At 39.4% G+C, this 125,328-nt stretch overlaps 6 protein-coding genes across 7 annotated transcripts; 2 read left to right on the top strand and 4 right to left on the bottom strand.

Moving 5' to 3' along the window:
- Positions 1 to 5,718: 5,718 nt before the first annotated feature.
- LOC130085264 (ATP-dependent DNA helicase Q5-like) lies at positions 5,719 to 6,543 on the top strand. Its single transcript, XM_056250961.1, has 3 exons — positions 5,719 to 5,912; positions 5,998 to 6,070; positions 6,155 to 6,543. The coding sequence occupies exons 1-3, from the start codon at positions 5,742 to 5,744 to the stop codon at positions 6,253 to 6,255; spliced, it is 345 nt and encodes a 114-aa protein (XP_056106936.1). The 5' UTR covers positions 5,719 to 5,741; the 3' UTR covers positions 6,256 to 6,543.
- A 2,110-nt stretch (positions 6,544 to 8,653) lies between these two features.
- Positions 8,654 to 36,375, top strand: cdr2l (cerebellar degeneration-related protein 2-like). Its single transcript, XM_056250841.1, has 6 exons — positions 8,654 to 8,850; positions 9,083 to 9,201; positions 21,058 to 21,170; positions 31,843 to 31,991; positions 33,113 to 33,277; positions 35,086 to 36,375. Exons 2-6 carry the CDS (start codon positions 9,123 to 9,125, stop codon positions 35,993 to 35,995), a joined length of 1,416 nt encoding a protein of 471 aa, XP_056106816.1. The 5' UTR covers positions 8,654 to 8,850; positions 9,083 to 9,122; the 3' UTR covers positions 35,996 to 36,375.
- A 4,019-nt stretch (positions 36,376 to 40,394) lies between these two features.
- Positions 40,395 to 67,315, bottom strand: arhgdia (Rho GDP dissociation inhibitor (GDI) alpha). The gene is made up of 6 exons (XM_056250935.1): positions 67,159 to 67,315; positions 48,765 to 48,960; positions 43,524 to 43,607; positions 42,108 to 42,184; positions 41,717 to 41,780; positions 40,395 to 40,606 (listed from the first exon to the last, which is right to left on the bottom strand). Exons 2-6 carry the CDS (start codon positions 48,949 to 48,951, stop codon positions 40,407 to 40,409), a joined length of 612 nt encoding a protein of 203 aa, XP_056106910.1. The 5' UTR covers positions 48,952 to 48,960; positions 67,159 to 67,315; the 3' UTR covers positions 40,395 to 40,406.
- mcrip1 (MAPK regulated corepressor interacting protein 1) lies at positions 64,802 to 83,055 on the bottom strand. The gene is made up of 6 exons (XM_056250974.1): positions 83,014 to 83,055; positions 82,494 to 82,579; positions 79,324 to 79,439; positions 78,360 to 78,464; positions 76,925 to 77,061; positions 64,802 to 64,811 (listed from the first exon to the last, which is right to left on the bottom strand). The coding sequence occupies exons 2-5, from the start codon at positions 82,499 to 82,501 to the stop codon at positions 76,997 to 76,999; spliced, it is 294 nt and encodes a 97-aa protein (XP_056106949.1). The 5' UTR covers positions 82,502 to 82,579; positions 83,014 to 83,055; the 3' UTR covers positions 64,802 to 64,811; positions 76,925 to 76,996.
- Positions 68,328 to 73,609, bottom strand: alyref (Aly/REF export factor). Of its 2 annotated transcripts, XM_056250907.1 has the most exons (7): positions 73,243 to 73,609; positions 71,236 to 71,400; positions 71,007 to 71,154; positions 70,219 to 70,285; positions 70,116 to 70,128; positions 69,933 to 70,004; positions 68,328 to 68,636 (listed from the first exon to the last, which is right to left on the bottom strand). In XM_056250907.1, exons 1-7 carry the CDS (start codon positions 73,486 to 73,488, stop codon positions 68,622 to 68,624), a joined length of 726 nt encoding a protein of 241 aa, XP_056106882.1. In that variant the 5' UTR covers positions 73,489 to 73,609; the 3' UTR covers positions 68,328 to 68,621. The 2 variants fall into 2 exon arrangements, with proteins under 2 accessions (XP_056106882.1, XP_056106872.1); XM_056250897.1 differs by having other exon boundaries at positions 69,933 to 70,128; positions 73,243 to 73,607.
- A 1,963-nt stretch (positions 83,056 to 85,018) lies between the features above and the next one.
- On the bottom strand, positions 85,019 to 109,115 carry LOC130085299 (tripartite motif-containing protein 16-like). Its single transcript, XM_056251009.1, has 6 exons — positions 108,402 to 109,115; positions 105,911 to 106,006; positions 105,582 to 105,815; positions 90,521 to 90,680; positions 85,952 to 85,999; positions 85,019 to 85,704 (listed from the first exon to the last, which is right to left on the bottom strand). The coding sequence occupies exons 1-6, from the start codon at positions 108,978 to 108,980 to the stop codon at positions 85,184 to 85,186; spliced, it is 1,638 nt and encodes a 545-aa protein (XP_056106984.1). The 5' UTR covers positions 108,981 to 109,115; the 3' UTR covers positions 85,019 to 85,183.
- Positions 109,116 to 125,328: the final 16,213 nt, after the last annotated feature.

Below are 125,328 nucleotides of genomic sequence, written 5' to 3'. Positions count from 1 at the left end.
TGAAGAGAAGTGCAGCTCAGTGTGAATCTGCTGAAGCCACTGCGACCTGCTCTTCATCGGCTCAGACTCCACATCTGGACGGCTTCACCTCGGCTTCTCAAGTCTACTCAGTGAGACAGTCACAGTTTGTTCTTACAGATGCAAATGCATATTCAAAAGTGTGTATATATTAGGGTGTATCGGGAAGTATGAATACACTGGGAACTAAACGAGTCGCAGCTGGGGATGATCGGCAACTAACCGAAACTAAACACAGCGGGGAAACGGGAACTGAAGATAACAGAACAGAACCGAAACACTGTGTTTAATGACATCTTTTCACGAAGTACTAAGAATGAAGGCCAGTATCACTGATACCGATTAAAACGATACAGTTATTATAGCCATTCAACATTACAGTATAATTACAGTGTATGATTATTTTTATTTTCCATTTACTAACAATTATCTAATTACTAACAAATGCATATCAGGTTATATTATCAATCTATCCATTCATCCATCCATCCATCTATCATCTATCTATCTGTCTGTCTGTCTATAATCTATCTGTCTGTCTGTCTGTCTATCTATCATCTATCTGTCTGTCTGTCTGTCTGTCTATCTATCTCTCTGTCTGTCTATCTATCATCTATCTGTCTGTCTATCTATCTGTCTATCTATCATCTATCTCTGTCTGTCTATCTGTCTGTCTGTCTGTCTATCTATCATCTATCTGTCTGTCTATCTGTCTGTCTATCTATCTCTCTGTCTGTCTATCTATCATCTATCTGTCTGTCTATCTGTCTGTCTATCTATCATCTATCTCTGTCTGTCTATCTGTCTGTCTGTCTATGTATCATCTATCTTTTTGTCTATCTGTCTGTCTATCTGTCTGTCTATCTGTCTGTCTATCTATCATCTATCTCTGTCTGTCTATCTGTCTGTCTGTCTATGTATCATCTATCTTTTTGTCTATCTGTCTGTCTGTCTATGTATCATCAATCTGTCTGTCTGTCTATCTATCTATCTGTCTGTCTATCTGTCTATCTATAATCTATCTGTCTATCTATCTGTCTGTCTGTCTATCTATCATCTGTCTGTCTGTCTATCTGTCTGTCTGTCTATCTATCTATCATCTATCTATCTATCATCTGTCTGTCTGTCTATTTGTCTGTCTGTCTCTCTGTCTATCTGTCTGTCTATCTATCTATCTTTCTTTCTATCTATCTATCTGTCTGTCTGTCTGTCTGTCTGTCTGTCTGTCTGTCTGTCTGTCTGTCTGTCTGTCTGTCTGTCTGTCTGTCTGTCTGTCTGTCTGTCTGTCTATCTGTGTCTATCATCTATGTGTCTGTCTGTAATCTGTCTGTTAGTTCATGTTCTCAATACATTTATCTTCCGTAATAGCAAATCATTGCAACCAAAACCGGTTATTCAGTTTTAAATAATAGCGGGGCGGGACTGTGTTTTTGTTTACCGGGATTCAGATTGACCATAAAAAGTAATAATGGAAACTGAAGTCTATCCACAGAAACCTCCTGAAATAGTGCTCATACTCTTGTCCTTCACACTCTAGCTGAAGAGGAAGCGTGTAGGCGCTGGGTTTCGTGGCTCGTCCAGCCTGTTCCAGACAGCAGGAGATCTTCTGAACTCTCAGAAGGAGATGCTCACCACGGACCCCGTCTGTGAGCAAGAGGAGGAGGAAACAGGAAAAACACAGGAGATGAAAAGCACTAAACCAACACCCGCCAGCTTGTCGCCCATCAAAGCCAAAACCAGCACCACTTCCTCCCTGAGCAGCCCAAGCAAAAGACTCACTAAGAAGCAGCAGAAACTAGCAGAAGCTGCCAAAGACATGCGCTGTATATCACAGTATTTCGGGAAAAAGCAAGTAGACGCGCCTCAGCTGAAAGGAGGACGTGTTAAAGCAGAGCCTGAGGAGGAAAGATCTCCCCATCACTCGCCCTCACCAGACCTGATTGACTTCATGACGATGAACAACACCTCCATGGATGTCGAAAGCGTTTCAGAGAGTCCACATGCGAGTCCCTCTGCAGAAGAGGAGGAGACGCTCATGGACACTGAGCTCACGGCACATCCAGAGCTGCAGCGGTACGATGGGAGACGGCTGTTCGATATCTAGGGTGTGTTCACACTTGGCGGGTTTGGTTCGATTAAAACGAACCCTGGTGCGTTTGCTCTGTTAGTGCGGTTCTTAAGTGTAACCTGAAACCTGGCGCGCAACAAACAAGCGGACCGAGACCACAGATAAGATGAGTCGGAGTCCGCTTCCAAACGAAGCTCTTCACAAGTTCTCAGCTGGTAAAAATACTATCATACTGCATGTACGCATATACAACCAGCGTGTTTAGCCCAGAAAGCATTGTTTCGGATGTTACGTGAGTTCAGTTTGGCTAAATCAGGCATTAATCCAGGTCGAGTTTAATTCAAAACGCGCTCAGTCCACACTAGCGTTGTCCAAAAGTTTCTCATCCACACTCAAACGTTGGAAAACCGTGCGTGTGTAAACCCTCAGAAACGTTCACTGAGATGATACAGACGGAACAGACACACAAGTTATCACACAATTCTTCTGGCAGGATCATTTTATTAAGCAAAATATCTCCGCATTCACTGAAGCGTGAGGGTCGCACTCGGTCACCATTATACGTTTGGTCTAAAACACGGCTGCTCTCATGTTTCAGCAGGACAGCAAATGCGAGTGATTTTTCTGTCTTCTATGCAGGACTGTGATATGAAGAGTGTGCAAAGTAACGTATTTTAGCAACTGTGTGAAAGTGAATAGCACATAACAGGCACAATTTGTCCTTTTAACTCCTCTTCACGCCGTGCCTAACAACGCCCTTCAGCTGTGAATAATTCACGATACAGCTCTAGCCTCTCGTACTTATTGCTTTTATAGAACGGTTACCTCACAATACAAATATTAAAACCAAAAAATATGTATCAATGCAACTTTAATGAAGTAGAATCACTAAATTCCTTCCGCTGGAAAAAATAGTCCCTGACCGTGCACAACAGCAACAGAAGTGACATTATTTCGCCATTTGATGGTGGAAAAGACTGTCTTTATGAGTGAGTCAGTCAGTAGAGAAGACTTTTATATTAAAAGGACTGAAACTTCTTGTGAAAACCCCCTAACTGTTAAAAGGACAAGATATCGCACTGGACATTCAAACAGATTTTTTGTTCAGAATATAGGACTGACCTGAAGGAAAATGCTATATCTACTGTAAATGCAGGTACACTCGCTTATACTCGATCTCTCACAATACTCTACTCTATAAGCTTCAGTGAACAATATCAATGAGAACATTATGTGGTTTCTTGGGGTGTTGTGTAGTGATACTCGTGTTTGCGAGTTTATCGTGAATAAAACACAGCTATTGACCAATCAGAATCAAGGACTGAAACGAACCGTTTTATAATCATTATAAAATATGGGTTTAATATGCGTCACATGACTAAACTTGCATCATCGTTTTTCAAATGCCTCTGTTTTCACAGTCCACACAACAACGTGAAAACGGCGTTTTTAAATGTATCCACTTTGGAGAGCGTTTTCAGAAAGCTTCGTTTTTGTTGCCAAAAACGCCATCGCGTGTGGACGGAAGGCCAAAAAGAAGGGAAAAAGATGCGTTTTCAAATGAAAGCGTATTAGTGAGGCCTCAGTCATAAAAGTAATTTTTGTTTTGTATCTTTAGGTTCGGTGTTAAAAATTATGAATGCTAAGCGATCCAGGACTAAATGTATCAGTGTCTTTTTTTTTTGGTCCGGATCAAGCGAACCAAGAGAACTGAACTACAAGTGTGAACACACCCTCAGTCATCATGGAGGAAATGCCTTAAATGTTCTCAATGTGTTCTGAACCGCTGTTTCTTTGTCCAAACAGAGGGAATCTGAAGTCTGACGGCCAACAACAATCACCAAAACAAGTAACATCACAATTTATTCTTCATCAAAGGAATCATATTATACGGAAGCCCTGAACTGCAATGTAAAAAAAAGAAAAATCCGTAATTTTTTTTTACAAGAATAAAGTCTAAATATTCCGAGATTAAAGTCTAAATATTCTGAGATTAAAGTCTAAATATTCCGAGATTAAAGTCTAAATATTCCGAGATTAAAGTCTAAATATTCTGAGATTAAAGTCTAAATATTCTGAGATTAAAGTCTAAATATTCTGAGATTAAAGTCTAAATATTCCGAGATTAAAGTCTAAATATTTCGAGATTAAAGTCTAAATATTCTGAGATTAAAGTCTAAATATTCCGAGATTAAAGTCTAAATATTCTGAGATTAAAGTCTAAATATTCCGAGATTAAAGTCTAAATATTCCGAGATTAAAGTCTAAATATTTCGAGATTAAAGTCTAAATATTCTGAGATTAAAGTCTAAATATTCCGAGATTAAAGTCTAAATATTCTGAGATTAAAGTCTAAATATTCCGAGATTAAAGTCTAAATATTCCGAGATTAAAGTCTAAATATTCCGAGATTAAAGTCTAAATATTCCGAGATTAAAGTCTAAATATTCCGAGATTAAAGTCTAAATATTCCGAGATTAAAGTCTAAATATTCCGAGATTAAAGTCTAAATATTCTGAGATTAAAGTCTAAATATTCCGAGATTAAAGTCTAAATATTCCGAGATTAAAGTCTAAATATTCTGAGATTAAAGTCTAAATATTCCGAGATTAAAGTCTAAATATTCCGAGATTAAAGTCTAAATATTCCGAGAATAAGTCGAATTCCGAGATTAAAGTCGAAATATTCCGAGATTAAAGTCAAAATTACGTGAATACAGTCTTCCTTAGTTCTTTAAAAAAAAAAATGTTTTAAGAAATGCGCTCGTGAAGTCGAACTGCCTTGGACATGGATCTAAACATAATAGTAACTATAAACATGAAACTTTTTTTTTTTTACTTTATTCTCAAAATATTACGACTTTATTATAGTAATGTTTTGACTTTATTGTCGAAATTCTACGACTTAATTCTCATAATTTTAGATTTTTTTTTAGGCTTCCGTAAAATTATGAGAAACATTGAGCTTAGGGAAAAAAATGTATGATAAAAAAAAAAAAAAGTATATGACCCCTTTACCAAGAGCTTTATTTAGAGCTGATTGCCATGTCAATGCCAGCAGCGGCAGTGCCTTTTAAGGAAGCTCAATTCATTTGGAGTTAGTAAGAACTTGCTCACTCTGTTCTACTACTCCTATATCGAAAGAGTCATTACATTCTCCATCGTCTGCTGGTTTCATTCTATAAGCCTCCAAAATAGAAATAGTTAAAGTCTGCTCAAAAATGATTGGACTCCCGATTAGGGCTCTTTCTATTATAAGTGAACAGCAAATGCGGAGGTTGGCTGGAAGGATGTTGCGAGACACTTCACATGTAATGTTCTCTGTTTTTGAGTGGCTTCCTTCACACCGACGGCTTCGTTGTCCATGTTGTAGGACCAAAGGAGGAAGGCAACCTTTGTTCCCAAATTCTCAACCATCTCTAGCCCCCTTGTTTATCATGCCTTGATTTGAATTATTATTTAATATATGTATATTAGGTATTCATTAATATGTATTCCGTGCATATTGTGTTATTTATTTAATGTTTATTTTATGTATAATGTTTATGCGGCCTTATTAATTGTCCCTTGGGGACAAAAAAAGTGTTTTGAAGTTGAAATGTCAGATGTCTGTTTCTCTTCCTCAGTCATCTCCTCCTGCGAAACGCAACCGCGTGATGGACAGCAAGAGAGTGACCTTTGACCCGCTGGTGCAGGAGACGCAGTTTGGCACAATGAACGGGGACGCGGCTGCGATTTCACAAAAGCCCGTGACACTGAAGGAGGCCGCTGATATCGTGGTCCGATGCCTGGATCCATTCTACAAAAAGGGCAAATTCGCAACCAAGGTGATCATTTCCGTTCAAATGTAAAACATGTAAAAACTAAGATATTAGAATGAAAGTTTCAATTCTGCACCGTTTCCCCCGACAGGATTTGTTCAAATCCTTTGCCCGTTTCCTCTCCCATCTTCTCACTGAGGGAAAAACTCAAAATCGAGGCCAAGGTGAGACTATCCTTAACCTCATCAAAATCCAACATTTTTCAAGTGCTGAATTAGCGCTTCATGATTTCTCATTGGTCCCCGCAGTGAAGACGGAAGCGAAGAGCTTCATCAAGGGTTTCTTCAGCAGGATCCAGCGCTGTGAGAGCGAGGCGGACTGGAGACACTTCAAAGTCCAGGAGAGATAGCGATCTCCGTCTTTCTATCCCTTCATCCAAACCTCTGGGGATCCTCCGCTCCCTTTCATGCCCGAGATGCCGCATATTTAGCAGCTGCTGCTGTATATCTCAGGTGTATCGCGAGGGCCTAAGCATACATTGCACATGAATATAAACTGATGAAAAGTGCCGTTTTATGTTGGAAATCTGAACAAGCAACAGACCGCAATAACTGTAATGTAGCATTAGTTGCTTATAATGCACTCAAAGTGGTGTGAACTGTATTGAAAACTCCATTAAAAGTGCACAAATGGAGAAGTACTTCATGCTGAATAATTTATGGCATAATTGGGAGGTTTGTTTGTCTTCAAGAGAGCGGTAAACATCCGTTTTTTTTGCGTACGGTATATATTTTCCTCATTGATTTTCTCCACAGGGATTTCAAAAGATTCCTAGATTTGTATAGTATATGCATTAGTGTATATTTATGTCATTGTCATCTTTTATGAGTGCATGAACTGCTCATTAGCATTGGGAATGACCATCACATGTTGATTTTTAAACGCTAACGTATTAACCTTTAAAGACAGCTCTACTGCGAGCTCCAAGCTTGTTAATTGAGGGTTTATGCTTTTGTTGAAACCATTTGTTCCCATTATTTCAACATGCTTTTAAAATAGTTGTTTAACAGCTGAATTAAAGGTGAAAAACTACATTTCCCATGATGCTGTACAGGAAATTCCACCAATCAGAGATGCGGTGAGCAAATCGAACCTGAAGGGCCTGCAAGGCGCTTCCACTCTCAAAATACTTAAACGTTTGTATAAATGCAGTTTGCTATAAACTTAAAATATATTGATTTATAGATATAATCAGCGACTTTAAATAAATAGTTTGATATTTTACATCCCTCTGAAATTCGATTGTCATTCGCAATGCTTCGGGATTGTAGTTCTTTCCCTTATTAAATCCACTAAGTAAACCATCTTGCACCTTTTTGAACAAGGACAAAGTCTTTTTGTCTGATTTTCAACTACTTTTTCACGTCGAATCAAAGGTTGTGATGCGATTCGCCTCGCCGCTGGTTGGTTTGGTTCATGGCTTATAATGCTTTAATGAAGAATTATAAAAAAAATCTCTATGAGAACAAAATACTGACGGAATCAACGCCACTGTGAAAGTGGGCGGGTCCTAATGCAGTCTAGTAACTGAGTTTTCTGATTGGTGGATCTCACTTCAGGATTATGGGTATTGTAGTTCTTCACTGGGAATTCGGCTTTTTAAACACTTTTGCAAAGATGAAGTTCACATGACTTCTACAGAAGGATAAATCATCGCTTAACCTCAGAAGTCTGTCCTTGAAGTTTTTGTTACTGAAAATCAATTACTTAATAGAGAAACTGAATGGGAATTATATTAGAGTTAGGATACTGTTCTGCTCTAGCTGTCACATTTATGCTGCGTTATGGGTCGCCTAGATCTCTCATCTCACATTTGTCTTCAGCTTTATTGCTGCACATAAGAAAATAAGTCCCTTTTCATTCAATCTGGCTTCGTGCTATTATTAGGCACTTCTAAAATTACACCTTAATCATGTCATTGTCTTGCTCTCTGCGGGAAACTGCTCGAAATAAACGAGTTTAACGCTCGACTGAGCCCACAGTCACTGCTGAATGGAGACCCCCTAATTATCCCTCTTCGGCGTGAAAACAGCCCTCAGATTCCTAGACAAACGGATTATTGTGTTTTCCCGTTTCTCTCAGTGGAAGAGGAGAAATTACGATTCCTACTATGACGAAGGATTTGTGCGGTAAGTCATGAATATTAATAAACTGTGGTGATGTGTCAAGTTCATTTTTCAGTGGCAAGGATTTATTTGCTTGTGCATAATAAATATGTTCTGGAAGATGTTTTCACGTTTGTCTAAAGGTTGGATCAACATTGGCCAAAAAAATATCTCCAGCCAGTTGCATATGAATTTGGTTTGTGTCTAGTTTGAGAACTAGTTTGGCCAACTACAAGTTAGACAAAAGCTGATCAGCCTTACTTTTCCAAAATTAGAACTTGCAAAATTACTTTTCAAATTAGACCAATCTACCTTGTTATGTAACTTACTTTAACAAGTTACGACCAGTCTTGAAAAAAAAAATAGATGACTAACTTTTTAAGACTAGTCTGAACAGACACAGGACACGTTTCATTTTGACATCAAAAGTAAAAAAAAAAAAAAATCATATTTTGGAGGACATGACTAGGCCGTTTTTGACAGACTCGCTCGTTGCTTGAAACCCCTTCCAATGGCTGACGCCTGTTTTGTGAATTTTAATAGACACTGTTGACGTGGCCCTGCAGCCGACCAATAGCGAAGACTTGGCTCATGAATATTAAGAGCCTGACCTTCCCAATACTAGGATTTCGGGTACTTCATCATCTCTCGGGCGAAACCAACGGGGATGTTGTTGGGAACTCGGATGAGGAGAGATATCCGCGCTTAGCACGGCAGTGGGAGGGATTGAACGTGACAGAACTAAATGGCAACACCGTGACATTTCCTTTAATTCGTAGGAAATGTTCTCCTAGCATGCTGGAAACATTTGACGCGGACGGAGCGCGTGTTTGTTCGCAGTAAGTAACGTTAGCGCGCGCTGTCATTGTTGCGTTGAGCGGATCTCTCCATCGCGGATGCCGCTCGAAAAACACATTTATTCAGCGTACAAAATAGCTGGTTAAAGTGTGTTTTAACGCACAATATGGACATCTAGGAAAGTCTGTGTTTTTAATGCAACTGTAAATGTAGTACATGAACGCCTTGACAAGTCAGATGTTGCAATCTCATGCATTTGTATCGCTTTGATAGATCTCCGCATCTTTGAGCCTCCGTTTACCGCGACACACTGATGCTCCGAGCCGACAGGATGGACGAGTTTGTCACGGAAGAGGACGAGCCCTGGTACGACCAGAGAGACCTGGAGCAAGGTGAGAATTAAACGCCACAAACCGCATCAGTTTGACAACAAAGACGGGTGTGTGTGTGTGTGTGTGTGTGAGAGAGAGAGAGAGAGAATGACAAACCGCGGACAAAGAAAGTGCTTATTGTGTGTAGAAACAATGGTTCCCTCTGTATTTATAGAGTCTCCATCGTGTCATATTTGTAAATGCATTCGAGGTTGAAGGTTAGAGAGCATCTGTGATGACTGTAAATGCATGACGTCTTCCTCTGGATCTGTGTCAGTCCAGATGCTCAGCATTAGCTCAGTCTGGTCTAATCTCCTCCTCACTAACCGTGCGTCTGCAGAGTCTAAGCATTAATGTGTTATTTATCTCCATTGTAGTAAGCAGAGATGCATCATATACTAAATCAGCTGATATTTGCTTTTCTTAAACCTTCACAATCTACCAACAGCTTTGGATAATGGATGGTGCGTCGCATTTATAAATCGCTTGTTGTATTCCTCATTTGTAAGCCGCCTTCGATAAAAGTATGTGATTTAATGGTTTGTTTTCATCAGCTAGTAGTTATGCGTTCTCATTAAAAAAAAAAAAAAATTATGAAGCTCCTTCCTATATCCAGTCAACAGGAACAACTGGAAAAGTAATGGGAACTCAACTTGGTCAAAAGGGAGCCATTTGGTTTCTGGACTGAACAATGCAACAGCTGTTTCACATGTCAGATTGGATTATTTTCCCAATCTTGAGTTTTCCGACTTTTTTTCCCTTCCAGTCCAGTTATTTCAATATCATCACGCTGTGTTTGAACGAGAGGAAACCTGGATGGACGGCACACACGCACCTCTCTCTTGATTTAGGATGATGTCATTGCCCTCTCTCTGCCCTCTGGATCGAGTCCCTCTGAAAACGCTGAGCTGTAGAACAGCCCGTGACCGATCTCTGTGTATTTCAGGACACTTTGCTACGCTGTACTCTAGAAATGATGATGAGCCAGTAACCGAATGCCTAAATTAGATCTGATACACTTATACAGTCAAACCAAAAATTATTCAGACACCAGATATCATTTTTTATGTGTTTTTAAATAGTGGGTGCAGGACGCTAAAGTTCATTTATCTAAGTGAGGATAGCAAACTGTGACACGTTATACCCATACAGTGGACTACCAGTAAATTTTCTAAAAATTTGGGACCAAATATTATTGAGACACTTTGACCTGACCATGTTTTGCTGAAGTTTTTTTTCTTTAATTGTTAATGCGACCTTTTTACACCACAGACTGAACAAAATTAAGCATTGCTTGGTAATTTGTTGATTGGTATTATCTAATTATGTGCTTAAATTTAACAGCTGACGGATATTCAACATAATTCATTTGTGAGACAGTCTAACAGAAGGACGGACAAAACCAGTGAAATATCAACTGATTTAATAACTCTTGAGTTCTTGTCATAATTTATTACCATTTTCTAAACTATAGCGAATAATCTGTGATAATGTGAGAAATGTTGAAGGTGTCTGGATACATTTAGGTTTGACAGTGGGAATGGGAAGGAAGGCAAATGGAGAATTCTGACTATTTGAGGAATAGGGATTGAAGTGGAATCAGGAAGAACGATCCTTTGGCTGAGGCGATTCGTCGGGAACGGTCGAGTCTCGTATCTTCTTATCAACCACCGCATTGGCTCACTTCCACTATTATCGCAATGAGCTTGACTTGCATGTTTAGACATGCTTCAGAAATGCACCGCCAGCTACAGGAAGACCTCTAATGATGCCATGTTTAGAGGCATATTTTTTCACAATCAAATTAGCTAAGTAATATTCATGCACTCTGTGCTAATGGAGGGCCTAACACAGCATCTCTTTCGCTGAGACTCCATATTGATCCGTTGCAGGATATCCAAGCAATCCATCACCAGAGGAAATGCCCGCTCAGATCTGAAAAGAGTGAAATATCACCCTCGCTCAGTGGCGTTTTGATAAATAACACCGTGGCACGTTGGTTTTGAAGTGTGTTTGCTGTATAGTTTGTGGTTTCAGGGCCACGATTTGATATCACTTCACCCTAAAGAGTGATTTTCCTCTTCTGAAGCGAAACCACAGGACTTCAGTGCGGATTCACTGAATCGAAAGAGTTCGGGATGCGACTCGAGTGGTGGGAGGATCTGATTCGGACTCCTGGCACCGCTGTGTCTTTTGAAGGGGACGGTACAGCCGGGCAGAGCGAGGGTGAAACACCACATCACTCAGCCAAGAGACACTTCAGATGCAAGCTCACAGTACACGCAGATAATCAGCTTGTGTGGCAGATCAAATATCTTTTCAATCATGCATGATGTGATGTTTTAGTCTTTTATTTACTTATCACATAATTATGTGTAATGAGCTGGACACTGAGGGGCTGTAAGTTTTTGAAAACGGTCTCTGTGTAAACGACAAAAACGCGAATCTCGGAAAACGGTGACGTCGTGCACACGCGTATTACATGTTCAGTCTATAGTGTTTCATCGCCATCTAGTGGCCTGGCAGCAGAATACAGCGTTTTCAGTCGTTTGCGTGGATCCGTGTGATTGGGGATCGGTTTGACAATGGTGTCGTATGTGGAAAACGCAAAGGAAAAACATCTCCCATTTTAAAGGGTAACTAAACCCCTGGTCAGAGCCTGACTCCACCCACTGGCAATATTTGAAAAATGCTGGAAAAGTGGGCGGAGATAGAGGGGATGAATGGATACTCTATCCTGATCGTTTTCAATACTCGCAATTCCAACTCCTGACTCGCTACAGTGGTTTTGACTAAACAATATGGTTTTTATACTGCCATGGACGTGGTAGCTCGTACTAAGAGCGTGGTGAGCTGGAACCTGCTTACGTCAGCTCTCACCGCTACGTCACGAACTACCGCAAACATCCAATAGGAAAATTCAACTGCAGTAGCCACCGTTCAACCTGAAGAGGGCAGCACTCAGACGTTTTTACACCATATATTGTAGAATTAAAACACTTTATACCCAAATGTCAAAAAAGTTACTCGAATCAATGAACAGCACTAATAAAGCCCCAGTCTTACAGATCATTAACTAAAAAAAGTTGGTTTAGTGTTTAGTTACCCTTTGTCGTGTAAACGTAGCCTAAAACAGGGATATTTGACAAGGCAAACATGGTTGTTGCTCATTCTTAAGGGATTTGAACAAACCTCTAGTCATAACTAAACGTTGGCGCGTAACTCATCCTGCACATTTGTGCTGCAAATGGTTTTATATTTTAACAATCAAAAAGATAATCATAATTTATGAAACTTTATCCAATTAATAATTGAATGGAGTTTTAACAATAGTGCCACATGAAATGTTTGATTTTTTTTCCGAAATTGTGAAGTTCTAGCATTGCAGAGCGTACAAATTGTAATTCTGCCGTCATCGTCATCCAATGGAAAGTATTTCCACACACGAGACATTTTCTTCACACACAGAACGAGTTCTTATGCGTATTTCTGCCCCCTTTTGATTGAGCGTTTTGTATGACGAATGTTTTTAAGTGATTGTTTTAAAAAAATCGTCCAATACTGATTATTGGGCAACACATCAGTGCATCCGTAATAATTATTTATACTTTTAAGAAGTACATTCTTCTGAACAATGGCAATATATTCCTATCATAATTTGTTAAACCAAACTAGTATCAAAATTTCAGCAGTCTGTAACAATACCACGTTTCGGCACCGTAGCAAAAGCTATAGTATTTTTTTTTATTTTAATTGTTTTTTAATTGTACTATTTGAAAATGTAAACTATTAAATAAATGAAATTAATTCATCATTAATGTGATTAATAATTATGAGTAGAGAACACAATAAAGCCTGATTGTTACGTTAAGTAAGCATTGGATTAAAAAGATCCAATAAAAATCAATCAGATCAAGTGGTGTGTAACCTACACTCCAGATCTATTTTGAATAGGTCCGTCAATAGATTAAAATTTGAATTTCGATTTATCGCACAAAAAGGGCGCGATTATTCGCCATTGAAATTAAGCATGCATCATTTATCTGGTTTAACGCATTCATTTAGTCATCATTTGCTATATGCAGCAAAGAAAGCTATCAGATTGAAGGATGATTTTCCCAAAACTGTGTTTTCTCCTTTCTTTTTTTTTCAAGGTAAATTTAGATGTCTTTCCAAAAAAGGACACTTAAAGGACACCGCATATGGGAGTATAAGGAGTCCATATAGTTTTTGACTTCTGCCGATTGTAAAAAAATTAAATATAAAAGTTGTAAATTTGGGAAGATTATCAGGATGAACAAAACATGTAAGAATCATAAGCTTTTGTTTGTCACAAACAGGGCTTAAGCCTAGGCCCAGACAAAATACATGTCCGAGTTGTTTTAACCGAAAGAGTTTTGTCTCATTATTCACACTAGTAATGTTTTTTCTTCTTCTAGGTTAACGATTATAAAAGCTACTTAAATGCCCTAATTGAACTAAGGCCTAATCTTGGCTTAATCTAAGTCTATGACACCAGTCCCTTATTTTCTGCAATAATCCTAAAGCCAATGGAAAAATCCAGTTGTGTTTTTGTCGAGGGAACCAGGATGATGTTAACTTCCGGTTTGGCCTGCACAAATACATCATCGCTGCAGTCCTCTATTCTAGATTCTGACTAACATAAGCGGCGCCTCTTATTGGCTCAACAAACATCTCTGTGATTGGCTACAAAGCTCACCTCTGCAAAAACACGTTGTAAATAGAAACCTTTGATGCTCTTCACAGCTGGAAGAGCATCTGTACACCAGTGGTTCTCAAAATGTCTTGGTAAACCTTAAAAAAAATCTAAAATCACTAAAAATGATACAAACGGAAAGATTTTTTTAATTGAAATGCCTACAATGAAAAACACCTGCAATAGTTTCACTTTATAATGTCATTGAAAAATATAACCGTAAGAGAGAATAATAGATCGGAACTTTTTATTTAAATAAACACATTTTAAAAATTTCAGTATCGACTTTGTACTGAAGTACCGGTACTTTTGACATTCCCAAACCAAACTCTTATTTTGTCGTGAAGACCTTTGAGTTTCTGTTTCTATTTGACGATAGTTTTATCAGAAATGAAGTTGAAATGCTGGTGAAGCTCTAGAGATGAAGGTCATATGTTCATCATATCCATAAGTAATGAGAAAACTCAGCGTGTTTGAACCTGCGCTATTCATTCACACAGATATGTGCACTTTTTTTTCATATTTCATACTTAATATTTCAAAAGCAGTCTTTTAGCGCTTTACACTAGTCCTCATCACGATGTGGTTGAGTGTTCGACCCTACTTTTGATTTATCTTTCCATATTTTGCTAAATCCAATGTCATTCCATGTTATACAGTAAATTACATTTTTGTGAGTGGATTATGACTTCAGTGTTTTGGTGGCAAGCACTACTCACGATTTCGTGCTGGTGGAGGATGTAAAGATTCAGCTTGAGCAGTTGTTGTAAAGGGCTTTACACTTGATCTTGGTTTGTGTGTTGATCTGAAACCACACGTGCAGAAACCTCAGTGCACACGAGGCCTATATATGTCCTCGGGCGAGTGGGCCATGGTGTGTCTGTAACGGGCATGTTGCCTTGGAAAGGCTCTTCAGAGAAACACATCCTCATTGAGAATGTTAATTAAGAAAAACCCTTAATTAGGATGTGGTTCCTCCTCAGAGATCACCGCTGATCTTGTTTCATGTTCAAGGCTGTTACTAAAAATGTCTGACTGTACAGAATATCATTTTCTGCTGTTGTTATGCAACAACCTTATTCATGAGGTGCTGTGATACCAGTGTTAACATTTACAGTAATGTAGTAAGGATGCACAATTTTAACCATATCAATAAAATGTTACGGATAATATCAGGAATTATTTCTTTTGTTGAATCAATGTAGTTGTGCGACAGACTTACTACGGTTTTGGCTAACTAGTGACTAGCGAGTCCATTTCTCCAACGCTGCATCGTGAGAGTTTAGCAGTGGGTTTTATACCAGGGTCTGGGTGAATACCCGAATCTGATTGGCTGCAGGGTGTCCATTAAAAAGTGATAGAGGACACCTAGTAAAGGAGTTCTGGTGAAACTGACTGTTTACCGTTCGAAACGAATTAATAAATGCGCTGGCTACATCAGCTGTGAGTAACCATAGCAACAGGCAGTCTAAGTATCCGTTTACAATTTATTGTATCAAAACAAACATCTAGTTAGCCGTTATACTATGCCTACCTGTGTGTTTTAATTATAGGTTAAAAAAACGAAAGTGTAACGCCCATGGCTAGACAAGCCTAACTTACATGAAAAAAAATACGTTAAGTTTCTGGCTCGTAAGTGAGCTAAACTGAAGGTTTCTACGAGCTGAGCGGACTATAAATATCTCCGGTTGCTAAATAAACCGTCAGGCGTAACCAGGGAAACCAAGTTATTGTTTGTAAAAACTTTAGATTTCGATTGTAAAACTAATTAAAATATAAGCTAATGTTTTAAAATTGTGTTAGTTGGCAAGTGATCATGGTATAAGCGTGTTAATGCCCTTCGAGGTGTCCATTGTCAGGTATTAATGGACCTAGACAATGGACTATTCCTCCTCTGCGCGTCGGACGGTTCACGCCTCGCCGTATAGGCGTGAATACCTGACAAAGGTACCAGAAACGCACCTCGGGCCCAATAATCAGCCAAAGTTATCACTAAAGGCCTCGAGATATGAACCTTATTTTAAAATTGACTGAATGTTTGAGACATCAGATTCATTATCTGATCATTATACCGCTATAGGTAAACTAGAAGAATAACGAGCTGCAGTAAAAGGTAAAACTATCTGTGCTACAAACCAGTGTGTTTATGATTATCATAATACCTTAAAATAATATGGTAAGAAATACCAGTTTGCAATTTCGAGCACATAGCGAGCTGTTTTTGTACAGCTAAAAATAACTGGAAGCGAAGGACACCGGAAGCCTTGCACATTCAAGTTACAGATGGGCGCGCTGCTCTTATGTTAAAAATAAGGTGGATACTTCAAGAAAAAGCAAAGAACAAACTGATGTGATGTTATTTTGAACAAAATCAGGACAAAAAAGTTTTGTCCTGATCAGGACAAAAAAGAGTTCGAAAAGCTTGCCAAATCAAACCTTCCGGAAACTACCATTCTCTGGCTCTGAGGCTCCGCCTTCTTTCATGATAGGTGGGTGTGGCTCTGAGGCTCCGCCTTCTTTCATGATAGGTGGGGGTGGCTCTGAGGCTCCGCCTTCTTTGCCGTGGAAATCTTCTCTGGTTCATTTCTTCTCGAGTCTGACATCCGTGAGTAAGAACACGAACACACTGAGAGCCGCTTTATAGTAGGAGCTTAAGTTGTAATTCTAATTGAAAGCAACACTGATGCTGCTTGCGTTAAAGCGATCTATTGTATAAAGTGCTATATATATATTTATATATATATATATATATATAAACGTGACATGACTTGACTGGTGTGCCAAATTCCAGAGCTGTTGCAAACATTTCCATATCGCTATGATCAGATGCTTTCTTTACAACTTTTTTCTCACCGCTGTCATTTTTGTTGTGTGTTTATTTTGTTATTGAGAGGAAAGCACGCAGCACATATTTCCTTATCTAAACGTCGCTCTCAGCAGCGTGGACGGCGTCTGGATGTTCGCTAACAGTATATCACTGCAAAGGTATTTCCAACTTCTTTTTTACCCCTAAACGAAGATCGAAAAAGGACTTCGCCGCGAGTATATAGGGGCCTTAATTCGAACAGTGAAGTTACAAAAGCACTAAACAGTCATCTGTTTTATCACTTAATCTCCCTTTTCATAATCAATTTCATGTCAGATTTCACTTTGAGGAATTCGAGACGTTTATAGAGAACATTTTAATTGACGATAGTAAAACAGGATAGATCAGATTTCAGCCGTAACAATCTAACTCTTAGCCATTGGCGGTTTATATCGGTGCGTCCCTATAATGTACTGCGAGAAAACCACTAGAGCAATGGATCCGAAAATGAAACGTAAACAAATAGTTTTGATACCCACTTACAGTATGTGTTTACCTGCGTTTCTGTCTCGACTCTCATGGGATCGGTTTCCACACACAGACACAGGAGGAAAGTGTGTTACACTGCGGCGCCCAGACGCACTTGTGTGATTTATGCGTGTGGCGCTCTGTGCTTCCTCACTATAGCATGTTTGCCTCTAGGTTTCATCTCATGATAAATCTCTGCATTCACGTCAGTGTAATGGAGGTCAATGATTCAGATCTTAATACTTCAGCACCTCCCACGATGTCACTTCCTCCCCTGTGTGTGATACTGTCTCCGTTAGCATGTTCCCAGTGTCTGCTGGGTATTAAAACGCCATCTGAGGAGACCGGAGGGACTGTGTTTGTGTCTCTGAATGGGGGGTTTAGTGTCAATCACACTGCACTCTCTATGGAGATACGGCTGTGGAGGAAAAACGAGGAATGGGAGACAAAAACAAAGAATCAGGAGGACAACAGCCTATATATACAACCAAACAAACATTAGCTGTTCCCATCCAAACCTGCGAATTTAACAAAATTGGAATATCGCATAAACATTTGCGAATAAAGCAGCGTTTCCATCCGATGTGTTCAAGAGGACAAAATCGTCACTTCCTGGTATATTGCTGCAAAATATCTGTATTAAAAATGGAGGTTGCTGTAATCAGGGAAGAAACTGTGGCTCTTTATTCCTCCATCATGATGGACTTGCGTTCGGACGCTGGTGTTTGAGAGCGCAGTCGTGTGAGATGCTTCTGAGAGGGAATTATACCAAATCATCTTTGGCTCAAGCATTTCAGAGTGAACCAACCAACATTTGAGATGCTGCGATGGGATTGGTCCGCTGGTTAGTCCAGTTATCCAATCACATCCTCTGTTGAGGAAAAAGTCATGTGAGTTTTTGTTGCACGCTGAGGGATTTATTCAGAAAATGTGTTTCCATCATAATTTATGCGCAAAATGATCTGCCTCAATTGAGCGCTTTAGCTTTTTATGCGCATTTTTAGAATTGATATGCATCCTGCCATTTGTGGATGGAAACATAGTTACTGTTGTCAAGGTTTCACAAACATTTAGTGTCATTTGATGTTAAAATATGTTTCATCCTAGTTAAACGTGCAACTATAAGGAAACCATTCATTGAAGATGCTGGTCTTCTCCCACTCAAGTAGACATTTCTTATTCTCTATCCTATTCTTCTCTTTCTACTGTTTTCAAAATGGTGACAGAAGGCCAAATATCAATTATTCGCCTGTACTGGCCTTTATTACACGCGCCTCACAGTCATTGGATCCTGCCTCTCGTTCTCTTGATCTTTGATTTCTTCAGTCATATCTTGGTTGACGTCCCTCTGGCTCATGTTCATCAGAAAACACGAAGGATTAAATGAAATCACCTCCTTTAGGCGGAATTAAACCGCAGGATTTTCTCTGCCCTCGTTTCGCTCCTTTCTCAGGTTTTAACACACCGACGCCACTAATTCCAGCTACCGCAGAGAAACACACTCTGCTTGTGTGAGGTAGAGCTACTTGAACATAACAAGAGAGCAGCGTAAACCATCGGTACACACACAACAGTTTTATTCAAGCACTAAGGGATGAGAGGCCATGCTATGTTGTGCATGTTCAAAGAACTCAGTGAAAGATGAAAAATATTAAGTGTGCAATCTCACATTTACCTCATATACAGACTTATTTAAAGTAGTCAATGTCAGTCAGAACCTGTCAATCATTTCAAGTTTGTCAGGCGTTTTTTCCTCTGATGTTATATTATCAGCATAATTCTGTATTTTATCTGTCACAAAATCCACTCAATTAATGGATTTTGCTTTAATTCAGTCCCATCAGACTGAATTTACTATTATCTTTATTTGACCTGTAATAAAATATGCATGTTCAGATGGACACTACTGTTCAACATGTTTGGGGTTGCTAAGATTTGCTAATAAGTCTGTCATGCTCACCAAGACTGAGTTATTTATGTGATCAGAAATACAGTAAAAACAGTAATATTGTTTTAATTTTAAAATAACTGATTTATACTGTAGGGCTGTCAACTTTAGTTGTTTAGTCGACTTATCGGTCGATGCCGTCTTGGTCGACTGACATTCTTATTGGTCGACCAGTTGCATTTTTTTTTTTTTACCAATAGAAAGAAATTTTCAATGATTTACTCCTTGATATTTATTCCTTTATAAGCAGTTAAATATTACTGTATTCTAAATATAATTAGCCTATGGTTTATCCCCAACTTTAAATGCTTTAATTTAGGCTATTTTGTAACAGCGCCACAGTTTAGCGCACACACATAGAACACTCGGTTCGCCCCTGTGGCTGCGCTGCTGCTTCGTGCTCAGTAAGGGCTATAGGTAGTTTAGCTGTATTCATTCAGTTAGAACGCTACTTGTTTCGGTTTTTATGTTTTTATACACTATATGTTTGTATCTCGATGCGGCGTGGACGCACTTGGAAAAAAAAGAGCGCGTCGCACCGCGACCGTTGCTTCCATCATTAGCGCACACCGCGCGCCTACATTTGAAATCGAACTTGAGCGCGCAAAAGACGTGAGCAGTCCCTTTAACGGCTTTATCATGCTGACTCAATAGATTGTGTTTTCTTGATATGTTTTTGTTTTTATTTGTACACTTGACGCATTTGGAAATAGCCTAAATAATGTAACAAAACGAAAATAAACCTATATGCGGTCCTACAATAAAGCCTATTATTATTAGGATTGTTTTTTAGGCTCTTTGGGTTTTTGTGTGTGTTTGTTTTAAAACGCCTAGATAGGCTGGACAAAAGTTAACCTATAGCTTTGAAAGTAAAGAAGAATATACAGCCTGTATAAACGAGAGCTTTTGTTAGGATTTTTCATTGTGGCAGATAGCAGTTATATTTTTTGTAGCGTGTGGTGTGGTCAGGTGCGCGATTGTGACTGTCACTATAGACCTAGGACAGAGCTCACTTTTTGCAGTAAAAAAAAAATCACTTAATTTTCAAAGAATTGTATTATTATTATAGTTTTATGTATTTTTGATGTTTTTTCGTTGTTGTTTTATAAATGCTCTATGACAATTGTTAAAAAATGTTCAATCAAAACATCGCGTCTTTTTTTTTTTTTTTTGTCGACTAATCGTTGCGCAGGACAAGACTTTGGTCGACTAAGGATTTCTTTGGTTGACTACAGCCCTATTATACTGTACTATATAAGATGTAACTTATTCCTGTGATCAAAGCTGAATTTTCAGGACCAGTCTTCAGTGTCACATGATCCTTCAGAAATCACTCTAATATGATGATTTGATGCTCAAGAAGCATTTCCGATTATTATCAATGTTGAAAACCGTTGTGCTGCTTCATATTTTTGTGGAAACTGTGGCAATTGTTCAGGATTCTTTGACGAATAGAAAGTTCAAAAGATCAGCATTGATTTGAAATCAAAATATTTTGGTAGCCATGTAAAAGTCTGTACTATCACTTTACTGCATCCTTGCTGAATAAGTATTCATTTATTTAAAAAAAAAAATAATAATGTAAATCCTACTGACCCCAACAGTTTGATTTCACACAAATCTCATTGTGCCGCTAAATTGCTTGTTCTCACAGTTATCTTCTTTTAGCCGCCTTTTTAAATTCCTCCTGTATTTAAAGGGAAAAATTTTAAAATTTGGTGGGTTCTCTTTAATTGCCCTATAGAAATGAATGGAAACCTGTGGTAGCCAGAATATGTTTTTCCTAATGCTAAAACACACCTGCAGTACACAATGTAAAGAAAGAAACAAAAGACTTCCTGGCAGATCCCCTGATATTGCGCTGTGTTTTTGTCTCAGATCTGCACTTGGCAGCCGAGCTGGGTAAGACCCTCCTGGAGCGCAATAAAGAGCTGGAGGACTCGCTGCAGCAGATGTACATCAACAATGAAGAGCAGGTGCAGGAGATCGAGGTACAGACCCGTGGATACATCCTCTCATGATCCACAACTGTGTTCATATTTTTATGCTTATTTATGAATGACGGTACTGCATTTCACAACTAATTAGACATGTTTCTCTAAACTAAGTTCAATACTGTCAAACCGTTATAACTAGGTTTGGGAATCGGTTCCAGGTTCCGGTTTGGAACCGGTTCCAAACGTTCCGATCCATCGGAATCGTACACGTCCACACGTTAACGATTCCACTAACGATTCCGAATGTTCCGTTCCATCCATTCCCGTGTCGCGGCATGACGTTACAGTAACTTATGTGACTGGATTTTTAAATCCCCCAAAAGCGCGATGGCTACGAGACGTAAACGATCGAGAGTGTGGCTTCATTTTAAATGCAGACCGGGGAAGCAAATCTGGGCGACACAACCCCTCCCGTCACTTCAGCTCCAATGACGGCATCAAAACAATGAAAGCATGGCGAAGCGGCTCTCCACAACTCGACGCTAAGCCCTCAGTACCGAGCCGAGCAGTTCGCACGTGACTTTTATGCAGTGTTTCCCACACATAGACTAATTCGCGGCCACAAAATCAACAAAATCAACTCCGGCTGCCACATATAGCGTTTCGTTAAATTTTGTTATGCTATTTAAAACACGCAGCGTATTCTTTCCGTTGCATTTCCTTTCCCCGCTCTCCCTCCGTCTCTCTATCACTCACGCGTCTCTCTCACATACACACACACTAGTCTGTCTATGAGGCGCCGGGCTGGACAAAAGCGAAGCGAACTCCGCAAGCGACACTGGGCGAGAGAGAGACAGAGTGTGACTTATATTTAAACTTATATAAACTAATATAATTTATTTTACTGGACAGTTTAAAGCTCATAACCATATTTTGTTGTTACTTGAAGACTGCAGTGTCATGTGGCATCATGCAGTATTTGTCCTGAAAAGGCTACTGAGTAAATGTCTGTAATTTAAGGTCATTCCTATTTTATTTGTATACATTTTAATCATTAACTTTAAAAGCACACTCTTTTTATGACTAAAATAACAGTAAAGGGTAAAAAAAAAAATGAATTCCCAAAAATTAAAACGGAAAAAACGGAATTTGGGAAAAAATTTAACGGAATTTGGAAAAAAATAAAACTGATTTCATAGGGCCCTAGATATTGCACACTTGGTTTTCATTCTCTAAAACCACTTTAAATTAGACATTCAAAGCCAACAACTCTCAAAGCCACCCTGTAAATGTTCAGCGAATGGTACAGGAATCGATATGGGAATCGATAAGGAATCGCATCGATAAGCAGACTCGACAATGGCATCGATATCGATAATTTCTTAACGATGCCCATCCCTAGTTATAACCCAGCAATCTAGATTATTTCACACTAGCCCTTTTTGGAGCGCACCTCGGGTTCGATTGACGTCAGACTTTGGATAATGTAAACGCTGCTTTCCGAAGCGTACACGAGTCCGCATTAAAAAGGGTGGTCTGGGTACGTTTCGCTGCTGGTTTGAACTAAATCATAGTAAATCGCTCGCGCAAGTGAACCGCTATTGATGACGTATGATTTCATATAATCATTTCTGCTCACTTTCACGCATCCTTTAGATTGAATATTTGCAGTATATTTGTGGCGGATAGATGCAAGTGCTGTTATGTGCTGATGCTTTGGAAACAAAACCAAAGGTTCAAAAGCCAAAAGATAAAAGTGAGGCGAGCAACGCTAATAGTCCGAATAACCGTTAGTCGACAAGAAGCGGTTTGGTCGACCAACATTTTATTAGTCGGTTAGTCGCGAAAAAAAAAACCCTCCACAGGAAGTGGCGAAATCACGCAGTCACTGCATTTAACTTACAATACTCCGTCATTTTTGGTCATACAGATAAGAGGAACGCAAACTGTAAAGGGTCTACTTTTATTTTTGTAAACTCACAGTAACAACAAAATGTTGTGCTTTTTAAAAATAATGTAAACAATCAGCATGCGCTTTCTGCCGTCTCAGTCAGAACTGGAGCGCGCGTCACATAAATGAACCGAAACTCAGCGTACGCTTTGCCTCACAGACACTAATGCGGAGATGACGAGTCAGCATCTCTGCAGCCGAAAACATTATCAATAAATTATTCAAATGTTTAGACAGTCTCATTCATAATGATTACGCTTGAGCGCTGATCAGGCTATGCATTTCAAATAGGCAACTAAAGGCTCGTTATTATGATTTATGGCTTATTCATATAAACGCGCGATTAGTTGACTAATCGCTTAAATGAACGACTACGAGTCGACTAGAAAAGTCTTAAGTCGAGGGAACCCCTATATCACTGCATTGTCATTGCAAAGCAACAGCTCATGCTCTGGTCCAAGCTTTCCGCAGTTAGGACCCGAATAATACAAACTCTGGTTTGGATCAGCATATCAAACTACACTCACCAGCCACTTTATTAGGTACCCCATGCTAGTAACGGGTTGGACCCCCTTTTGCCTTCAGAACTGCCTCAATTCTTCGTGGCATAGATTCAACAAGGTGCTGGAAGCATTCCTCAGGGAGTTTGGTCCATATTGACATGATGGCATCACACAGTTGCCGCAGATTTGTCGGCTGCACATCCATGATGCGAATCTCCCGTTCCACCACATCCCAAAGATGCTCTATTGGGTTGAGATCTGGTGACTGTGGAGGCCATTTTAGTACAGTGAACTCATTGTCATGTTCAAGAAACCAATTTGAAATGATTAGAGCTTTGTGACACGGTGGAAGTAGCCATCAGAGGATGGGTACATGGTGGCCATAAAGGGATGGACATGGTCAGAAACAATGCTCAGGTAGGCCGTGGCATTTAAACGATGCCCAATTGGCACTAAGGGGCCTAAAGTGTGCCAGGAAAACATCCCCCACACCATTACACCACCACCACCAGCCTGCACAGTGGTAACAAGGCATGATGGTTCCATGTTCTCATTCTGTTTACGCCAAATTCTGACTCTAACATCTGAATGTCTCAACAGAAATCGAGACTCATCAGACCAGGCAACATTTTTCCAGTCTTCAACTGTTCAATTTTGGTGAGCTCTTGCAAATTGTAGCCTCTTTTTCCTATTTGTAGTGGAGATGAGTGGTACCCGGTGGAGTCTTCTGCTGTTGTAGCCCATCCGCCTCAAGGTTGTGCGTGTTGTGGCTTCACAAATGCTTTGCTGCATACCTCGGTTGTAACGAGTGGTTATTTCAGTCACTGTTGCCCTTCTATCAGCTCGAACCAGTCTGGCCATTCTCCTCTGACCTCTGGCATCAACAAGGCATTTCCGCCCACAGAACTGCTGCTCACTGGATGTTTTTTCTTTTTCGGACCATTCTCTGTAAACCCTAGAGATGGTTGTGCGTGAAAATCCCAGTAGATTAGCAGTTTCTGAAATACTCAGACCAGCCCTTCTGGCACCAACAATCATGCCACGTTCAAAGTCACTCAAATCAACTTTCTTCCCCATACTGATGCTCGGTTTGAACTGCAGGAGATTGTCTTGACCATGTCTTCATGCCTAAATGCACTGAGTTGCCGCCATGTGATTGGCTGCTTAGAAATTAAGTGTTAACGAGCAGTTGGACAGGTGTACCTAATAAAGTGGCCGGTGAGTGTAAGTGTGAAAGCATCCTAAATGTGGCGTAAAGCACCACATAATGTCCACCACATTGATTATGTTTACATGTTCACTAATAATGTGATTTATTTCAAGTAATCAGAGTAAGGGCTTAATCGTTTACATGCCTGTTTATGGCTATTATTATCAGCATACACTACATATATTACTGTGATTATGAGCTCAGTCGCATTAATTTGACAGAAGTGTTGTGTTTACATGAGGTAAAGTTTAATCGCACTATTGCCTAAATCTCGCTATAACCGCACATGTAAATATAGTCATTTTGTTTTCCAAAAATGTCTTGAAATAAATCAAATTGGCTTAATCAATTTTTGACATCAAATTTGCAATGTTAGAATATAATAAATGAATTGGAAGGAAATTGGGTGTTTTCCACCATGGTCCATACAATGAAAGTTCATTCAAGGAATATAATGAAATACTGGGTATGTGCATTAAACAAACAAAAAATAGCAGATGGCATTTCAAACATTGACTATTAGTTTGTGGAAATATTCCGGTGAATCAGTTTTCATATTAAATTCATGTTATTAAAAACGTGTGTGACCTCAGTTCAAATTGAGGAAATGAATTGAATCCTTGAAATGAAGGATTCTCATTGCATTCTGAATGGCGCACACAACCCCGTCCTGACCTCGGACCTGATGTCTCAGCGAAGAATCATTTTCCAGATTTCCCGTTGATGAGGCACGTACACATCAGCACGATGCTAATGTAGCGCACGAAGCGTGTTTGTAGATGAGAGCACATGCAGTGGGAGTCGCCTGTATGGAAGTAAAATAATCCCAAATGTTTTTGAAACAAAAAGCCTGTTGAATTGTACTACTTGAAAAAAATATGCATTGCATTAACCCTGCTTGTATTTTAATGCATTGTATTTTTAGGGCTTGCATTTTTATATTAAGCTGTGAATATTTCAAATCAAATCATTTCAAACACATTTTCATTAGTAAAATTTCAATAATCCATATTCACCTTTCATATTTCATTTCCCAAATATTCAAACTGATTAAAAATACAACCTAAAATATTCAACAGGCGGTTTTCGGTCCATTTTATTTCGCTTTGCAAATTCGCTTCCACAAATTCAGTGGTTCAAATTCGACAGTAAATTCAACATTGACATCCAGGAGCTGCAGGAAAAGTAGTAGATTACCGAGCATAATCTCCATCTGCTGTTAGTCGACCACACCAGCAGGGGGTGCAAGCGCGTGTTGTTGACGAAGACCAGAGCAACAGTTAGCGCAAGCCATTCATTCATAAAAACTTATTTACAAAAATGTAAGTGTATTTGTGATTATTATGACGTCTGTTTTATGTGAAATTCAGTGTGTTCACCATTACTTTTCCTGTGTAGCCTACATGCATCTTTCTCTACCATGAACGATAATGTTATTCCCCTGATGCGGATGTAGATCCAGTGTTACATTTGACATATTTCTCTTGGTTGTTTAGTTGCCTTAACCTTATATTGCAGTGATGTGCTGCATGCAGTTCTAGGGTTTGGTTTCCCTCAATATGTCAGGATTCCCCTGCTGGACATATAAAACGCTTAACGTAGCTTAATGGACATAAAAGACCAAACTCGCAGGCTAGCAGATGGACTCAGAAGGGACCGTCTCTAAAGTTACATACGACATTGGTATACACGTTTCTAACTTAAATACCATTTGAAAAGAACGACTTACAGTCATAAAACCAACTGTAAAGTGTTCGTGTAGGTGTCAGGCTCAAGCATAATGCGCAATTTATTCAAATAGATTGAAGTTTGCTATTGAAGTTAGAAACGTTTAGGCCTATAGGACTTGTTACTTTAGAGACGGTCCCTAAATGTGCGAATGTCAACCCAATTTTACATTTAGTCTTTTAGCTGGCACTTTTATCCAAAGCGACTAGTTAAACTAACAATATAGAACAACAATATGAAAGTGCTACTTCCCAGTTTAATCTAATGCAGTACATGTACAATACATACTTTCCAAATAAGGTGCGAGTTTGGTCTTTTATATCACTGTAGTCCATTAAGCTACGTTAAGCGCTTTGTCCTGACGGAATTCGGGGAATCTTTGAGTATGATGATGTATTGAGGGAAACCGATTATAATCCCGTTCACTGTAGAAAAGGCTGATAACATAAGGCTACACAGGGAAAGTAACAATGAATGAAACATAAAAACAGCTTTTGTGCCTTTAGATATCATCTTTTCCGCATATATACTGACCCAGATAATCGTCACAAAAAACGTAATGCATGCTGTGTTTTTATGAATGAATGGCTTGCTCTAGTCTAACTGTTGCTCTGGTCTTCGTCAACAACACGCGCTTGCACCCCCTGCTGGTGTGGTCGACTAACAGCAGATGGAGATTATGCTCGGTAATCTACTACTTTTCCTGCAGCTCCTGGATGTCAATGTTGAATTTACTGTCGAATTTGAACCACTGAATTTGTGGAAGCGAATTTGCAAAGCGAAATAAAATGGACCGAAAACCGCCTGTTGAATATTTTAGGTTGTATTTTTAATCAGTTTGAATATTTGGGAAATGAAATATGAAAGGTGAATATGGATTATTTAAATTTTACTAATGAAAATGTGTTTGAAATGATTTGATTTGAAATATTCACAGCTTAAATATTTAACCATGCTAAATTTCAGCCTATAAAAATGCAAGCCCTAAAAATACAATGCATTAAAATACAAGCAGGGTTAATGCAATGCATATTTTTTTCAAGGAGTACAATTCAACAGGCTTTTTGTTTCAAAAACATTTGGGATTATTTTACTTCCATACGCCTGTACGTGTGCCAGATCCTCTGAACAAAGACTACATATCTGAGAACAATGAGCTGCTGTTTCTCAGAGAGATTCGGATACTGGCCTCATTCTGTATGGATTGCACAGCATTTAGATATCTCAGACCTGTAATGCTGAGACTGCTTGGGCCGTATGAATCCAAGCACAGGAAAAAAATTAAATGTAAGGGGTTTATGGTCTTAAGCTTAGCGAAGGAAAGTTCAGAGCGAAATTTAACACAAAAACACATTTCACAAGAGATTACCAAACTTTCCACAAGAATATGCCATTTTATAATAGCTTGAACACACTGTAGTTGTGAACATTGGTGAACTCCATCAAACAAGATACTATATTTCATCAGCATTGGGAGAAACATTATTTTTGGCACTTTTATGAACCGTTTCTAATTGGGTTTACACAATATCAGCATATTGAATCGATTCACTGAAACTGATTAATTTAATGAAACTTGTCAACCCTAAAGGTTTTTAGAACCTCTCAATACTGTAAATCATAAGAACAATCACAAAACTAGTCTACATTAGAAAACGTTCACTAACAGCTAGTGCTGCCGCGATTAGTCGACTTAGTCGACGTAATCGACCATGCAAATTAGTCGACGGCAATTTTTTTAGTCGACGTGTCGTTTTACTATTGACTGCTATTTATTTTTGGTCTCCCTTCACAAACGGCTCACTGTAAAGCCTGTTTTATGCTTCTGCGTCGAATTGACGGCGTACCCCCGCAGACCTCTCTGCGTCGCCGCGAACCCCTCTCCGACCCCTCCGCCGTAGCTCGACGTGCACCTCCAAAAAATTTTAACTACGCGTCGAGGCGACGCAGACCACAAGGGCTGTGATTGGTCAGATACATCATTTCGGGAGTGAAGCTTTTCCAGTTTCCCCCTCCCGCTATACCGCCATTTTTAAAGTGACCACTGCACTGTTTGTTTTAACGATATCAAGTTGAGGAACATTTGATTCTTCTGCGATTTAACATTTGCAATAAAATCATTTGTTGTTCAACGTCGATTAGCTCCAGCTGCAACAACATTCTCTCTCTTTCGCTCGCCATTAGGCTCGTTTCCATTACAGATTTGCGCAAAACTTTTGCGATTTTTTTTTTTCTCTATGTCGATAAAAAACTATTGCGAAATGACGGCGTTTCCATTAACCGATGTTATGCGACTTAAACGTCTTTTTTTCCTCTCGCCATGCCAAAAATCATGGTAACGGACGTTGGTAGGTTTAACGTTATAGCCTATATCAACTTTTATTCAAGACACAGAGGTCCAGAGACAACACAGTACAGATATAAATGTAAAAACAATACAAAACAATTAAGAATGATGCGGATGAGGCATCATTTATAGAACATATACAGGCTTCGGGTCCAATGTTTCCAAAAGCAAGATGCTATACCTTGTGTCACTATAGCCACCGCAGACATTATTATTAATGGAAGGAGACGTGGTGTGTTATCCAAGCATTGATGGCAGGGAAAGGAGTTCTCCCTCATTTCTGCTCCGAGGTCTTGATTGTGGCCTTTCTTTGAGGTTTAGAGTCCAGTATGCTATTCCTGTAATTGTTTCTTTTATGAATTTAATAAAGAACTCTGTCTCGTATTAATTCCAAACGGTCAGTGTAGCAGCCTACTTTTGGGTCCATTCGTTTGCCCTTTTTTAACCCGTAATTGCAAAACGAAAAATGAACGGTTGTTGTATTTTTTTTAAACGCAAAGTTAAACACAAACTTTTTAATTTGAACTGTACACCAAATGCTGCGCATAAAAAAAAATAAAAAATCGACGAAATTTAAGATAGCCTATTTGTTTATGATTTTTTGCTCCTTTATTAAACATTTAAAATATTCACAAATTAATATGGAAAACATGTAGATTTTACTGGTTTTCTAAGGCCTAATTAGAACCTGGAAATTATATTTTTCCCGCAGTGCTGAATGAAAGACCATAACCACTACAGAAAGGTGATTTATAGGTTATAATAAATGTGTCTGAAAAAATAACGAGGCATTTTAATTGTTTATTAATAAACTATTGTTTTCTAAATCAATGTCGGCTAAAAACATCTCCATCTCCGGATGCACCTTTAGAGAGAAATGCACCTTTCATACGGATTACATAATCAGAAGCTTTCGATTCGAATTTGTTCGTTTTAAAGTGGACATTTCAATAGCCTACATAGGCTATATTTTGTTTCAGTTCTCGCGCTTCAGTTCACGGAGACCATGAAAGCGCGCCTGATTGTTTTGTTTTATTTTACAAAACCACAACGTTTTCTTGTTATTGTGAGTTTACGCAAATACAATTAGTTGCGAATAATGTAGGCTATTATTATTTTCTGTATGACCAGAAATGATAGAGTATTTTAAGTTGTTTCCACTGTTGATAGGGAAATGCAAGTGTTCGCACCAGCGCGCCTATCCCTGCCATCCAGTGCGCGCTCCGCTTAAACACTTGAATATGCGTCAAAATCTTGTGTTTATTTCTGATAATCTTAGCCCCGTATTATATTATTGTCCAACTCAACCTTTATTTTGAATGAGATGTGACGAATTGCTTTGTTCATTTTTTTGGATAAAAGCGTCTTCTACATAGGCTATGTAGCCTAATAAATGTTATAATAATGATGATAATTATTATTATTATTTGTGGACACGGACCCCAAACACACCGCGTCTTCTAAATCAGGTGACTGTAAATGCGCAAAACCTTCCATTGCAGTTTTGCTAAATATTCCTTTTTCGAATTGCCTGAAAAACCTCCTCATGCGAGCATAAAATCTTTTTTTGCGATAAACGGGAGTTTTTGCGAAATGGACGTGGTTCCATTGTGCGTATTTTCAATTCGCAATTTCAATTTACGCAATTTGAAGGGTAATGGAAACGAAAGCGGAACCGGCGCACGGGACCAAAACAAACTAGCAAAAAGATTCGCGAAGCACACACCCCCTAGCGTTCTGGCGGTGAAATACACCGCGATGCAACGCAACCTGACGCAGAACCATAAAACGGCCACGACGCCGTAGGAGTGACGGCGTAGCTACGCCGTGGAGTTGACGCAGAAGCATAATGAGGCCTTAATTCACCTCCACACACCAGTCTGTGCGCCGTGCGCGCCCTGCTGGTTTATCTGCTATCATTTTCTTTCACGTTCCCGCCCGCCTTCACTGCTTTGATATGAAAAATTGGGAGGCAGGTGACGGAGCTTTCACAGTGGGCTCGTTTGCTGCGGTCCGAGCCCGCGCGCGATTGTTCCCGGCGCCCCCCGCAGCGTTGGTCTGGTTTCACACTCAATTCTACCGAACCCTGTTGAGTTTGCGTGCATCTTATGCCATCGCAAACGTGCACGGCGCATGATAGAAAACAGAACGCGGGTGACGGGTCAATATATTGTGTTTTTCAAACGGACTCTTTTGAGGAGACAGTGGATTTCCAAATGTGTTGCCCTGATTGCACGCGCAATTCGCGAATACACTGCAGACTCCAAGGTAAATCATCAACACTATCATCCCTTACATGTGTTTTATTTAACTAAATGCATCATAATCAGCTAAAACGCATGGGCAGGTTACTTAACTTCCTGAACAAGCGCTCCCGAGTCCGTTGCTTTCACATTCACGCACGGGCCCGCCATGCACGCAGGTGTAAACGCGAGCTACATAACTGCGTGCCTGCCTGCTTTTAGCGCGACTCATAGTGGGCTAGTCCAGACTCTTTCAATTCAATTCCAATTTATTTGTATAGCGCTTTTCACAGAAAATGCATTGCATCTACTTTACTATTCAGAGTGATGTTATCAGTTATGCTTTTCAGAAATGTACATAAATTAATCATTATTAGCTTACTGTACATTTTTTAAGGCAGAACAAAGAGCTTATTTAAGTAATACATACATGTTTGTTATTAGAGGATTAGATTAGGACTCTGACTAATAATGTATAGCCTAATGGAAATGCAGATACTTAATGCTTAGATTGTTAATACATAATGTTTTTGAACAGGTGACATTTTATGTTTTGGCTCTTCAGTTGAGTTCAAAATAAAATGGACACAACGAAATAAACACTTGATTTTTTTTTTAATTAGTCGTTTAGATTAGTCGACTAATCGAAAAATTAGTCGAAAGATTAGTCGTTAGTGGCAGCACTACTAACAGCCCTGTTTACAATGATATATCATATACTCTGCATGTGTCTCTGTGCGTCAGTACTTGACCAAGCAGATGGAGATGTTACGCGAGATGAACGAGCAGCACGCTAAGGTGTACGAGCAGTTGGATGTGACGGCCCGAGAGCTGGAGATGACCAATGAGAAACTGGTGCTGGAAAGCAAAGCTTCTCAGCAGAAGATTGACAGGTGAGCCGCACCTTATCAGAGCATCATGGGAAACGCACTACACACCGGGGGCGACACAAGTACTTCGGTACCGAAAATGTCAATACCAGTTATTCTATTGTACCTCTCTAAAACCGACACATTCCTGACATTATGAGTCTAAAGGCCTCTATGTTCGCACAAAGAATGATAACTATATTAGCGTCCACATCAATGTTTGGCTGCGTTTCCTAAAAGCATCGTAAGCCTAAATTGACCACCGATCAATTTAGGCTTACGATGTTTTGGGAAACGCAGCCCAGTTTATTCTGAGCGCGTGCCGCAGTTTTGCTCAAGCTCTTTAAAGCAGGATGGATTCTGATTGGCTGTCAATGTTTATATTTTTCATTAGCTGAAACAAAATCATTGTGAAACTAGTGATTCCAACCCAAACAGCATCATAGTGTCGGCCCAGGTCAGTACACACGTGAATCACCGTGTCCCAGATGTGGGCCGACACTATGTTTCTGTCTGGGAACCATGTGTAAATACAATTGTGGTGTGGACTATTACATATTCTAGGTATAACTATAAATTATGCATAATTGCATGCAACTAACACTAAACCAAACCCCCAATCTCTACAGTAAGTGCATGTAGTTCATGATTATTACGCAGTAGTTAAATGCATAATTACACTGTAACATGGACACCTTAAAATAAAGTCCAACCATATTCTATATATACACACTTTTCTATTCTTTTACATTTCAAATTAGTTTTAAAACTATATTTTTACAGTTATAGCCCTTGGTATGAACAGGCCTTTAATCTGGCAAAGGCGCAGCTCATAAATATTAATTTGGTCATGCTGATATTGCACTGTAACCTTCCTGGAGCCTCAGTCAATTAATATTCATAAGTTCAGATTCATTATCACTTACCATTGTTTGCCTTTCATTAAATGTGGATTACTGTATTGCTATTGTGACATCTCCAGGCTACAGTCTCCTACTGAAATTATATTAGGGCATTTACATTATTCAAGGGTTGATGGTACATTTCTGTATTATCTGACAATCCAATGGAGAATACCAGAGAGAACATTACATTTCTGATATGGTTTGTGTTGTCTCGTGCATTGAGTGATCATATTCCTACAGATTGACGAGCACTATGGAGATGCTGCAGGGGCAGGTCGACACGCTAACGGCTCGCGTGGAGGAGTTGCGCACTTTGGAAGAGCTCAGGGTTCACAGAGAAAAGAAAGAGAGGAGAAAGACAGTGCACTCTTTCCCCTGCCTCAAAGAGCTCTGCACCGCTCCCAGGTACGTCTCGATTTATTACACCTGCATTGGAGGCATGTCGTGGCATTAAAACATGTGTCCACAGGGGGAAATGACACAGAAAACAGTATTTCACCATGGACAAACAGTGATTTCCAAGAAAGAGAAGAACAGAATGAAATAGACCTTGGTCAGGGTAGCGCCATATTTACATTAAAACGAGGCTGTGCGGGACAGAAGAGCAGTGCTTTCATTACAATCTGTATGTTATTAAAGAACAGTACGATCCAGAGTTGGCAAAACATCTTTAATAATCATAATCAATGACTGTTGATCTTTTGAATAATTTGGGGCTTTTAGTTTTACATTTTAAAGTAATTTATATATATATATTAAAAAAAAGGTTCCCACAGTTTTAGAGAATTGGACAATTAGACAAATTTTTTCTGGTTATAATCAGCCCTAAAATATATGTCTAGAAATTTAGGTTTATGAGTGCAGTCTCAATAAAATGGCTTTTAAAAATCTTAGGGAACCCTGATAATTATCTTATTGCGAACAAATTTTTACCTCATAATTTTTAATAAAAATATAACTGTCAAAAAATGACAGACTTTTGATGCAGGACTTCTCCAATCATTTACCCAGTGTCCAAAATTGCATACTATTATATCATATACAGTAAGTGAGCCAAGTAGCATGTCCAAATTCGTGGTATTCATAAAACAGTAGGCAAAATGTCCCCAGATGACCCACTACTTCCTGTGAGATTCTGAAGTGTGCATCCAATGGACACTTTACTATCCCATGAGGCCACGGGAGAGGATTTATGAATGGCAGTGAAGCGACGCAACTGATGCCATAGGTCACGTGACAGTGACAACATGGATGCTGTACATCCGAATTTCATACAATACATTTACGATACAATACACGATTTAGGACGCAGCATTATGGTGTGTTTACACCGAACGTGAATTTAATTATTTGCGTGAGTAGAATACATAAAAAAGTCAATGCAATAAAGCGAATAGACGCATCATTCGCGCCGGGCGTTGCGAATGACGCGAAATTGGGCGAATGTCTTCCGCGCAAAAATTTGAACTCGAACGAATGTTTAAGCGTCTAACTAGACGCGTATTTGACGCTCTATTCGCGTTCGGTGTGAACACACCATTAGTCCACGCCATTCCAAGTTTGTCACTTTTGAGGCCAAGGCCCACATCTCAACATCAACCAATTATTCCCTACTTTTCTCCACACTCCCGGATGTACGTCACTAGAGTTGTCATCAAGTCGGTACTGAAATTTTAAAAATGTGACGCGCTGAGCTGAATCGTAAACCACTCTGATTGGTTATTGTGTTCACGTGCTCATCGAATATGTCTGTGATTGGATACAATGATTAGCGCTTCAAAAACATGTTGTGAATATACATCAATGACGCTCTTCACCGAGCGCTTGCACAGATACACACGGGAGTGTTTGTAAGCAGGCGTCTATCAGTGGACCGGTCCTTGCTTTTGCTTTCAAACACTCCCGCTCCCGTTTTTCAAAAGACTTTCAAAAGCTCCCGTGCGTTGATCAATGTAGACAATCACAGACAAATCCAACGAGCGCGTGAACACAATGGCCAATCAGAGGTGTTTACAATTCTGCTCGACAGCGCTCAGTCACAATTTTAAAATTTCAGTATCGACTTGGTTCTAAAGTTGGGGACTCTATACGTCACTATAGGCAAGAAAAGTTGTGACTGCAGCATTATTGTCATCTCTAAAACCTGCATTTTCTGTTCTTTGGATCCATCACGGTGTGTTCTCTGTGCCTATGGTTTGGTGTTTCTTTTGCAGGTACGAGGATAGCTTCATGGTGTCGTACCCGGGCAGCGGTGACCTAGAGGAATGTCCGCCCGCTGACGAAGAGAAGGAGCATCTGCGCGTGATGGTGTCGTCTTTGCGCGCAGCGGTGGCGGCCGAGCGCGGTCGGCGTGAGGCGGCCGAGCGGGAATGTGGCGCGGTGCTACAGGAGTACGAGCGCTTGGAGCAGCGTCTCACGGGGGCGGAGAACTGCCAGCGTCGCGTGTACGAACTGGAGGCGGAGCTACAGGAGATGCAGCAGCTCCGCAAGTCCCGAGCCTGCCTGCTAAGCGGAGACGAGGGCCTGGAGCAGACGCTGCTCAACTGCGCCCCAGAGACGGACACGCCGGATGATACCGTCATGGCTGGAACTCAGAACGGGGACGCGGCGCCCGTCCGGAAGAGTTGCAGCGACACGGCTCTAGACGCCATCTCTGCGCTCGATGCCTCAGGGAGACGCAAAGGCAGCTACGCGCTTCATGCTAACGGCGTCCGGAAGAGGGGCATGTCCATCCTACGGGAGGTGGATGAGCAGTATCACGCCCTCCTGGAGAAGTACGAGGAGCTGCTAGGGAAGTGCCGGCGCCACGAGGAGAGTCTGTGCCACGCTGAGGTGCAGACCTCCCGACCCGTGTCCCGGGACCCGTCCATGAAGGAGTGCCGTATCGCAGAACCCCAGCGGCCGCCCACTCCTCCACAGACGCCCTCGACTCCTGAGGCCCTGGAGGGAATCAGCCGGCAAGTGGAGGCTGTGGACAAGCGGCTGAGCCAAAACACTCCCGAGTACAAAGCCCTCTTCAAGGAGATCTTTTCCCGCTTGCAGAGGACCAAGAGCGACATTAACTCCACCAAAGGGAGGAAAAGTGACACAAACTCCACCAAAGGGAGGAAAGGTGGAAAATAGCCGGTTTCGCTCTTAATATTCGTGCCACTGATTCCGTTTCCTCAGTCGTTCATGTAACGTCTTTTCTTTTTTTCGAAACTACAGTCAGAAAGATGTTTAGAGGGGGCTGTTAAGTACAACCCATCCCTGAATCATTTGGTGCCACATATCAAGAGATAAATGGTGTTTTTTTTCTGTTAACAGGATGTTCGTCGTCTAATGTGCTTTTGCCGGGTTGGCCTTTTAGTGTAGACCATATTACTCACTATTGGTTAAACTGTTAACCACCTGAAGATGATCATTGCTGATTATTTCCTTTCTCGCATGCATTACATGTTATGAATAACCACAGCGTTGTGTAACCACTTTTGTTCAATATTAAATCACACTTTGCTTTAGAAGGGTGTTTGATACATTTATTACCTTGAGCATATGGATGAACGAGTGAGTGAGTGAGTGAGTGAGTGAGTTGAGTGATCGGGATGAATCCGCTGTAGGGTTGTGTCTAGAAGGAAACCTTGTTCTGTGAAAAATCTTACATGCAACAGTTTTGGCCCACAGACTGACCATCTGACGCACATTTCACACAAAACTGGCCAACAATTGCAGAAAATCAAGTTCTTATCTTGCTGGCTTTCTGTAACATCTGGGAGTTTGGGTGAACCTGTCCACCAGGAACTAAAGGTGCCCACGAGGTACTAGATTGCTACAATGAGGAAGCACTAATCACTGGGCCTACAAAAGGTTTAGGTTAGTTCCATCAAGTCGTATTTAGATGATATTCAGTACTTTGAGGCGCTTAGTAGTTTGAATATATAGTCTTGCTTATGGGTATCTCTGAGTCTTCAACAATTGGTAATTTTGGATGAACACAAATTCTGATCGCAAAGTCTCCATCCATTTTTCTCTACGTTTGGCTAATTTCTGGTGTTAATCAACCATTTTGAATAACCCCATCCCTCAAAATATAGTCAAATTAAAATTAAAATGAACTGTGGACACTTTCTTGTTAGTCAGTCTCCTCTTTAGAGTAAAGCCTAAAGTATACTCCCCTTGTCTGCCTTCTGCTCTGACAATTTGTATCTGCGTGCAGCCCAATTAGGTCCACTAGGTAGTGGGCATGTGCCCAATGCATCCATCCGCGCACAGTAGCTGTATTTTCATGTACGCTTATAATCGGATTAGTAGCACAGTCGGAATAAAAAAGTCGCATACAACCACGTCAGTCGGAATGAATTGGCCAAATCCTATTCAAATTTCATTCGGATTGTAAGTGGTAGTTTAAACCTTTTCTAATCCGATCGAGAGGACATGCAAACACTTGATCGTGTGATGCGTGGAACAAGCTGTTAAGTGTCATAAATGACTGTCATGTAATTTTAAAAGTCTCCACTCATCTTCTGTGAAGTACAGCAAGACAACGTCCCACCAGTCCTTGTTTCAGACCCTCATCCTCAGACTGCTTGTTTTGGACACGGGAAGGGGCGTTTTTACTGCTTGATAAATATAAGCAGCACGGCACAATGGTTCATGTGCTCGTCGTCTCCAAATTGGGACCCTAAATAGATAAATATTAAAGGGATAATTCACCCGAAAATGTCAATTTGCGTAGGCCGTCTGCCGAAAGCTAGTCATAAAGTTTTAAATATGTATATTTTTTCTTACCAAAACCCATTGCTTTGCTTCAGAAGGAGTTTATTAAGCCCCTGGAGCCGTATGGATTTCTTATGATGGATGTGCTTTTTTTGGGCTTCAAAATCAGAACCACTATTCACTGCCATTATAAACCTTGGAAGAGCAATGGTATTTATTAATATAACTCATCATATCCTCCTAATTGTATAAGAATGTCATTTACACCTAGGATGGCTTGAGGGTGAGTAAATCATGGGGTAATTTTCATTTTCGGGTGAACTGTCCCTTTACGTCTGCTCTTTAAAACAAAGAAGCAACGTAGGTAACGTTTAAACAGCGGGAAACTGTATATTCGTCCAGTGTGCGCATGTAAAAAGATCAATTCTGATTTGAAGCTTGTTACATAATGCGCACATCAACCCGATCACTTTATTTAGAGTTCATGTAAACTACGTTCAGATTCATTCAACAAACGGTGTCCGTGTCCCATGAAACGTAGCTACTGTCAATGAAGTGTACTTTGAATGTCTGGTGTGCTCAACTGTGCGCTAGATGGAGTAGAGCTCAGAAAATGAAGTATACCTAGCTCTAGCTGTAATGTAGACCAGACTTTATGCCGATAGTCAGGACCATAGATATCCATAATAAAGGCTAGATGTCTCGTCCGCGCTACTGGCCAATGGAGGTCGACGTCCGCACCTGGCGGCCATCTTGTCACAGGCAGCTCGCTCACTCGTAACATTGTGTTTTAATGGTGCATGTACTTTTTAAATAACCATAACTTGCTCAATTTTCTACTGATTTTCAAACGGTTTGGTTTGTTATAAACGTCAGAGATGTAGTTATGACACTGCATACTTATGAATAATAAGTGTATAAATAAATAATCATCCAGAATTATAGCCACGTTAATAACGTTTGTAAGAAACCAAACCGTTTGTAAATCCGTCAAGATTTCAACGAGAGTATTTGTGTTCGTGCTGATCACTCATCTTACATCAGGTACCATAGATCCCGCCAGAAAGCTTGCCTGTGGCAAGATGGCCGACGGTGATGACGATAGAGTAAGACATCTAGCCTTTATTATGGATATCTATGGTCAGGACTGGCTGTGCAAGACTACAAGACAACTCCTAACCTTGGTGCCACTAAGTTCAAAGTCAGAATGAGGCTTCCCATCTAGACATCACCCTGGTGAAGTAAAACAAAAAACAATGGTACAGAATTGATGTCGGTGAATGGAAGACAAAAGAAACGGTCTGTTCTGAACACTTTAATGTTGACACAGGTGAACAGTAATCTCCAGATAAGTACAAACAGGTGAAGACAGAAGCAGCATTCTGGACCAGCACAACAAGCCACTACTTTGCAGGCAATGTCACCGAAAAAAAGAAAAAAACAAGCGTGTATAAAACAGTACAGTGATGCATGAGCACATCCTCTCTCGTTTGAACATTGAGGTCAGACTACACCTGGACTGGAACTGAGAGTTGAGATTTAGGGTTCACTCCAGATCTGTTCCCACTACAAATGCACCTCCTTTAGAGTCCTGACTTTCTTTCCCTTAGGTTTACGCATCGAGAGCAGCGTGTGGTCGTCAATACTGGAGGCACAATCTATGGTGTTGGTAATTTTTCTGTAGAATAGTTCAACACTTGAGATCTGTTAGTGAAATCAGACTTTTTTTAAAACCTGGCAACTCACGTAAACCACAAGCAAAGGGCACATTCTGAAGCACCAGTCGTCTTTGGAAGGGATTTGATAACTGAATTGGGGGAAAATGTTTGCTCAGCATCAAGGTTCACCATCTTCTACTGGCCTTCAAGGTTGGTCCATCCTGAATTGAGCCGAATGAACGAGGCAGAAGATGTGACCGCCAGTCCCTTGAGGGAGCAAGAGTCGGTAAAACACCTTGGCCTCTTCAGGACTAAAGACTTGAGTGAATTTAAACTTAAGATGCTAAAAGGCAGCTCCTCAATGTCTTGCTACAGGGATCATTTTTAAGGCCACATGGCGATGAAATGGTTAACACAAAAACCCCTACGCCGTTAGAGCAGGGCAAGGCTGATTCTTAGTACGGCTCCCCTAGTGGACAGGATGACTAAAACCATAATCGGACACGCACACATTCATACCGAGAGCCAAGTAAAGACCTGCGCCGCTACAATCGCTAACAGTTACCCGTGCTACACTAACCCTAGGCTCATCTCGAAGGCATCGGACACGTTCCCTCTGGGCAAAGGCAAACTTGAGTTATGAGGGAATGCCAGTGGCAAAAATATCAGCAAGTGGCACCTTCTCCCATTACACTCATAAAGGCAGATCATGGTTAAAAAAGAAAACGAGGAATGTCAGAAAAAAAGGAATGACGTGGGATAATCGGGAAGGGTTCGGGGACACGAGAGGAAGACGAGGGGCAGTGAAGATTACTAATAACATCCATGTCAAAAGTATCCATGAGGGTTTTTTTTTTTTTCTGAATTTTTTTTTTTTTCCTCTTGGTTTTACTTTTATATACAAACAAACCAAAACACAAAATATGGATTGTGCACGTTTTTGTTTGTTTTCACATATATATTTCATGAAAAGCCTCAATACTCATTTGGGAGGGAAAGGGATAGGAATGTGTGGAGGAAGGGATTGAAGATGTGGGAAGTGGACGGAGTGAGAAAAATCCTGTTCCTTTGAATCAGTTAATCCAGAACTATGATGGTGATGACGATGATGGAGGGGAAGAAAGGGAGTGAGGAATTAGGTAGGAGAATGGCAAGAAGGAAAATGGGGGTTTGGAAACCACTCAATCTTTCCATTCCTTCTTGATGTTGAGGTTCCATTCCCAGGACAGGTGGTCGTGCTTGTCGTCGTCAGTGAACTTGGATTTAATGTTGTAAGTGCCTCGGGCCAGCATGCCTTTGGGCGCCTCCTCCAAGGGTGTCAGGAACTCGTATTCATTCGGCCGGGGCCCGTAACTGCCCACCATGTAGTCAGACTTGTCAACTGAACACAAGAAACCGGTGAAGAGGTTTCGGTTAAATAAGACTACTTGCTATATTAATTCATTGTCAGTGAGTGGAGGTTAGAGCAATCAAATCTTTCAACAACCCAAAAAAACATTGATAGCACATGCTTTGATCGAATGACCCCAAGACCCCAAAAACGCCCTTGTACGAGTTTATGTATTTTACATTTATAACATGATAAATAAAGCAAAATCCCACCAGACACGCCACAGGATTTACATAACAGCTTTCCAAGAAGAATGGAAAAGGGCGGCCCTTATGGAAGCATTTGGGTAGCAATATTCAATTTGAAATGCAATTTGTAAAATGACAATGCATTTCTGTATTTAAATTTACATTTTCCAATACATTTGTGCAACGTTTGGTGCAAAATGATAATTCAATGATATAATTTACATTTGCCATTTCAAACACTAGTTTTAATATGGAAATTGAATACATATTGTAACGCTTTATAAGTTGCAAATTTAAAATGTATTACAGAAATGATAAGATACGTTTAATATGTTCAAGCAAAAACTGTATTAAAAGTATCATTTAAATGTTATTTTTCTTAATTGCATGCATTTACACTCACAGTTAAGGCGCTCGCGATTGCATTTTCATTAAATGTCCCGAAATGAATGTAGCAAAATTCAATGTGCAAATTGTCATTTTGCATATTACATTTCAAATTGAATATTGCTACCCATATGCTTCCATAGGCCCTACCCAAGTCCCTAATATCTAAATCACCCAACCAAAGCAATATAATGCACAGAAATATGTGGATCATATAATTTCACTCCAAAATTAAAAGAAAAGTCAAGCAATAAGAATATGCTGTTGCTTGAAAGAAAATGAAGCCCATTACAAAATGTTTAGCTTTGTGTTGCCAAATACTCACGAGTAAAATAAATACAATTATGTAAATGAAGTATTACAGTATTTATACATCATATTAGTATTTGTTGTGCTGCCTTTTTTTTTTGCAGAATCCAAAATGAATCAAGAGAGAATACTAGGAACTACTAAACCTGGAAAGCAGCACATTTGCTTTTGATTTGCGGTGACATGCAAAATTGCGTCATTTTTAAAGAACACTTACTCTTCACCCCTTTCCTGAAGGTCTGCTGTACATACTTCAACCCCGAGACGATCTCTTTGTTTACCTGTAAGCAGATGTGGACCAGTGATGTGGCGTTCTTTCAGTGCAGCATGTTTGCATATGCAGTCGGTACACAATGTGCCAGTGTTTATCCCACAGCAGATTTATTCACGCAGCCATGACGTAATGTGGACATACAGGGCATCATAACTGACTGGATTATCCAATAACAGACACTAATACATGGTAAATTACTGTAAATTCAGTGATAATGCGACTTCTACTGGACACAGTTAATGTGCCATGAAATTGTTATACCGTGTAGAAGTTGAGCGATACCGTTCATCCCTAGCAATTACTGTTCAAATGTTTCCTGTTGTGATCATCTAACCTTGAAGCTGATCTTTATCCTGTACTCCACCGCCTCCTTCAGCACGAACGACTGCTTCTTATAGGACTCCAGATCACCTGAGAGAGGAACAAACACACGCTTAGCTTTATTCTATGACAAAATACATCAGAAATGTCCCTTTTTTAAACTCCCCCTGTGGTGAAAATCAAGCTTTTAATGTTGTTTCTATGTGGTGTTTTTAATATGCTTTAAGACAAACCATGTGTAAATTCATAAGTCGACAGCATTGCTGAGTATTTTCTCCTTAAAACTGCAGTGAACCAAAGACAGTCTCAAAAACACGGTTTGAAATCGCTGGTGTTTCTGACGTCACAAACTACCTTGTAACCAATCAGATCAACGTGTGATCGTCAACCAGTGGATCTCTGAGCTGAGTGAGTGAGTGGAGGCGGGGCTCATTTGCATATTCATAGAACCACGTTTACTAAACGAGGCAAGGGTGTCGAGTTACATTCAAGTTTTTTTAAGAAAGAAAAAAACATTTACAAGTGTCATTTTGGTGATCAAAGATGAGTTTTAAGGGATACAATTATTGACTACAGGGGGACTTTAAAGCTTTTACTTGTCTTGAACGGTCGATAACAAGTGTCTAAATGAGACTACAGAATCTATTTATATCAGCCATCCTGTTATATTGGCATTGGCCATTAAAAAGCAAGTATCCATTGACCACTAATAATGACCTGGATAAGAACAAATATGTAACAGAAAGTTGAGCTGGCGTTGTCAGGTGTGGTGTGAGGTTGATTGTGAACACACACTGCAGTTGAATCATGTTTCCAGCAGATGGCTGCAAGGACACACACACTCTCTCCTCTCATCTTCATCTCTCTCTCTCTCTCTCTCTCTCTGCTGTGCTTTATCTAGGTCATGTGACCGTAAGATTACCTCGCACCACAGGTTTGTTTGGCTTAGTCATAACTTGAATAACACTAACTAATAACGGCATGAATATATCCAAGAGAAATGAGCTCAGACTATTGCATCACAACATATACATTGTTGTGATGCGATTATATAAATAGGGTATTTGAATATACATGCTGTAGATTATGTAAAATAACAGTTCTCATGCTAAGTCTTATTTTCAAAACTAATTTGTAATGTTAATGACTAAATAAAAGCTCAAACAACGAGGTTTGTGTTCACATGTTTGAGCTTCCGCTGACCATATCTGATGTGTGCGCTGATGAATAAAATAAAAATGTACGACTCGATTCATATCGATTATGAACTTTTGGAAGCTTGATGTTTTTAATCGCCTTTCCACGGATGGACAAAGATGCTGAGGTTGAACGAAAGTCTTATGGGTTTGGAGCGACATGAGGGTGAGATGACAGGATTGTTATTTTTGGGTGAACTATCCCTTTAAGAACAGAAGTGTTCTCGACTCACCTTGCAGGTCAAGGGTCAGCGGGGCGGGAGCCGTCTCACACATAAGAGTTAACCGTGTCACCTGAATATTGGGAACGGTGGGATCTGCAAAGTGAACAAAAGAGACAAGAAAATGACATAAGAAACGCCGTAGATTGACATTTGTACATCCAGGGCCTGAATTTCATTTCAGAAAATGGCTGACTCTTATGGAAAGGATTTTTTTATGTTATGTGAGGGGGGTAATATTTTAGACAAATGTATTCATTAACCTAAAAATGCTTGCTCACTCAATGTATTTGTGTTTTTACAACATATTTTAAGAGCATCTTGCAAATACCCCAATGCACTACACATTATGTTCCTTTCCATTTATGAATAAAACTGATGCAATTATGTGCCGAATAATATTCAAGCGCACACCTTGGGTTCAAGATGTTAGCATTCACACAGCACAAGAGGATTTGAATTCAAACTTTGAATTTAATTTGGAAAATGGAAAACCAGTGCAGTCAGATTCAATTGTGTGTTGATCTCCAAACCAATCAAACGCTCATTCTGATTATGGTCTTGACTTCTAAATGTGGCTATAATCACACACGCTGATCATTGCATTAATATTTTACACACTTGAGATGAATGTTGTGCAACCGGACCAAAGAAAAAAGAGAAAATGACTAGACTGGGAAAACCCAGACAACTTCCGGCAAATTTAGATTTGCTCTGAAAGTTAGTCCGGCAAAGAGCTCATTCAAGCCCATTTCCAATCCGCCGAAATCGAGGCACCAATCAGAAACGTTGGGGCGGGCTTTACACGCTGACGACAGCGCTGGGATTTTGAAGCAGATTTTGTAGCCTACATTACAAAGATGGATGCCGCCGTCGAACATCACTCGTTCGAATCAGCTATCGCGTCTGTTTTAAGCGATTTGAACGTTTCCTTTTTGTTAAAAACCGAGCAAAGAACAACACTCGGAGATGTTTCTCCGCCACTCTGCATACGTCATCTCCTTCATCGCTCTGATTGGGTTTAGGTCTATCCGCGACGTCCGTTGGTGACGCCCCTCTGGAAATGATGCGTCTATGACGCTTTGCCAGACCATAACTCAGTTACAACTGAGAATGGTCTGGTTTTAACCAGGCTAGAAAATGATACATTTAGTCTTGGTTCGCTTAGCATTCACAACTGAATTTTTAACACCGAACCTAAAGATACAACACACAAGGAACAAGGATACGTTCACATCTTGATTGGACAGATTCTGCGACGCATATTTTGCGACGGAACTTAACGAACATCTAAAACGATGCTGTCTTCTGGGCTAAACGCGCTCGTTGTATGTGCGTACCATACATATGATGGTAATCTGACCAGCTGAGGACTCAAAAAGAGCTTATAAAAAGTGTTATGGAATCAAAACAGCTCCACGTTTGCACACACAAATAAAGATCTGCTGTGTGACGACGCGGTTTTGTACTGAACATCGCCACTATGATGAGAAAAAACAGGCATGCTTGAGCATTACGGTGTGTTCACACCGAACGCGAATTTAATTATTTGCGCGAGTAGATTACATACAAAGGCAATGCAAAGACGTGAATAGACGCATCATTCGCAAGTTGAAAAATTTGAACTCGAGCGAATGTTCAAGCGTCTAACTAGACGCGATAGACGCGTATTTGACGCTCTATTCGCGTTCGGTGAGAACACACCATTAGACCCTTTATAGGGTAACATTTTGTGACATCACATCCTGTTTTGGGCTCGTTTGCATGTCTGTGGTCCGTGTTGTGTTCATATTTCATTCGAACCGCACCAGAGTTCGTTTGTCAAGACCCATCTTTGCAGCGTCTCGGTCCACTTGTTTGGAGCCACCAGGGTTCGAGTAACCACACTAACAGAGGGTTCGTCTGAAACGAACCAAACATGCCAAGTGTGAACACACCCTAATATACTCGCTAAACTTGCATGCTAATGAATAAATGCAAGGAAACTTAAAAGCAGAACTCGTGGGAATGAGTCAAATTATGTACAACACTCGTACCAAATCCAGGCCCTGATATCACAAAGACTTGGCAGTAAACAACCACTGAACCAAGGATTCACTGGAGGTCTCACTGGAATGTGATGCCTACGATTAACAACGCCACATAACATGTTACATGAACAGCATTTTCTCATCACCTTCACCAGAATGAAGTCTAATTCGGAACAAACAATGGCCTTCACTTGAAAATGTTAAAATAACGAATCCTATTCCAGATTACAGAGACGCTGACAGCCCGACTTCCCGAGGAATGTGTGAGGACGAGAACGTCCAGAAAACACTTTTGTTTGTTTGAGCAGCTCAACCTCTGGCTCCGCTAATGTCGTGAGATCAGGCCGGGTGTTTAGTCGGACGAGGAGCGGGTGTATTTTGGGAAAACTAACTGCATTTGCTGCCGCTTGTTCTATAAGCAACTTCAGAGTTTTGTTTAGAGTACGACCAATAGCCCAACAACTGACGTCCAACCACAGAAACACACAGCTGGAGATTATCATCCATCCATCATCATCTCTGATATCACTCTACAGTAGGAAATGAGATTCAAAAAGCTCTTCAGGTGAAGGGATGAGCCGTCACACACAGGGTTATTGTAATGGCGGACCCCCGGTGAAAGCAAAAGGAGCAGGAACTCTCGAGACGTGGCCTCGTTCCTGAGAGAAGCAGACGTGAACCAAGAGTCTCCAGCTCTAGCCCAGAACAACATGATTTACCCGAGGAGGACACATTCCTGGATCAACATTATCTGATGGGTCCTGGAACGACTCGCGTATCTGGAGGAAAAATCACACGCTGAATATTTATCAAGCTACGATGCAACACCATATCAGCTTCAGCAATCGTGAGAGAGGACGAATAATCCTTCACAAATTGAGTTTAAAACACTTGCGCTAAGAAATGTACGTTCTGTAATCGTGTTCGTTTCATATGATTTTGATTTGGAGAAAATTTTAAAAGTTTCAATTCGGTGCCTCTAAAAATGTCATGTTGTATAATCAAAGAAAAGGCAATAACATTTCCCTGACATCGTCACAAGTTTGGGGTCGGTATATATATATTTTTTTAAATGTTCTTGAAAGAAGTCTCATGCTCGCAAAGGCTGCATTTATCAGAAATACAGTAAAAAACAGTAATATTCTGAAATGTTACCATTTAAAATAACATTTATAAGAATATTTAAGTTCAATATTTATCATTTTTTATAAATGCAATTTATTGTGATGCAAAGCTGAATCCAGTCTTCAGTGTCGTGTGATAAAAATCTTCTTTTTTTTACACAAATGTTATGAATAATTTAAGTTTTTGAGGAGATATTTTAGAAAGAAATAGAAAGGTTTTTATCGCCCAAACTCCGTCATGAGGGGCTGCAAGGGGTCTCTCCATTAGTCTGTCATATAAGCTACATACATTAATGATGAGAACATTATAATTGTGTGCTTAGGACATGGCTTTCAATGGAGACACTTTGGTTTGTGTAATCAGGTTCTCAGAAATTATATAATAATTTGGATTTTGATTTATCAGCCAATATATCGGCTTTTAAGTATAAAGAAATATCGGTATTAGCTGAAAATGTTCATATCGGTGCATCCCTAAATGCAATTTTTGAATGCATTAATACAACAAAAAGGGGGGGAAAAGGAGCATCATGTGATGCGCCAATGAGTCCGAGTCGAGACGTTTTACATGTTTCCATATTTCATGGGGATTGATCCATAGGCATAATGATTTTTATTAGGGCTGTCAACTTTAGTCGTTTAGTCTTGGTCGACTGACATTCTCATTGGTCGACCAGTTGCATTTTTTTTTTTTTACCAATAGAAATTAATTTTCATTGATTTACTCCTTGATATTTATTCCTTTTTAAGCAGTTATATATTACTGTATTCTAAATATAATTAGCCTATGTTTTATCCGCCAACTAAATGCTTTAATTTGGCTATTTTGTAACAGCTCCACAGTTTAGCGCACCACGTAGAACACCGTAAACAAATCCTTAACAACAACAAAAATGTTGCAATGAACGTGCTTTGTTTTAAATAAATCACACACAGTAAACAAAACCTTAACAAAGAAAAACTTTGCAATGAACATTGCAATTTGGACGCGCAAACTGGGTGCCGGTGCGGTGAGACGTAGCCTACACGCTCGGGCTGATTCGGCTTGAAGTCGTTCATCTTCGGATGCGGCGCTGTTTACAAAATAGCTGTGCACACAGCCAAGCAAAATGGGGTCTTGCAGGTCTTGCGCACCCAACGCGTCATTTTTGCCGTCCTCACCTTCGCGCTCGTGCGGACGCGTCGAGTATAAACAAGGCTTTACTCCGTGTCAGCGCGCGCTCTGACCGGTAAAGGTGCACAGACCTCTCCCGAATCATCTCCAGCAGTAGCAGCCTCCGTTTCCCTCTTAAGCTGATATTAGTATTTAAACACTCTCTATGATACATTTTTTTTGTTTAAAAATATTTGAATAGCACTGTTTTGGCGGTTATAGAGTTCTAATGACGGTGTTCAACTATAACCATCGGTCTCACGGTTATATAATAACCGTCACACCCCTAGCTCTATGACAATTGTTTAATAAATGTTAAAAAAAATGCAAAACATCGCGTCTTTTTTTTTTTTTGACTAATTGTTGCGCAGGACAGGACTTTGGTCGACTAAGCATTTCTTTGGTTGACTACAGCCCTAATTTTTATACTGTACAAACTGAATATTCTCTCTCCTAAACCTTCACATCATTTTCAAAAAGAAAATCAAAAAATGTGTCCATACAAGGGTATTGACATCTTTGTGGGGGCATTTTGTCCCTATAACATAGGGTTTATCAGAACCACACACACACACCTGTAGTGCATGCCAAGACATACTAATCATTTAAGCTAAAAATTAAAGCGTGTTGAAAGAAGAGCAGGTCCATGTGATGAATTCTGGGAAAGGGCCTGCTACACTACAATGTGTGTGTGTGTGTGTGTGTGTGTGTGTGCGCATAGAAACCTTCATCAAACTAGGCCAGAGAGAGAGAGAGAGAGAGAGAGAGAGAGAGAGAGAGAGCGAGAGAGAGAGAGAGAGCGAGAGAGAGAGAGAGAGAGAGAGAGAGAGAGAGAGAGAGAGAGAGAGAGAGAGAGAGAGAGAGAGAGAGAGAGAGAGAGAGAGAGAGAGAGAGAGAGAGAGAGAGAGAGAGAGAGAATGTGTGTGTAGGAGAAAGCGCCACACACCTGCAGCAACACTGCAGTTGCCCAGCAGCGCCTCCTTGTACTTGCGGAGGCTTTCGTCGTGCTGGTCGAGTTCCTGGATCTCCTGAAGGCTCTTCTGTGCCGGTGGCTTGTAGTTGACAGCCTCGCTCTGTTCGTTCTCCGCTGCGATAGCGGCCAGCTGCTCTGGTGTGGGCTCCTGCTCGGCCATGATGCACAGCTGGGGGGAGACCGCAACAGGGTTAGCGGAGAGAGGAAACACACACGCGTGCCACAGCGATGGAGATCTGACCCACATAACGTCATGTGACCAGTTCCTCCAGCGTGTTAATTGTTAATCATATTAATGGATGTGAAATGAATTCACCTTAGAAGAGGCCTAATGTGGGCGTCTGTGTTCGGCTCTATTGCATTAGTGGTCAAAACCAATTACTGCAGGGACTCAAACACACTGCACAGCGCTGTGTGTGTGTGTGTGTGTGTGTGTGTGTGTGTTGCCTATTTTTAGGCTGATTCACGATTAAAAAAAATGGTATATATAATTTCCCAATTTATTTCAAATGTATACAAGTTATGTAATACTAGAGTTTTATTTAAGTGCCCACCAAGGCTGCATCTATTTCATGTAAAATACAGTAAAACATTAAAATTTTACAATTTAAAAGTTTTCTATTGTAATATTTCAAAGTGTAATTTATTGCTGTGATCAAAGCTGAATTTACAGCATCATTACTCCAGATCCTTCAGAAATCACTCTAATATGATGATTTGCTGCACAAGAAACATTTCTGAATATTATACAATGTTAGAAACAGATGTGCTGCATCATATTTTTGTGGAAACGTTACCATTTTCATGATTCTTTGATTAATAAAGTTCAAAAGAACAACATTTATTTGAAATGTAAATATTTTGAAACATTAAAAACATAAAAATAAAGTGTCCTTGCTGAATTAAAATACTAATTTCTTCCTATATATATATATATATATATATATATCTTACCAACCTTGAATATTCTTAGTGTATATACAGTAGTCAACATTTAAAGTGGATCAAAACCTTTCATCAATGTTGTACATGAATTTTGAACAATACCCGTTCTTGTCTTAGGACTTAGGAATCAACTTTCTTTGATTCACTTCAAAATGTCGACTACTGTAGTTTTAAACGCTGTAATCCACTCCAGTCCGTGCAAAACAAACATGCACTCGTAAACCAGAACTAATGACTCTAAAGATTGTTATCTTTACTCATGACAAATGACTCTGACAGTCAGTTCCTGAATTAGCATCTGATTGGCTCGCTGTCTGGAGGTTTACATCCCCATGTCAATGTCACATCCTTACGACTCTTCACCCAGCGAGGCCTTTCAAAGATGTACGCTAAACAGAGAAGTGAATGCAGGGAAACGCTCGTGCTGCAATGCAGTCGGCTTGGACAGAAAGTGCTGGTGTTCTCTCCCTCCTGGCGCACTAAAGTCCGAACAATACGACGGCTTCACCTTTACAGCAGCTTTCCTGTTCTGCAGAGCTGCGACACACTGCGGCCTTTCCTTTCCTTACATGGTGTTGGCGTGCTAAACACACAGAAATCACACTCATAACCGAACTGAACCGCTTTCAGCTTCCTCTGACACGTGGAAGATGCATCTGCAAAAGAGTAATCGCGGTTCGCTGTGGTCTTTTGCACTTGTGATTTCGGCAAGTTGCTGACAAATCCAGGGCAAGCTCTAGTTTTATAGCAGGGTTTTATTAGGAAGTTCAGTTTTGTAGGGTCGTTTCAGTGATGCTGAATATGTGAACCACAGAATCCAGTCATAAAGAAAAGGAATTTACTGTACAAGGCGGATTGTCTTGGATTTTGGCATCATTTTGAATGAATAAATCAAAAGTAGGGCTGAACACCATAATAAATGGTGATATGGACTAGTGTCTGTGAATATTAAACCGCAAAAAAAAAAAATTGTAATGTTTATTTAAATATGTAGTCTGCATTTTCTACATATCATAATGCCATGGCTTTGTCAACTACACAAACTCAAGCATGCTTGACATTCATGATGTTATTAAAACTAAGGATTTGTTTTATTTGATTAATTCAAAACTGTAATATTGTGAAAAATTACAATGTAAAAGAACTGTAATATATTTTAAAATGTACTTTATTTTCAGCATCATTACTCCAGTCTTCAGTGTCACATGATCCTTCTGATTTGCTGCTCAATTAACATTTCTGATTATATTATCTGTGTTAAAAACAGTTGTGCTGCTTAATAGTTTTGGGGGAAACTAGCACTGTCACGATACTGGAATTTCGATATAATACCTTGAAAAATATCAATATTCGATAGCATTTTCCATACCACGGGGAAACTGCCATATACCGCCATATTACAGATAATTTATTATCATCTAAATGTTTTGACCATTTATGTAATTCGGTTGCAATAGCTTACACACAGAACAGGGAGGCTTTATTTGGGTCATAAATATCTTAAATTCGAATCATAAATTTAATAAACTTAATTTACATGACAAGTAAATGGCCAGTAATAAAATAATAACAAATAAACAAACTGCGAACAATAGCACAAATAAATACAATAGAATAAAGAGACAAATGAAATGAACATGGTCTTAAGTTTTTCATGTGGGTCTAACAGCAGTATTCAGGTAAGAAGTACTACAGAAACTAAAGTAGCACTGATGACACTGATAGTCTTTAATGTAAAAATGAAATACTGATTAATGCTTACAATTAAAGTTACAAATGTTATTCAGTCAAGAGCAGCGAGTGATTATCTCAGTCTTTTTTACATGATTATCATGACAGATAGCAGCAGGTTTATGAGGCTGCTGTCACTTTAAGAGCATGGATCCGATATACGGTCACACAACATGCGTTTTCTCTCGACTATTAATATTCCTAAACTGACTGTATTTACCTGAATACTCTGCAAGACGGGCATTTTGGCATAATTTAGCATGTATTTGACCGTAAGCGCAAATAAGCCACGAAAAAAAAAGCTCGCAAGCTGTTTGAGAGGCGGCTTTATGTGAGCGACAATAGATCAGTAGTGCGATGAACATTAAATAATGACTAAAATACTACTAATAATGCTGAATTTATACTGAGAGCCGCAGTTACATACATGCGTTATCTTAAAGGGCCTTAAAGTCGTCAAGAAGAGAAATTCACTTGGCCGCCAACAGCACAACAATTTCTATAAACCAGACAACTTGTTTCAGACAAAGATCTGCCAACTTATCTGACAAATAGTTGTAGTGAGGACCTCATTTGAACAAACGCGTGAGATATGAACCGGGAGGACAGAGAAAAAACATCCTCTCAGCATATGGTGTACTAGTACAGTCTGTAGGTCCTGCATATCCAAGGCAGATGTTGTTTGCGTAACACTTCGGGAGACTCACAAACGGACTGCATTACTGGTGCACACAATCTAGTGTGGTTAGCGGTTAATGTGCTTGAGCCACGAAAACCAACAAAACTGTTTTCTGCTCTATCATTAATATGGAAAATTATACAATGTAATCAATAAAAGAGCGTAACATTCTAGGATAATCTTCAAAGTCATCTTTGCCTTGTGAAAACAGTCTCAGTTTTGGCCGTGGATGGTTTTGGCCACGGTCAGACAGGAATTCAGATAACACTGCACAGCTTTTTTCCATTCTGGGCCTCTTCACACTTCTGACAGGGAGATAGGCCGGTTCTCCATCAGCAAGCTCTGGCACGCTGATCCAGCGGCTAGCTTTTCAAGTTTAGGATCAGAAGCGAGAGACACATGATGGGTTGGTCATGTTCCCATTGGGCCTAAACTAGGCGTGTCCATTCCTGCTCTTGGAGGGCCACCTTCATTGCGGTGTGGCTTCAACTGATCTGACTTGACATTTCTAGTGATCCTTGAAGAGCTTGATTATCTGGTTCAGGTGTGTATGAAGCTCTAAAAGTGGGCATGCTGAAGAGGACATTGAGAAAAACTGCTTTCCTTGATTTCTGGAAGTAAACGAGTTTGATGTAGGGGTGAAACGGTTTTGAGTAGTCGCCATTTTGGTGGTGGAATAATCGGAAAATAATCGATAGAAAAGTTGAGACCAATCGGACACTGTTATACAGATGGATCGCGCTTGGATTGGGTAGATCGTTTAGATTGACAGGTCTTGATTTACCTTGCGCCACAGAATAGGAGCACAAAAATGAAAGAGCGCTGGACTCTGGATAACTCATCCACCAAGATTTTATTACTTGTTACTTATGATTATAAATACTTTTATGCTTTTACACATGCAAGTAGTTCTTATGTTCAGTTAGATCACTTGTTTAGAGAGGTTTTTGGACTTGATAAAAGGTGGTTCCAAATCCCATATTTTTGATTGCTTTGAGATTATCAACACAAAATTTGGCCCAGATGCAGTTGAAATGATTAGCCGTGTTTCCACTGTCGGACCAAAACCAATGTTTATTGGTTGAGTAGATGGTAGTTTCAACTAATCTTGGGCCGGGGGAGGGCCTAGACATCAATAATCATTCCTGTTTGGCTCAGAGGAACAAAGGGTTTCAGGGTTTCTTTGACGGATCAATGCTGATCCAAACTTGATGACGCAATCATGTTCACTACGGACTGGAGCGTCTGAATGTCCAAAGGCGACAAACTGAATCTCCTCTTTACAAGACTTTTTAAAGCATACATATTCGATTAGCGGTTCAAAAGTTATTAAACATTTAAGCACAATAGTTATTTTTAGCCGCGGGCGACTGTATCGGTTTTTAAGGGTTAGAGACATTTAAACCGAATTCAGCTCTAAACTCACTTTCAGACACCAGCGAGTGTTTGAAATAACTTCAAATCGTGATCCGATGGGGATTCTGATCGTCGTATGAGGCAGAAATATTCACATGCAGAGGTGGGTAGTAACAATGTACATTCACTGTAAAAAAATAAACCGTAATTTTTACAGTAAAAAACCGGCAGCTGTGGTTGCCAGAACTTTACCGTCAAAAATACGGTAGCAACGTTATTGGTTTTACAGACTAAACTTACAATTTACAGTAATAAACCGTATTTCATTATCTGATATAATGCTAATTTACCGACCAATTGAAGTATTAATATCTGTTTTGAACCATTGTAATACACTGACAACCAACAATCACAGCAGTGATGAGTCACATGATCAATCAAAGCTCTCCACAAGCAGCTCTTCCACAATAAAGTTAATACTAATATATAAAAGCTGCACAGTGATTCCCACAAACATTAAACACCATCATGGTAACACACATGAAATTTTAAAAATGCAATAAACATTCATTTAATAACATTAAAGTTAACAAAAACCCTAATGTGCATAACTGATTAAAAAAAAAACTAAGAAAACTATGAAGAAACAGTTATTCCAACAAAAATACATAAAATCACGGAGGGAATTGTGGGAATGTCAATTTACGATTTTTCACATACAATAAGTTATTCTTTTTCACTTTCAAAAACTGTCAATTTAACAGTATTTTACAGTAAAATTACATTAAATGTACCATCAGATCTATCACAGTTATTTACCGTATATAGTAAGGAAACTTTCTGTTAACCAATTAACGTTTCTTCACTGTAGCATTTTTACAGTCTTTTACCGTTAAAATCACGATTTTTTTTATGCTTGAGTATATTTGGGGGAAAATTGCACTTTTGAGGGTGGTTTAAATGTGGGATTGTTAACTTGAGTACATTTCTGTTAGAATTATTTCACTGTACATCTTTTCTGTTGAACTCTGTCTGGTTGACATGGTATTACATGATATGATATTAACGTTTACAATTTATAGATTCAGTGATAGTTTTCATTAAACACTCACTGTTGTCATAATAATTACTGACCTCCCTAGTCGAGAAGCTAAACAGGCCGAGCGAAGCAGAACAGAAAAACACCCGTGCATAATGAAAAGCAGCTCATGTCCCTTTCTGGAGCTGGCAGAAGTCAATTAAGACCAACGAAATACAATCTGTTTCTGCTGAAGAATCAGCAAAACATGAAAACAAGGTCCAGCTCAGCTGTAAGCATTTATGCCCAGATGAACTCACTTTAGCTGCCAGAGTAAACCAGTACAAACACCGTTGGCCATTTGGCAGCCGCCTCAACGTTCATAAACGCAGAAAGGAGCGCTGGGTAATTTCACACAGCTGAGCATGACGGCGAAACCGTTTAACAAGGTTGTAGCAGTTATATAGGCAGCAGGTAGGCCTACATAACCTAGGGAAACAACAGCAGGTGACTTTATAAAGCGTCTGGTCAATGAAAACAAGGCAAAGTGAGCTGTCAAGGGCCAAGTTCACGCACTTGATAGTGGAGACGGCTTGAATTTGACGTTGGCATCCCCCACTTTTCCATTCGATTCACTCTAGTTTAAATCACTCTAATTAGGGATTATCCAGAAGTGTCATCACTAGGGAAGCTTGAGCAGGACTAACATGTTAGTCTAAGGGTTACAAAGCCCAAGATTAGGCTCGTTACTGAGCAACCATTAAACTTAACAAGATTATGAAGTCAAGATTAGTGCTAATTAAAGGGGAGAAGTGTCGGTAAGAGCGGTGGGATGTCAAGCGGTGCCAGGTAAAGAGGATTTACCTGACAAACCCAATCAGTTTCCTCAAGAGACTCCGTTGTCCTTAGGTTTTTAAGACGTGTGAAGTCCATGGTGAAGTGACTCTAGGCTATGCATTCTGCATTGAGATAGCTACTCGAAACGGATGTTATAAATAGTTTGATGGGGAAGAAAATGAGGCTGTTCAACAATAGGGCTTCAACGCCCATTGAAAACATTCCCATTCTTCTCAAGTGCAGTAGCTTGGCTGGCATGTGACGTCCAGCAAAAAAAAAATAGTGTTGATACAGCCAAATAAACATTGTTACATGTGAACTGTCAAAGTAAACTATTGTAATGCCTAAAACAGAAGCCTCTAGCTCTGGGTAATAATATTGTTACGTAAGGCGATCTTACAGCCAGGAGACTGTAGCTATGGAGAGCACTTGTGTTAATTAAACAGTAGGTCTAATCCGCTGGGAAAGGGAAAGTGAGACTCTCACTAGATGCTGCTTGGTTTTCCAGACATAACTATTTTTCACTTTGTTGACAGCGCTCCAGACAAGACAAAGAAAGGGAAAAAGACTGGCTCTTCATTTGAAACATTTCGTCCCCTTGGAATTATAAGGTTCTATCTGCGTTCTGAGCATTTAGTTTATTTTCGAAATAAAAAGTTCCAAAATGTACACAACTTAAAAAACAACATCACATAATGTAAAGAATAAGAATATGTGAATAACTAAATTTTGACAAAAATGTCAGATAGAACCTTATAATTCCAAGGGGACGATTTCTCCAGCAAACAACAGACCACAACACTGCACAGAAAAATAAGTTACCCCAAACCTCACCACAACGGTAACACATCCCGTGGCCGCCGCATTCTCTAATGGATTATTTGGTTACATGTATATGTAGCCATTGTGACAGATTTAAAGTAAAAGTGAACTGAAATCTGTGTCGCAAGGATAGATGACAAGGCAGAAAATCCACAGGGACAAGCACAAAACAAAAGTGGGGTCAAGTAAAAAGGAAACAGACGTTTTACCCCATCAGTCTTAAAGGAAGATGAATTGGGCCCAAACAGCCACGGTGTGCAGGAACAACAATTATCCCCACCGTCGAGTCATGTGTAGCTCAGCACAACGGAGGAAATGTGGGTAACAGAGCACCACAAGTACTTGGCCCGAACCCAAGAAGACTAAACTTAATTAAAGTGGATGAGTCAGTAAAGAAACACTCTGAACACACACCAAAACACCACAGGCCTCAGCGTGGGGTGAATGACAATGTTCCTGTAAACCTTGTTACTGCTAGTCAGTGTCAGTTGGTTTTAGATGGTGGTACAATGTCGTTATAGGGAATATTTGATGGGATACGGATACACCCATATGAGTCATCAATATAGTCTCTATCCTAGAAGAGAACGACTAATTGTAAATATGGATATCTGCTAAAGATTATATTTATAATTCCCTTTTTGGAAGAACTAAAAGCCACCGAACTCTTAATTTAGATTTCATGGGGTCTTAACACATGTCGAAGTGACACATTCGGAGGATAGTCTGGAAAATTCCAAAGTAAACAAGAGGAACTTTGTTCATATCCCCGCCTCACCCTGGAACTCTGGGAATACTTCATAAACAAGCCATTACTTTCCGATTGGCCTTTGCTCTGAATTTCCTACACACAAGGCAACATTCTTAATGAAATAATGGACCCACATAAGTGACCTCAAAAGAGATGCAATTTGAAGGTAGCTTCCCTAAAACAATCTCACTTAAAGTCACCATGAAATCAAAATGGTCACGGTGTAATGTTTTAATGTTGCAGTGTGCGATATTGGGATTTTGACGATAACGGTAATGTGCTTGTAGCTTGACTGGCTTAGGCCTGACTCCCAAAAGCTTTTGCCATTCTTCATATTCTGTGCTGTGGTTGGTTAGTTCACAGCAGTGACAGAAATTAACCTTTTCGTTAAAGGGTGATGTCACCTTAAATTAATTTCCAATGGCATTTCTACTTTTATAAGGGCCGTTTTTTCCAACCTTATTATTGGCATCATGCATCAAAGCATCATGTTTTGTCAAATTCTTACACCAATTTTGACATCATAATATACTATTTCAATATTAAGACAGACTGCTACGATTCAAATTAAATCAGTATCAACAAAATCCCAAAAACTATTTGTGTACTGTATAAGAGGAACAGAAGCTGCATCTGAAGCAGCATTTAGATGCATTTACACTGCAATCACAATCCAATTAGCTAATAATGCTATGAGATCGTTTTAAAAATAATATTTAGAACAGTGAATATATACATATGTTTGTTTTAATGAAATGATACTTTAAATACGAAACTAAAACTGCCAAGACTTGGTGCCAATCTGACACTGTTTTAATGAGCGTGTCATTGAATCATTCATTCAACTGATCCATTTAAATGGCTAATTCATTCGTTCAAATTAGTATATTCACATGAAGCAAGTGATTATCTTCATAAATGGATTCATTGAATCATTTATTTGTTAAAACAAAGGGACAATAAGGGGTGGGACAATAAAGTTTCAACCCCTCCCCCTCCAGCAACTCAACATTGAATGAGCAATAAACAACAAACCAACGATCTAATCCATTCCCAATAGACTAAATCAAGTCTCTCCCAACATTTTTTTTCTCCTTTGAGAAGCCGTTTCACTCAGTCTCAATAGTGAAAAGACCATCACAACTTCTAATTCATGCCGACTTTCATTTGCTGACAATTTGATAAGCGTGCGCTGGAAATCCATAATCATGTATAACTCAAATAAGACCCATTAAAAGGATGCAGTGAGAAGTGTAGCGCGTCGAGCAGCGCGTAGACGTGTGTGAGAGCAGGGCAGTGGTGTGTTGCAGGTTCATCAGCACCACTAAGGTTTGGCCAGCTTGTGACGAGACTTCCCCAGCAACAGCCATGAGCCTCGTACCTCACAATCAATAACACTGCCTGCACCAGAGGAGGGTCAGCAGTGCAGTTGCTAATGCCGATTTTCAGTTCGGGATTGGCTCTACTGAAAACAAACATGGAGCGATCCCTAGGGATCCCGAAGCACTTTTGTTCAGTTGAAGGTCAGACGTGTCAGGGGAGAGCAGTGCGATTGGGCTGTTTTTGTGTCATTGACCTAATACTGCAAAAAAAGCTTGAGAAGCAAGCGACTGAGGTCCTTGAAGACAGAAAGAGACTTGAGGATAGAGAAGACAGGAATAGATCACACTTCAAGAAGCCCCTCCCAGCTCTGGCTCTTCTCATTAACATGCTAGGTCACACTGTAGTGGTGGAAACCCTGTTCAATATACCAAACTACAATAACTGCCACAACACATGAACTACGCCAAGTTTCTTCAATATCCTGAGCCAGACTTCTACCAAATAATTTAGGTTAGTATTCATTATCTTTAAAGTCCCCCTGTGGTGAATATCAGGTTTTTAATGTTGTTTATATGAATATGTGGTGTTTTTAATGTGCTTTTAAGACAAATCATGTGTAAAATCACAAGTCATTGTTGAGTATTTCCTCCTTAAAACTGCAGTGAACCAAAGACAGTCTCAAAAACACGGTTTGAAATCGCTGGTGTTTCTGACGTCACAAACTATCTTGTAACCAATCAGGTCAACGCGTCATCGTCAACCAGTGGATCTCTGAGCTGAGTGAGTGAGTGGAGGCGGGGCTCATTTGCATATTCATAGAACCGTGGATAATTAATGAGGCAAGGGTGTAGAGTTACATTCATGCTATTTTAAAGCATGAAGACATTTTTGTTTCAAGGGAAAAAAAAAAAGTTTAAATATGACATTTTGGTTATCAAAGATGAGTTTTGAGGGATACAATTATTGACTACAGGGGGGATTTAAAAAAAATTAAACCAAAGAAACAAACAGCACTTTTTTTTTTTACAATTGTATTGTACATGGAGTGGGTTTCCTCAGATGCTAACATGTCGAGATTATGCGACCAGCCAAATACTAATCACTACGCTTGAATTAAACTTCACATTTGTAAAGGAAAACGAGGTTATGCAGGGCTCCAGACTAACATGTTTACCGATGGCGGCCTGATTTGCTAGTTCTGGGGGTGGGGGGATAATTACTATTATTTTGCATTAATAATACGTGCAGAACTAAGTTTATTTCTTAGAAATGCACAATTGACAGTAGCTTTGAGCTGAGCTTGAGTTGAGATGCAGATATTGCCTAATTCATTTATAAAAAACACTAAAATGTGCAAATTAGTTCTGATCATCACATTAAAAATAACATTTTGGATAATAAATTGGCTTTGAAGAGCTGGAAAAAATGTGAAGCAGTTGAAAGTCCTTAAACTTAAAATACATTAAATCCATGGTGAATGTTGGGAGATTTGTGGACTAAAAAGCCTTCTATAACTTGTTAGTTCATGGTACAATGTTTCTCCTGGTTTCCACATCAGTGCTTTTTGATCCGAAATGGTTTATAACAGAGAATCCTGCGCTGAATTTGAACGCTTCACACTTGATCTCGCAGCGATGTTATTAATACTGTGGCGAATTCAAACACTTTCTCACTGGATCTCCCAGCGCTGTGTAGTTTATTACGATACCAACATTTTGATATCAGCGAAATTCCACAATTATTAATAACACAGGGGAAAAAAACAAAATTAATAGAGCTGTGCCAAAACATTTTTTTGTAGATAAATGCTTTTAAATGGATATTATGACTATTAAATATTACATAGCAACCATGGAAACATTTGGATTGGTGCCAAAAGAGAGAGTTAGGCTATACATGAGCCCATAAATAAAGCCATTTGTTGGATTTGTATTTTGTTTCGCAATCTCGTCGCACGATTTTACACATATTTAACAATTTTCCATGAGTTGCTCCACTGGACATGGAATCTCAAGTTTCTTTTCTTAGGCTAAATATTCACTCATTTTTACAGAGGACTGATTATAAACATTTCTTCCTTTCGTTCACTTTTAAATAGGTCTACCACCGGTATATTCGTATTGTTTACTGTAGTAAAAACTAGAAAAACGCTGCATTTACGCTAATCCCCAACTATACAAGCCCGTCCTACAGCAAAGCTGCGAGTGCAACACATCCGTTTGCATTTTACTCTGACATTCTGTGAAATCAAACTTGTAATATAAAATGTAAATATTGCAGTTTAGTACTGTGCATTGTTATATTAAATCATATGAATAAATAGGCCTATGACTATATATTTTTATTTGAGTTAGCTACTTAAGTGAACCAACTTTTTTAGGACAAACATTAAAAGAATTGAATTAAATCTAATTGGCTACAATGGCTGTTTGTTTGAGATGAATTGAAGAAATAAAGTCACCCTGTTAATTAGTTTCAGAACAAATGTATAGAAATATATTAAGCAGAGCTGCACGATGTATCAAAAACAATTTGCTCTCTCAATTCAAACACCCACTCGATCTTATCCCTAAATGACAGCGATTCGGCTCGGTCTATTAAACCGTCAAGTACGATCACAGCGAACATTCAGATGTGTGTTGGCGCTGACACACACACACAGTATCGCTATTACAATACTGTACAATAACTCATATCACAGAAGTACTGGGATATACGTTTATAGCTCGGATATAAACACGGCAGCGATCAAAACCGAGCGAATCAACTTTTAAAAGTAACTCAGCGCTTCAAATAACAATTATATGAATGCCATTGTTACACCAGTAGGTGGCGACGAGTGACTGTTAAAAATGAATAATTGATTCAAGAGATTCATTCAGAAACGCTGATTCATCCAGTGATGAAACACATGAAGTCTTTATGAGTGAGTCATTGAATCATTTTCAACTCTATTTTTTTTATAATTCATTCAAATTAAACATTTTAAATTGACTGCAGCAATTATCATTTGTCAGAACCTCTAGTAAATTACATGTTTTGTTTAGTTGTCTGATCAGAATCAAGGGAGAATCGTGATCTCGGTTTGAAACAAACAAAAAATGTTTTTCCTAATTTACCAGGAAACGTGCAGCTCTTTATGCTACGTTCACACTGACAGCGAATCGAGCATCTGGACAAAAGACTAACCTGAACAAAGAAATGGCACAGATCTATAGAATTATTCAGGACATCAAAGGAGGAATGACATTGTTCAGCTGTTAACTACGAATGTGACACTGAACACTTGCAGTCATACATTTCCAAATATGGGAGTGTTTACCATGTTATATTAATAATAGGACTACTAACAATGTATGGTTTTATCATTTTACCTTATATAGCCTACTAACGTGGAAAACCTGCCATTTGAAAAAGTTAGTGACTCAAAAAGGTATAAACTTAATAAATGTGCATGTTGTGGTGGACCTGGCCTCGAACGCACGTCTATTTCGCTTCGAACGCTCGTTTTATACACGCGTCCAATTCGCTTTGGGCGCGCGAGTGGATTCAAAATGTTCAAGCTTCCAATTAGACGCGATAGAAGCAAATTTGACGTTCTTCAATTCGCGCGTTCGGTGTGAAGGCAGCGTAATATTTGCAGGCCTACATTCAGGGGTTGGACAATGAAGCTGAAACACTGGCCAGTATAGTGTTGGAGGATCAACTCCTGTCCTATATATATATATATATACACTCACCGGCCACTTTATTAGGTACACCTGTCCAACTGCTCGTTAACACTTAATTTCTAAGCAGCCAATCACATGGCGGCAACTCAGTGCATTTAGGCATGTAGACATGGTCAAGACAATCTCCTGCAGTTCAAACCGAGCATCAGTATGGGGAAGAAAGGTGATTTGAGTGACTTTGAACGTGGCATGATTGTTGGTGCCAGAAGGGCTGGTCTGAGTATTTCAGAAACTGCTAATCTACTGGGATTTTCACGCACAACCATCTCTAGGGTTTACAGAGAATGGTCCGAAAAAGAAAAAACATCCAGTGAGCGGCAGTTCTGTGGCCGGAAATGCCTTGTTGATGCCAGAGGTCAGAGGAGAATGGCCAGACTGGTTCGAGCTGATAGAAGGGCAACAGTGACTGAAATAACCACTCGTTACAACCGAGGTATGCAGCAAAGCATTTGTGAAGCCACAACACGCACAACCTTGAGGCGGATGGGCTACAACAGCAGAGGACTCCACCGGGTACCACTCATCTCCACTACAAATAGGAAAAAGAGGCTACAATTTGCAAGAGCTCACCAAAATTGAACAGTTGAAGACTGGAAAAATGTTGCCTGGTCTGATGAGTCTCGATTTCTGTTGAGACATTCAGATGTTAGAGTCAGAATTTGGCGTAAACAGAATGAGAACATGGAACCATCATGCCTTGTTACCACTGTGCAGGCTGGTGGTGGTGGTGTAATGGTGTGGGGGGTGTTTTCCTGGCACACTTTAGGCCCCTTAGTGCCAATTGGGCATCGTTTAAATGCCACGGCCTACCTGAGCATTGTTTCTGACCATGTCCATCCCTTTATGGCCACCATGTACCCATCCTCTGATGGCTACTTCCACCATGTCACAAAGCTCTAATCATTTCAAATTGGTTTCTTGAACATGACAATGACTTCACTGTACTAAAATGGCCTCCACAGTCACCAGATCTCAACCCAATAGAGCATCTTTGGGATGTGGTGGAACGGGAGATTCGCATCATGGATGTGCAGCCGACAAATCTGCGGCAACTGTGTGATGCCATCATGTCAATATGGACCAAACTCCCTGAGGAATGCTTCCAGCACCTTGTTGAATCTATGCCATGAAGAATTGAGGCAGTTCTGAAGGCAAAAGGGGGTCCAACCCGTTACTAGCATGGGGTACCTAATAAAGTGGCCGGCGAGTGTATATGTGCGTCTGGTGGCCAATCTGCACTGATTTTACATGCCATCAGTAAGAGGATAGTGTGAATGTTGAATTAGCAGAGCAATAGCACAGCTGGTCATAAAATATTGCAATCTGCAGAACACAAATGGAGACGTATCAGAGTTCAGGTTGGTGGTCATCTGTGACCAGGACAGCAGGTCTTTGTGGTTTATCGGGAGTTATGTTATCCAGGGTAATGTCAGCATACCACCACACGGACTAATCACATCCAACAGTAGCAACTGTCGACAGGAGAGGAAGCTGTCTGAAAGAGATCTCTGGATAATAACCCGGATTGTATCCAAAAAAACACAGAAGCACAGCTGGCCAACTCACTGCAGAATTAAATGCGCACCTCGACTGTCCCGTTTCCACCTAAACTGTTAGTCGGGAAGCTCCAGGGTCAATATTCATGATCCGGCTGCTATAGCCACACCTTTGGGTCACCCGTGCCAATGTCAAATGTTGGTTTCGTTTGAGTCAACAGTGCAGATTTTGGGCTGTGGACAATATGAAACGTATTGTTCTCTGATGAGTCCACCTTCACTGTCCACCTATTTTTATGCGCATTTTGGGATATGGGATAAAAAAAAAACGTGGATGGAAACACCAAAATGTGCATTAATTCTAAAAGCCTTATGCGCTCAATTAAGTCGGATAAACTTCTCTCCGATTAGAAAACATGCACGGAAACTATGATGGAAACACATTTACCGAATAAACTGCCTGAGCAAAGTCTGTCGTCAAGAGGTTCAGTGTTACTTCCCGAAGTGTCTCTCACGACTGCGTTCCCAAACAGCAGCAGCATCCGCCTCCGAAAGCAAGATAACATGATCGCGTGTACTGCATCTCGCCTGTCAGTTATTATATACGTAATAGTTATTGGCTTCCATTTTTCTTATTGATAATAGGGCGAAATGGCCAAAGAAATGATCACGATAAAAAAAATTGTATATCAGTCAATATAAATAATTACCAGAATAACATCAAATCTTTATTTCTTTCAAATCTAAAGGCAGATTTGTGTTCCTAAGTGAACGTTGTAGAAACCAGACCGTTGTTTTTTTTAGTTTTTATAAACTCTTCTTTGTTGCCGGAACATGACAAACACAAACTAAATAAACAGATGAATCTTAATAGAAAAATCAATTTGTTCACATGCTAACGTGTGATTATTGTTTGAAACAGGCGTGCGTTGCCTGACTTTGTTTATGTGTATCTTCAGCACGGTTTGCAGTGCAGGCTGCGATATTATTAATAACTTTACATGTTTTGTCTCTTAGAAATGCACATTTTGAGGAAGATCTTTTCGGAAGAGCGAGTCACACACACACACACAGTGACCTGGCCGCTGTTCTGGAAGAGGAACGGCTCAAAATCCCACTGAAGGACTAGTATCTGTCAATACGGATCCTGAATTGGCCGCAAAAGGAGGCCCAACAACACCATACTAATAAATTATTGTGGTCTAAACCAGGTGTTTCCGTTTCATTTTCCAACCCCTGTATCTACTACACTGAAAAAAATAAATAAATCAAGCTATAACTTTTTATTGCCCAGCTGTACAGCTTTACAGGGGTCAATAAACGGCAGAAGAGCCACGGGAGGGGGTCACATCAGAGATGGCCCATCAGGCCTGACCTTCATGTGGCTTCACACATCTCTCTGATGTCTGTCTCTCGCTGCTGCTCTGTCAGCCTGAAAGACTTCATAAAGGAATAAAGATCTATTATTCATTCAATCGGCCGAACCACACAAAACCAGACAATGACATTAACAAAACACACTGACAGATCATGTCTGTTTGTTATTGTACATATTCCTGTATATGCACTCGTCTTTGGGGGGGGGGGGGGAATCATTCAGAGTGTAGTACATAGACACATTTTGGACATAATAAACCATAAAGAAGGTAAACGCACAGAAGTTGTCAAACTGTTAAACATAATAAATTAATTTGGAAACCTACTTTCCCTTCCGTTTCCCCTGACAGAGCTGAAATATTGAATTGTGGTCACGTGTATATATATAGGACACTGAAAACCCCCTCATTTCACGTCAATATTTCATTTTTTTAATGACGATAAAAGACCAAAAAGCTGGTGGACAGGAGCACACATTAAACATCTCTTTAGTCTGTAATTTAACCTTAAATAAAACCTTAAAAGTAAACTGAATTTCAGTATAGACAAAGACACCATTATTCAGGCAACATGTGCAATACTATCAACGTTCAACGCTTTCAAACAGTCCTTTCGTTTTTAAAGATGGCATGTGAGGCCAGCTTTGAACAAAATACACAGATTGTACGAATGTAACCTTTGTTACAAACACTGTATAATAACCCAAATGGCTGCTCAACACACTTTAAGGACTAAGTTTAAACACTGAGGAGGCCTGCAGACACCGCCCTGCCAAAATTACGGATACTACAGCAACGGCTGAGCTCATGAATATTAATTTTACCCTGCCGACGTATCCTTGAAACGCGCGGATGCGTCCAGTCACGTGACCTCATTAATGTTTAAAAACCACGCCTTCGTTACAGTAGAATTCGCTCATTCGTCGGCTGTCTCCGCCTTTCGGCCAATCAGCGGCGAACGTCACCTTACGCACTTAATATTCATGATACGCCAGTTCTTCAAGAATCGTAAACTCGCGTAAGACAAAAAAAAAAAAAAGAAGGAACTAGAAAACACAACGCGCCGCTCACGCTAGACAGGAAGGAAATTAGCTTTGATTATATTCAGGGGGTTTCTTTTGTTAATGAAGTCAGCCAGGAGTCTCTTTGAAAACACAAGACAGGGTTATGTGTGCAAATGCTTCCTAACATTTAATCTGTGCTCAGGCAAAGATTGCGTTAATCTCCACCTCGCACTTACTTAGCGTCAGATTCAGGTGGATTTAGCTAACACCCGCTGCCAGCCGCGATTCAATTAACCGGGATTTACACAGGAAAAACAAAAAAAAAGAAAAGCAAATCATGATGATGAACGTTTTTCTACCAGTATTTATTTGTTTTACAACCAACATAATATATGTACTTGCAGATTATGCCTAAGGGAAAAAATATAGATAGAATCTCATATTTATATATATCAAGTTGCATCTGTGATCCAGGAAGTTCCTCCACATGCTAGCAAGCTAAAGCTACTAATCGACTATTATTTACAACGGCAGGAAGTTTTAAATAATGATAAATAAATAAAAAGTTCAATATGCTTTCAATCAGACTCCTAACACCATTGACAAATCACGAATTCATGCAATAAAACAGAAGATTGTGTGAATGTGTATTTCGCAGTACAAAACAAGTTCTGAAAATATTTCCCTTCGACTTCTTGGCCCTTTATTCTCAGTCAACATCTAATATCACAACACAGTTTTAATATGATTTTAAATAATATTTTGGACATGTCTCGATTTCTGGATGACTTCAAAAGACGATCTAAACTGCAACTTTCCCGAGCACAATGAATATCAGAAAACATGCTGTCACGACTCTTGGGAAACACAATCGCAGAGTTTAATCTCTAGATGACTCTATTTTGTATGAAAAAGGCTCAATATCGAGCTTGGAAATGCTCGTTAACTTTGATGTTCCGCTACAGGCTTTTCGGACAACGCCTGATGACCAATTCAGACAAAACTGGGTTATCAAAACGAAACTGGAGAACACAAACCCCTCCAGTCTGACCCGTGACATTAAATGCATGCTTAATTTCGCATTGACCATCTTTATAACGGGCTGTGGATGTAGTTTGTGGAGCAGGAAGGAAATGCATGTTTCAATTTGCTGTCTTGTGTCAACCTGCCGTTGCTACCGAGCTACGAAAGATGCAAAACTACCGGGAAAAAATGTCAACGCAAGCCAAAACGAGGTCGTGTCCCTTTCCGAGAGTGTCATATGAGATCTTCGTGGTGTTTCTGTTGTGAAAACTTACCGTGGACCTGCGGGTACTGCGAGTTTATAGGTTAGAGAAAGCTTCCCTGACTTCTCAATGGCGCGATGAGGGAGCGGCGGCGATGCCAGCCAGAGCGACACACTTCCGGGAATACCGTCACGCGCCTGACGCTTTCTGCGCATGCGCAACGACACCCTCGTTCTTTTCGAGCTCAAACGAAACAAAGTGGTGGGGATTAATTCGTGGAGATTAATACAATAGCAGCCTGTTTTTTAAGGTGCCACGTTTTAGTTTGTGTGCATTTAAATGCTTGTCGTGTCATACATCTATCTAATATCGCTATTATATTAACGTAAACATTACTGATCTGCTCACTGGCGCGTTCGAATCACTGATTCGTGAAGATTCGAATCATTTGTGAAGATTCGAATCATTTGTTTTGAACCTTGCAGAGCGCGAATCAAACCATGAATCAAACTGCCAGTCACGTGATCTCAGTTTACGAGGCTTTACGTCATATCCGTTTCGAGAATTCGCTAGGAGGCGATCTCAAACTTGTAAACACATAAACCACTAGTGTCTATGTTCTCGAATCACATTTATAAACGTGTATACATCATGCAATGACACATTTGTTCAATAAAAAGTGGTAGTTAATATTCTCTTATTTGCCTGATTAACCAAGCTCTCCATAAAACGACCAAAACAAGCTTCAACTTGAGATATTTTACACTTCATACTGGTATTAGATTAGTTGGTAGCATTTCATACATTACTCCTTGTAGCCAATCAGAAACCTGTATGAATCATTAATGTGACTAGTTCTTACATTTCATGAACAGCAGAGCATGTGACTAAAAACAGATCTAACTGCAATACTTACAAATAACCTGTTATTAATCACTGCATTTGTAAAAGACAAATGTTCTTAAGGCTTCTTGCCATTAATTTGTGTAGCAACTGACATTTAGACCAAAACAAGGGTTTACAATACCCATTAAAACTCGTTTAACTCTTACAAAAGCATCGTTACACTAATCATAAAGGCAAAAGATAGAGATGTAGACATCTAGTGGAAGGCAGGAGTAGTGCGTTTTGTCAATTCACTTACACACCTCAAAGCTGCATAAACGTATGATTGACTAGTGTTCGCAATTCTCTATCGTGATTAAGTGCAAAATGTGCGCATGGAGAAAGCAGAGACATCATGTGGTTACTAAATACTGCAGGTTTTTTTATTTCAATGATCTACACAAGGATAGTTAAAGATAACATCCCTTAAAATCCTACAGTCCAACCAGGTTTTCTCAGAAAAAGAAAAATTGAAAACAAAAATAAAACAAAGTAGGTAAAAAACACAAGCATTTTAAAAGGAGAAAGTCTGTTACACATTTAAATCACTTCTGAAGACGTGTAAAACATCCGGCATGTTCAAAGCTATTACAACGATGACCACTCTTCCCATGTCGGAACAGCGGGAACGCAGCTCGAGGTGCTGGTATTTAGCTGGTATCCATCTGTCAGAGGAGCAAAGAAAGCAAAAGGAGATTAGTACCAGATGAGACGTAAAAAAGGCACATTTTACAGGGTTCACACACCTTGACTAACTTCAAATTCAAGGGCATTCCAGGCCCAATACCATCAAATCCAAAGACTTAATGTGGGGACACATTAGTAATGTCCAACAAACGCCGAGGTACCATCGTAGTAGTGTGAACGTCATGGCAACGCACAACACAAAGTACCTCACGCCGGAAACACTTAAAGGGATACTCCACTTTTTTTTGGAAATAGCCTCATTTTACAACTCCCCCAGAGTTAAACTGTTGAGTTGTTGAGTTTTACCGTTTTTGAATCCATTCAGCCGATCTCCGGTTCTGGCGGTACCACTTTTAGCATAGCTTAGCATACATCATTGAAGTGGACAAGACCATTAGCATTTCTCAAAAAAAAAAAATGACCAAAGAGTTTCGATATTTTTCCTATTTAAAACTTGACTCTTCTGTTGTTACATCGTGCACTAAGACCGACGGAAAATGTAGAGTTGCGATTTTCTAGGCTGATATGGCTAGGAACTATACTCTCATTCCTGCGTAATAATCAAGAAACTTTACTGCCGTACCATGAGTGCAGCAGGCGTAATGATATGACGCAGCTGGGGACTATTTTCAGGCGCTGCGTCATATCACTACGCCTGCTGCTCTCATGGTACGGCAGTAAAGTTTCTTGATTATTACGCAGGAATGAGAGTATAGTTCCTAGCCATATCCGCCTAGAAAATCGCAACTTTACATTTTCCTTCGGTCTTAGTGCACGATGTAACAACAGAAGAGTCAAGTTTTAAATAGGAAAAATATCGAAACTCTTTGGTCATTTTTTTTTTGAGAAATGCTTGTCTTTAGCATTTTAGCATTAGTCCACTTCAATGATGTATGCTAAGCTATGCTAAAAGTGGTACCGCCAGAACCGGAGATCGGCTGAATGGATAAAAAAAAAACGGTAAAACTCAACAGTTTAACTCTGGGGGAGTTGTAAAATGAGCCTATTTCCAAAAAAGTGGAGTATCCCTTTAACGTAACGCGTACATGCACGTAACTAGCGTAAACCAAGCAAGCTAGTGTGCATAAGCCATTAAGTGTTGGCGAAACACATTAGCAGGCCGGAGAGGATTTGACATTTTTACCAGAAAACTTCTTGCACAAAATAAATTTAAAGCACTTTCCAGGGTCTTGAATTTTTTTTCAAAGTTTCCAAATATTCAAGAATTTGAAGGACCCGTGGGAACCCTGATTTAAAAGCCTCTCTGAACGCACCCTGGCATTGTAGGCATCTAGCTGGGCGTCGAGCTCTTCCGCGGAGAGCTGCTGTTTGCTGCCGCCGCCGCCACGACCCCCTCGCCCGCGACCTCTGGACCCTCCACCGCCGCCGCCTCCACGTCCCCCGCGACCTTTCTGTGTGCCGAAGCTTCCGATTCGGTTTCTGTTCATGCCGCCACCTCCACGGTTGAGACTGTTGGGGAGGAGAGAAGAAATTCAGTCACAGGGAACATTAGAAAATACAAGGCAAGAGACTAAACCACCCTTTGTTTATCATCCTTACCCCTGCATCGGAGTCCGCCTCTGTGCATCAATCTGTGATGTAACAAGCTGGATGTTCATTGGGCGACCTGAAAGAGAGAGCATACACCACTGAAAACTGCTGCCAAACTCACAATCAATTGAACAGGCTTTCCCACGACTCAAGATTATTGGATAAGGACTCCCTTCTAAAGGCTCCGATATACTTAATGACGTCCCAAAAGTTTGTTTGATTTGAGCAAAAATCACGTCAAAAAGTTTGTATACGGTTACCAGAAGCCAGTGATTAGGGTTTACGAAGTTATAAATATGGATTCGTACACACATTGCTTCAGAAGGACTTTAATTATGGATTACTTTAAATGGATGCACTTTGTTGGGCCTCAAAATCTAAGGTACCATTCACTCCCATTATAAAGCTCGGAAAAGCCAGGATATTTTTTTTAATATACCTGTCTTATACAGTTTAATAAATTGTGTTTAGCTGAAAGAATAAAGTCATACACTTAGGATGGCTTGAGAGGCGAGTAAATTAAGGGATCATTTTTGGGTGAGTTATCCCTTTAACTGCCGTTTTCTCCTCACTGTCATGTTTGCTGCATGTTTATTTTGTTATTGAGAGGAAAGTGCGCAGCACATTTACATACATTTGAACGCCGCCCTCAGCAGTGCGGACGGCATCAGGGTGTTCGCTAACAGCATAAGCAAAGGTATTTCAAACTTCACCCCAAAGCGAAGAACAAAACAACTTAGCAAGTATATCGGGGCCTGTAAAAAGGTACCGAGGGAGCTTGTAGGATGCACACTTACCATCAAGGGGAACACCGTTGTACTGCTTCATGGCTTTCAGGGCGTCTGCTTTCCTCTCAAAGTGAACGTCCGCAGTGCCAAGGCTGCGTCCCGACCGATCGTAATGTACCGCTGCTTTCTTTAGAGTGCCGAATTCTGCAAAGAGCTCCTGTAGCAAAATTAAAAGCACACATGAGCTGCAGAAACAACCCAATTTCTCAAAGACTTTAACTTCTAGACCGACACCTACCTGAATGTCTGCGTCAGACACGCCGAAGTCAAGATTGGACACGAGGAGTTTCCCTCCCGTCTCGACGCCCGCTCCTCCGCCTCCACCGCCGCCGCCCCCGCCAGCGTTCGCACTGTAGCCGTTGTCGAACAGGTCGTGCTGCCACTTGTCCGGGAGCTGCTTGGGCTGCAACAGATGAGAGAGAACGCACCTGCTGACTTCGGGTCCCCAGTCTGTCACTGACAGTCCACTCGGCTGGGTGTTGGGGCAAGCAGGGGGCTCCGCTTCAACAAGGCCAGGGACACCCAGTGCGCTTACTGCCACTTCCAGAAATCCCTGCCCACCCCATCACTACAAACAAGTAAACCATGCCAGCTCCGGAACAGAGTTCAAATCACGTTCTCTAACTCTACTGGATGGATGTGCAATTCACTCGATCTCAGTGGAGGCAAGCTTAACCCTCTGGTGCTCTGTGGTTGTTTTAGACCAAAAAAAAGAGGTTTAAGAAATTAAACCCTTGGTATATGGGGAGAAAAACTTTTTTGCTTGTGATCAAATCATGGAAAATGAAGGGAAACTATACAAATTGAGCGGGTAAAACCAGCAAATAGCCACAATGTAGTTTGACAAGGTCTATAATCTTTGAAACTGATATCCAAATCCTAATAAATACAATTGTCTAAAAAGCAACTAGGAAATACAGAGCATTATACTTTTAACCACTTATAGTTGCATTGTATATCCCTCATGAAAATTAACCATGGTTTTATTATAGTTAGTGTAGTAGTAACTATGCCTTTTGTCAGATTGATTACCATTTTGTATAACGAGTTTTATTACAAATACCATGGTTAAACTATGGTTGGTGTAGCAAAACCGTCGTTAACTTCAATAATCATGGTTGAATTGCAATAATTTTGTAAAACCATGGTTCATTTTTGTAAGGGATGAAAATAAAATGGAGCATAACTTAAATGAATAGAGTAGTATCAACTCAAAAAACACCAAAAAAATGTTTCTTAATAAACAGTTATGCTTATTGTTTTGACCGCTTAGCATCAAAAGTAAGTAAAACCAGAGGGTTAATTCTAATAAATGTACATGCAATAACCGTTTACAAGAGCAGGTTAACAACAAATGAACCCATCGTAGCCTATTGTTTCAAACACCAGTATTCCCTCAGTAACTTCCCCACCACCCCTTTGGTAGCAAAGCTAGCTACCAGCAACCCCAAGAGTCTCTTGCCGTTCATCCAAACGAATCCCAGCAGGCCTCCGTCATGTGGATGAGGAGGATCCACGGGTCTCCGGTGAGGAGCAGCACAGTAAAGTCCAAAACACACGGTGAAAACAAGGCGACCGAAAGTGTCCATGATGGAGCGTCCATTTTGAACCCACGCCATTTTGACGTGCTTAAATAAACAAAGCCCTCACTAAAGCTCAAACTAATCAATTAGAAGAGGTGAACCTCCATTAATTCCCGGACAAAGATGGCCAACGTCCGTTTATCCTGTACGGCTCCAGCACTATGTAACTTATCTTTCTGCTTTAAATGATATTGGACCATGAAACCCCTCCCCAAAAAACAAAGGCGAATTCCACCGAGGAGGAAAGGCCTTCTTAAAGCTGGGCTTTAATGCACACAAAAATAGGTAGGATCTTCAAACATCTGAAGGAGGACCCCGTGAAGACTGATGTCGACGAACACAAAGAAAGGTTAGGCTCAATGAAAGGCATCCGCCGTCCTCAAAATGGCGTCGACGGCGGCCTCCGGATGGATGAATAGCAGAGACACACACGCTTCTTCCCGACCCACGGTGTTTGATGCTCACACGAAGGGCAAGAGAACTTAGGGAGAGAACACATTATGCACAATATATATCTAACGAGCTTCCCCGAACTACACTCCCAGAGAAGCTCCAGGGGCACGAGCTCGCCGCCATGTTTGCTGGCAGCCTAGAAAGATAAAAACGGGGCTTCACCCACTGGCATGTGGATGCCGCCCGTGATTTTCTCCGCTTTCTCCTACCCTGCTGTACGGCGTAGGTCTGCTTCTTCCGCGGCTCAGGTTCTGGCGGGTCCTCATGGGGCCCGATCCTCCGCCGCGGCCTCCAAAGCCCCCGCCTGTGTTTCCGAGCCGTCCGCCGGCGCCGCCTCCTCCTCGGGCGCCTGTTCCTCCGCGGCCCCCGCGGCCTCCTCTCCCGCCGCGCCCGCCTCCGCGCTGCCGGTTTTGCTTTATAATGTCGTCTAAGGACATATCCATCTTGTCTGCCATCGCCTGGCCTTTGTTAACGCTAAACACTGAAGTCAACTAAAACAAAAAAACAGCACGTTTGATGTACTACACTGCCCCTGCGTTACCGCTCACTAGAGAGGAAAGAAACGCACGCACGTCCTCACGCCGGGTGACGCCTTTATAGCGGGAACGCTGATGACGTACATCTGCGAAACGAGCGCTTCCGGTTTAAATTCCTCACGGCTGGAAAGCGGTGTTTATTTATTCTGATTTAAAAGCAACGCGAGACTGTGTGTTTTTTTGTCTATGGACTGTAGATTTTCTTTAAATGTGTTATGTTAGTGTATAGTCCAGTCATTTTATGACAAAAGGTTGAACAAATTGCAACAGAAGCAAACTCAACTGAGTTTGTATCCTCAATATGTCTTGAAAAAGCCCCGAAGAACCCCATTAGGGGAAAGTTTCGAAAAAGACCCATATATATGGAAATTTGATGGTTGATTAATTACATCAAGACAAAAAAAATGATTACAAGTTTTTTTGAAATCGTTTGTTAACATGGACTAATCTATAATCTAATTAGGCTACGTATGTGCCAATTTGCATAAATACCACAACAGATCTAAACATTGGGTATAGCCAGGTGAAGATGTCTTTTTGAATCTTGTTGACATATAACAGTAAAGGACTTAATGTTAAGGTCTGAATGGATCCAATTTAGGCTTCCCATGAGCATTAGCTACTACATAGAGGCAGGAAGAAGTTTAATTAATTTAATTAATTATTATGGCAGAGATGGGGTTTGGGCTGGGGCCGTGGGACTGTTTCTGGGGGACGAGTCTGAGGGAAGAACAGGAGACATGGGTAAGGAGAATGCAGAAGACAAAAGGTATAGACCATAAAAAGTGTCTGGATCAAACAATCAAATTATTCCATGAAGGAGAAACAAAAGGACATCTTTCTTACCTGAGTGACATTTGAGTGGACCTTGAGTGTGGACCTGCCCCTTATGGTGACATTTGTTTGCCTCTATAGTCTTTTACTGTTATCCTATGTCAACAAGATTCAACAAGACATGTTCACCTGGCTATACCCAATGTTTAGATTTGTTGTGTTATGCAAATTAGCACACATAGGCGTACGTAATTAGATTATGCACCGTTTGACCATGTTGACCAACAAACAATTAAAAAACAACAACTTGTAATACATTTTTTGTTTGTCTTGCTGTAAGTAATCAACTCAGTAATTTTCATGATGATATCTAAAGGTTCACATTTTTACCCTATTCACGTGAGTAAAATAATGAATAGGCGTATGAATGGGATATATTTGGGTCATTTTCAAAACTTTCCCCTAATGGGATTCTTCGGGGCTTTTTTTCTCTTACTCAGGACATATTGAGGATACAAAATCAGTTGAGTTTGCTTCTGTTGCAATTTGTTCGAGGCTGACCCTCATTTTGGCTTAAATGACTGACTAGTACGAGTTTTATTGTCTCACGGACTTTCAGGCGTTTTGGTTTTCGAGCTTTCCAAACTCGTCGAAATGTAAATATAGTAATAGTAAGCCTCACTAACAAAATTACAGTTTTTATGAATGAGAATAGCTATATACATAGATATTATATATAGATGCAATTTTAATCAAGACCATTGATATTTTATTATGATTTATATAGCAACGCGAGACTCAACGTTGTAGATTTTCTTCAAAAATATTATAAGTTAGTGTAAGAGTTATGATTTCCACACTGACTTTTTTCAGGCGTATTGCCTTTCGACCTTTCCAAACTAGAAATAAATATATATTTTAATGTGAATATACTAATTTAAGCCTCACAAAAATAGTTTTTATGAATGAGTGAATAAATGAATAAATTTTATGTATGAATGAATAAATACCATATACATTTATATTATATATATAGCCTAGATGCCATTTTAATCAACCATTGATATTCTCTCTATTTTCAAAGTATTTAATCACATCATTATATTTAGACAAGGACCCAATCTAATACATTTAGTAGATTCTGTAGTATTTTTTTATTTTTGCTGGATTTTTTTGGACAAAAGCCATAAAATCAGTGTAATTATTGAATAACCTTTGTTCATTTTCCCTTAAATTAATTATCCTCATCATGATTCATGTCTGAAACACCCAAATAAGAAACTAAATTAACTTTCTATATTAAAAACGAGTGTTTTTTAATAAACAAACACTGAAAATGAGTGTGTCCCCACAAAATGCATAGTATATATGAAACACATAAACATACATAAGGCACTTGTGATATGTTTAACAAGGGCTTTTGAGATCATATTATCTGCAGAATCACGATCACTTACCTGAACTTTTCTCACTTTCACAGAAGCCTCCAAAAAATGAAGATAATAAATCACCAAACATTATGGCTTAATAAAACCTAGATCCTCCCTAAATGAGTCTTAAATGCAGATGGCTGGATTTATGGATAGGGCAACTGAAACATTTGTCAATAAAAGTTAATTTTAGACTTTCCCAGTCCTTAATCATTTCACTCATCTCAAAATGATTCATCCTTTTTTTTTCTTTTTCTTTTTTTTAAAGAAATTTAAATGTTTTAGTCAGAGACATGAACTATGATCTGTTACAAGTTTTCATCCTAAAGAGTGTTTGCTGAGAGACACATTTGTTTACGGCCATGAGCTGAAGATGTGCGCGAGAGGATTTACGAATCAATTCCAGAAAAGAAGGATTGCATATTTACAAATGCATTTATCTGCTAAACATTCATTCTGTTACATTACAGAAAAGCATACAACAAAAACTCAGTCAACAGACACAACTCCAGGATATAAACACAATGCAGAGAGGCTGACATATAGCATAAAAGTAACCTTTATTTTCATTTTATTTTAAAGCCTGGGAACGAAAGATGTGGAAAAGCCTACTTAAAAGTTCTTGGAGGAATCGCTTTACAGTTAAAAATGGCGGTACATCTACTAAAAATATTTGCCGAGGCCAAACTCACCTGTCCTATATCAGACAAAGCTTTCTAATTCTTCTAATCGATCGATCGATCTATGAATCTACCAACTCAACAGTCAGTCAGTCAGTCACTCCTCTGCGGGAGATGAAGATGGTTTAAAAAAAAAGGAGTAAATCCCGTTCAGAGAAAGTTCGTGTAGAGTCGCTCCAACAGTTGAACTGTTCTGTGCCTTTCCCGCTTGTCATCTCACCATCAAAAAAGTGCAAATGAAGAAGAATCTAAACAAAACCCATGGAGAAAGAAATAAGATCCTGACACAAGTCTGTTATTTTCCCCATCTGCAAACAAAATAAAAAGCAAGATCAGAGAGCCCGGATGAGCATGAAGAACAGGGAATGGCCACTCAAACGACTCATAAACAGACGTCAGCCTGTAAGTCCAGACCACGGGTCCACGAGGCAGACAAGAGAGAAGATATCCCGGCTCGTGGCTCTTTGTTGGCTGAGAGAGTAAAAAGGTCCCGAATGTAAAAGGGCGGACGAGAAACTGGAGAGCCGAAAGAGAGGGAATGGTCTAAGACTTCTTGGAGTCTTGTGTGTTCCTCTTCTTAAGGTCACTCAGGTCCACTGGTATAAAAGCTGAGGGAGACAATAGACGTGAAATGAAGCTGACACATTTAAAAGCAAGCACTTAACATTGTCTGCATGAATGGGAAAATCTATTTCTGGTGAAAGAAATACATAAATGAAGAAGAAAGCCAAAATATCTCAATATTTATTGGGGAATCTGTTTTGTCGAGGGTGTCAAAATGACAATTCTCACCTGAGATTTGGAGCCAAATTACATGAGGGTAAAAATGACTATTTTATTTTTACACAGAGATTGGAAGGTCTATTAGTTAAATTAGTTGACTTTAGCAATCTTTGTTTCATTGTATGTTAACAGTGATAGTTAAAAAAGGGCAAAAAGCACTTTTTTTTTTTTTTGCCTCATGTTTGCATGCCTGTAACTTTAGACGTATTAAAGATATCTTAATATCCTTTTATATACCCATTCTTAATAAACTTTCATTATTTAAAGGCCTCATATGCTACCATCCCAGAGATATAGAGATCTTAATGCGGCTCCATGAGTAAATTGGTCAATAACACACATTTTCAGTGGTCAAAAACCAAATGTGGGTCACTTTGCATTCAGCTGATGCTTTTTTCCTTTTACAGAGGAATATCCGAACAACAAATAATGTTGAAACTAGAAATGTATCTCTAGTTGTTTCTATCAACACAACTGCATTGAACATACCTGTCTGAGTGCCATAAATAATCCTTTATCAAAGTTGTCATGCATGTCACTCTAAAAGTGACCCAAATTTGTTTTTTTGACCAATGAGTGTGTGAACAATAGACCAATTTACTCATGGAGCCGCATTAAAATCTCTATATCTCTGGGATTGAAGCATACGGGGCCCTTAAAATGAAGATACCAAAAGGAAAAGTGTGTTAAGAACCAGAATCTAAAAGGATATTAAGATATCTTTAATACGTCTAGAGTCACAGGCATGCAAACATGAGGCAAAAAAACACAAGAAGCCATTTTGTAGCTGTCACTGTTGGCATATATGAAACAAAGATTTCTAAAGTTTAACTAATAGACCTTCCAAACTCTGTGTAAAAATAAAATAATGTCATTTCTAAAGTCATTTTACCCTCATGTAATTTGGCTCTAAATCTCAGGTGAAAATGGTCATTTTGACGCCCTCGACAAAACAGTGTATTTCTCAGTAAATATACAGCCATTATATTTAATATTTGGGCTTTCATCACTATTTATGTTTGTGTTTCTTTAGAAAAAACAGGGGAAGCCGATGAAGTTTCTGACATTTGGTTGAGTTGACATGGATTTGTAATAGCGAATGTCTTATAATTAATAAACTTACAATGTAGGTTGGGATTTGGGTTTTTCTCCACATACTCCTGTGGTCCACGATCATTACGTTCACTATGTTGTGGGGATTTAATGTCTCTCAAAACACAAAGCCATGCTGGAAAGAAAACACACAAAAAAGAAGCATTACAGCGACATTAATGTCTTGAAATCAAGAGCTCCTACACTTTTTAGACCAATGTATTTCAATAACTTGCACATGACTACAGGATAATGATTTTTAAAAACGATCCATAGAGCAAAGCAGTGGTTCACAAACCTTTTTGGAGAGAAAAATATTTGACAGATTTTTTTTTTTTTTTACTTTACTTTACAGTAAAAACTGAAGTTGTAATTCTAATTGAAAGTGACACTGACAACGTTTGCCATGTTTAATAGTGTAAAGCTGATTGTGTTAAAGCAATCTATTGTATAAAGTGCTATATGGGCTGTCACTAACTATTATTTTGCTAATCAAGTAATCGGTCGACTATTTTGCCGATTAATCAATTAATCGGATATTTTTGTGGTAATAAAAATAGACCTCAGCAAAGACCTAAGCCTTTTAAAATGACTTAAAACACATATTATAACAATGGGGCAATAACATTTGGTTCAAATAAAGAGTCAAAAGCAAGTAATCATATGGTTTCATAGAATAACACTTTAAAAATACAAAACTTATGTACATTATGTATTATTACAAATGCCAGCAGAGGGCGCCAACGGCCTGGTGTTGTTACACTTTACAGCAGATCAAATCCTCGTTTAATATTGGCTTAACGACATTCAATTTAATCTTTAATATTTTGCGAAGAACGAAAATTTGACAAAGAACGGCATTTACTACAGCAAAAATGACATATTCCCATGCTTTTTATATATTTCATAGTTTCGGTGATACTCTCAGGCCTGGGAATCACACATTTCCAAGGTGGAAATGGTGCTCAGCTATAAAGGTGTGTGTCGTGTCTTACTGTCATGAATGAAGCGCACATTTTCCTCGTGTGCTGGTGTGAAAAGCTCTCCTGTATTCGTTGGCGACCGAGGGCTGGACGTCCTCTTGTACGTGTGCATTCTAGGGGTGGAGGAGCTGGAAAACACACAAAAAACATTGGATAATGCTTCATTATGACAAGATGCTTTATGAAACTGAGGAACTGTACTTGAGTTCAACTCATATACATAGCCTACTAGTGGGTTTTTCCCCCCACTTCCACTCATTTATTTTGTGTAGTATTAAAAAGTATTTTTTCCCCAAGGTTTAGGGTATGGTTACATCACAACGATGTACTAAAATCAGAAAAGTCTTTCCTTTGTGTTTTTTGCGTACAGACGACAACATTGTCAAAACGATCCTGTTCACAAAGATCCATGAAAATGAACAGAATCACTGTATTATTGATGCCAGGCCAGTAGATGGCGTAGAGAAACTACACACACACATTCACATTGTAGTAGTTACACAGAGTACTTTACACAGTAAGGGTGTCGTTTTCAAAAACTTGCACTGTGAAACCTGTTTTCAAAGGTTTGTGCTTTCAGGCCCCAAAACGGCATTGTTGTGTAAATGAATGAACGGCCAAAACACATATAAAGTTTTCAGTTTTTAGTTAAGAACGTTGTCGTGTAAACGGCCCCTAAGAAACGCAGAGTGTGTCAAGTAGAGCCCGACCGATATATCGGCGGGCCGATATTATCGGCCGATTTTTGGCATTTTCCTAACTATCGGTATCGGCATTTATAATGGCCGATAAATGAATATTTTAAAAAATGCGGGTGCGGTGATTCATGTAAGGGTGGCGCTGCCAATAAAGCATCTAAAAGCTGTCACAAGAACTGGCAAAAGTAATGATTATGAATACAACAAATAGCAAGGACTCATTTTAATTGTTTATTAATAAACAAGTGCTTTCAGTCAGTGTCAGCCAAAGATGAAGTTGACGATGCTGACTCGCGATCTTCAGTGAAGGCGTGCGTGCCAGAGAGAAATGCACATTTCATACGATTACAAGAGTCTGTCTGTCTTTCGTTTTGAAGTTGTTCTGTTTAAAAGTAGACATTTCAATATAGATATATTTCAATTCTCAGGTCTATACGCTGAGTTTCGGTTTATGAGACGAGCTCCAGTTCACCCGCAGGCGCCTCCGTGTCGAGATTATCTATCGTCTGCTATATTTACTTCTTATAAATTAAATCCAGGCAAATGGTTGATGAAACATTGATTAAAATTAAGATACAATTAATACAAAACGAAATTCACTTTGAAACGAAAGGTTTTGTGCTTTCTGTTTGATGTCTATGTGAAAGTTTCAAAGCATTAGTGCCGCTTTCAGAGCGCTCACGTCTGTAGTGCTGAACTGTCGCGTCTGTAACATGGTTTTTTCCTCATAAATGCGAACACGAAAAATAAAATAAAATGAATATTTTATGTACCCTGTGGAGACTGAGAGGCAACTCTTCTTCATCCGGTGGGTAGTAGCCTACTTGTGATTTGCGCAGTGTAATTCACAGAATTGATTTCTCTGCTACAGCCTCTGTCATGTATTGTGTGAGCTTGTGACTATTGCAAGCGCGCAGCTGAGAAGTCCTGATTATATTGACTGCTATATTTAGGCCTACTTCTTATTTATTAAGGCAATTGGTTGATGAAACATTGATTAAAATGCGTGGCGCGAGCGATCTCCGACAGTAAACTGATTCTGCTTTGTCTAGGGTAAACTGTTGCGACGCGAGCAGTAACGGCCGTGTCCGGTGTAGACACCGTGTTAAAGCTCATTCTGCCTGATAACGCTACGTTACAACATCAAGCAATATTCCAATAATTTATATAATTATAACACTTTATATAGGGCCATTTTGCATTAAGAGTAGCCTAGTTTCACGTTTAGTACATTTTGCTTACTAATTATTTAAAATAGTATAAAAGTACTGTACATATGTAATTAAAAACGTTTTCATTATGATATTATTAATTTTACTTTAGTAAAAAGATCTGAGTTCTTCCTCCACTGGTAGAGATTAGAGGAATTAAGAGTAAAAATAGAAGATAATAAGGTTTTGTCAGTGACACTTTATATATTTATTGATACAAGTTATGACTAAATTAAAAGACAAAGTCGTTAGTGAAGATTATGCAACAGTATTTAGAATATAATATAATATAACATGCAATGCTAACTAGTTTGGTTACAGCTCAGCTGTATAATTCTCATTCTATCATTCCCCCTGCCTCCATTACATATCTGTGTCACACAAGTGTTTGATTACCACATTTGAGTGATCATTGCAAAACGTGTTTATAAAATATATTTATTCTGTTTATAGCTACTGTGTAAAGTACCCATCAAAAGTTTGTACACACCAATAGGAAAGTGTCCAAACTTTTGACTGGTATACTGTACTATAATACACATAAATAATATTGCTACTGTATTATAATATACACATAAATAATATCGGCCGATATATCGGTATCGGGCTTTTTTTACTCCCTAATATCGGTATCGGCCCCCAAAAATCCATATCGGTCGGGCTCTAGTGTCAAGATGTTAAACTGAAACCGGTTACCTGAAACTGTGAAAAGTTAAATTCAGCAGAAGCTGCTTTTACAGTAGTTTGACATTTGAATATGAAGCCTAAGTTGCACATTTCCGGGGTTCACAGAAATTATGATAGAAACGTCCATAGAAGTGAATGAGAGACAACAGAGAACATGATTAATGCGTTCTTATTTGCCCCAATAGCAAAAAAAAAAGACGGTTTCCAGAACTTTTCAAAACACGAAAAGAAACACGGAGGGACTGATTACAGCAGAAAGAGAAATGTCCAATTTACCATCTTTACCTCAGAGCCATTTTATTAGAAACACTTGCAGCAGCGCTCATTAGTTTGTTTGTAAGTTACTCGTACGTGACCCCAAACTTTGGACCAGTAGTGTAATTTAATGGCAAGATAATATAACACCAAGTACAGTGTTATAAATATACATTATTAAAAATGAAAATACACATGACTTTGGAAACACTATTGCAGTCTGTAACAAATAGTCCATTGTGTCTCAAGTCAACAATGATTATATCTTAATATTAAAATGCCTCTTTGTTGTGAAGCGTCTCATCAGCAGAGCAAGGACTCACGACTTTACCTTGTCATTCTGTTATAGTCTCTTGCCTCACAATCTCAGTGTGAGGCTTAACATGGAAGTTTGCCTGTTCTTCAGTGTGTTTTCTGAGGGAAAAGTAAGATTAAAGTAGTTCAAATGAAACACATCAGTTGTCACAAAAGTGCATTTGAGTAAAATATCCACTAAATCAATGACACAGAGTTTATGAACTGATATGATCAGAGCAGCATCATCATCAATGCATTACATATATCTGTAACATGAACATCTTGATGTGGCGTTACAATATAAAAGAATGAGTTATGTTGATACTATATTTCTGGTACAAGCGAAAGGATCGGAAGGTAATTCAGTGACTCAGTGTTTGTTATTGTTTATGAGATACTGGCAGCTAGTATGTTAGCATTGTTTTCATAGCTTTAAACTGATGCTGACTTCACACGCAATCTGAGCGAATACACAGCGAATGCAGCGCCAAACATTCAGACTAATGTTCACACAATGGAAAACGCATAAATTGAGAGTTTCAAACCTGTCTCTGTTTGTTTCTCTTTCTTCTGCTATGTCTGTATTCAGGCCTGGCTCGGCCGAAACGTTGCTAATGCCAACCAATTATTTCCGGGTCAGCCGAACAAGCCGAGTGAGAAGCGCATGCGCAAACAGCGGTAAAGTACGTGTTTTTTATTTTATTTAAAGGGATCGTTCACCCAAAAATAAAAATGAGCCCATGATTTAATTTCACTCACCGCCAATCCATCCTAGGTGTATATGATGACATTCTTTGTTCAGACGAATACAATCGGAGTTATAATAAAAAAATGTCCTGGCTCTTCCAAGCTTTATAATGGCAGTGTATTGCTGTTTCTGTTTTGAAATCCATAAAAGTGCATCTATCCATGATAAAAGTGCATCTCTCCATCATAAAAGTGCATCTATCCATAATAAAAGTGCATCTATCCATCATTAAAGCGCATCTATCAATCATAAAATTGCATCTATCCATCATAAAAGCGCATCTATCCATCATAAAAGTGCATCTATCCATATAAAAGTGCATCTATCCACCATAAAAGCGCATCTATCCATCATAAAAGTGCATCTATCCATCATAAAAGTGCCTCTATCCATCATAAAAGTGCATCTATCCATCATAAAAGCGCATCTATCCATCATAAAAGCGCATCTATCCATCATAAAAGCGCATCTATCCATCCTAAAAGTGTATCTATCCATCATAAAAGTGCATCTATCCATCATAAAAGCGTATCTATCCATCATAAAAGTGCATCTATCCATCATAAAAGTGCATCTATCCATCATAAAAGTGTATCTATCCATCATAAAAGTGCATCTATCCATCATAAAAGTGCATCTATCCATCATAAAAGTGCATCTATCCATCATAAAAGTGCATCTATCCATCATAAAAGTGCATCTATCCATTATAAAAGCGTATCTATCCATCATAAAAGTGCTCCACATTCAATGATTATTTTGCAGGATCCCTCAAAACTGAGCACTGCAGTCTCGCGCTGCACATTTATTAGGCTGTTTTAGTAAATATTTATGTATTTTGTAATATGTATAAATATATGTTGATAAATATAGCCTAGGCCACTGATGTGTATTACTGTGTCCTGTTGTTTGGGTGTGTATTTCTCAATTGCTAACACTCAAATGATTCAGTTGGCACAATTTCCCAAACCATTTATTCAGTTCTTAAACAAAGACACAATTTTCAAAACAAAACTTATTTCCCCTGTCTTCACACACATTACAATTCTCTTCATGATTTATGCAACACTCTACACACAAATGCCCTGATTTTACATGTTCTCATGATGATCAGACTCTCTCCACACACACACACACACACACATACAGAAGCAAGAAGAAGACAGACAGAAAAGAAAAAGCACAGAGTAAATATTTTCCTGAAGCTGCACTTTTCTTTTCCTTAATTTCATCTTTTTCAGCTGCAACCTTTTCTTTTTATCCAGAACTAGAGCTCACTGCTTTCTACAACAACACTGATACATTTCTCCATATCTGGACAGAACTATTCACATCAACAACTTTATCAAACGTTGTGAAAGTCATTTATTTCTTCTAAGAGTTCATGATTTCAATCCCTTGTGACCCAATATCTGAAATCTCAGAAAGTGCTTCTTCATCCCTCATCTTCTGCATCACAATTTTCCTCACATTTTGAACTGTGATTGTTTTCCAGCATTATTTTCTCCTCTACTAATGTCATTTCCACATCTTCACTCCTTACATTGTTCACAACCATTTCTGTTATTTCCTTCGAAACCACACTATCCTCAATCTGTTCATTTTGTAAAGAACCTTCTGTTTTATTATTTCAACTGAAAGACACTTTTGATAGTAATAATGAAAAATAATTTGTCACTACAAAAAAAAAAAAAAAAAAAGGAATGAGATTTTCGCCAAAACAGAGTTTGAGAAAAGTACGCACACACGCACGCACGCACGCACGCACGCACGCACACACACACACACACACACACAGTTCTTACTGTCTCTATGAGGATTTGATACACACATTTATTCTGTGTTATTTCAGTGAAGTTCATCAGTATTAATGTAATAAAGAGGAAATAAGAGTCTCTATAACATCTCACTGTTACTGGTTTATCGTGCGGCTCAAAGTATTATGGGTAAAATCTCTCAATATCTGTTCTGAAACATCAACACAGTTTCACTGATGATCCAGTACGAACCCAAAACCCAGGATAGAGCGGCTGAGTGAATGTGGTCTGGACTGTGTGGATGAGGCTCATTGTGTCAGAGACGCTGTAGAAGGACAGAGTTCCTGCACTGTGATCCACACACACTCCTATTCTTCTGCTGATGGACTTTACAGGGAGACGAGTGTGTATGTAATTGTGCCAGAATGAGTAACTGGAGGAAGAGCAGTCCAATCTCCAGGACTGATCATTATATCCAAACACACACTCATCACCCGATCCCTTCCTGCTGATGCTCTTATATGACACTGATATAAACACACGACTCCCAGTCCACTCAATCTCCCAGTAACAGCGTCCACACACACTCTCTCTACACAACACCTGACAATAACGATCAAATCTGTCTGGATGATCAGGATACGGCTGCTCTGTGCCAGTGACAGTAATAACTCTGTTCCTCTCAGACAGACTGAGGTGTGTATTCACTGTGTTCAGATCCAGAGTGAGCTGATGGGAATCTGATGGAGAGAAAACACATCAGAAACAGGAATTATGAATCTGTCTGATCTTTTAATGTCTCTGAACTCTTCATGAATCAATGTTCAGTGTATCATCAGTGTCTCAGTACAGATGACCAAATATCCTGAGCAAATCCTCATTTACATGATCAATTATAAAACTCTTCTATCATGATTTATTTCTCCTTCTACCGGAAGAACATGAACACATTCAGTGAGTTTTCCTGCTTGTTTTCTAGTGACTCACATTGTAGAAAGTCGTTCCTGGTCTTGGGATTCATGTTGGTGAAAGTGACTGTGGAAATAAACAGACATGAACAGTGTGAAGAGAAATGACAAGATAAAATACATTCATTTCTGAGACATTTCTAATATAACGCTGTATGATATTAGATGATGGACTCATTTCTGAGAGCTGATGAATAATCTCCAGGGGCTTCATTTATAAAACACACACATCAGATTGATCCTAAATTCCATGGATTCACATCATGTATAAAATGGATTTGATGCACTTGTTCACATTGCACTTGAATTTAAGATGAACTGTCATCTATAAACTGTGATGCATTTAACCCTCAGGTGCTCTTCGTTTCGGAGTCACACTTGTTATCTTCCCGGTCTGAAGTGACCGGACACCTAAAAATGAAACTTTCTCCATCCCAGTAAAACCAATGCAATTTATTTTTGTTCAATGATATTTTTTTTCTTTTTTAATCTTGTATTTTGAGAGAATTTGATGTTACTTAATAATATTTATGCAATATTTATGGTCCATTTTTGTTCCAAATTTTTAAATTTTTGTTTCAATTATTGCAGTATTTCAGATTAATATAGAGACCTGGGGCCGTATTCACAAAGAATTTTAAGGCTAAAAGTAGCTCCTAACTGGCGAATTTAGGAGCAACTCCTAAAAATAATGGGCGTGTCACTCCTAACTTTAGGACTCATCATTTTTTTCACTAAGAGTAATTCACGAAGCATTTTAGCCCTAAAAGTAGCACCTAAGACTGGGACAGCTTAAAATAAGTCGAGAGGACTCCTAACTCCTAAGCAAGTGTTAATGCAAGTGTCGTTTTTTATTACTAGGCAAGTGGCGGTTTTCATTAGGGTATTAACTTCAGGCTACCTTGATTTAATTTAAAGTGTCTATGTCAGGTTAAATTTTTTTTTTTAGATATATTAAATAAGGGTTAGATGTCTGAGTGAAAATGTAATTATCATTAAAATTATTACTGTAATTACCCTACAGTAAGCTTTATAGCCATTTCTGTCAAGATCATATTTTTAAAACACAGCTGAGCTGTGACGTCAGAAGAGGGAGTCGTGCCACACGTTCTATTCAAGTATGGGGAGTTTTGAGTCTGAGCAGATCCAAAATCCCCCTCAAAATCCCCCCATAGCCATACACTTTTGAGCCTCCCAGGCGTGAGACAGATGAGGAGGCAAACAGAAATTTAAATAATTCCTATCGAAGAAACAGAAATATCTGGTGTGAAGATAACCAGTGGAGAGTTGGGCAGGTGCATATAGCCATAACTTAGAGGTGGAACGGTACATGTATACCGAAACGGTACGGGCGTCACGGTTCAGTGCATGAATACACGAGTATAAAAATAAATAAAACTCGCGTGCAAATTAATTAATGCGGAACTACTGTTAAATACACGGGTTATTTAGGGACACATAATCTGTAGCTCCGCCTTAGCTCTGAAGCTCCGTGGCTATAATGAACAGGCTTCGATGGCAAGATTGCAATGCTGGAATATGTTGGTGTTGGTGTGTGTGTGTGTGTGTGTGTGTGTGTGTGAAGCAGCACTAAAGTAGAGAGAGAGAGACGCGCGAGAGAGAGAGAGAGAGAGAGAGAGAGAGAGAGAGAGAGAGAGAGAGACACGCGGGCGCGATCGAACAGTGGAAAGATAAAAACTGGAAGAAATGTGCGCTGCAAATGACCGAAGTCTTGGATACCGAAGCAGCACTAAAGTCAGCGCGTTTGGGCCGAACAAAGTTGACCCAGGCACGGAACACAGACCTGCTTTTTGGGAAAAAGTGGACTCTGTGACCGGTTTTAACTGTGTTAGCACCCAGCACTACCGCAGTAATTCACCATTGTGAAAATACGCCTGCGTATACCTAACTAACTACCTAACTTAAATAGCTAACTAAATAAATAAATGTCCTAATCACTAATTATCTCGCTCTATCACTCGTACAATTATCAACACAGCTCACAGACTCACTTTCTCAGCGCTCTGGGGAGACGTCTCCCTCTTATGACGTCAAGCGATCCGTTTGGGCGGAGGAGCAGTTTTAAGGAGTAAGTTTAAGTTTTAATGTCCTGACAGTAGAATATGAGACAGATAATCTGTGTAAAAATCAAGCTCCTCTGGCTCCTCCCAGTGGTCCTATTGCCATTTGCAAGAAATACACGCTCCCGGTCAGAAACAACCAATCAGAGCCAGGAGGAATGTCTTAGCAGTGTCAATCACGCTCGTGTACGCGCTGATCACACCCCTCTCTTGCACAGCGCGAGCGCCGGAGCGCGAGCCGTTGTTCAAACTCAAGATTGCCGGCGAGCTGCAGCTGTGCTTATGACGGAGAAACAACCTAAACTGCCAATTCTCGAGTGACACCTGCTCATAAAACAAAGAGGTAAAAGGAAAAAGACTGATGACGATAAACAAGCGAAAAAGAAAGAATTACACAGAGCCCATTGACTCAGTGTCAAAACTCTAGCCGCATAACATGTAGATAAAATGTCACAGTCTGCTAAGCAACAATTGAAACCTGCTAATTCACTGGCTTGTCATGTTGCTGAAATAATGTACTAGCACACCTTATCTAGCATTATATATCGCTAGAATAATTACTTACATACTGTAATGTTAGTTACCCTTATATTAACGTTATCTTACTAGCTATTTATAACTTATAGAAAGAGTGCAACGTTATAAAGTTACATGTAGGCTATTGGAAAATACATAATGATTTGAGGACCAAGTTTGTAGTCAAAGTATGGGCAGGCCATAGTCAATGTAAAGCATATTATTGACGTTTAGTCCCTATTAGTGAATGTGCCATATAACTTTTTATCCGCTGTTATGGGTGGCCCCGTTTACTAGCCTGCGCGTTCACGGCAGGCTCCGCTGTGGAGGACGAGCTGTGGAGGGAGGGCTGTAGCGCAGCAGAGAGCAAGGGGGTGGGACCTGGAAGTTGTGCTTGTTCAAATTTTCAGGCTAAGTCAACGTTTTCTCAAAACTCCCTACTGCAGCTTTAACTGAATTCACGACTTTTCTCTCTCTCTCTGCCTTTTTAGAATTACACTTCACTGGGGCCTGCACAAACATGTTATTATGCATTTCAATGACATTACTATTATTATTTTGTGTACAGACATATTTAGATGTCGTAATTCCATGATTTGTTGCGTCTGTGTTATGCTCCGCATGATGGCCCTGTCATCTAACACCCAATCACCGTGATCATTGTGAGGAAGCTCGTGCATGAGAAGTGACGTCATCCATAGCAACGAAGACTCACTCTTAGTTTAGCTGTCATTTTTCCTTACTAAGAGTAGGTCTGAAAGGAGTTGTGAATAACTTTTAAGAGAAAACTCCAAGCTAAAATATTTTAGTGCGATTTAGGAGTACTCCTAGTGGTAAGATAAAATTCTTTGTGAATACGGCCCCAGACCTTTTAAATCCAATTTTTGAAGTCAGATTAGCGCCATCTGTTGAGAGAAAATAAAACAAAACATGTAATTTCATGGTGTAACCACTGTATAGCCTGTATAGCTCTCTATGGAGAGGCTTGTGAATTCTCTAGTTGTTTTTGGACAAAATTACTTACTTTTAAGATGTGGATTTGAATGTATTTTTTTTTTTTCATTCTCAAATAATACTTTTTGCCATGGTTTATAAAAAAAAAAAAAAAAAAAAAAATGATGTTAAGTGTACACGTTTTTGCATTATTACTAGAGTCAAACCTGAATACAGAGAAAGCATTTTGTTACAGGTAACATTACAATTCAATAAAAAAAATTAAAAAATAAACAGTAACAGCTTATTATTATTTATATTATGATTATTATTATTATTATTTTAACACATTAATTTATTATATTTTAAACATTATATGAATTATTATTTTAATAATAATTATATTATATATTATATTATATATATATTAATTATAATAATTAATTATGTTATGTTTTTCACTATTGATGTTTTTTTCGTGGCCAATTTGTAGAGAATTTGTGTTTGTCAATTTCCCATTCATTTCGATCGGTCACAATTCATTGGTGTGTATGTGTATAAAAAGTGTGTTTGTGTGTGTGTGTGTGTGTGGGTGAGTGTGTCTGTTTTGCACTCTTGGTGTTTTAGAGTATCACTCCTTCATTGTTGAACACTTTTTTTCTGCATCGTGGCCGATTTGTAGATTGTACACACAAAAATTCTCAGACTTTTTGTGTTTTTGTCAATTTTCCATTCATTTCCTATGGTCGGTCATTTTTTGACCGAAGAGCACAAGTGTGACTATTTGTTTTACGACCACTTAGCCTGCTCGGATCATGACCTCAATTTTTTTGTGTGTTCACATACTGTACCTAATGCCATAAAAGTCACCAAGTTTCGTAACATTCCGATGAAGCTGTGATTTTTAAAATTTCAAAACAAAAAATTTTCGAGCACCTGAGGGTTAAGAAAATGTTTTGTACAAATGGACATAAATAAAAGAAACATTTCAGAAACGGTTGTGCGTTCAGATTTGGGATGTTTCTCACACGTCTGTATAAACGAGCGCAGGACTTTACCTCCGTCTGAGATCTTCTTGATCTCCTCTTTGCAGAAATCCTCCAGTTTGTCTCTCAGCTGACGGACAGATTCTCTCATGCCATCAAAAGAGGAGAGAGAACCGAAGGGAACGTCGGGTTCGTCTGTAGATTCAGGAGGTGCTGAGAGAGACTGGAAACTCTACAGAAAACAGAAATCAAAACTCATCATCTCCACACTTCAGCCAATAACCTGCACTATATCAGATCTGTGCGGCTCTTGTAGACTTGACTTCTCTTCAGTGACTCGCTTCAATCCAGCACTTTCACACAATCAGCTCATTTTTAATGGTACATTTCCCAGGGCTTTGTAAGTGCGTCTCTTTAAACAGAAGATGATCAGATGAGCTGTTATGATTCTGCCATCTAGGTCTTGTCTTTCTTTAAGTCTTGGGGCAGGATCATGACAGACTCATGTTTTGTGTGCAAGCACATGGCTTTGTGTTCGGCCATGTGCTTGTCTTGTCTCGTTACGTTACCCCGCCCCCTTGTTATCCTCGTCTTGTCATTATTGTCTAGTCAGCTTCACCTGTCCTTGTCATTAGTGTTTCCCTTTATAATCCCCTTGTGTTTGCTGTCCTGTGCCGGTTCATTGTGAAACTTTGTGATTCATGTCTGAGTGCTGGTCAAATCTAGTTGTACAGTCAACCGCAAAGCTCTTTCCCGTTTTAGATGTGTTTTGTGAGATTTTCACGGCGTTCACGCTGAAAACAAATGCTGCCGCTCAGTCTTTTTGCCACTTGTGGGCGTGACCGCATTCACTCCGGCCGACGGTGACGTCATGCGCATACCCTCTATACGGGTCTTCAGGGCACTTCTCCCGGAAGTAGTGATGGCCAAATGAAGCGTTTCGAAGCATTATTGCTTTCTGATACAATTGTGTCGAAAATGGTTCATTACTCGAAGCTTCATTCAGATAGAAATTGCAGCACCATCTCCTGGTTAAATAAATGTAATGCATCAAAGCTGACAACCATAAAATGCAAATAGGCTTATATGTTAACGCCCCGTTTACGTGTTTACCGAGGCGATCAAAGCTGAAACAGTGTTAGTGCTGTGAAACTCATTTATGTAGGTGAATTTTACAGATACTGATGAATTTCATGGGTTCACCTTGATAATAAAACGTTAAGCATGATCAGTGTGTGTAATTATTTCTTTAAACAAGGACAGAAGATCAGACCAGCTTAAAAAAAGTTGGAAACCATCACAGAAATTCTAATGGTTTTGTAGTGGAAATTTTAATGATATTCATTGATCTTTAGTAAAATATAGATGATTCAAAGAATGTCACATGTGTGTCTCTCACTTGTAGTGAGAGAAGATTCTGTTTATGTACCTGGGGAGGCAGAAGAGGGAGACACTCCAGAGAACAGACGAACAAGGACCTCTGACCTAGATGTCAGAAGGCCATTTTTGGTGCAGGGGGGCTTATTGGGCCAACTAGTGACGTCTATGGAAAACTACTGGGAAGAAGGCCTTGAAACTAAGATAAAAGCTAGTTCAGTCTGTCTGGGGGTGTGTCACTCTTCTGCACAGGGTAACAACTGTGTATTAGACTGCTCCTATTCTTGCAAGAATAAATACTTCTATTTTATATAATCTGACTCTGAGTGTCTCTTACGCAGTGATGCTTGTTTGAGATGAATTTTTGCCACAACAGTTTTGGTGTCAGAAGTGATATTCCTTGGACGTGCCTCCTGGACCTGAGATCGGACGGTGTTTGGCCACCTGGACTAAGTAAGTTCCAGCTCTACCTCGTAAACTTGAGAGAGAGGGGCCGACCGATGTCAGGGCCGGGAGAATCGACCACTGGAATCTAAAGAACCCGCAGGTGGCAACAGAAGCATCTCTGGTAAGAGACAGTTCAATTTATTTTCTTTTGGGTAAGTTAATTAAATTCAGTTTAATTGGGGAGAAGAGTGAAATTGAACCATATTGGCTGAAGGCTGTTTCTGTGGTACGTAATCTGAGATTAATTGAGATCTATATAGATCAAGAAATTTCAAACAGATACGAGGGAAAAATCTGAGATTAATTGAGGTCTGTAACAGAACAAGAAATTTCAAGCAGATAAATAATCTGGGATTAAGTGAGAACTGTAACAGATCAAGAGATTTCAAACAGATAGGTACCCTGAAAATTAGTTGTTCCACGACGGAGCAAATTGTTTTTAGGTACTGAGGCTAATTAGGGGGAACCAGAATTTTTTGGTAAACCATAATTAGGAGGGCACTAATAGTGCAACCCGACCGATTTGGGTTAAAAGAAAAGAATCGGATTTGTTTAGGGACGCCTAACAGATTAAAGAAAACGCGCGTTGAAGAGAAATCCACAGAGAACAGAAAACAGCCAGTATGGGGATGTCTCAAAAGCAAGCTTGCGAAATTTGATACACCGGTTTTCTGTAGAACTAGGAAAGTATGGGGGGAAATGTATATTTTAGATATTGGAAAAAAAAACTGAGAAAATACCATGATTTTCCCAGGGAGGGAACACTGAGCACAAATAGACTAAGAGTGTGCGAGAATCAGTGGAACAGGGCAGCGGGACAAAAGGTTGTTGTGGCTGCGTTCAACATGTGTGTAAAAAATGTGAACAGATAATGAAGGAACTGGCATGTTTGAGAAAAGAAAGGAGAGGATAATGAAGGAACTGGCATGTAGGGAAAAGAAAGGAGGAATATAGTAGAAAACTATATGTGATGAAAATAGACATGGTCTGATAGAATTTATGGAAGTCAAATGTAAAATGTTTAAATGATATGAAAAGTTTTAGAATAAAATAAGGCATTGTATGATTGACAGGGATTAACATGATATGAAGAATGTTTTAAGCAGAATGGGGAACAATTCTAGATTTTGATAAAATAATGATTGAAATGATGATATATCTGCTTTATTTTATTAATGTTAAGAAAATAAGGGTATTGAAGCAAGTAGCTATAATGGTTGTCTGTGTAATTTACGGACTAGTAATATAATCTGTTTTGGAGAAACAGTAGAGATAAGACTGAGACAATAATGTGATGGAGGAAAAAAGGCTTCAAACCAGTTGTAATGAAAATGATGATGTACAAATTGTTACACTTTATGAAGAGTAACGGAACAGTCCGGGAAAATAAATAAATAAATAAATAGTGAGACAAAAGAGAGCAAATGCTGTAAACAGCTCTGCTCTGAAGATCTCACTTTGAAGAGATTTGCAGATGATGTTTTGTAAAAGATAAGCTGGGATAACAGCAACAGTACTTGTAATTAGTGTTGTTGATGATAATACCAAATTAGTAAGGTAAAGACAGAAAACAAATTCGAATATTTTGAGCATTTTCTGTGCTGCTCATGAAATTATGTTCTGCCAATAATAATGATGAAGAGTATGATTTGGCTATTGTGATTGAATCCGCCATTGGTGGAGGGTCAAAGGAATACAGAGAACTGCTTATCAGTGGGTCTGTTTACATTCCTGAATGGGACACACACTGCTTCAAGGGCGTGTTAAGTTGAAGCCCTTTGGAAGCTCACAGTGATCAAACTGCAAGGTGTCTGATGCTGTAGTTGAGGCTGACACACGAACCAACCAGATGACAGAGATTGTCTTGACTGTGGTCAGTAGGTCCATTTAACATCGTGACACACGTCTGATAATAATGTGGGGTTGAAAATAGATTAGTGTTTAAATGACGACAGTGACAATTTTTGGTCTGAGAAATAAGAGATAAAAAACAAGGTCAAAAGATTGAAGTCTTAGAGTGAATCCTTTTGTGACTCCAACAAATGTGAGTTGCAAAATATGTAAAGGTAATATAGAGAGACAGATCTCAAAGATGATTTATAATAACTGCAAAAGATGCAGAGTAGCCTTGTCAAAGTTAGTGTGAATCCTGATTGGAGACTGATAAACTCCTAGAAGAGAAAACTTTGAAGTCAGATATTAAGCTATGGTAATTGAGATTGAGAAATGTGAAACGTTATTGAGAACTAGAATAATTACCATTATGTAAGAACAAATAAGCAGAAGCAGTAGGCTACTGAATTAACAGTTGCTAAATGTAAAATGTGTTGAAAGGCATCTGATTAAACAAACAGCTTGAAAAGTTGACCATGAAAGAACTAGAAGCTGATGTTTTGCTTTCAAAAGATAAGTTTGTTATGGGCTGTATTGAAACAGTTCGCTTATCTAAAATCTGATGTGTGCTGTGCCTGAAACTGCCAGTGCGACAGAGACTCAATCTGAGTGGAAATTTGTAATGTCTAAATTCCCTGAGATGGGCAAAAGACAAATATAAATAATATGTTTATTTGAAACCGTAAGTAATATCTGGCAAAGATGCCTTAAGCTGGGATAGAGTTAAAAGATGGTAGATAAAGTTAGACGTTCAGAGTGCAGTGTACCAGTCCCTCTCTCATTCAATGTCTCTTTCTCAGTCAATGTCAGCTAAAAGCTGTTACCTGAGTCGGTGTCATAAGTGATAAGCTATTTGTAGTGACATCTTTGATTAGGTTATTTTAGGACCAGTAACTTCTTTGTCTGATCTTAGTCCCCACCATGAAACGGGGGAGGGGCCGACGGAAATGTACACTGAATGTACGGTTGTGATCTAAATTCACTGAGTATAATCCAAGTAGCTAGGTTGCTGCTTTTAAGATAGTTAATGGATTTAAGTGATTAAATACTGTTGTTATTGACCTGTCTCCCTATGTGAACACTATTAGGCAATCCGAATGGCTCTGGTGACTCTTGAACGTGCCTTTCCTAAGCTCTAGAAAACAGCTGAGTTCTGTTGAAGCAAACAGCCTGTGATGGGAAAGAGCGGTCACCAGTGGGCACGAGTGGCCATCTCTATGACGGGTAAGACCTTCTATTGGCCAGACAGGGGGCAACCTAAGCCAGAGTGGATCACGTAAAGTCACTGGCATCTCAAGATGGAGGTGTTTATGTGAGAAAGGTATGAGAGTGGAGCGGATGACTGTGAGGCCAGCAGCATCCTTTATCGTTAGGGCGGATGAGCTGTGAGGAGTTACAGACAGTCTGACCCAGAAACGTGAGTGTTCCTCTATACCAATCACCAGAAACCGCATTCATTGTATGGCTTGTTTTTTTTATTGTGACAAGCGTCTGCAAATATGCCAGGGGAAAACACCCTGATGGAGATTATAGATAAAGGGCTAACAGGAATGGGCGAGCAGGAGCCAGCTGAGGCCATGAAGTGATTCCCATTAGTTGTTGTGGAGACAGTAGCAAAACTTTTTATGTACTGGTTTGCCTTATGGGCAAGGAAAATCATAGTGTTGATTTTGAACTAATAGGTCTATGACATAGTTTTAACTCCTGAAGGTCGTTAGACATGGTGGTGGCTAAAGATGAAGACAGCTTTTGTGAATGGTCAAAGGTTATTGTAATTAATTTAATATTACATTATGTCTAAGTTACAGCCTTAGAAGGCTGTTGAAAAAGATTATTTATTTATAGTGAGAGAGACTGCTTGAGCAGAGGAAGGGATGGTAACTGTGTCTGTCTTTCTGTCTTCAGCCTGCTAGAGCAAGCTGAAGCAAAATAATGATAATGAAACAAAACAACCCAGCTGACCTTGTTAAATTCAAATGAATAATGAACAGACGTAAAATTAGGTAGAAGCTACAGGAAAAATGGAAAGGTTAAAATCTTATTTAAAATTCAAATCTTTAAGCAATAATATAAAGAAAAGTGAACATTGAGAATGAGCAGTTAACATATGTGTGTCTAGAATGAGTGTGTGTGATGGTGACAGCACTTTATGTCTTGTATGTATTAGTTTGGGGCACTAATATTCCGCCTGAATGGTGTGTATATTGCGTCATTAACCTCTGGAATGAGTTTATCATTACAGATGGGTTAAGGCAAATGAAAATTTTTAAAGAAGCTGATAATTCTGATGAAAAGACAATACAGAACATGGGACAAGCTTTAAGTTGATTGGCCATCAAGCTCTGTCTGGTAGTAATAATTTTGTCATACATAATGTAGATTTGAAGATCAGTTTAAGTAAATTGGAATTGTGTAGTTGTAGATCACCATCTGGCATGGGCTGAGATAAATGAAAATGTTGTAGATTTGAGGGAAACAACAAAGTGACATATTGGCTAAGTCAACATGAAATTATCAAGAGAGCCTCTCACATTTATGATTATTGTGAACAAAGGGGGAGAAATGATTGACTGACATTGACCAAGTCTGTACAGCACGACCTGACCTGATAGGGAAAATTGATGACTTTGGAAATGTTTGTAGATGACTGACTTGAGAGACCAAACAACAGGCCTGAAAAGCAAGATTCGATGTGAGACTGAGGGCCGTTGCCTTTCAAATACTTCGATAAGAAGATGAGATTGTGGCTTTAAGTGACGAATGTAATATTTTGTTTCAGAGACAGAGAAAGATGTCTGGGCAAAATTTGGCTGAAGGACGCCGTTTGGGTTAGTGTTGATGGCAAACTTTATAAAAAACACTATGTTAAATGTTATGTTAAATTGATGCTCGAGTTGTGTCGTGCATCAAGAGGGAGATGGTATAACAATTGCCAAATATGGTTTATTAAGGGGTTCACAGTTGCTGAATAAATGTTGGGAGAACACTAGGGGCCATTTTTCTGCCTAACAAAATTGATGTCTGTGAGTGTGCACACACCAATAACAAAGATTGTTTCAACAGGAAACGCCAGGGCATCGAAGGACACGGGAGAACAGTAGACAAAAGAAACTGCGTACTTTACTATCTGACAATAACCTCGAAATTTGTTTCTCTTTACAGAGAGCATGCAGGATTGGGAGACAGGGCAAAATGTGCCAATAAAATAATAGTTATGGATGAATTTGGCTAACTGTCCTGGCCTGGGTTATTAGTGTGGCAGAAAGGTGCTACACCTGCGCAGCGCATAACTTAAAATTTTCCTTTTACAGAATGTCAGGATGGATTGGATCAAACAGAACTAATTCTGTTCCAAATGTATAAATATTGTGTGGACATGAGCAAAGTGGGTTGAGTGTTTTTTCAGGGTAAAAGGACCCCGAGTGCTATTAAGTGAGCAAGAAATTATCCGGAGATAATGTTTCAGATTGTTGATTCCACAGGTCACACCAAAGGGGACGAGCGGCTGTCAAGCGGTCACTAACAAAATACTTAAGGTCTCCATTCACAGGTGACAGGTCACTCCAGTGGGGGTGCGGTCGTGATATAAGGGAAAACCTTATAAGGATCAGAAAATGGTTGGAGAGTTTGACACCTGGGTCCAAGCCTCTCACCTACACCAACAGGCCACAACCATCCCATAGTCCATGGGGCGAACGAGATGATCAACACAACTGATGGTTTAAGTTTAACAGAAGAATCTGGTTTTGTGATGATTTGGTTTGATTGAATCAAACTAGGTATTGATTTGATTGTAAATGTAGAAAATATATTGATTGTGTCCGTAATGGAAATATTAGAGTTAATATTGAACAACTGCATTGGTTGGAAGAATGGATAAAATTATAAGACTTCTCTGGTTAGATTTTGTTAAATATGGCATTAAATAGAGCTTACTAAATTGAATTAGAAGTGAACAAAATATGGTTAGGAAAACCGAGGTGAAATATGGAGATGGGCGTAGAATAATGGAAAAGGCTTAATGATAGGAGTTAGGATTGTTATTCTAATAATTTTGTTATTCATGGGGGAATATGATTATAGTGACAGGTGAAACATGCTGTCTGTTCAATTGGTGAAAATGACAGTCTATCCCAAGGATGAACAAAATTATGTGACGATACATGTAGCGCGAGCTACAGTGAGATATGTGTTAAATGTATGTTCTGTTTGTTTTTCTTCTATTTGTTTATTTTCTGAGAAAGATTAAGGGCAAAAGATTTAAAGAAGGTTACAAGCAGCGGTCATCCGTGTTACGAGATGGCGTACAAAGATAGGGTTTGAAACTGAGTGATTTTTATTATACTTTTATCTGTTTGTTTCCTTACTATGTTATAACTACCTTTTTCCTTACTGGCGTGACTGAGGGTCTGTTTACAGGAGCGCAGGAACAGAGATTTCTCGTTTAGCCCGGCGTCGTAAAAATGTTTACTTGCTAGCTAAAATATTACGGGGCCTTTCCCCCACAAAAACAGCCTTTTGCTTCTTCATTCTAAACTTTTCTTCACAGGTTCAAGGAGAGTGATCATTTATGCGAAAAAATCAGAGATGAAGAGTATAAGTGTGATGATATGACTTAAAATTTGTTTTATTGTTTATTATTGTGATTATGGGTAATCAGAATGATAAAAAGTGAGGAGTTGTAGTGGAAATTTTAATGATATTCATTGATCTTTAGTAAAATATAGATGATTCAAAGAATGTCACATGTGTGTCTCTCACTTGTAGTGAGAGAAGATTCTGTTTATGTACCTGGGGAGGCAGAAGAGGGAGACACTCCAGAGAACAGACGAACAAGGACCTCTGACCTAGATGTCAGAAGGCCATTTTTGGTGCAGGGGGGCTTATTGGGCCAACTAGTGACGTCTATGGAAAACTACTGGGAAGAAGGCCTTGAAACTAAGATAAAAGCTAGTTCAGTCTGTCTGGGGGTGTGTCACTCTTCTGCACAGGGTAACAACTGTGTATTAGACGGCTCCTATTCTTGCAAGAATAAATACTTCTATTTTATATAATCTGACTCTGAGTGTCTCTTACGCAGTGATGTTTGTTTGAGATGAATTTTTGCCACAACAGTTTCTATTAAAATACCAATAGGAACCATTGACTTTTACCATTTAAACCACTACAGAATTATTTTTTGTAGTGTGTTTGGGATATATTCCATTAGGATTTAATGCCCCCACCAATAGAACCCAACACATATCAGTAGAGACCCACAGAGACCATTATAATTCCCATTACAACCAATACAATTCCTATAAAAACCATTAAATCCAATAGAATTTCTGTAATGGTTTATATAGTTTTTTTTAGCAGGGCAGTCTCATGTGTGAAAGCTTTATCTTGTTTAGCTGTGGGAAGCAGAACTCTATAACTTGTTAACTGGTGGGACTGATATTTTTGTATGTTGAAAAGGATGTGCTTGCAGCTTGTGTAACTGGTTGTAGCTACTTGTATAATGTAGCAGAGGGTTTTTGAAGTTTCTGTCTTTGATGCATGTTTTTATGTAACAATGTTCATATGTTCTCTAATTAATAATAAAAAAATAAAATCCACTCTCCTCAACAATAACGCCAATCCAGACACGGACTACTACAACCCACGGTGTTGCCATGGTTTGGCTTCACTTTTAAAAGAAATACAGCCGCCAGGTTTCAAACCTGTCAACACTGGATGGGCTGTCAAAGCAGTCAGGTGGTTCACTACAGGAGTGAACCAGTGTATTTGCTTCAGACGACATTTTCACGTGACTAGTGACGTAATGAAACAAGCTCCGAAGCAGTGGTTCATTGCAAGGACCGTTCGAGTTTGAAGCAAGCTTCGGAGCGTCGGTGTCAGACGTAACATCACTAGTCAAGTGTATTGTCTACAGAGAAGTTCTGATTCTTCGTTTGCTGTTTTGTTTACCGTCAAGTCATTATCTAGTTTTTGTCGATCCTGTTCCAGTTAGTGATGGCAAGATGAGGCTTCCTGAACCACTGAGACCTCGCAGCCCATTGCTTCAACCAAAGGTTCATTACTCGAAGCTTCATTCAGCATTGCTCACTAGTGACACCTAGCTATTGTGCAAAGAAATTGCAGGCAAATTAATTAATTCTGAACCAATGACCCGCCCCCCTCCCGCAATGTTTTATTTATTTATCTTCTTCTAAATATGAGTTAATGTCTCTATAACCTTTCATTTGCAATAATAAAGAGATCTGTGCAGACATTTGTCCATTGCCTGGGTATGAAATAAAACATGTATATTTCTCTGTCTGCATTTACTTGTACAGAGACAACTGTCACACACACAGTTAATTAATTAATTCCAAAAAATATTGGATAGGGACAGTATGAACAACAAAAGTGACTGTGTTGAGTGCAGTGCTTATGGTGGATGGACTCGAGGAAGTGTAATAAAGTAACTGCAGTAAACACCACAGTTTGGGGTGGATGAAGGAAGGATTGCAATAGATTTTTATTGAGAAAATGAATTTTTTGAAGTGTGTTGGGGTTTAGACAATTCCTCTTCTTGGACAAAACCTCAGCAGCCTTGGAAAAATATCCTTTCACAAGGAACAGAGGATGCAGGGGAACATAAAATGTCAGTGCCAGCGGGTATAAATGAAGATATTGATGCTTCTGTTGAGCCCAGACGGGGGAGGATTTCCTCTTTCTTGCTGGCTCCATTACCAGGAAAAAGGAAGATGTCATAAAAAGCAAACAAATCCAAAAGGGCAATCCAAATTAAAAAGCAGTCCAGTCCAGATCCAAAAATCTAAGCTACCAAAAATCCAAAGCAATCCAAATAATCTTATCTAATTAATATAACAAGACTATAATATAGCTACTATAATTAATAATAACAATTATTCATTTTTATTAATAACTATTCTAACCTGATATAATGTAATAATATACAGCCCTAACACATATATGACACAATAACGACAATGAGAGTTCTCTAACTCTGACTCTCTGACACGCTACAACTGCTTCTACTACTCCTGCAACACCCACAAGGTGGCGCGAGTTTCGAACCCGCTTTATCCGGAAGCGACACTCAGACCAAACCGATGACGTATCCACACAAACCGAGGCCTCGTTTGTCATCAGTCACGTGATTTTCACGTTAACAACACAAGCCTTGAATCGCAGCTTCATCTGGCACGCCCATTTTTTCTCGACACAAGCTCCGACGCCTCGGTTCAAATGTCACATCACTAGTTCCAGTCCTGTTTTGTTTTCCCTGTTTTTGTCTGTCAATAAACCTTGTGTGAACACATACTGTCTGCGCTTGGGTCCATCCTCCACTTCATAACAGAATGAACCGGCCACAGAAGAACCCAGCAAGCAGTATGTCCTCTCAGCTCCAGCGACAGTTGGAGTTCCGTGAACAATGCTGGTTGTCGGCTCCCACCGAATGAAAGGGGGGTCAACCTTCCAGTCCTGCCCCAGGGTGAGCGGATCCTGAGAGATTATGCCTAACTTTGGGATCATTTCTCCCGGGAGGAGCCATAAGCTTCTTCCTCGAGTTCTCCACCTTCTTCCTGTTTGCCAGTGATCTCGGAGGGTCGCGTTTTAGCCGTTGTTACGCAGGGGAACCAGGTACACTCCACTTCGACTCCTGAGGCGTCATCCGTACCTGTAACTCTCCACGGTAAACGAGGGAGACGGATCTCGTGGGAGTCTGCTTCAGAGTCCTCAGCGACGGAGTCAACCCTGCCTGAGACTGTCCTCCCACCACCAGTCACGGTTCCTGCTGTGCTTCCCCAACCGGTCACAAGTCCGGCTATGGCCTCTGCCCCGCGGCCAAAGAGAAAGAGGAGGAAGAAGGGAGCCTCCTGTTCCCCATCGTCGTCTTCTCCTGAGTCAACGCGGTTCCCAAGTCAGCTGCAGTCAACGCGGTTCCCGAGTCAGCTGCAGTCAACGCGGTTCCCGAGTCAGATATGTGGAGTGCTTCCTCCGTATCTGATGTGAGGAGCGCTGACCTCGTTTCAGTCCCGCAACCAGCCTCAGTGTCGTCTTCCACCATCACACAGCCGCCTACAGCTTCCCCTGTCTTTTGTCCTGTTCTGTCACCTACTCTGCCCCAGTCTGTTTCTCTCATGGCTTCTCCTCGTGTGCCCCCACTCAAGTCCGCCTGGAATCCTCGTCCCAAGCCCTCGTCCTGTATGCCCAAGAACCCCAGTCCACCTATTCACCCTGGACTACCTCCCACGAACTCTATTGTTCCTCCGCCCCCCCTCCAGTGTTTGTTGTTCTTATTGATGCACCCTAACCCTGTTGTCATGTATTCGTGTTTGCCGTTATTGCTATTTGTCATGTTTTGTTGGTTTGTGTCGATGTCCCAGCCTGTCATGTCTTGTGTTTGATTTTCCCTTGAGGAGCGTCTGGAAGCCGCTCCTTAAAGGGATACTCCACTTTTTTTGGAAATAGGCTCATTTTACCACTCCCCCAGAGTTAAACTGTTGAGTTTTACCGTTTTTGAATTCATTCAGGCGTATTCAGCAGGCGTAATGATATGACGCAGCGCCTGAAAATAGGCTACCTTCCGTCAACACAACGGAACTATTTTCAGGCGCTGCGTCATATCATTACGCCTGGTGCACTCATGGTACGGCAGTGAAGTTTCTTGATTATTACGCAGGAGTGAGAGTATAGTTCCTAGCCATATCAGCCTAGAAAATCGCAACTTTACATTTTCCGTCGGTCTTAGTGCACGATGTAACTACAGAAGAGTCAAGTTTTAAATAGGAAAAATATCGAAACTCTTTGGTCATTTTTTTTTGAGAAATGCTAATGGTCTTGTGCACTTCAATGATGTATGCTAAGCTATGCTAAAAGTGGTACTGCCAGAACCGGAGATCGGCTGAATGGATTCAAAAACGGTAAAACTCAACAGTTTAACTCTGGGGGAGTTGTAAAATGAGCCTATTTCCAAAAAAAGTGGAGTATCCCTTTAAGGGAGGGGTTCTGTCATGATTCTGCCATCTAGGTCTTGTCTTTCTTTAAGTCTTGGGGCAGGATCATGACAGACTCATGTTTTGTGTGCAAGCACATGGCTTTGTGTTCGGCCATGTGCTTGTCTTGTCTCGTTACGTTACCCCGCCCCCTTGTTATCCTCGTCTTGCCATTATTGTCTAGTCAGCTTCACCTGTCCTCGTCATTAGTGTTTCCCTTTATAATCCCCTTGTGTTTGCTGTCCTGTGCCGGTTCATTGTGAAACTTTGTGATTCATGTCTGAGTGCTTGTCTAACATTGTCATCCTTGTGAGTATCCTGTCAAGTGTATTGTCTACAGAGAAGTTCTGATTCTTCGTTTGCTGTTTTTTTTACCGTCAAGTCATTATCTAGTTTTTGTCGATCCTGTTTTGCCCCCTCTTGGGTTTTGTTTTCCCTGTTTTTGTCTGTCAATAAACCTTGCACAGCAAAATTCCCAGTGTTAAATTAACACTCTCGGTGTACATATAGGTCCAACTACAGGGTGTTAAAAATGAACACTGAAGCAGTGTTGAAGTTAATGAGATAATTAAGGGATTAATTAAGTGATGATTGGCCATTAGTGGTGACACCCGATGTTAATAAGAAGAATCATTGAAGGAAAGAGAAACAACAAGAACGAAAAAAAGAGAAACACAAGAACTACTGACTTCGAGCCTTTACACATTATTGCACTTATTATTACCAGTGTAACTTTTTTTCTGTCATACATCTACAAAAGTTATTGAGATTCAACAGAAGTTTAGACGGCAATGTTTTATGGAATGTTTCATTTCAAGCCACCATTATAGTGGTCAGTGTTTGCTTTAGTTGGGCTCTTGACCCTTTTCATTTTGTATTTTTAGTTTTTCTCTGGCTGCTCCAACATTGTGTTTAAAAAGCACATTTGTTATTGCACGAGAAAACTTGCTAACAATATGTTGTGACGATGACATTATCATCACGTAGTGACCTGATTCACTGATGTCATTCAGAGTCTAAATCTTTGATATGATTGATATTGCGTTTTAGTATTGTTTATTGTAGCCCTGAGATTCTACAGTTTGAGATCCAACAGCAATATGAACAATTTTGAAAATTCTTTGTGCACTGAAGCTCTTGTGTTTAGACACACAAACATCAAGAATCAGCATATGAATCACAACAATGGTGACAATAAACAAACTAGTGACACACAGATCAACTCTGAACATCACAAAACAAGCTATTAAAGGCATAACAAAGCAATAGCAAAATAAAAACAAACAGGAAAAACAATGAAAATTACAGGACAATTCAGCTGCATAATTTATTCATACTGCAATGCATGATGGGAGCCATGGATGCATTTTGATTGGTGGCTCCCATCATGCACTGCAACATGAATCTTTTGAGTGATTGTCACCATTGTTGAGATTCATATGTAGATTCTTAATGTCTGTGTGTGATTTTAAACTAAAATTATTAAAGCACTGCTGGAATTAACTATTGTAATGAATATGAATAGAACCTTTGTATAATCAGTTTATAATGCTGGTTGAGTGATTCAGGACACTACAGGATTGTAACTTCATTTAATCATAACCATCATGACCTGCGCTGTGTTTCCCCAAAGCATCTTAAGCCTAACTTGATCGTAGAACGATCGCAACAAAAGGTCTGTAGGATCAAATTAGGCTTACGATGCTTTTGGGAAACACAGCCCATGTCATGGTTTCTCTTGCAGTAACACATGTGCTTTATAAACACAGAGTTGGAACAGCCAGAGAAAAACTAATGTTAAAAAGCAAAGGGTCAAGAGCCCAACTGTAGCAAACACTGATCGCCATAATGGTGACATGAAACGAAACATTCAATAAAAACATTACCATCTAAACTTCTGTTCAATATAAATAAGAATGTATGTAGATTTATGACAGAAATACACTGGTAATAATAAGTACAATAATGTGTAATGGCTCGAAGTCAGAAGTTCTTGTGTTTCTCTTTTTTTCTGTTCTTGTTGTTTCTCTTTCCTTCAATGATTCTTCTTATTAACATTAGGTGTCACCACTAATGGCCAATCATCACTTAATTAATCACTTAATTATCTCATTAACTTCAACACTGCTTCAGTGTTCATTTTTAACACCCTGTAGTTGGACCTATATGTACACCGAGAGTGTACATATGTACACTGGGGATTTTGCTGTGTGTATGAACACATACTGTCTGCGCTTGGGTCCATCCTCAACTTCATAACATGAGCGTCTGACTGATGATTATATGATACCACAACACTCGACTGAATCTGACTGAATTCCTGACAACATCTCAGTCAACGGCTCATTCTGCTCTCATGAAATGTTTCTCTGTCATAGCAGGATCTTGCTCAAGTCCACTATGATCCTGTTCTCCTAGATCTCTGTTACCTGCAGGAACTGGATGTGATCTTGTGTGTGTGAAAGCTGCTCCAGCTCAGCGTCTCTCCTCCTCAGATCATTGATCTCCTGCTCCAGTCGCTCCAGTCGTCCTTCAGCTCGACTCACTGCAGTCTTTTCCTGATCTCTGATCCGCTGTGTGACCTCAGAGCGGCTTCTCTCAATGGAGCGGATGATCTCAGTGAAGATCCTCTCACTGTCCTCCACTGCTGTCTGTGCAGAGCGCTGTTACACACACATCACAATCACACAGTGGCTTCAGCAGGACTGACAGAGTCCAAACTGAGACGTCTCACACTTCTCTTCTTCTCCAGACTCACCTTATGAGACTTCACAGCCTCTCTCAGCTGATGAAGATCTTTCTGTCTCTGCTGGATTCTCTGACGGATCTTCATCTGCGTCTCCTTCAGCTGTTTCTGGAGGACAAACCAATGACAGGGAATGACACATAAAACTACTGTCATACAAACATAAAAGTTACATGAATCCAGAATTGCTGGAGGTTAAAGATCTTGCATGGTAAGTTTTTACTGTCTGGTTCAAACCACAGATTCATGGTTTCCTGAAATGAATGTCAGCAGTATTTCATCAGTAACTACTTTTATATCATTAGTATCATCATTTACTCTTCCTCAAGTCGCTCCAAACCTGTATGACTTTCTCTCTATTGTGAGACACAACAGAAGATATTTTGAAGAATGTCTCAGCTGTTTACAGAGGCCAAATAAAATATGGTGACACGTCAATAACATCAAACCTCATTGGTTCGTGTACGTCACAGTCACATGACTAAACATCATGATGTCATGACTCAAACACCAGTGAAGTTTGATGTTTCTGATGTCATCATATTTGATCTGGGCTCCACATACATGAGTTTATCAATGATTGATTTGATTTGTGAATATAAATTTACTCTTTTAAAATTAGCATATTTTAAAAAGTGCACTTATTTTGGAAATTATATTCATGAAAAGAATATAATTGTGAAATAATTGTGAAATGAACTTTATGTTTTCAGAAACATAATTGCACGTTAATTGGTTTTAAATTAAAATGTATTATAGTTTAATTGTAAATATAAAGCAATTAGCTGAACTTAAGAGTGACTTTTTTACCCAAGTAGGATTTAAGTAAATAATGTAATTTCACAATTCCTTTGAGTTAAATTGAAAAATTAAATATTATTAAAATGTACTTTAAAGTAAAACTTAAGTAAAACATTTAATTTTACATTACAAAAAAGTGTACTTTAGAAAGTGTACTTATGAAACAGTTATGAAAGTTGACTCTCTTTAAGTGCACTTAAGTGGCCTTTCATTTCATTAATACCGTATTATATTATCTGCAAGTACACTTTTTTTTAAACATAATTTTAATTTGAAGAACACTACAAGTGCATGTCAATACAATTAATTGCAGTTCTTTCTTTAACCACTAGTTGTTAGATTACTTTTATGCTTTTTCTCCTTTTTGGAGCTTGAAACTTTTTTATTCCATTGACTTTCAATGTATAAACTAAAATAAATGAGATATTCTTCAAAATATCATCTTTTATATTCCACAGAAGAAACTCAGTCAAACCGGTTTGGACCAACATGAGTAAATGAGTGAGTAAATAAAGACACTTTCATTTCTGCGTGATCAATAGGGTTGGGTATCGTTTGGGTTTTATCCGATTCCAGTACCTACTCGGTATTTTTTAAACGGTTCCGGTGCTTAAACGGTTCTTAAATCGGTACTTAAGAAAATGAAACCGCACACACTTTATCAAAAAAATAATACCCTTTAATTTACAGGGCCAAACTGGACACAATATTAACTTAAATCTTTAAACAATATAAATACAAGTAACATATGGTAATAATAAAACCAATATAAAATAAAAATTCATATTTACATAATATCAAATGAAACAATATTGTATCAAACAATGTAATAATACTGGAGATTAATAGAGATTACTAGCAGGCAGAGCTGCCAACTCTCACGCATTGACCGTGAGACTCACGCAAATGACCCTTTTCACACAGAAAAATCGCGGACAAAGAGGACACTGACAGACAAGACAGAGAAGGTTACTTTTGATATGGAACAAATCCACAGCTGTCAGATTCTGTCAATATTTTTACGAGATTCACACAATAAATAACGTTTTGGCTCTTTGAAATGTGACAGATCGCTGTAGCGCGTCAGTTCAAACGGCACGTGATACAGCAGCCTACAAATACAAATCCACTGCTTCTTAGCTACGCAGCGTTGAGTGAACCTATGAAAGAGAACATCTCTGGTTGGTGTAACATATCTCTCAATAGGGAACGGGACGCAGCCAAGCTCCTCGCGCTGCCGACCAGCTTCCTTTTTCGGCAGAGAAATCTGAGGAGCAGATGGCGCGCGCGCGACAGCATAGTATGACGACGTAAGTGCGTCGATGCGGCGCCATCAGCCAATGAATTGGCTTGATTCTATATGGGATTCAGACTATCGGCACACCCAGAGGGCGTTCTGACACGTAATTTTACACGTGAAATGCAGCCAAACCTTGCGAGAAAGAGCGCGCATGCGAGACAGAAGAAACTGTGCTCCAAACTGTGTAGCACACGCACGGCGGAGAGAGAGAGAGAGCGAGAGACCTTGTGTGTGTGTGTGTGTGTGTGCGCGTGTGTGCCTAATGAAGTTAGGCACCGAAATCAGGCACCGAAATTTTCTTTCTTATTCGGTCTGGTTACTACCGTTTACGTCGGAACCGGTTCCCTATTGGCACCGAGTTTCGGTACCCAACCCTAGTGATCAATCTCTCTCAGTTCATACCTGTTTCTCTGTCCTCTGTGCTGCAGTTGATACAGTGTTGTGGTTTTTATGTTCACTCTCTTTACACCACACACAGATGCACTGTTGATCAGTAATACAGTACATCTCTAGCTCTTTATCATGTTTACGGCAGATCATGTCCTGCAGTCGTCCAGTGGCATCAATCACTTTGTGTGGCTTACGAGAGTGATATTCCTCATGACGGTCAAAATGAGTTTGACAGTAAGACTCCTGACACACCAGACAGGACTTGACGGCTTTGTGTTTTCTTCCAGTACAGACGTCACACTCCACGTCTCCAGCTCCAGCGTAACAGTCAGCAGGAAGTTTAGTCTTCTTCAGTTTCTCCACCACTTCAGCCAGAATGGTGTTTTTCCCTAAAGCAGGTCTTGGACTGAAGGTCTGTCTGCACTGAGGGCAGCTGTAGACGCTCTTCTCATCCTCCTGATCCCAGCAGTCTGTAATACAGATCTTACAGTAACTGTGTCCACACTGGATAGTCACTGGATCCTTCAGGAGATCCAGACACACTGGACACATGAACTCATTTTGATCCACTGAAATTCTGGCTTCTGCCATTTTACTGAATACAGAGACACAAAGACACAACAGCTCAACAATACTCCAGTTTCTGTTTCCCTGAACTGAGGAGTTGAAATGGTTTCCTGCTTGTGTGTTTGAGTGACGTGTGTAAAACAGGAGTGTCTGTAAAGCAGCTTCCTCATTCCTGGTGAAGGAGAGTCACTTTACTGCTGTGTTTATGTGCTCTTCAAGTGCAGTCAAAAACATTGTAAATACGAGTTCCAAGCACATAAATAAATCAATCAGTTAAATTCTGCGTTATACAATAAATTCCGTTTTTATGACTCAATTCCGTCCATGTTTGGGGTTTACTTTCAGTTTTATTTGCGGTAGTTTGCGTGTTGGCTTGATGAAGAGATTCTCAGCTGATCATCTGATGTGATGCGTGTTGCAGAAGCGCGTCATGTCTGGCTATAACATGTCATATAGTCTATAACACACTCTCAAGTGTTTATTTTTCAGCATTGTTGGGAGGAGTCAAATTTACATATGTAGTTTCAACAACCACATGCATTAAGACTTGTCTAGTTTTGTCTGGAAGCAAAGATCACCTCCTGATGTAGTTTGAACGATCTCTTTTAAATCCGGCTCGAAGGACATTTACACCAGGTTTTTAGCTATCCGATCACCGAAAACGCGTGAAGTGACCAGGTGTAAACAGGCCCAAAACAACGCAGCATTACATATTACAAGCGCTCAGAGTCATTTAAGGTAATGATCTTTAGGCACAACATCTTCATATTTTTATCTAGAGCCAAACGCGCTTCATTCAAGCCCTTTCCGCCCCATGCTTTCTCCTGATAAATACGCTAAAGTGCCGCATTACAGTTTTTCTGAATTGCTAAATCACATTTCTTGAAACCATCACTCCCTTTCCAACCCGATCTCACAGCAATTCGTACATATTTTTTCAGGTGGCTAATTCGTACGAATTCACTCGACCTCAATTGTAAGAATTTGTAAGTTTTTTGCTAAATCGTACTTATTTCACGAGTTGCCCAATTCATATGATTTCGTACGAATGACATACCTCTACCCGCCCCTAAACCTACCCATCACTGGGGTTTAGACAAATCCTACGAAGTCGTGAGTGAGGTCGTATGAATTCGTACAAATTAGCTACTTTATACTCACTCATTGTCACGATGCGCTCCGCGACGCCTCCTCCTGGCCTCTCCAGATTACTCTCTCCTGAGTTCTAGTACTTCACTTCCCATCACCCCCGTCATCACTCATCTCCTTCCATCCCGGTCTCATCTCCATTATCACTGCCACCTGTTCTCACTCAGCTCCCCTTTATCTGGACCTCGCTCCTCTTTGTTCCCTGCAAAGTCTTGTTTCTGCCACGGCGTGCAACTCTGAGCAATCTACTAATAATCTCTGTGTACTCCTGGTTCCTCAATCCTAGCCTGTTTCCAAGGACTCTTTATGAACGCTTGCTGCCTTCAGGGGGGGGGGGGGGGGGGGGGGGGGGGGTTAATCGTGGAGGTGGATGCTTCTAATTCAGGAATCGGTGCCATTCTGTCTAAGCAACAAGGTAATCCTGCTAAAATGTTTCCCTGCGCCTTCCACTCTCGTAAGCTCACTCCGGCCGAACGCAACTACGATGTGGGTGACAGGGAGCTTCTGGCCATGAAGGCTGCCTTCGAGGAGTGGAGACATTGGCTGGAGGGTGCTCGTCAATCCTTTACTGTTCTTACTGATCATCGCAACCTCGAGTATATCAAGTCAGCTAAACGTTTGAATCCCCGACATGCCAGGTGGTCTCTCTTCTTCTCGAGGTTTAACTTTAAGCTAACTTCAAAAGCTGACGCCCTGTCTCGCCAGTTTGACGGTAACTCTGATCGTTCCAAGCCTGAGTACATTCTGCCATCTACCCTCATCGTAGCTCCTGTCCAGTGGGACATCATGTCAGAGATTTCTGCCGCTCAAGGGGATCTTCGACTCCTCCTGAATGCCCTCCTGACCGAGTCTTCGTACCATTGGACCTTCGCACTCATGTTCTTCAGTGGGTACATTGCACACCTAGCGCTGGTCATCCTGGGATTTCAGCCACTTTACATCTAGTCACTAACCGTTTTTGGTGGCCCACTCTCCACGCAGACGTAGTCAAGTTCGCCCATCACAAAGGCTTCCCACTTAAAGCCGGCCGGACTTCTTCAGCCATTTCCTGTTCCTCAACGGCCATGGTCCCACATTGCAGTGGATTTGTCACTGATCTGCCTCCTTCTCAAGGTTTCACTACCATCCTCTCAGTGGTTGATCGATTCTCCAAGGCATGCAGGTTCATTCCCTTGGCTGGTCTGCCCACAGCTCTTCAAATCGCTGAAGCTCTTCTCCATCATGTTTTCCGTTTGTATGGATTACCCGAGGATATCGTCTCAAACAGAGGATCCCAGTTCACCTCCCGGGTATGAAAAGCTCTCTGCTGTCAACTAAACATTAATGTCAGTCTCACTTCTGGTTACCACCCGCAGGCCAATGGACAGGTGGAAAGGCTGAACCAGGACCTCACTCGCTTCCTCCGAACATACTGCCACCGAAATCAACAGGACTGGAGTCGGTTCCTTGTGTGGGCAGAATAAGCGCAGAACTCTCCTCGCAAGCCATCGACCGGTCTCACGCCCTTCCAGTGCGTTTCCTCTGTTTCCCTGGTCTGATGAGCCCACGGATCTCCCTGCGGTGGACGCATGATTACGGAGGAGTGAGGAGACCTGGAACACATGTCAGTTTACCGGGAGGTGAAACATGCGACAATGACAACAACTTTGGCTTTGATTGAACCTCTTCAACTGAAAACAACTTAAAGGAACACAAACACTAAAATGCCACCGAAGAATGAGGAAATCGAAGAGATAAAGAAAACGCTTTATTTTCTGTCTGAGGAGATTGCGATTGTCTCTAAGCAGCAGAAAATGCGGTGACAGCGACGGTCGGTGGGGAGCTCACCGATCCAGACATGGACTCCGTGGAGCAACAGGTGACTGCTTTTTTTCACAGCAAAGGCATATTAATATCCAACACAGACATTGAGTCATGTCATCCTTTACCCCCAAAAAACAAAAACGACAAACCTGCCATAATAATTAGCTTAAAAAAAAAATAAAAAAAATGCATTGCTTAGACAAGGGAAAAAGCTCAGGGGATCTGATGTTTATGTGAATGAGCACCTAACAAAAAAGAGCGCAGACTCGCTTCCCAAAGAAGCAGAAGAAAATCCAGTCAACCTGGACAACAAACTGCAAGTGTACATAAAACTTAACGGTACACCAGAGGAGGAGTGTCAGTAAGATCCATCGATGACTTGGACAAATACCAGTGACTAAGGAATATGCAACACACCAAAGTAAAGAACTTGGGTTTAAGTTTGTGTGATGGACGTGAACAAAGATGTCTATGGACACTATTGAAGAGCTTGACTGTTTCAATTTGACAATCGCTGGAAATGAGAGTGTCAATGATGAGTGTGATGGTTTGAACTTTACAACATTTAAATTCACTAATCTTAATTTACATGATTTTGAACAAGATATTGAGCCTGAAAATAATTTTCTTAACAATATAAACTACAACTGTTGTTATCATTCTTAAGATAAATTTAATATGAACATAAAACCTGAATATTTAATGTCAATTATACTACAGGGCTGTTGAATGCTTGATTCTGATTGGTTGAGAACGTTCTAAGGTGTGCAATTATTTTCAGGGAAACGCACGGCTAAAGTAGTTTCAGGCAGGTTTGACCGCATTACAGTTCCATATCACTGCGTGTAGTCAACTGTAATAACGGAAAATAGGATACAATTCATAACAAGAAAAAACATGCAGCCCCATGCGCTTGATCTGCAATTTTCGATGTCTAACTTCACAATCAATGGACACATAGTCACATACAGTTTAATTTTAATAAATAAAGTATGTAGTCCTATCTATAGGCTAAATAGAAAATTAAATTGAATATAGGCTATATAAATAAATTGATAGTCCTGCTGGGTTTTTGTAATTATTCCAGATAATATAACAAATAAATAATTATTGATAGGCCTACTTGTTAAAAGGGCTTTGTGTGTTTCATTTATTGGGTTATCTACTGTCAATTATAGAAAACAAGAATGAACGAATTAAAACACATTTAATTAATAAATAAATAATAATATTGACACACATGCTTTTCTGTCTCATTATTTTTTTTTTTTTTGATCAGGGACAATGCACAACAAACATTAATCTAAGAAAGAAGAGATGCCATGTGCCAGGTTATAGCAAAAATGCTAATTTCCGCCTGCAGTCCCTGGACAGGTTGATGATATACTTACAAAATTTAAAAAATATGTACAGAATTATAATACACAGAAGCATCACTTCACTCACATCATAACACTCATCATATTGCAACATCTCTCTCTCGCTCTCTAATAACGGCATTAATAACTGCATAAAGCCGGGACACACTGACTAAGGCCAGTTATGAATGTAATTTGATAAGGACTGATCATGCCCAAACGCGTGTTCAGCGCGTTCAGTCTTTAGCCTATTCACAGTCTGTGTTGCTACAGTTGATGGAAACAGTCAGTCTTCGAATGTTTCAGCAAGTCGTAAGTGTGTCCCCATCATTAGTCTGCTATCAGTGGCTCAAACCTCCGTTACTAACTCTAAAATGACGTTTTGGAATTAGCAACGGAGGCATGGGATTATATGCGTAAGAAATCAGTCCTACATTCAAGAGCGTTTTAATGACAAAAACTTGACAAACGTCTTGAAATGCATCATCTCAATGTTTTGAGGTGTGGTAACTGTAGTATAAGCGGAATAATTGACTTCAGACCGTTGAATTATTAGAAAAATAATGCACACCTGAGGTGTAACGGCCACTCCGCTTCGCGTCGTGACCGCATTACCACCTCGGGTGTGCATTATTTTTCTAATAATTCAACGGCCTGTCGTCAATTATTCCTTACTTATTCATTTTAATAGCAGATGCTTATATGCACATTTTTCCAACATCAAATAATTCACAAGTCATCTAAACAAACCATTCCAGGTGATATCCGTATCTGAGACCTGCTTACCACTGAGAAGGATGTGGATTGTGAGTTGAATGGATATGAGCTGAAATACATTACGTAATAGAGAGAATAAAAAAGGAGGTCGAGTGGCTTTGTATGTAGATAGAAGATTAAATTATATAATTGTGAGAAATATGACAACTAATATGGAGATCATAATGGTAGAAATCAATCTGAAAAAAGAAAAAGAAAAATATAATTGTAAGCTGTGTATACAGAGCTCCTGGTTCCAATATTGAAATATTTAAGAATAGATTGGAAAGATTGTTTGCTAAGAAAGATCATAACGCTGTTCTGATTTGTGGGGATATTAATTTAGATCTTCTAAATCCCAACAAGCATAAACTGATTGATGATTTTTTTGATGCAATGTTCAGTATAAGTTTTTATCCACTAATAACTAAACCAAGCAGAATAACATCTCACTGTGCAACTCTATTAGATAACATATTCACAAACCTAATGGATAATAACATAAAGAGTGGGTTACTACTAGTGACCATTTGCCAGTTTGTGTGATGTGTGTTTGTGATCATGTGATGGAATAAGTTACAGGAGAGTTAGAACAGTTGAATCAATAAACAAACTTAGAAGTGAATTATTAAAACATAATTGAAAAAAAAACATGATGAGGCTGATACCAATAGCATATGAAACATTCTTCATAACATTTAAATCATTATATGATGAACACTGTCCATTAAAACAATTTCATAGAAAGCAAAAATTTAAAGAGAGACTTTGGATGACAAAGGGATTACTAAATGCTTGCAAAAAAAAGAATACCTTGTACAAAGAATTAATAAAACACAGAACTATAGAAGCTGATAACAAGTATAAACTGACTAGTATTTTGAGGATAAGTAAAAAAAAAATATTATAATAAGATATTAAAAGATAATAAAAATGATATCTAGGGAATGCATATGGAATAGCAAATAGTATTATCAGGAATGGATCAATGAATATAAAATACCCTCAGGACTTTATAGATAATTAGAGGACTGTTAGCAATATGAATGATGTGGTCAATGGGTTTAACAGATTTTTTGTTAGTGAGGGACCAAAACTGGCAGAGGAAATAAAAAGTCCACAGATAGAAGGATTGATAAATAGATCAATTGATCCCCATTTATTAATCAATAAACTGGAAAAATATGGTATCAGAGGGGTTGTACTCGATTGGATGAAAAGTTACACAAGTAATAGATTTCAATTTGTGTGAATAGGAGAGTACAGATCAGAGTGCTTGGGTATCACTTGTGGAGTCACAGACACTGTCATCTCTGCAGGAAAAGGGAAAAACCCTAAAGCCAGATCCAGCCTTGACCACATTCTCCACACCAGCCTTTCTCGTCTTCATCCTCTTCCTCCTCGTTCACCACCTCTTATACACACACTCTTCCTCCTCTCCCTCATATATTGTTTCCATCCGTTGTTGGTATCAACAATCTGTGCAACATTTTGAGTCAGTTTTGGCACTCTGAACTGACTTGTATACAGTTGGTTTGGTCACATCATTAGAAATAAGTGTGAACAATTTTGTGTCGTTGTGTGTAAACGATGACAACTGTGTGTTTAACTTTTGCCTCTTGTGTTTTGCATTTTGAAAAGTGCATCACAGTGCGAAATGTGTTTTAGTGAGTTAGAAAGTGTTTAGAGTGCATAGGCAAAAAGAGTGCATGAAATTTGCAAACGGTGTTTTAACTACCTGAACTTGTTTAACGTTTTACAGAAAGAGTGATTTATTCGACAAATTGGTTTAGGCTATTGAGAATTTGGTTGAGAGAATGGGGATTAGTGTTTTAGCAATTCAGAAAAACTGTAAGAGCTGCAGATGACGCGGTTATTTTAACAACAACAGAAACACGGTGAGCAGGAAAATAGATTTTTTTATAAAACACTGCATAAAATGTGAATGCAGCAAATACAATCATTTATATCTGTCATACAGACTCCGACCGTTTAACTAAACCAGGTTTGTGACAACTAAGTTAACCTGTGGCACCTTTAGACGTGATTTATATATAGACGTCCATATTTAGCATGATTAATCAGCATATTAAGAGCATCTCATAATAAACAATGTTATAATTTAAAAAAATTATTTAGAGATGAAGGGAAGACAACAAAATCGGAAATTACTAGTTGACTTTATTTTGCACTCATGATGAGAGTTTTGCGTATTAGATTATGTGTGTTGCTTGTTTTTAGTAGTTGTCTTCTCTGGTTGACATTAAGCTGCATTTAATTTTGAGGAATTAAATGGTAAATACTAATCTGATTTTGAGAAGTTAGATGCCTGTATTAATATACTATATTCAATACAGTACTATACTTACAGTATACAATAAATTCACCTCAGTTGTGATTATTATACTTTATGTAATTGCAAAAATTAGTTTACCTCTTGTGTGTTACGTCCTGAGGACTTATTGTGTAAAAAGTGTTTTTGATATGTATTTTACTCTGTTGAATAGTTGTGTAATGTGCTGTCTGTCTCTCCCTCACTCTGCTCAGTTGATTACCCACACCTGATGCTTGTAAGGAGTGTGTTGCAGAGCTAGCGCTATAAGAGAGCAGAGTGAACACCGCTTGAGAGAGCTTCACTTCTCTCCTCCACCAGACGCGTGTGTGTGTGTGTGTTCCCGTAATTGGGAATAAATAATAAAATAAAACTCACCAAAACCTTGTTGTTCCAAAAATCACCAATTTCAGTTGTGGTGAAATATACAAGGTTGTTTACAAATACACAAGGTTGTTTACATTATCAATATGAAATAGCATAGCAGACTTATGATTTGGGAAAGCTGTCAATAATAAGCCTATGCTGTCTCCTGGAGAATTATTTATCAATTGAATAATTTTAAAGAAATGGATTTTAAAATGAGAGTCATGGTGAGTACTGGGACATATTGAGTCATCAGCCCTCAAATACCATATTCAGTTATTTTATTATTTAACCTACCTCTCAAAAAAATATGTTTTTATGTATGTCTCCTAGCTCATATACATGTATGTGTGTGTGTGTGTGTGTGTGTGAATATCTTGTGAATGATTAAAATATTCTACACTCTAGGATTGGCTTTTCATTAGTAACTACTGTAAGAATAATGGTAATAACTAGTAATGACTCAAGTGTTACTGCATACCAACCCATTGGCTATACACACAGTCACTTACCAGCATTAACACACTTCACTGTCTCATTCACCAAAACGTGCTGTGCGCAAAATTAAGTGGCGATCTTAAAGAGGTTATGGACAAAACATAGACAATAATAAACTTCATCAGGGGGAATTCAAGCACACAGCACAGTTTACTCCGCCAATCTTTGCAGGAATCTGAAGCCTCTCATGATGAGCTCTTACTCCACAAGGACGTGCGCTGGCTCAGTCAGGGCAAAGCACTGGAGCGCTTCGTTGAACTCGGGGATCAAGTTGTGGATGTTTTAATGCAGTCAATCAAAAGCGGCAGCTGACCACCTGCGCATCATGCAAGACACAGAATACATGTGCAACGTTGCTTTTTAACGGACATATTTTCCCACTTGAACTCACTAAATCTACAACTACAGGGGAAAGAAAAACCCGTGGTGAATATGGTGGGAAAACTTGATGCCTTTGGAAACAACCTTGATCTTTCTTTTTCACTTCCACTCATTTATTTTGTGTAGTATATAAAAAAAGTATTAAATAGTTTAAAAGTATTTTTTCCCCAAGGTTTAGGGTAAAACGATGTACTAAAATCAGAAAAGTCTTTCCTTTGTGTTTTTTTGCATACAGAGGACAACATTGTCAAAACGATCCTATTCACAAAGATCCATGAAAATGAACAGAATCACTGTATTATTGATGCCAGGCCAGTAGATGGCGTAGAAAAACTACACACACAAATTCACATTGTAGTAGTTTACACAGAGTACTTTACACAGTAAGGGTGTCGTTTTCAAAAACTTGCGCTGTGAAACCTGTCTTCAAAGGTTTGTGCTTTCAGGCCCCAAAACGGCATTGTTGTGTAAATGAATGAACGGCCAAAACACATATAAAGTTTTCAGTTTTTAGTTAAGAACGTTGTCGTGTAAACGGCCCCTAAGAAACGCAGAGTGTGTCAAGATGTTAAACTGAAACCGGTTAGCTGAAACTGTGAAAAGTTCAATTCAGCAGAAGCTGCTTTTACAGTACCGTATTTTCCGCACTATAAGGCGCACTTAAAAGCCTTTCATTTTCTCAAAAAACGACAGTGCGCCTTATAATGCGGAGCGCCTTATATATGGATGGGGAACACACGTTCACCAAGACGGGGAGACAGCGCCGGCCGACTTACGCCACTATCTGCCAATGGATCGTGGATGCCTGGGCTGATATATCAGTCTCCTGTGATCCGAGCTTTCACGAAGGCAGGAATAATCTCTTTATTCAGCCGGCTCACATACCCGTATTTACTTCCTGTTTTCGGCCGAAGTCCACAGTAGTTGATTGTCGAGTTCGCGCGCTGCGCGCGATCAAACCTCCTCCGCGTGTTCAACATCTGATCCGGATGAACTATCCATTTGAGCTGATATTCTCAAACACCACACAGCACCGTCATCGGCTGACAGATGACAGTCTGAGTCTCCACTGTTGCTTAGTTACCAACGATCGCGCGCGCGCGCGCACTCGACAATCGCCTACTGTGGACTTCGACCGAAAACAGGAAGAAAATACGGGTATGTGAGCTGGCTGAATAAAAACATCATTTTTATTCATATCTTTCACATTTACCGCAGTCAGATTCACCGTGTTCAATCACATGGCTGTGCACTTGTAATGACACATTAAGGTTGTTAAGAGGCTAAAAGCAGGGTTAAAACTTTTCCCGTTTAAGTCAACAGGGTGCACATTTTAAAAAGAGGATAACACGGTGTAGGCAACACCGGTTTTTGTCATTGTTATCTGTACTGACAGCACTCCAAATTTACAAAATAGGAATGATACATGCGTCAGTGTACAAAGTCATTTGCGCCGGGTGCAAGATAGAGTCCTAAGAGTGTCATTAAAATCCTTTGTGTTGCAGTTAAATCACAATCAGCTCTTCCTCATCCTCATCCTCTGGTCAGCAGAGCTGATGTGCACTGACACATTTCTATAACTCGTTCATATGGACAACCAGTGTGAAATTATACTGATGAACTCTGACATTCAACAGAGAATGAGACAAAAACTGTAATTGCCCAGTGGTTTTGTTAACAGTTTTGTCTTTTCAACTTTTATTAAGCTAGTTCTAACATTAGTAAAGTCCACTGGAATTGCACTGTTTTCTGTTTTGAAGCATGGGTGTCACGGTAGACGTTTTCTCTGTCCCTTCTTGTCTCGTGTTTATGTTGTTGTATGAACGCACGTGTGTGAGGGGCGTGTCTGTATGGCATTACCTGATCCGCTCCAGCTGTTCATCATCACATCACCAGCTGCAGTTGATCATCACCACACTATTTATACTCACTGCTGTTCTCTCATCCTTGTCAGATCGTTGTTTGGTGTGTCCCTGTCTGGTTATCCTGTTCCTGATCGTCTCGTGTTCCGTGGAGTGTTTATCGTGCTTGGAGTGTGTTCTTCGTTCACCTGGGATTCTTCGCACCGTTTGTCTTCACTCATCGGGTTGACCATCTAAGTCCCTGCGTCACCGTGTCTTCTGGCTACTGCTTTGGACTGAGTTAATTAAAGTATTTTTCACTCGCATTTGCTTCCTGTGATCTATTGCACCATGACAATGGGTTTGCAGAACTGTAAGTACAAAGGTCTTGTACTTCGAGTGCGAGTACTTCGAGTCTTCGAGTGCAGATCTGGCACTCTGATCTGACAGAAACTAATGAAGTTGTCTTTTCTAGATGGAGTAACATGAATTGCTTCACTTTGAATGAATACATTCTTTAATTAGACTTATTTTATATATACTGTGATCAAAATGTCTAATGCACTGTATTGTACATGAATTATAGCAACAATAAAACAGAAATGAGAAATTATGATTACCCAGCGAGCAAACAGTCGTCTATAATACGTCTAAAAGACGTAATTGTTAGACATCCAAAAGACGTCCTCACAGGAGCCAGAATGAAAGTTTTTTTATACGTCTTTTCAGGACGTTGTATAGACGTAAATTAAAGACGTGCTACAGACGTAATTGTTAGACATCCAGAAGACGTCCTCACAGGAGCCAGAATGAAAGTTTTTTATACGTCTTTTCTGGACATTCTATAGACGTAAATTAAAGACGTGCTACAGACGTAATTGTTAGACATCCAGAAGACGTCTTCACAGGAGCCAGAATGAAAGTTTTTTATACGTCTTTTCAGGACGTTGTTTAGACGTCAATTAAAGACGTGCTACAGACGTAATTTTTAAACATCCAGAAGACGTCCTCACAGGAGTCAGAATGAACGTTTTTTATACGTCTTTTCTGGACATTGTATAGACGTAAATTAAAGACGTGCTACAGACGTAATTGTTAGACATCCAGAAGACGTCTTCACAGGAGCCAGAACTAAAGTTTTTTATACTTCTTTTCTGGACATTGTATAGACGTAAATTAAAGACGTGCTACAGACGTAATTGTTAGACATCCAGAAGACGTCTTCACAGGAGCCAGAATGAAAGGTTACTCATTGTTAATGGTTGTCGTGTCATGAAACTGCAGACACACAGACCATAGACCTAAATAAGATTTGAAAGAATTTTGATAATATTGAATACTCAATTGAATACGGGAACTGTGTAGTGTATATACAAGTCTTGCATTTGTATATCTTATCAATATAATTGTAATAAACTGCTTACCATTTGCCTGTAAACCAAACTGATCACTCCAAGAAATCAACTATTTAAATCTCAAAATATATATTTTATTACTATTTTGTTCTACTGGACCAAAACTTAAAAGCCAGAACAGTAAAGTTATAAATTAACACAATTTCCCTTTAAATAATCTATAAAATGTTGTTAAAACAGTATAACATATCAATTAACAAAATGTGGCTGCTTTAAGCTTCACAAGCTTCATTTATAGCGGCAAGCCCCGACTCTCCCGGGGGCATGTTTCAGATGATCGGCTGCAGACTTTATTTGGGCCTCTGTTGCAGCTGGGTCCCATTTCATGACAGCAGCTACAATCAAAGCAAAAAAATACACATGTAAAATAAATAAATACAAACGCCACTGTTGTGGTTTAGCTTGCAGCAGAGATGCATAGAAAATTTTATAGTGCTCATAATGTAAGAGACGCTGCCGCGACCACAACATTGCCCAACATCAAATAGCAAACGTAATGTAAGCGGAACGAAACTGCGGCTGAGCTGCTCGTTATTGTGTGGTTGACGGATCTTTTATCAGTTTGGACCAATCCAGCGTCTTGATCAAGCGACACAGCACTAAGAGATCCAGTAAAGAAAGCAGTTGAATTTGCCACTGAAGTAATAATATCGCAGCGAGATTTAGTGAGAAACATTCACATTTCTCCGTTATTAACGGATCAAACAGCGCTGACGTGGAAAACAGGAATAAACATTGTGCCATGAATGAACTATCCAGTGCCCACAGATCAGCAACATTCACCATGGATTTACTGTAGTAACACTACTAACTGTAACCATGGAAGTTTGGCAGGAATAGTAGGCTATAATGCTTTCAAGTAACGTTACGTCGGTTTTATTTCGACATTATGAATAAAATTGCTGCCCTCTATTGTTAATCTGAAATAAAATAAACCTTTGTTTATAACTACTACAATATTACAATTAATTTTTTTCAAGGAGCAAGGAGCTGTTTTTGTTTTATATGCTCCTAAGAAGAGTCAAGTGTAGCTCCATCACTGCTCAAAGTAAAAAATGATCATACTTTATGATGAAAAATTATTAAAAAAATTAAATCAAGGAAATTTCTCTGGCTTTTCTTTCTTTTTGCTGTATCAAAAACGTACCGAACCGTGAATTTTGTGAACCGTCACACCCCTAACATATATATTTATTTACATTTGAATACAGTTATTAAAGACCTGTTTGTGAAAGGTTTTTTTTATTTTTATTATTGTTTATGTTAAAACTAGGGGTGTGACGGTTATTATATAACCGTGAGACCGACGGTTATAGTTGAACACCGTCATTAGAACTCTATTACCGCCAAAACCGTGTTATTAAAATATATTGCAGATAAGGTTATACTAATATCAGTGTTGGGGAGTAACGGAATACATATACCAGCGTTACGTATTCAGAATACAAATTATGAGTAGGCCTAACTGTAGTCTCCACAGAACAAAAAAAATTGTAAAAAAAAAAAATTTGTGTTCGCATTTATGAGGAAAAAACAATGTTACAGACATGAGCGCTCTGAACGCGGCACTAAAAGATGCTTTAAAAATTTCACAGACACATCAAACAGAAAGCACAAAACCTTTCTTTAAAGTGCATTTAGTTTTGTATTAATTGTATCTTAACTTTAATCAATGTTTCATCAACCAATTGCCTGGATTTAATAAATAAGAAGTAAATATAGCAGACGATAAACACGGAGGCGCCGGCGCGTGAACTGGAGCTCGTCTCAGAAATGAACCGAAACTCAGCATATAAGGTAGCCTACTTGCCTCACAGACAGGTCTACTTTTAAACAGAACAATTCAAAACGTAAGAAAACAGACTACAGACTGCTCTCTGCTTATGTAATAAGCAGATAATCCGTATGAATTGTGTATTTCTCTCTGGCGCGTTGACTACTGCGAAGATCGCGAGTCAGCATCGTCAACTTCATCTTTGCAGCCGACACTGGCAAAGAAAACACTTGTTTATTAATAAACAATTAAAATATCTCATTGCTATATTTTACATATTCATAATCATTACTTTTGCCGGTTCTTTGTGACAGATTTTAGGTGCTTATTGGCAGCACCAGCCTTACATGTTACACCACCGCATCACCGCACCCACCAGAATAAGCCTGTTTGATTTTTTTTTGTTAAGGATTTGTTTACTGTGTGTGATTCATTTAATGGAAAGCTCAAGTCACTGCTAGTTGTCTAGCTGTTAATTTTAAATAAACGTAGAGCAAGTAGCAGTGTCTGCTCGTTTATTCAAACTAAGTTGTCCTATAACAGACGAACGTCGCAACGGTATGTTTTTTGTTTGTTGTGAAAACCAAATCTTTTGTATGTGAAAGAGCCATGCGTTAAAAGTCAGATGGCACAAAATATGAACAAAATAAATAAAAGAATTGAATATTGAATTGCATAGCATCATATTTTTCTCCATTGCATCGTATTACATTGAATCGCATCGCGTTGAGTTGAAATCGAATCGCACCGCATCGTAATAATAGTGAATCGCATTGCATTGCATCGGTAGCTGCTTATATGTAGCCTATCTTTAATGTATCGTATCGTTGGCTATGCATCGACATGCGTATCGCATCGGCCTCAGTTATGGAGATGCACATCCCTAATACCTACATAGGAAAAGTAACTACATTTACATACTGTGAATCGTTTTTTTAAATCGAGAATCGTTTTTGCATCGAAAATCGCTATTGAATCGAATCTTGAGCCTAAAAATCGGAATCGTGACATTTTCTGAATCGTACACCCCTAATATAAACACACATAACTGTTTGCTTGGAAAAACACCCCTTTAATTGTAAATTTATTAAATCACATGTAAGGTTTATAAATAGTAGCTAAAGGAGAGTAAACTGATACCCCCTTTATTTTCTCTACCTTATGCCGTCCGAAAGGGTATGTGATTTTCTTTCTTCAGATGAACACATTTTAGAAAAAATAAACTAGACTTTTAGAAAAATTATCCATCTCTTGTGTTTGTGTTAAATACTGCAAGTGAATAGACACCAAAATGCGGAAGGTCGAAAAAGTCCAAGAGCATTGTAAAGCTCACATGATAAATGCAGAAAACATCTTGTGTGAACAACACAGTTTCTGGAGGCATGCACTTGCATTATATTGGCTTACAATAATGGATAATTGGCTTACAATAAAATAAAAATCTTTGTGGAAAGAAAGTCATATACATCTGGAATGGCACGGAAACAAATAGATTTTTTTTTATTTTGGAGTGCACTGTGCCTTTAAAATTGACTACGGTTTTAGATACTGCAGTGGATACTTACTAGTGATGGACTTGTTTCTCTGTTGGTGCCTGTTCTGCTCCGTTAACATTGTTCCAATGCTTGATCTAAAAAAAAAAAAAGTTAAAAAGTGTGTTAATAGATTATTGATCTGGGTGACATAGGGCCATTTTGAATGTGTTCCTTATATAAATTATTATGTGTTATATAAATCTGGAGAACCCTTACTAAAATTAACAATGTTTTGTGACACTAACCAAATGGTAATAAATTATTGTAATCAATCCACCATAAAAAAACATGGTTTCTACACCTTTACTATAATAAAAACCATGGTTAATTTAGCAAATGTCCTTAAAAGAACAGCTCATCCAAAAAAAAAAGAAGAGTTCTCTCATTATGTAGCCTACTCACCCTCATGTTGAAACTGTATGAGTTTCTTATGTAGAACCATAATTAAGATATCTTGAGAAATGCCTTATTTGTTTTTGTTTTTCTCATGCAATACAGTTGTTTTATTCCCAACAATCTTGTGTTTCACAAAAGTAAGTTAGACATTTATTTTTGGGTCAGCTAGGCCTGTATAAACTCAAGAAGATAGAAGATAAAACATTGTCTGGAGGGTTTGAACCAGTGTGCCTTTGAGCAGAGTGTACATGTTCTGCCTCTATTTCACGTGTATTTTATGACAATACTCACCATCTGAAGATCGTGTGGCTGGATAATATTTAACGTTACTCCCAAAATGCCTGGATCATGAAGGAAACACAAACAGCAATATTAGCTATTTGTTTTTACTTAGGCTACTAACAGAGACATTTGCAAAAGCTTGCAAAATTGACTCACCAGCTCCAAGACATATAATAACGTTAGGCCTAACTTTAACGTTAAATCCCGCGATCAACAATTTAAAAGCCTAGTTTGTAGATTCTTCTAGACTCGAGTAAAGGAGTGTGGTTTGAGTTCTTCTGTCTAAAGAGACAATGTTCTCAGTTCACTCATTGTAAAGCTCCAATGCTGAGTTTTATTTTATTTTTTATCATAAACTAAGTTAGCTGACAATACACATGCTAGCTCAGCACATAATTAGCCTAATACATTGGAATACCATACTAATATCAATATTTCTCTAATCGCGTTTAGATTCTCAATTTAATACACTAACCACTAAACACA

Source organism: Rhinichthys klamathensis, unplaced genomic scaffold (genome assembly GCF_029890125.1).
Source record: "Rhinichthys klamathensis goyatoka isolate OS25496 unplaced genomic scaffold, OSU_Roscu_1.1 h1tg000004l_1, whole genome shotgun sequence".
NCBI lineage: Eukaryota > Metazoa > Chordata > Actinopteri > Cypriniformes > Leuciscidae > Rhinichthys > Rhinichthys klamathensis.
The sequence above is the reverse complement of the archived record's forward strand: the minus strand, read 5'-3'. Positions and strand labels throughout refer to the sequence as shown.

Excerpts from the sequence above, each read along its gene's own strand:
- cdr2l (XM_056250841.1), top strand. The coding sequence starts at position 9,123 with ATGCTCCGAGCCGACAGGATGGACGAGTTTGTCACGGAAGAGGACGAG. Across the intron at positions 9,202-21,057 it reads CCAGAGAGACCTGGAGCAAG|ATCTGCACTTGGCAGCCGAG; the intron begins GTGAGAATTAAA and ends TTTTTGTCTCAG. Across the intron at positions 33,278-35,085 it reads GAGCTCTGCACCGCTCCCAG|GTACGAGGATAGCTTCATGG; the intron begins GTACGTCTCGAT and ends TTTCTTTTGCAG.
- LOC130085264 (XM_056250961.1), top strand. The coding sequence starts at position 5,742 with ATGGACAGCAAGAGAGTGACCTTTGACCCGCTGGTGCAGGAGACGCAG. Across the intron at positions 5,913-5,997 it reads AGGGCAAATTCGCAACCAAG|GATTTGTTCAAATCCTTTGC; the intron begins GTGATCATTTCC and ends TTCCCCCGACAG. Across the intron at positions 6,071-6,154 it reads AACTCAAAATCGAGGCCAAG|TGAAGACGGAAGCGAAGAGC; the intron begins GTGAGACTATCC and ends TGGTCCCCGCAG.
- arhgdia (XM_056250935.1), bottom strand. The coding sequence starts at position 48,951 with ATGGCCGAGCAGGAGCCCACACCAGAGCAGCTGGCCGCTATCGCAGCG. Across the intron at positions 43,608-48,764 it reads CAACTGCAGTGTTGCTGCAG|ATCCCACCGTTCCCAATATT; the intron begins GTGTGTGGCGCT and ends TTCACTTTGCAG. Across the intron at positions 42,185-43,523 it reads GCTGACCCTTGACCTGCAAG|GTGATCTGGAGTCCTATAAG; the intron begins GTGAGTCGAGAA and ends TTCCTCTCTCAG.
- LOC130085299 (XM_056251009.1), bottom strand. The coding sequence starts at position 108,980 with ATGGCAGAAGCCAGAATTTCAGTGGATCAAAATGAGTTCATGTGTCCA. Across the intron at positions 106,007-108,401 it reads CACAGAGGACAGAGAAACAG|AAACAGCTGAAGGAGACGCA; the intron begins GTATGAACTGAG and ends TTTGTCCTCCAG. Across the intron at positions 85,705-85,951 it reads CAGGAACGACTTTCTACAAT|ATTCCCATCAGCTCACTCTG; the intron begins GTGAGTCACTAG and ends TCTCTCCATCAG.
- alyref (XM_056250897.1), bottom strand. The coding sequence starts at position 73,488 with ATGGCAGACAAGATGGATATGTCCTTAGACGACATTATAAAGCAAAAC. Across the intron at positions 71,155-71,235 it reads TGTCTGACGCAGACATTCAG|GAGCTCTTTGCAGAATTCGG; the intron begins GTAGGTGTCGGT and ends ATTTTGCTACAG. Across the intron at positions 70,286-71,006 it reads CAACGGTGTTCCCCTTGATG|GTCGCCCAATGAACATCCAG; the intron begins GTAAGTGTGCAT and ends TCTCTCTTTCAG.
- mcrip1 (XM_056250974.1), bottom strand. Across the intron at positions 78,465-79,323 it reads TGTGCGCTTCATTCATGACA|CATGGCTTTGTGTTTTGAGA; the intron begins GTAAGACACGAC and ends TTTTCTTTCCAG. Across the intron at positions 77,062-78,359 it reads CCCAAATCCCAACCTACATT|CTTTTATACCAGTGGACCTG; the intron begins GTAAGTTTATTA and ends TGTCTCCCTCAG.